This window comes from Cervus canadensis, chromosome 8 (genome assembly GCF_019320065.1).
Source record: "Cervus canadensis isolate Bull #8, Minnesota chromosome 8, ASM1932006v1, whole genome shotgun sequence".
Lineage (NCBI taxonomy): Eukaryota > Metazoa > Chordata > Mammalia > Artiodactyla > Cervidae > Cervus > Cervus canadensis.
In genome coordinates this window covers 53342997-53487175 of record NC_057393.1, presented here as the reverse complement: position 1 = coordinate 53487175, position 144179 = coordinate 53342997, and the positions used below count along the sequence as shown (strand labels likewise).

General features: G+C 38.1%; 1 pseudogene; it reads right to left on the bottom strand.

Annotated features, from left to right (window-relative positions):
* Positions 1-115340: 115340 nt before the first annotated feature.
* LOC122446951 lies at positions 115341-115494 on the bottom strand (annotated as a pseudogene).
* Between the last annotated feature and the right edge of the window lie 28685 nt (positions 115495-144179).

Sequence of the window (144179 nt, the reverse complement as noted above, 5' to 3'; positions counted from 1 at the left end):
TGAGAAACCTGTATGCAGGTCAGGAAGCAACAGTTAGAACTGGACATGGAACAACAGACTGGTTTCAAATAGGAAAAGGAGTACGTCAAGGCTGTGTGTTGTCACCCTGCTTATTTAACTTATATGCAGAGTACATCATGAGAAACCCTGGGCTGGAAGAAGCACAAGCTGGAATCAAGATTGCTGGGAGAAATATCAATAACCTCAGATATGCAGATGACACCACCCTTATGGCAGAAAGTGAAGAGGAACTAAAAGGCCTCTTGATGAAAGTGAAAGAGGAGAGTGAAAAAGTTGGCTTAAAGCTCAACATTCAGAAAACTAAGATCATGGCATCTGGTCCCATCACTTCATGGGAAATAGATGGGGAGACAGTGGAAACAGTGTCAGACTCTATTGTTTTGGGGCTCCAAAATCACTGCAGATGGTTACTGCAGCCATGAAATTAAAAGACGCTTACTCCTTGGAAGGAACGTTATGACCAACCTAGATAGCATATTAAAAAGCAGAGACATTACTTTGCCAACAAAGGTCCATCTGGTCAAGGCTATGGTTTTTCCAGTGGTCATGTATGGATGTGAGAGTTGGACTGTGAGGAAAGCTGAGGGCCAAAGAATTGATGCTTTTGAACTGTGGTGTTGGAGAATCTTCTTGAGAGTCCCTTGGACTGCAAGGAGATCCAACTAGTCCATCCTAAAGGAGATCAGTCCTGGGTGTTCATTGGAAGGACTGATGCTGAAGCTGAAACTCCAATACTTTGGCCACCTGATGTGAAGAACTGACTCACTGGAAAAGACCCTGATGCTGGGAGGGATTGGGGGCAGGAGGAGAAGGGGACGACAGAGGATGAGATGGCTGGATGGTATCACCGACTTGATGGACATGAGTTTGAGTAAATTCCGGGAGTTGGTGATGGACAGGGAGGCCTGGCATGCTGTGATTCATGGGGTCGCAAAGAGTCGGACATGACTGAGTGACTGAACTGAACTGAACTGAAAGAAAGAGAACAATTAAAATCTCCTATAATCTTGAATATTTAAAATTGAAAACTTTTTTTTACTACTTCATCGCTCATATATATGTATGAGTGTTATTTGTGTGTATAGATATATCTGTACATGTGTATATGTATCAGTGTGTATGTCATATGCATCAGTGATAGGGTTAAATTTGCATTATGTTCAACTCAGAATAATCTTTCAATAATGTTCAGATATGTATATGATTCATAACTGGAAATATCAAGCAATATATGGAGAAGAAAATAATAGGTAAATTGATCTGTGGATATTAATTAGACTTACATGCACACAAAAATATATAGACACAACTTATTTCAATTAAGATAATACTGTCTACAATTTTATTTTTCATTAGTGACACACTGTGACTTTCCACATCATTCCACATTAATTTGTGATGCCTGCTATACTCCATGACATAGCTTATATTGTTAGAGCAATATTTCTTGGACAACTTGATCTGAACTCATCAAGGTTTATTACTTATTAATGAAGAGACTGCCAAACACCCATGGCCTTCAATGGTGATGGGATATTTGAATCACTTACATTTTTCTAAAAAATGTGGATGCCTGGAGCTCACCTCCAATGATTCTGATCTAACTGGTCTGGGCTGCGGTCCAGGAATAAGCATTTTTAAGAAGCACCCTGAAGTGTTTCTAATGTGCAGTCAGGATTATGAACCTACAAGGAAGATATGCTGGTTTGATTTGACACGGGAGAAGAAGGACTTAACAAACATAAGACTTCTGACTTAGCACAGATTGCTGTTTTGCTTTTTACTTCCTGTGGCCATAATGGAATATTCATCAGTGACAGGGATAAATTTGCAGCCTGAACGAGTCTGAACTACCTTCTCACAACGATCAGACATGAACCATTAACTAGAAATAACAAGTAATATATAGAGACACAAATGATAAATAAATTGATGTGTGGCTATTAATTAGATGTACCAAGGAACATGGGGGTATTCTCTGATAGTATCTCTGACAGGAGCCAATTAGTAAACAGGTGGCAAAACGTGTCCAGTGAAGGTCACCTAAGAGGGGCACAGCCTTGCTTTCCCTCAAGCATCTGTCAGGGAGTTTCTGTAGCAAGTCCTCTAAGATGCCAAACACTTAGTTTGCTTAATTCTTAGATTTTATGGAAAAGAGTTTCTTCCTCGGTACAGTAGTACATTCAACCAGTGTAATAATACATTTCATCCATTCGCAGATGCACATTTTAATATTTTAACATCTCTGAAATTTGGATGCATCTTAAAATTGAAATCACAAAAAAGTCATCACTGTTTAATTGGCAGCATTACCGTTTTTTTTTTCTTAGTGGTACATGAAACAGTGTGAAGTGTTAGTTGCTCAGTTGTATCCGAGTATTTACAACCCCATGGACTGTAGCCCACCAGGCTCCTCTGTCCATGGAATTCTCCAGGTAAGAATACTGGAGTGGGTAGCTTTTCCCTTCTCCAGGGGATTTTCCTGACCCAGAGATTGAACCCGGATCTCTCACATTGCAACTAGATTCTTTATCATCTGAGCCACCAGGGAAGCCCCTGAAATAGTGGAGCATCTTAAAATCAATGGTGCAATGAAATATGGTATATTTAAAAATATTCAGTCTCTGACTGTATCTTCACACCTTTATTGCTATCTTCCTGGGAAAAGTCTCCATCATCTCTTGCCTACATTACTGTAGTAGCCTCCTAACTTATTCTACTTCCACCCTTTGCTATCTTTCAGTCCATTCTCAGCACCCGTACCAAAATGTTCCTGTTAAAACTGAAGCCTATACTTCGCTTTAGGTTAAGGCCCTCCCCAGGTAGCTCTGATAGGTGGGGAAGTGCAGTTCCTTCTTCTCTTTGCATTTGCTACCATCCTCCCAGCTTCTTCAAAAAAACCCCTAAGCTTTGCTTATCATGTCGTGAGATTAGTCAATGAGTACTCATCCTCACTGCAGTGAGGAGGCTGACCAGTGGTCTTCAACGAAGGTGCTGGCTTTTGGTTCCCTGTCATTCTTGCCAACATTCTGCTATTTTAAGTCTTAGTGATTTACAGGTACAGTTAGATGGTCCTTCCAATCCCCTGGCATGTGGTTCCTCACTCTCTCCCTTGGTGATCTTGCCCTTTACCCTGCCTCAGCACTCGCTTTTGTGGGAAGTCATGCTTTTATCCTGAAACCGTGTCTCTTCCAAAATGTCAGTGTGATGTACTCTACAACTCTTTTGCTGTCTCTCCTGTTCATCCCCTTTAGTACCTGACTTCAGTCTCTTTAGTCTCACCTGGATCTTCATCCCACGATGTTACCAGCTTTACGTTCTCCATCCCTCCCTACCTGCTTCATGTCTTCCTCTCCTTTGAGACCTCAGCCTAAATTCTATGGTCAATCATTTTAATCATGTCCTTGCACACAACTCTCAACCTTTTTTCGGTTGGTCATACTGCTTGGGGAAATCACTGATGAAAAACTCCTTCCAGACCTGGATCCATGACTGCAAATGACTGTAGTAAAACATACAACTATACTGATGGCTCTCCCCCCTTACACTGATGATCAATAACCTCAAGAGGACCTTTAAAGCTGCCATGTAATCACATCATATTTTCCAGGTTTATTTTCTTTCCTACTATCTGGATGGATATTTTTCACTTTCCTACCTTCCTGAAACCTCTCATATTTTCTTCCCATTCTCACTTAGCTGATAATACCAAGGAAGGTGAATAAATCAGGAAGTGTTTCATCAATTCCCACCATCATATCCAACTCCAAATTGCATTGGTGTTTATATATTCTAACATTTTTTTTTCCTTCTGGATGAACTGTCAATGTTACCAGCTAAAGCCAAGCTTTCATCTTGTGTGACAGACCCCATTCTCTCTGACTTACATCCCTTTAAGTTTCCATCTCTCTCCTGCATCATCAGCTTTCCCCTCTTGTATGGGTTATTCCCTTAAGTGTTATTTCCCTCAACTTACAAACAAACAAACCACTATGACCTCATCACCTGCTTTCTTTCTCTTGTTATTGGGAGCAAAACTCCAGAAAGAGTTGTCTATTCCTGTTGTCTCTAATTTCTCTTGAATTTTCTCTTGAATCCACTCCAAACAAATGCTCACTCCTACTCTTCACTCTAAGCACTCTTATCAAGATCACTAATGACCTCTAATGTCATTTGCACAATCCAATGTCACATCTCCATTTTCACCTTGTTAGTCAATATAGATAAATCTCTTAGACACTTTCTCACCTTCAGGATAGCACTCTTCCTGTTTTCCTTCCACCTCACCAGCTGCTCCTTCTCAGTCTCTTTTGCTATTTTTTTTCTTATTTTCCTAACCTATAAATGTTGCAGCCTGGGGCTTAGTCTCAGGATCTGTATTTCTTCCCCTATATCCTGTAAATCCCTAGATATTCTTATTGAGTGCCATGTCTTTAAATATACTAAATACTGATGACTCCAAGCATGTTATCTCTAGCTCAGACCTTTCCCCTGGACTCCAGACTTGTATAACCAACTTGTTACTTAACACCTCCACTGGGATGTCTAGTAGGCATCTCAAAGCTAACAAGTCTCAAATGGAACTCTAGATATTTCTCCCCAAGCTGCTCCCTCTGGGAAAAAACCAGGTATTTAAAAGAGTTCTGCATCTTATCTGGCAGAACAGGGAAGAAAAGCAGTGCCTTATTCAGGTAAAAACACTATGCTACTCACATCAGAGAGAGGAAAAAATGTTAAACTTTAATTAATGCTGTGGGTGGATTTATATATTTGGAATTGTAGCAGTTCCATCAAACAAGGAAGTATATTTTTACCTCCTCTAAACATCTGTGGGTTTAAAAATTCCATTTTAACAGGGAGCTTAGAAAAAATAGGATTTTTCTTTACTTGCTTTATCAGCTTTCTGTGTCTTATATTTTTATTTGCAAGATGATTTGTGCCATTTAATGAATTATTTCTTTTAATTTAGACTATTGAACCATTCTTTGATCATTTATATAATTTCAACTAATACAAACCCTCTCTCTACTTCCTTTTGTAGTTCAAAATGAAAAATAATGTGGGAATGGGTGGGGCTAGGATCTGTGAAAAGTTCAATTACTATTTACACAAAATAAGAAACATGAATAAAACATTTTAAAAAATTTATTTTTTTTTGAAAAATAATTGCTTTACAGAATTTTGCTGTTTTCTGTCAAATCAGACATTTTTAATATATGGAGTTGCCTGGGAAACTCTCAAGAAAATTCATGGAATTTAAATAGTTTAGGTCATATAATAGGTATAAATTGACCCATAATTAAAACCAAACAGAATCATCTCTAAGTGCCAACATGTCAAGGTCTTCTTGCTTACTCAAGGACAGTATTTCAATGATTTTCCCTTTCTTGTATCAATTACTTTTTTCTTTATTGGGTTTTTCTCATCATCATATAGCATGCTGTAATACTTTCCAACTAAAAAAAAAAAAAAGTAAAACTCCTTTTGCCTTTTCAGTTACTATTCCATGTCTCTGCTACTCTGCATAGAAAAATTCTTTGAAGGTATTGTCCATACACCTCCCATTCTTACTTAAACACACTTGTGTCTATTAGTTTTACATTTGGCTACATACAAAAGAGAATGTAACATAAAAATAAAATAAAATAAAGTCAGATTCAGCCTGTTCATGGTTGGAATGGTGAGTCCACAGACAGATACGACATGTCTTTCTACTCTATCATCTTAGCTTGGGGCTTTCAATGTCACATGATCCACAAAGGCTGCTGGGGCTCCAGCCATCACTTTGGGTTTTAATGCATCAAAGAAATGAATAAAAGGATGTGTGGTAGATGTTACTATTAGTGTATAATTTTTCATACTTCCCCACTCCTGCCATGGTTCATAGTTGATGGAGAATAATAACCCTCTTCATTGATTTTGGGCTCAATCATGTAAGTTCTTTGGCTAGTGGGTAGAAGTGATCTTTTGGGTTCTGAACCACAGCAGTAAGAGATGTGGCAAATTTCCACAAGACTGCTTGAAGCTCCATCGCCACACCCCCCATCATGGAAACAGTATATTTTCCTATCAGCCTGGAACTGAAGCTGCCCTGACCCTGACCCAAACCCTAGAATGCAGCCTTGCACAGCTAAGCCAGCAAAACTGCTGATCCAGAATCATGAAAGAGAATGTTGCAAGCCATTGAGATATTTTGGGGTTGTTTGTTTCATAGAACTATCACAATAAAAATCTGACCAATACACAGATGATGAATACAAAGGGTGCCTCCTGGCTGAATTAGCTCCCTTTCAGCTGGCTTCACAGAAATACCACACACGCTTCTACTTATTTGTCATATGTGGTCATATCTTGATTAAAGGGAGATTAGACAGTATAGACGCATTTAAACACCCAATAAAACCATAGTTCTTGTTACTAAAGAAGAGTTGCTGCTGCTGCTGCTAAGTCGCTTCAGTCGTGTCCGACCCTCTATGGGTGGGAACCAGGAGTTGCTTCCACACGAATCCATTCAGGCTTTTTCTCCAGCTCCCCATGAAACAGCTCCTGTCAACTCATCCCTTATTTTACTGACCTACTAGCAGCCATTGACACACTTCTCTCCATGAAATTTCTTGTTTTAATTTAGACCATTTGGTTCTTTTCCTACCTCGTCAGCCACACCTTCTCAGTCTCCTTTCCATGTTCATCCTCCCCCTGAGCTCCTGACAATGCTTCGAGCTCAGTCCACCACTTATTTTACAGGATAGCAACCTTCATGCTCTCACAGATCTTATCCAGTCCCAAGGTCTCAAATAACATCTACCTATGCTGATGACTCCCAAAGTTAGATCTTCAATTCAGATTTTTCTCATAACTTCAGATTAACATATTCAACAGCCTTCTTGATCTCTGCACTAGATGTTTAACAGGTATCTCACAGAGAGCTTGCCCCAAACAGAACTTTTCCCCAGTCCCCACACCTATAATTGCTTTCTACAGTCTTCCTTCTGGCAATTCCAAGTCTTTTGGAAGCACAGGCTAAAAATGATTCCTTTCTCTCAGACCGTATTTCCAAACCATCAGCAAATATTCTCAGCTATATCTGTATAAATAAATCATTCCATATTCAATGAAAAGGAATGAACTCACTGTGTATGTGAACAACATGGATGAATCTTACAGACATAATATAAAGTGAAATATGCCAGGGATAAAAATGACATATTTTATATTATTCTGTTTACATGAAGTGCGTGAAACAGACAAATCTATAGTAACAGAGGTCAGAATAGGGGTTATCTCTGGGGACATATTGACATGGACGGATGGGAGGGATTCTGAGTTACATTAGTAGACAGATATGTGAAAATTAATAATACAGTTCACTAAAGACTTGCATGTACATAGGTTATATTTCAATAAAAAGAAATGTAACTATTGTTTTCTTACTAATAATTCATAAACTACAGATTTCTGATGATGTATAAGATGTGTGCTCAATTGCACAGTCATATCTGACTCTTTGAGACCGTAGTTCATCAGGCTCCTCTGTCCATGGGATTATCCCAGCAAGAATAGTGGAGTGGGTTGCCATTTCCTTCGGTGGGGGAGCCTCCCGACCCACAGATCTAACTCGAGTCTCCTGCCTCTCGGGTATTGCAGGTGGTTTCTTTACCACTTGAGCTGTCGGGGAAGCCCGATGTATAAGATGAAAAATACATTCATCAGAGATATATTTTGAGATATTTGTGATTTATAATGAGAAGTATATATTTGCATCATTTCAGTTCAGTCACTTAGTCGTGTCCAACTCTTTGCCACCCCATGAACGGCAGCATGCCAGGCCTCCCTGTCCATCACCAACTTCCGGAGTTCACCCAAACCCATGTTCATCCAGTTGGTGATGCCATCCAACCATCTCATCCTCTGTCGTCCCCTTCTCCTCCTGCCCTCAATCTTTCCCAGCATCAGAGTCTTTTCAAATGAGTCAACTCTTCACATTAGGTGGCCAAAGTATTGGAAGTATTTCAGCTTCAATATCAGTCCTACCAATGAACACCCAGGACTGATCTCCTTTAGGATGGACTAGTTGGATCTTCTTGCAGTCCAAGGGACTCTCAAGAGTCTTCTCCAACACCACAGTTCAAAAACATCAATTCTTCAGCACTCAGCTTTTTTTATTATCCAACTTTCACATCCATCCTTGACCACTGGAAAAACCATAGCTTTGAATAGAGGGATTTTTGCTGGCAAAGTAATGTCTCTGCTTTTTAATATGCTGTCTAGGTTGGTCATAACTTTCCTTCCAAGGAGTAAGTGTCTTTTAATTTCATGGCTGCAATCATCATCTGCAGTGATTTTGGAGCCCAGAAAAATAAAGTCAGCCACTGTTTCTACTGTTTCCCCATCTATCTGTCATGAAGTGATGGGACCGGATGCCATGATCTTAGTTTTCTGAATGTTGAGCTTTTGATGAGGCAACTAGTAGACCCTACTTAAAGGTGGGGCCTTGTTGCCAGAGGAACCATCTATATGATTAAGGGGTTGGAACTTTTAGTCCCTTTCCCCTGACCTCCAGGGACAGGACAGAGGCTGGAGATTGGTTCAGTCACCAAAGGCAAATGAATGAATCACTCATGCCTATGTAATGAGGCCTATGTAATGAGACTCCAAAAGGATGTAGTTCAGAAAGCTTCCAGGGAGGATGAACCAAACGTTTTTATTAATATATGTCCTGGTGCCAGGCCCCAAGCTCCATGAAGACCTTTTTTTGGGGCTTTGCCTTCTGCATCTCTTCATTGACTGATAATCTTTAATATCTTTTGTAACAAATTGGTCAGCTGTTGAGTAAATGGGTTTCCTGAGTTCTGTGAGCTGTTATAGCAAATTACTCAAACCCAAGGAGAGGGTCATGAAAACCTCTGCTTTATAGTCAGTCAGTCAGAAGTATAGGTAATATTTTGGGCTTGTGATTGTCCTCTGATATGGAGATTGGTCCTAGGGGAATGAGCCCTTGGCTTGTGGAATCTGATGCCATTTCTGGGTAGATAGTTTCATAATAGAGTTGAATTCTCAGACACCCTGCTGGTGTCCAAGAACTGTTTGTTAGTATGTGAACACTTATACACACCCACACCCATAACCACACATGTTAGAAACAGGTGCAGGAATGCAAGAAGATATTTTAGGTATATCTATCTCTACAAAATTGGCCACTTAATACATCCACTGCTGTATCATCTGATCCAACCCACTGTGATTTCTTGACTAGATTATCAAAATAGCCTCTTAGTATACCTATTACTCCATTCAACTTCCCTTCAGTGTATTACCCACATAGCACTAACAGTATCTCTTTAAAATTCAACTCAGACTATATTAACCCTCTGCTGAAAACCCTCTGAAGATTTCCCACTGAGCTCAGAGTAAAAGCCAAAATCCATATGTCTGCCCCCTTACTTCTTTAATGTCCTTGCTCCAAAGTCATCTAAACAGTGAGGACTATCATGACTACTCTGTATAAATAGTATTCTCCCAACTTCCTGATACTCTCTACCCCCTTTACCTGCTTTTTCATTATAACTCAAATAACTTTCTTACAGAGTATCTATTTAGAAGTTTATTTTATTTTTATCTCCTTCCCCACTGGAATAAGAGGTGAGGTTTATGGTATCCCTCCTTGAGTCTGGATGGATTCTGACTGCCAATAGAATATGATGAATGTGATGATGGACTGGTTCCTTGACTTGACCCTTAAGAGACTTTTCCTGCCTCTTGGAACATACTCTCTGGGATACCTGAGTAACTATGTAAGAAGTCCAGCTACTCTGAGAGTTTGATGTTGGGCAGGTTACGCGTAGGTGCTCTAGAGAACTATCTCAGTAGAGTTACAGCTATGCCAAACATGAGTTAAGCCGCCTCCAGACCAGTCACCCTCCATGTGAATACTATGAAGTACCTTCAGCCAGTGTCACATGGAGCAGAAAAATTGCCCAGCTGAGCCCTGCCTGAATTACTGAGCCAACAGTCATGAGCTATAATAAAATGGTTGATATTTTAAGTCACAACATTCTGGGCTAACTTGTTAAGGAACAATAGCTAACCAGACAGAAGTTCTCTCTATGTGCGGTGGGTATCAACCAGCAGGTTTTATTTCAGGGTGTGTGTTCCAGGAGCAGGTAGGCAGGCTTCCTTCACCCCTCAGTGTCAAAAGCAACAGAGTTTTCCCCTTGGTACTCACATCTACACCGGCTCTGGTTCTCTTCAGGCAGATCACGTAATTTCATTAGAGAAGAGATTGAAGACTTCAGCCTGGGAACAGATATTACCCACTGCCAGTCTCTCAGTGTGTGGGGTGCAGGAGATAAGTCTCAGGTGTCCCGTATGCCCTCCTCTATTTATCTTGATCACTGATCAGAGACTCGGAGGTAGTACCTGGAGAATTGTTTCTGAATCCCTGTGATGACTTTCTCTGTGTGTTTTAGGCATCAGCTCTCTGCAGTCTGTTCTCTGACACACTCCTCATCCCTTTCTTGCCCTTAGAAATTCATCAAAATGTCTTGAGTCAACTCATGGATTCCAATTTTCTTACCAGAGCTGTAACAGGTTAATTTCTCTCTGTACATCTTTGCTGTCATTTTGATGGGATGTGGGAGTGGTGGGAGGGAAACACATGTGTTGTGTTTCATCTCCTAAATACAAATGTGTATTACTACATTAACAAATATTATGGCAGGAAATTTTGAAAGAAGTGAAGCTGTCTTGATCTGTCCGGACCAGCCGCCCTCCATCTGACTACCACCTGGTGCCCTCAGCCAATGCCACATGGAGTAGAAGAGGAAACACTGAGGTTTGGTTGTTCCAGCCACTTCTTTGCACTTGTTCAGATGCTGAACTGGCTGGATCCAGCAAATCAGGAATTGCAAACTCATTTCCTCTGGCCACTGAGACCAGCTTAGTTCAAAACTGTCCTGGCTTGTCAAAGCTCATGTGCACACAAGCACGGTGTGTGTGTGTGTGTGTGTGTGTGTGTTATGGCAGTGGTGGGGGGGTGGTTAGGAAGGAGAGAGGAGTTGCCCCCAAACCAGGTTCCCTAACAAGCCTTTCAGTCTGTAGTGAATATGCCCACAGAGTAGAACTTCATAGAATGAAAATTCTAGGTGAAGCATATGTATCTTTTATATATTCTCAGATCTTATTCTTTAATTACCTCAATTACAAACATTATTACTGTGTAGAGTAGTAGAAATATACTTTTATTGCACAATGAAAGAAAATGTTCATCAAGTATTTTTAATGATGTGAGAAAATGCTTATGATAAAATCTTGAGAATGAAGACAAAAGAAGAAAGCATCATTCAAAATATTAGCCTGTGATTTCAAAAGCAGAAAAAAAGCATAGAATTAGGATGGTATATGAGGACACTCATTTTATTTGCTTAGTAGAATTGTAGGTGTTTTTATTCCAAAAAAATTTATGTGTAATCTAAATAAACTTTTTTTTTTTTTTAAAGCAAGCGTATGCCTAAGAAGACATAGGACTTTTCTAAATCTAGCATATGATGGGCAAATAAGGTTCTGCGTCCAGCTATGGGTTGTTAATAATTCAAATTGACCACTCTACTGAAAACAACTATAAATGTTGAACAAAAGATATTAAACATGTAGCAATAATAAGATGGCAAGGGATTACCAAATCAAAATATTACCAATGGTGCCACCCTGGGGGATCAGCAGAGCACCACAGGCACCCTGACTGTTGCCCTGTGCTTCCACTGAACCTGCCAAACGAGCAGCAGCTTTTGGAACTTGTTAGGTGAAAGAGAGAAGTCCAATAGCCAGTTGGACAGTCTAAGAGGAGACCATCACCTAGAAAGTTTGGAACCCAGAAATGTCATACCCTTGGGATAAGGGTTGACTAGGAGTGAATCAACCCTGCTCTCAGGGGCTACAAGGACCTGTGTGTTGGCTTCCGGCAGAGAAGTGGTTTTACAAAAATCCTGAGAAATTATAAGCACATGTCTACCTTCATTGGGACTCAGAGTTCCAACTTTCACCGTACATGGGTTGGTACAGGTAGATCTTGGTTTTGTGAGAACTGATGTTTTCACAATTTGGGGCAGGTAGCTCATTCTGAGAAAAAAATTTACAATGAAAATACATAATCAGGTACAAATGTGAATACTCATTTGGAAGAGCAAAGGAGTCATACAAATTCCAAATTTAAAAAGCTGACAAACATTAATATAAAGATTTCCAAATCCAGAAAAGTAAGTTATTTTATTATTAAATGTCTGACTCAATAGAATCATTTCCCCGTATTATTTTTTGGCCACTTTGATAGCCTCTTTATATGACAATGACTTTGTAATGTAACTTTCTATATAGGGAGCATAAAGATGATTTAGTCCCCACTCTAACATGGGTGATAGAAATTTTATTATTGATAGCCTGGAAAATTTTGTTTAAGTTTTATACCTCATTAATGGTGATATCATGTACCTTTTTAGGATTGCTGTCAAATTTGGCAAATTCTTTTCCAAGTTTCTTTTATGTATAGGCTATAAAATTTCAGAACATTTCACATTTTCTTGGGTAGTGACTAATCATGACTACTCTTTAAATTAATGACCTGCCTTGTTCCTGATGCCCAGGTTGTAATGACATATTTAGTTTTTGTTATTTTAGTTGATGTCAGTATTTCATGTCAAATTGGCAAGCCATTTGAATCTTTTTAATATGATCAGATATTTGACTTTTTATTAATTTCATTTTCAAGTTGTCTGAGAATCCATTTTTTACTTTTAAAATTTATGTCTTTCTCTTAATCGTTTACTGCTCCTGTGTGCTGTTCTCAGTCACTCAGTTGTGTCCGACTCTCTGCGACCCCGTAGACTGTAGCCTGCCAGGCTTCTCTGTTCATGGGATTTTCCAGGCAAGAATACTGGAGTGGGTTGCCATTTCCTTCTCCATACTGCTCCTGGCATAATAAAAAAAAAAAATTTTATAGCTATTTGCTTCTTGATAGCAGAATAATTTTAATTGACCTCTTCATTCATCTTTCTCACCTTTTTTGTATATCCCATTAATGTTTTATCAAAATTTCCTTTTTGCTGTTTTAAAATAAATTTAAAGCTGACAAGAGGTACCCTTTACTTGGATCTAACTCAGGCCCCCCTGGTGGCTCAGTGGTAAAGAACCTGTCTGCAATGCAAGAGCTACAGGAGATGTGGGTTCAGTCCCTGGGTTGGGAATATCCCCTGGAGGAAGGCATGGCAACCCACTCCAGTATTCTTGCTTGGAGAATCCCATGGACCGAGGAGCCTGGTGGGCTACATACAGTCCAGAGGGTCGAAAAGAGTTGGACATGACTGAAACAACTTAGCATGCAAGCATGTGGGATTCTTTAATTTATCACTTGCTTTATTAAAAATTATTGCAGTTAAAATATTTGGTTTTTACCAACTATTTGAAAAAATTCTTTGGCATCTCATCTGAGTTTGGGTTTTTCTGCTGAATCTTTGAAATATATATATATCCAAATAATTAAAATGCGACTCTATTGTTGCAAGGTTGAAAAGTTTTATAATGGACAAGACATTTCATTACATTTCTTAATTATTTGAAGAAAGCCACACCTTGCCAAGAATATTTAAGATACTCCACATAAAGGACCACTGGAAAAGAAAAAGAGTAACAGCTGCAAAATAACAAAGCAGTCAACCATATCAGGAACCGTGGAGGCAGCTTTTGTCAGGCAAGGCTAAAGGAATTACTGATAGACATATTAAGGGGAGTTCTGCAGTCTATGTATCTGTCTATGATTATTATTCCACAGCACATTATACTTGTATGGAACTTGTTTCATATTGTTAATAAAACTATGGTAGAAGTTCTTCAGTTGACGAAGAGGTTAGAAATCATGCTCAGAGTTGGGATTTTGGGGTTTGTTTCTTGCTATGTTATTTGTGTTTAAATAATTACAGTTTACTCAATTCCCAACTGATTAGTGTTTGTCCCATATGGTGACAAATCTACAATAATGTGGTAGTATTTGCTGTTTCTTTTGTTGGATTTATCACTTTACTTTATACATGTTTTTCATTATTTTGAACTAATTATTCACAAACTGTTTTAGGTAAATAGGCTATATTTGTTTTTCCATTTGAAATTTTGCAGATGCTCATGCAAAAATCCATCAGCGTCAACAAGTAGATGATGCTTATGACATTTCTGTTATCTGAAGAATACTATCTTCATTGTCACCTCCAAAAACTTTCCTTCAAATATTCAATACTTCCAACTACTTTATAGATCATGTAAAAATAATATATGTTTTTATTTTCTGTTTGTAATTTTCTCCTTGGACTTAAAAATTTTTGTTAACACTTTTCCCTAGGTGCTTCATATTTTTGATGTTAAAGTACATGGTGCCTTTTAAAATATTTACAACATGTTCTGCATTGTTACATAGAAAAGCAAATGTTTTTCTAGACAGATTTCTTAGCTATGATCACTGCTAACAAATTCTAATTCCAGTAATTTACCTGTAAATTAGATTAATTTGAATTTTCAATATAGAACATCTTATGATTTAGGATAAAGACAGATTTATTTATTCCTTTTCAATCTTTATGGTTTAATTATTTTTAGGATAAAGACAGATTTATTTATTCCTTTTCAATCTTTATGGTTTAATTTTTTATTCTTGCCTTACTGTCCTGGCTATGACTTCAGCATGACGTTGAACAGAATTGGTGATAATGGACAACTTGGTCTTCTTCCTGACCTCAGAAAGAATGTATTCAGTATTTTCCCCCTTAGCTATGATGAGCACTGTAAATTTTTTTTTAACCATATACTTGTTTCCATATTGACATTCTGAGTTGGAAGGATGTACAAAGTTCTAAGACTGGAAGAAGAAGTTGGGGAAATGGCTACTACCTTAGAGTAAATGGTGACGTGGATTTTATGGAGTCCAGAAGGATTGAAAAGACTGAGGTTGGAGCAGAGGGTCAGTGGGCATGTTGGAAGGTGGTAGAAGAGAGGCAATGAAAGGCAGAGGTAAAAACCAGGGGCCACTCTCATTAATTCCAGCACTGTCTTTGTAGGAAACCCAGATGTGTGAGCAGGAGATCCTCCACTTGGGAACAGGACCAAGAACAGGGTGGGTGAGAACAAGGGTATCATTCCTGACATATGCCCAAGTCAGATTCTGAATCTGTCCTATTTAGGTTTTACTAGATCCTATGGGAAGTAAACTAATTATTGGACTTTCTTTAGAGTTGCCAGTCTGACTTTCCCGGTGAAGGGCGGAAGGTTGATGACATCATGCCCCAAGTGGCAGACAGCTTAAGCAAACTTATCCATGGTTCATCAGGGCTGCAGAAATCAAAGGCCCATCCTAACAATTGAGACTAAAGGTGGTTAGTGCATGTTTTTAATTTTCTTTAAACTTAATTATTAATTATTTGAAAATTAAAAAAAAAATTCGTTGCAAAACATTAAGACATTTCAGACCATGTCCCTTCTACTGACCCCACTTCTCAGAGGAAACTACAATTGTCAGTTTGTTATTTCTCCTTTCATATATGTTTCAACAAATCTGTGTTCATAAATACGGCTGTAAAATATACACAATGGTGTTATTGTGTGTGTATGTGTTTAATACAAATTCTATCACATTCACGTTTTATTTTATCCTTCCACCTTTTGGAGCATCAATTTCTTCAAAAGGTATCTTCAGAGGAAATGCTGCAAGAGCTACTGTGAAACAATATTCTCTGAAAATATTTGTCAGGAATGATAATGAACATGGAGATAGAAGATGCTAATACCACAGAAGTTAAGAAAATTGAAAATAGCTTAATTTATGGTGGGAACTGTGTGGCAGATAAAAGAAAAATAGCTATCCTGAATTTCTTCTTTCTTTGCCTAATGCCCAGAGGGCAACCACACACCTTAGCGACAAGGAACTCAAGTGAAGGCTCTGGTTGGTATCAGCATGGCTATTAATTGTTTCCTCTTCTTAAGATCAAACTTGAATGAAGAGGCTAAATGAGTTTCCTTTAAGAGTGAAAAGGCTCTTGTTAAGTTGCGACAGGACTGCTGCAAAGATGAAGGATGAATATGAGGTGTGTGTTTTAAGGACTCTGCTTCCAATTATTTTTGTCCCTTTATTGTTGAGAAGCAGTGCCTGCATTAGAAGGATCAGTGACTGAATACTCTTCAGAAATTCATTATATGTAGCCGCCACTTTTTAACCTTTGCCTGTGAGTGATTTTTGAAATGCGCTCATGGTGGACGATTTTTAAATTCTAAAGGTGAATGAAATGGCATTGTCAAAGCAGTAATGTCTGTAATGATGAGAACACGAGTGCCTGGAAATTGAGTTCTTCAAGGGAGGGATATTATGGGAAGAGGTAAAAAGAATTGTGTCTTGATTTCCAATATATTAATTTATTCAAATAGTTTCATCTAATTATATATAGGAATCACAGGATGCTAGAGTCAAAAAGACCTTAGCGATAATCCAGTTATTGAAATAAATTTTATAGATGTAATGAGAGAGCCCAGCAGACCACATGAACAGTCCAAGGTCACAGAGTTGGTTAGTGGAAGGAAAAAGAAAAACCCAGGCTTCCTGAATTGAGTGGGTACTATGGGCTTTCTCTACAATGTGCTGCCTCCTTAATTTGGCCCTTTAATGACCTATGTATTGATTGAAGACTGACAATAAAATGAAACTTTTGAGATATAGAATGAGGTGGAGGAAGGGATATTAGCTATGGAGTTAGATACCCACATTTGAATTCTGAATCTGCCAATCTGTTGTTGATTTTAGGCAAGTTCCTTTACTGATGTAGCCTTAGTTTGACCATCTAAAAGGCCTATCTGACAAAGTTTTTAGGGAGCTAGATGAAATAATTTCAGGGAAGTGCCAACACAGGACCCAACACCTTGTAGCTTCTTAAAAAGTGATTGGTTGTCTAGTCTCTGTTTTAAAAAAAAGATACTAAAAGGGAGGAAATAAAGAAAAAGAACAACAACAACAAAAAAACTCTTATTAGAAATAACTGCTACTGTTCTCCTTTTCCTTCCTTTCCTAATCTCCTAAATTAGGTAACAGTTATAATTTCAGTTTTGTCTAATATGTCAAATGATCTTGGGAATTAGGAAAGGTTGCTAGGAGTCTAATTTTACATAATGACCTAAGAAATGGTGAAGAAAACTCTGGAACTTGTGACTAAGCCCTAGATAACTTAGATGCAGGCACTCAACAAGAAAGAAGGCAGAGGTCGCCCCTGATTTTTAGGAATGGTCCTCAATGCATAGGAAACCAGCTTTGAGAATGAAGAATAAAGCTTCTATGATTTAGTCAAGGGTGATTGTTGATTGCGGGGAATGGTTTTTGGTGTGACAACTTGGTGGGATCATCAAAAATGCCCTCTTATGAATCTCAGCACATGCAGATTTGAGAAGCATTTTCAAAGCCTGTTCTCCAATAGCTCTTCAAGCTTCAAGAATAAACAAGCCAGGACATCTTACTTCTGGGAAAATGGCCTCAAATTCTTGAAACAAGGGCGGTGAGAAACTAAGGTAGAAAATCAGTATGCAACAAAGGAACAGCAACAAAGGCATTGCACCCTGCTTTTCTGCTCCAGTGATCCTGGCCAAAAGAGCCAAGGAAATGTAAATATGCTTTAAGTTAAAGAAGGGTGCCATCAATTGCCAGATCTAGCTGATGGGACAAAGTGATAAAACACACTCAGAGAATTGGCTTTGAATTCCCTCCTGAAGAAAGTGGTATGATTGCAAGGGAATTAAGTAGAGGGGGAACTCAGACATTCTAGAAAGAAAGAGAGAGCTGGAGGAAAAAGTCAGACCACGAAATATAAGGGAATGTGTCCCCCAGATTGAAGGCTGGAAGTAACTGTCAGGGAAATGACAGGGGCTTCTCTTCTTTACTTGGAACTTCCCCTTGTTGATAGTGGATACGTTCAGCTCTCTAGAATCCAGCCACTGCCCTTACTGAAAACAAGCTGGAAAAAGCCCCCTTCAGCTCCTCCCTGCAGCTGGACACTGGAGCTGGTATAAATCCTGAAGTCCCCCTGGGGTCAGGGTGCCCTCCCACCTCCTGACTCCCCTCCCTCACTCTTGCCCTTTCCCTTGGCCCGGGTTCCCTCAAGCAAATAGATGTAAGGAGATCCTCCTGGCATCCCTCTTCTTATTTCCCAGGAAGGCTTTTCCTTCTCAACTGTGGTGTGGCCAGTCCTGCCCTCAATCTGTTCCTGCCTGCTCTCTATCTAGCAGCATTAAGTGGCACTTCTGGTTTAGGGTTTAAGGTTGTGGATGTATTTACCTTTAAACATCTGGACAAGTCTAGCTGATCTAGATAGAGGAATTGCCAAACATATAGGCACATTGTAGCAAAGGAAGACCATGGCACCCTTAAATTGGTAAGCACCAGTCACAAGAACAAGCAACAGCTTTTTGCAGAGAGAGATAAATGTATTGGGAGAGACAAAAATGATTCTCTGTTAATTCTAGGTTTTCCTTATCATCTCTGTCACTCAGTACTTCACTCTTATTCTGTAGTTATGTTAACCTCGTTAGCTGCCATTTTGATTCTGTTTTTCTATTTCTTCTTCTGCTTGAACTATTATTCTTTTTTATGTATCATTACAGCATAAGCCAGAAGTCCAGATAATATTAAGCTAGAAAGGCCTTGGTAATATGCATTTGAACCACAAAAAGGAAATGAGCACATTTGTGTGATAAATGAAAGTATATTATCTTGCAGGAATAGTGAACATTAAGGTTATGCAATGTGAAGATTCAATGACGTTTTCCCAAGTTCAAGGACTGCATTTGGGAAATTATTTCCCCTGGGTTAGAGGCTGGTGTTAAGTAGGCAGAGAATTGGAAGCTGATAAAGGAATTACTAATACTGCCATTTGTTTTACAGATTTCAATTAAAGGATTTAATATGATGGTTAAACTATAAATTACATTTAGCAAAGCTATGAGACTGGCATTTTCCTTAATTTAATATTCCCGCTTAATGCCAGGAGGCATTAATCCAGGAGGCATTGGGTGGTCTCAGATTCAAACTAAATTTCTGGTACTTATGTCTCCCGGTTAAACAAGAAATACTGTGCATTAGACTGGAGAGTGGAATGAAGTATTACATTGTATTTTAGAATCCAGAATTGACTGCTATCCCATTGCACTTGAAACATTTAACAGATCTAAGTGAAATCAAGTGTTTGGAGAAACCACTTCAGTTTGTCTTTCATTAGTTTGACAGTTGCAAATGAAGTAGAGTTCATTTTATTAGGTTCCCTAGTCAATAAAAATGAACATTTAAAGAAAATGAGTATTGAGACACAAATGTGAATACCTACTGTTACCAAATTATAAGCTTGGGAAAAAAAACAACTGATTTTATAGAATTCATTGGGAAAATTCTATGATGTTTCCAATCAGGTAAAGAGAGCTTATCTTGTTCAACCATGAGTTTAACATAATTTCCCTAGCTGTAAATATTTTTCATTCCAAGTTAAGTTTTGTGTGTGTGTGTAAACTCTTCTCCACGTTTATTTAGTTTGGATTTTCATTTGAGTCTTCCCCAGTGAGGTCCGTCACATAGAAAGGTAGAGGCCTTTTAGCCAAGTGTCCCATACCTTCTCTTATTTTAGGTCTATCTAGCATCCTAGTTATTCCAGTCTGGCTAGTATGAATGAGGCAACCATAAAGAGGATATGGAAGCAGATCAGACAGAATGAACAGACACCAATGGTAATAGATTGATGAGAACAAAATAGAAAAGGACATCTCATAATCTGGGAGAGCTTGTCAAAGAGATGCCTGTGTATCCTGCTTATACATGGGAGTTTTGAAGCTATGACAATTGTTAGTAGTTTAATTTAGCAGAAATAGTAACTGACACCAACTTGATAATGCTTTTCTACCTAAAATTCTTCCATGGATGCCAACAGTTCAGTTCAGTCGCTCAGTTGTGTCCGATGCTTGGCGACCCCATGAACCACAGCATGCCAGGCCTCCCTGTCCATCACCAACTCCCAGAGTCCACCCAAACCCATGTCCATTGAGTCGGTGATACCATCCAGCCATCTCATCCTCTGTTGTCCCCTTCTCCTCCTGCCCTCAATCTTTCCCAGCATCAGGGTCTTTTCCAGTGAGTCAGTTCTTCACATCAGGTGGCCAGAGTATTGGAGTTTCAGCTTCAACATCAGTCCTTTCAATGAACACCCAGGACTGATCTCCTTTAGGATGGACTGGTTGGATCTCCTTGCTGTCCAAGGGACTCTCAAGAGTCTTCTCCAACACCACAGTTCAAAAGCATCAATTCTTAAGCACTCAGCTTTCTTTATAGTCCAACTCTCACATCCATACATGACTACTGGAAAAACCATAGCCTTGACCAGATGGACCTTTGTTGGGCAAAGTAATGTCTCTGCTTTTTCATATGCTGTCTAGGTTGGTCATAACTTTCCTTCCAAGGAGTAAGCATCTTTTAATTTCATGGCTGCAATCACCATCTGCAGTGATTTTGGAGCCCAGAAAAATAAAGTCAGCCACTGTTTTCACTGTTTCCCCATCTATTTGCCATGAAGTGATGGGACTGGATTCCATGATCTTAATTGTCTGAATGTTGAGCTTTAAGCCAACTTTTTCACTCTCCTCTTTCACTTTCATCAAGAGGCCCTTTAGTTCTTCTTCACTTTCTGTCATAAGGGTGGTGTCATCTGCATGTAGCATCAAGTTCTTTACAGCCATTTTCTGGTCTTGGAAGTTTGCCAACTTTATTCACCCTGGTCCCTAGTTCTCTCTGTTTGAGCCACATTTGCCTTCTTTTAATTCATTCCAAGTATCCATCTCTTTTCTGCTTTAAGGAAACCTGCATATCTTGTTACCTTATCTAGATTGCTGCTTAACCCACTTTGCCTAGCTTATCCTTTTTTCCAGTTCTCCTTTTCTGGGAAGCCTTCTTGTTCCCGAGGACTAGGTCAGGTCTGCTTGTTATAGGCTCTCACAACACCCTTTGGCACTCGCTAAATTTGTTGTTAGTTGCTTTTTAAGTTATTTCTTTAATGTCTGTTTCTCTTCTTAGACTGGTATTTCCATGAGCATAGGAACCATTATGTGTCTTATTTACAAGCATGTGGCATGGAATGTGATAAGAAAAAAATTACCTGCATGAATCAGTGAACAAGGCAAAAACCCAGTGTCATGGCTTGAATTGTGCATCCCCTTCAGAAGACTTGTTAATAGCTTAACCTCTAACACCTGTGAACGTGTCCTTATTTGAGAAAAGGCTCTCTGCACATATAATCAAGTTAAAATGAGGTCATTAGAGTGGATCTTAATTGAATATAATTGGTATTTTTATAAGAAGAGAAAATGTCATGTGAAGTCAGAGACAGAAGGAGAAGGCCATGTGACCACAGAAGTAGAGATTGCAGTGATGCACCTGTAAGCCAAGGAACACCATGAGTCAATGGTCAACACCAGAAGAAAGGAAAAGGTAAGAAAGGATTCTGCTGAGTCTTAAAGGAAACATACTGTGTAGACACCTTAATTTCAGAACTCTAGCCTACAGAATTGTGAAGAATAAGTTTCTTCTGTTTTAAGCACCCCCAGTTTAGAGCAGCCCTAGGAAACCAACACATCTAGCTATAGGAGGTGATGCCAAAGGTTACATATGAACCAGCAGCAGGTGACCCCGACTTCTATAGCAATGGATTGCCAAGGCCAACGGAGAAGGCAATGGTACCCCACTCCAGTACTCCTGCCTGGAAAACCCCATGGATGGAGGAGCCTGGTAGGCTGCAGTCCATGGGGTTGCTAGGAGTTGGACACGACTGAGCGACTTCACTTTCAATTTTCACTTTCATGCATTGGAGAAGGAAATGGCAACCCACTCCAGTGTTCTTGCTTGGAGAATCCCAGGGACAGGGGAGCCTGGTAGGCTGCCGTCTATGGGGTCGTACAGTGTCAGACACGACTGAAGTGACTTAGCAGCAGCAGCAGCCAAGGCCAAATTTGCTCTTAGAACTTGGAATCAGATTGATCTGACAGGTGAGGCATGATTTAATTAAACTAAAGAGAGAGAGGAGTTTCAGGGGCTTGGCACCCATGAGAATGAAAGTGTTAGTTGCTCCGTTGTGTCCAACTCTTTGTGACCCCATGGACTGCAGCCCGCCAGGCTCCTCAGTCCATGGAATTCTCCAGGCAAGAATACTGAAGTGAGTAGGCATTCCCTTTTCCAGGGGATCTTCCCTACCCAGGGATCAATCCTGGGTCTCCTGCATTACAGGCAGATTCTTTATCGAATAGCTAATAGTAATAGTTAACATTTAGTGGGCATATATATGAACATCATCAAAGTCCTATACTAACATGATTTTATTCCTATAAATAACTTATGAGGTCTACTTTATTAGTTACTATAAGGCCTGTTATTCTTATTTGTGGATAAAACACTGGGGAACAGTGAGATTGAGAAATGGTAGGGCCTTGATTTGAATCCAGGCAAGTATGAAATATATCTAAAAGGGAAAGACAACTCAGAATATGCCAAAAATATTTATGAAGGATTCATATGGGTCAAACTATTTCACAGGCTGCTGCTGTGCACTGAGAAGGAGCCTATTTCAAAGCTATTATTGATGTGTAGGTATACACTTTCTATTTTTGAGTTTGTTTTTGACAATAATGTCAATCAGTCTACCTGTTTCAGAACACCTTTGGCAACGTGTTGTGATATTGTCATCATATTAAAAATTTTGGTTTTATATCCACCTCATTAAATCCAGAAGTACTTATGACATTCCAGTACTGACTCCTTCCTGTCTTACAGGTTCCTTTTCTTCTGTTTCCAAAGTAGGTCAACGAGCAGCCCAGGCTCAGAGAAGGAGAATGCAGAGGAATCAAAAGCCAGGAGGAATCCTGATGGAGATAGATGATTAGTTCTTACTCTAGACAGAATTGCATTTCTCAAAGGTGGATCTATTCTTGGATTTCCCAAAAGAAAGAGATTCCATTGAGTCTCTGAGTGTTGACAGTGTGAGAGGTGGAAACAGGACAGGGTCAGAAAATCTGAGCTTCACACCTTGGTCTTCATCTTCTCACTCCAGCCTGCTGAGCCTCCATCACCTCACCTGTGAAATGGAGGTAACAGTAGCTTACATGCTGCCAGAGTTTTTTGAGTAACAAAAATGAGGACAAGTAGAGGAAGGTGTTTCTTCATCCAGGTCAATTCCACTAAAAAGTGCTATTGGAAGGGAGCATCTTTTCTTTCCTTTGAGATAGGTGAATATTTTCATTGTGTTCCAGGGATCCTTATGTTTAGCTTTTCCAGCTTTTTTTTTTTTTTTTAATACCAATCATCTGTACCAGTCTTTTGGAACTTTTTCAGTTTTTCATTTGCTGTATACCAAGCAGAAGCTCAAACTGCACAGAGCATCCTTTCTCTCTGCTAAGCACACTAGATAAGTCACTCATGGATACATCGAGAAAAGTGCTGTTTTGAGAAACTGCATATTTTTTACTTTCTAGTGATTCACTAGAGCCATAGGTTAATTTTGATAGTTTTGGCATGATACTAATTTTCACAGCTCATTTTTTTTTTTTTCTGCTCTAGATGTACTTCTCAGAGTTTCTTTTTCCTTTATCCTGATTTTGGTAATTTTTTTTTTTAAAGATTATCTCAAATACTAAAGAAACCATCCCAAAACATAGACAGTGTTCTCAAAATACTATGCTGTATGCCTTCAAAAAAGTGTTCATTATCCAAGCCACAAGTCTAAGTAATGTGAGCATTGATCCCAAGCATATTATAGGAATACATATTAATGACTGATAGTAATGATGACAACAATACAATTAGGGCAATTCATTGAGGTCATATCATGTGCCAGGCACTGTGTTAAGTTCTTTTTGTATTTATTATTGGCGTCTTCACAATAATTCTGCCAAAGGATCACTACTATTCTTATTCTGTGGCTTCCCAGTGGTGCTAGTGGTAAAGAACCCGTCTGCCAGTGCAGGAGACATGAGAGATGCGATTCAGTCCCTGGGTTGGGAAGATCCCTTGGAGAAGGGCAGGACAACCCACTCCAGTATTCTTGCCTGGGAAATCCCATGGACAGAAGAGCCTGGTGGGCTACAGTCCACAGGGTCGCAGAGTCGGATACAACTGAAGCAACTTAGCACACTTGCACACAACCTTATTCTGCAGAGCTGAAAGCCAAAGTTTTTATAGATTAGGTAAGTTGCAGAAAAACAGTTCAAACCACGTAGGTTCGGGGACTGACTCAACAGCCCATGTTTTAGCCTGTGCTCACTCTTGACTGCCTCCTGGAGGTGTTATGGTTCATTAAGGACTGAGCAGCCCTGGTTTGAGAAACTGTATAGGATCACGGCACGAGAATATTGTGGAGTCTTTTTGCCAGTATCTGTAAAAATCTGCTCCCCTGCCCTTTATAGTAGCTGTTACATCCATCTGCTCAATAAATTTCTTAATCGCCTCTGGTGATGTGATTCTGACTCCTTAAGTATTTTGTCCCTGCCACCCAGGGGGAATGCTTATTGTTACAGCATCTGCTCATCCCCTTCCTCCTGGTAAGCTTTGAGGCAGAGAATTCACTGGAGGGTTTTTAGTGACGTCTACCTTTTCTGCCTGTGAGGAGAGGTTGCCATTTGTCAGTGGTCATGGAGTATCCTTCACTGACCTCTTGCATTTAATTTCCTGGGCTGATTGCTCACCCCACCCCATTCTATTTACTGTGGTGATTTTGGGTCTCTCCTTACACAAGTAGTTAAGAAATTGTAATTCCTCCAGGGAGGACTAACTTTATGCTTTTCAGTAAGGCAAAGAATATATTCTCCTGTGATATGACTTTGGTTTTCTTAAGGAAAGTTTTATTATTTATGCTTTTCATAGTATTGAGTTTCTCATTTACTTACCATAATATGGCATGGGCATCTGAATTACAGTCTACAAAAGTGTTGGTAAGAAATCCCTCTCTGGTCACTCCCTCCAAGTTCCTGGAAGCTCAACATTTTGGGATGAATAAATCAAAGAGATGCAATTATATCATGAGTCAAGAGGTTAGCTTTTTTATGATGGTTGACTTTTGCTTTGAAGAATAAAACTTAGCTGTATGGACCTTATTATTCATTCTTCAAATTCAAGTTTTTCCTCTCCTTAGAAAAGTAGCCCTGAATATTCATTGGAAGGACTGATGCTGAAGCTGAGGCTCCAATACTTCGGCCACCTGCTGTGAAGAGTCGACTTGGAAAAGATCCTGATGCTGGGAAAGACTGAGGGCAGGAAGAGAAGGAGGTGACATAGGATGAGATGGTTGGATGGCATTACCAACTCAATGGACATGAATTTGAGCAAATTCTAGGAGATAGTGAAGGACAGGGAAGACTAGCATGTTGCAATCCATGGGGTCACAAAGAGTTGCACACAACTTAGCAACTAAACAATAACAACAGAAAAGCTATCAAGATGATTCTTGTTCATTTTTATGTGCATTCCACTAAAATACATTGATCAGTTTCAAAGGATCTCATCCCTTTATACACATAAAAGTATAATCCAAAGATGGCCAGTAAACAAAATCTTAGATTATTTTGACATGCACTAACAATAGAGTTTCATGAACAATAAAAATCACCACAGTTAACACATGTGCAAAATGACTTTTGGTGACTCTCTTCCTTTATTCCCTCCGTATCTTTCAGTCTAGCGATGTTCTCCTTATTCCATAGGGTAGGACATTCATTTTTACCCACATTTACTCTCTAGTCTAGCATCTGTTGCTCTCCTCTTCATTTTTGTGAATGTCTTCCTCCAAATTATTTTAAGATTTAAGTGTCCAGATGGACATTGAATTCCTTCCTCATACCTGGCTTACTGAGCAAGCTATGTGCATTTTATTTTTTACTGGATGTGAGCCATCTCTCCTGGCCTGTTTCTGTAACCTACAATACTTTCCCCTCTCTGGTTTTAATGGTCTCATTAAGGGTCTTAGAAATGGTGGCTCTCGAATACATCTATTCAAGTACCCGTCAAGGTTCTAGTGGAAGAAAGATTGAGAAAAATGTAAAAACACAGTCCTCTAGTTTTATTCCAGGCTTTCCAGGTGGCTAAGTGGTAAAGAATCAGCCTGCCAAGCAGGAGACATGGGTTTGATCTCTGGGTTGGGAAGATCTCCTGGAAGAGGAAATGGAGATCCACTCCAGTATTCTTGTCTGGGAAATGCCATGGACAGGAGTCTGGTGGGCTACACACCTCATGGGTCACAAAGAGTCAGGTATGATATGACTTAGCAACTAAACAACAACATGGTTCTATTTGTCTTCAGCCAGCCTTACCACGCTGCCTTTCAAGATGGCTTCATAATTAATATGGGCAAGAGAGTCTAGCAGTATTACTGACTGCCCAGGCAAGTTGCCTAAATTCTTTCATACTGCTAATAAGGCATAAATGTTGCTAAGTGTAGCCTTTTCATACTGTGTTGATGAAACAGAATTTCTGAATGTGATATGAATTTTATCTAATAGCTTTAAGAATGCCCTCAGACCTGCTTTCAAAGGGAATCTGATGCACTGAAAAGGGATTCAGGAGTCAGATACTCTGAAAGACTCAATATCCCATACAGCGCATGAGGTCAGTTTTCAGAAGGCTTAAGACGCCCCTATGCAGGGATATTTGATTGAGTATAAAAGTTCTCAAGTGTAAAATAATGCCATGGACTCCTTACATTACTTTTTTTTTTTTTGCATTATAGGCTAGAAAAACAATAAACGTAACTAAAGTACTTCAGCTTGAGGTACTCATAATTCCTGACTCTGTCTCATGCAGATCACAAAATCTGAAAAAGAGCTAGAATAGTTGCCAAATACAGAAGAGATTAGCTAGAGCCTATAGCTACTAATGCCTTCCTGTGATCCCCAAGCTCTTCAGCTGAAGTATTACATATGTTTTAGCCAATGTGCTTTTATTTCCTTATTTCCCTTTCCCCTCTCTGCCTCCTTTTGTCTCTTGGTTAATTGGTTTGTTTTTTCCTTTTTCTATACTGTTTTCTTATTTTTGCCTCAGACATTGATTTGTTGTTGTTGCTCAGTTGCTAAGTCATGTTCAACTGTGACTCCATGGGCTGCAGTATGCTAGGCTTCACTATCTCTTGGAGTTTGCTGAAATTCATGTCCATTGAATCTGATGCACCATGGGATTGCAAAGTGTCGAAATGACTGAGCAACTGAACTGACTGACGTCCATTGAGTCAGTGATGCCATCCAATATCTCATTCTCTGTCACCCTCTTCTCTTCCTACTCTCAATTTTCCCCAGCATCAGGGTCTTTTCCAGTGAGTCAGTTCTTCACATCAGGTGGCCAAAGTATTGGAGCCTCAGCATCAGTCCTTCCAATAAATATTCAGGGCTGATTTCCTTTAGGATTGACTGCTTTGATCTCCTTGCTGTCCAAGGAATTCTCAAGTGTCTTCTCCAGCACCAGAATTCAAAAGCAGCAATTTTTCAGCACTCAGCCTTCTTTATGGTTCAACTCTCACATCGGTACATGACTAATGGAAAAACCATAGCTTTGATGAAATGGACCTTTGTCGGCAAAGTGATATCTCTGCTTTTTGATATGCTGTCTGGGTTTGTCATAGCTTTCCTTTCAAGGAGCAAGCATTTTCTAATCTCATGGCTGGAGCCACTATCTGCAGTGATTTTGGAGCCCAAGAAAATTGTCATTTCTGTTTCCACTCTTCCCCCATCTATTTGCCATGAAGTGACAGGACAAGATGCCATGATCTTAGTTTTTTGAATGCTGAGTTTTAAGGCAGCTTTTCCACTTTCTTCTTTCACCCTCATCAAGAGGCTCTTTAGTTCCTCTTCACTTTCTGCCATTAGAGTGGTATCATCTGCATATCTGAGGTTGTTGATATTTCTCCTGGCAATCTTGATTCCAGTTTGTGAGTCATCCAGCCTGGCATTTTGCATGATGTACTCTGCATATAAGTTAAATAAGCAGGGTGACCTTTAGGTACTCCTTTCCCAATTTGGAACCAGTCCATTGTTCCATGTCCTGTTCTAACTGTTGCTTCTTGTCCTGTATACAGGTTTTTCAGAAGGCAGGTAAGGTGGTCTGGTATCCCCGTCTCTTTAAGAATTTTCCACAGTTTGTTGTGATCCACACAGTCAAAAGCTTTTGCATAGTCAATGAAGCAGAAGTAGATTTTATTTTTGGAATTCCCTTGTTTTTTCGATGATCCAGTGGATGTTGGCAATTTGATCTCTGGTTCCTTTGCCTTTTCTAAATCTAGCTTGCAGATCTGGAAGTTCTCAGTTCATGTACTCTTGAACCCTAGCTTGATGGATTTTGAATATTACCTTGCTAGCATGTGAAATGAGTGCAATTGTAAAATAGTTTGAACATTCTTTGGCATTTCCTTTCTTTGGCATTGCCTTTTCATTGGGATGAAAACTGACCTTTTCCAGCCTTTGGCCACTGTTGAATTTTCCAAATTTGCTGGCATGCAGAGTGCCGCACTTTAACAGCATCATCTTTTAGGGTTTGAAATAGTTCAGCTGGAATTTCATCACCTTCACTAGCTTTGTTCATAGTAATGTTCCTAAGGCTTTACATCATGCTGTTGACCCACACTTCATTTTACAGTATCCTATTAAATGATATATTGATTACTCTACTTAAGTAGTTTTTTTTTTTTTTTTTGATGGGAGAGGGATACTAAGTAAAGAATTCTACTTTCAAATTTTGCCTATATATTCTTTTGAATTCTGAGGAAACCTAGTTTGGTCACAACTGGAACTCAGACATGTCCAGAGGACCAGGGACTACCCCCTCCATGAGGGAATGCACACAAAAGAATGAGAGGAGATACTGACTGCTTTTGTGTCCTGGTGAATAGGGTGTAGTTTATACTTTAGTGCAATACTCCGAACTCCAGAGCTGCCTTCCTAAAATACAAAAAAGAGCCCTGCAGAGAGATCACTGGTGTGAAAATATTAGATTGCTTCTGAAAACCTGCTTTTCCAGGACCTCATGCCTGTGAGGTTAGCTTCATTCTTATGGAAAAGAGCAGTCACACATTAAAGATTTTCCCTACCAGGCTGAGTGTGTATACTGTTGCAGCATTGTGGGAGACACAAATACAAACAGTTTCAATTACTGTAGTAATCAAACATTATTGTATGAAAGCTTGGGAACAACCTTGGGAACCCAAGTGCCCAGGCTTCAGGATACATTCCATAGATGTGCCCTCAGTTCTCATCATTTGTTTCCCCATAGTTTAGGAGAGAACAAACTAATCTTCACTTCAGTCTCTCATCTTCATTACCTAGGAGATAAACCAATTCTTCAAAGATTTCTTCCCCTCCAGCCACCAGTCCTTCCCTGCAGGTTAATTTGCATTTGTATTTAGTCATTATTTATGAAGTGGTAGAGATTACATTTCAAGAGTAAAGTTGCATTTGGTGCTGAAGTTTGTAACTACTTTTCAAAAATGAAATTTCTTAAATAAGCTCAAAAAAGGAGGAATTGTTCTTAGGAAGATGCTGACTTGGTCATAGGGTGAAATACTCTTCCTGCACAATTCCTGATTGTGGTCATTACTCTCCAGTTCTCAGATACTAGTACTCCATGAAGTTGGAAATATCAGTTTTGGATGTGCAACTGCAACATGATTAAAGGTGAGCAAGTATTTCTAGAGCTATCTGTTTTTTATTAAAGTAGAAGACAGAGTCTTAAAATCAGGCTGGCTGCTTTAGAGAAGGCTTTGACTAAGCCAACCAGTAAGCTCTTGTCCTTAGGTTTGTGTTCCCCAACAGTGCCCAAAGTAAGAGATAGATTTGCAAATACCAGGCACTGATGTATTAATTTACTGTGGGGGGTTCTCTTTTATGGATCCTAGAACTATGGATTCTAGAACAGGTAATTAAGCTTATGTACCCTGAGCATTGTTTTCTGAAATGCAGCTCTACTTAGGGAAGGAGTCAGTAGTTGGAGTCAAGTGAAGAGGATTCCAGGTAAAGAGATTCGAATACTCTTGCAGGACATGGACAAGAAACAGAAGGATATTCTTGCGCTGATGGGAATACTCTGTCTTCCTTTAAAGCACTTTGGAATCAGCACTCACAAGTACTTGAGTTTTGGCTCTACTCCACGTAATCCTCACTTCTGCATAGATTTCACAATTATATTGCAAAGAACAGTCTTCAGCACTTCATCAACAACATCATACTCATACCCATCTAGGTTTGTATGCATAAGTGCAGAAAGTCCATAGTTAAGTGTTCAGACAAGGAGACCTGATCAACTTAATTCTAACACATGTTTTCTAGAGGCTTTGTGTTCATTTTCATAACCTTTCTAAGTTGTAGTTTCCACATCTATAAATGGACTAAGCACTCCTATCTCATGGAGTTATACTAGGATCAAAAGAAATAGATTCTGCGAAGCGCTAAGCATGTGTGGTATGCAGCTTTTATGGTGACCCAGTGATCCTCACTTCTGGGTATTCAAGTCCTTACATAGTGCCAAGATAAGATAATCAGAGATACCTGTTAAGCTGTTTTATTCTGGCAATTTCTCCAAGTGGTTAATTTGTCTTTCAGTAGGCAGCAGTGATTTTTGTTAGCTTCACTTAACTCATGATACCTTAATATAGTCATTTGAATATGGGCTACAGAATTAATTATACTAGACAAATTGGAATGGCAAAGAGTCCCAAGATCAAAAACGTTTTAAGATAAATGTAAAAGAAAGCAGAGGAAGAACATTCATCATGAAACCCTTTACCTCCAGTTATAAGTTCTGAGGTCTGGTTCCCAAAACGTGTTATGATTATGAGACTGGGATATAAGAAACTGAAACAAACTAAGATAACAAAGAGCCCTATTATTTTATATTTCAGTTGATGATTAAAATTTTAGACAGTTTCTTCAACAAACAGCATTAGGAAAGCTGGACAGCCACATGGAAATCAATGAAGTTAGAACACATCCTCACACCATACACAAAAATAAACTCAAAATGGCTTGAAGACTAAAATATAAAACATGACACTATAAAACTCCTAGAAGAGAACATAGGCAACACATTCTCTGATGTAAATTGTATCAATGTTTTAAGTCAGTTTCCCAAAGCAATAGAAATGTAAGCAAAAAGATAGACAAATAGAACCTAATGAAACTTACAAGCTTTTGCACAGCAAAGGAAACTATAAGCAAAATGAAAAGAAAGACAACCTATGGACTGGGAGTAAATACTTGCAAATGATATGACCAACAAGAGTTTAATTCCCAAAATATGCAAACAGCTCATTCAACTCAATAAAACAAACAAACAACCCAATCAAAAAATGGTCAGAAAACCTAATAGACATTTCTCTAAAGAAGATATCCAGATGGCCAATAGGCACATGAATAGATGCTCAGCATTGCTAATTATTAGGGAAATGCAAATCTAAACTACAATGAGGTAGCACCTTACATTAGTCAGAATGGCCATTATTGAAAAGTCCGCAAATAACACATGTTAGAGATGGTGTGGAGAAAAGGGAACCTTTTCACATCATAGGTGGGAATATTGTTGGGAATGTAAATTGGTGCAGCTGCTATGGAGTTTCCTCCAAAAAACTAAAAATAGAGTTGCCATATGATAGCAATTTTACTCCTGGGCTTATATCTGGACAAGACTATAATTCAAAATGATACATTAACCCTTATATTCATAGCAGCACTATTCACAGTAGCCAAGACATGAAAACAGCCTAAATGTCCACTGACAGATGAATGAAGAAAACATTGTATGTCTGCTTATCTATCTGTCTGGACATACACGCAATGTAATATTACTCAGCCATAAAAAAGAATGAAATAATGTCATTTGCAGTTACATGAATGACCTAGACATTATTATATTAGCAGAGTAAGTAAAAAAGAGAAAGACAAATACCACATGATATCACTTATATGTGGAATCTATTAATAGAATATGACACAATTGGACTTATCTATGAAATAGAAAACGACTCACAGACATGAAGGTTGCATGTCATGACATGCACAGACTTGTGGTTGTCAGGGCGGGGGGTGCAGGAGACAGATGGATTGGGAGTCTGGGATTAGCAGATGCAAACTATTATATGTAGAATGGATAAACAACAAGGTCCTACTGTATAGCACAGGAAACTCTATTCAATATTCCACAGTAAACCATAATGGAAAAAAATATGAAAAAGCATATATATATGTATATATATATATATATATCAATCTGATTTTGGTATTGATCATGTGGTGACTTCACGTGTAGAGGCTTCTCTTGTGTTGTTGGAAGAGGGTGTTTGCTATAACCAGTGTGTTCTCTTGGCAAAACTCTATTAGACTTTGCCCTGCTTCATTCTGTACTCCAAAGTTAAATTTGCCTGTTACTACAGGTATTTCTTGACTTCCTACTTTTGTATTCCAGTCCACTATAATGAAAAGGACATCTTTTTTGGGTGTTGGTTCTAGAAGGTCTTGCAGGTCTTCATAGAACTGTTCAACTTCAGCTTCTTCAGCATTACTGGCTGGGGCATAGACTTGGATTACTGTGATGTTGAATAGTTTGCCTTGGAAATGAACAGAGATCATTCTGTCGTTTTTGAGACTGCATCCAAGTACTGCATTTCAGACTCTTTTGTTGATTATGATGGCTACTCCATTTCTTCTAAGGGATTCTTGCCCACAGTAGTAGATATAATGGTCAACTGAGTTAAATTCACCCATTCCAGTCCATTTTAGTTCACTGAATGTTGATGTTCACTCTTGCCATCTCCTGTTTGACCACTTACAATTTACCTTGATTCATGGTCCTTAACAATCCAGGTTCCTATGCAATATTGCTCTTTACAGCATCAGACTTTACTTCCATCACCAGTCAATATTCAGAAAACTAAGAAACAGTGGAAACAGTGACAGACTTTATTCTTTTGGGCTCCAAAATCACTGCAGATGGTGACTGCAGCCATGAAATTAAAAGACGTTTGCTCCTTGGTAGAAAAGTTATGACCAACCTAGACAGCATATTAAAAAGTAGGGACATTACTTTGCCAACAAAGGTCTGTCTAGTCAAAGCTATGGTTTTTCCAGTAGTCATGTATGGATGTGAGAGTTGGACTACAAAGAATGCTGAGCACAGAAGAATTGATGCTTTTGAACTGTGGTGTTGGAGAAGACTCTTGAGAATCCCTTGGACTGCAAGGAGACCAACCAGTCCATCCTAAAGGAAATCAGTCCTGAATATTCATTGGAAGGACTGATGCTGAGGCTGAAATTCCAATTCTTTGGCCACCTGATGTGAAGAACTGACTCAATGGAAAAGACCCTGATGCTGGGAAAGATGGAAGGTGGGAGGAGAAGGGGATGGCAGAGGATGAGATGGTTGGATGGCATCACCAACACAATGGACATGAGTTTGAGTAAACTCCGGGCATTGGTGATGTACACGAAGGCCTAGCATGATGCAGTTCATGGGGTTGCAAAGAGTTGGACACAACTGAGTGACTAAACTGAACTGAACTGATACACACACACACACACACACACATATATATAAACTGAATCACTTTGCTGTACTATGAAAAAGAATATATATATATACACACAATTGAATCACTTTGCTGTACACCAGAAACTAACACAACATTGTAAATCAACTACACTTCAGTCAAATAAATTTTAAAAACATAATTAAACTTTTATGATCATTTGGAAAATTGCTTTCTCTCTGAAAAATATAAGTAGGTTGCAATATTGAATGACAGAGACAAATTTTACCTACAAGTAAATAAAAGGAAACACCACCTCCTCTGGGAGATAGATTGTAAAGTCAAGCAGCTCTTGAGGTGTCTCCCAGGTACAACTTTACACTCTCCCAGCCTGATCCATGGGGACATTCATATAAAAGATTGTGCCGTAGTCGTATAGAAGCACAATCATGTATAATCAGTGGTCTCAAGGCAGGAAAATTAGGTTGGATTCTAATCCAATTTCTTCCCAGCTGTGTGGTTTTGAGGAAACTAATCTCTGCGAGCGTGAGCTTTCTTAAATGAGAACAGAGCAGTAAATTATCTCAAAAATCTTTGTAAATGACGTGATATATGTGACTACGTATTTTCAGCACATGGCCTAGCACGGACACATGGTAAAAATGGCATCTGAAGCTGAATGAATAGAGATTACTTGAAAGTGCTGAGGAAATGAGCTCGTGAGCATACTTGCCTATCGAATGAAAGACTTTTTGCTGAATTCCTTATCATGTAACATGTGGTTCATGTGAAGAAAGTTTGGCAGGTTCCCTTCTGTCCTCATTGGTGCCATGGAGTTGGTTTTATCTTCATTACAGCACTGGTTGTCCTGAACTGCAATAATATTTTATGAACCTCTGGTCTCCACCAGGTTCTGAAGCTTTCTTTGCGAAGAGATATATTTATTTATTAACTTATTATTTATTTATTTACTTATTATTTATTTAAATATATATGTCATTTATTTATTATTACTTTTTAAACATCCTCAAGACTTGGCACATAGTAGGTTCTTAATAATTGTTTGATGAGCAAATGAATGTCACAGGTATTTAAACTAAGGTCTTATTCTTAGCACCACAGACACTGCTGTGAAGTTTCTCCAGCCCACAAGGCATGTAGCAATTGTTAATTTAAAAAAAGAAATAAAAAAATTGAATGGATGATAGCTGAAAAAAAGTGAACGTTTCTGTAGAAACATATCACTGTACTTAGTGACCTTGAACTGAGTCTAATTATGTAGGATTTAATCAATGCAGATGAATAAGCCCTTTATAAAAAGCCTCAAAAGCCTGTGCTTGCATGAACTGCCATAAGGATTTTTTAATAGATGTGCAGATTGCCCAGGGAAAGGGACTTCCCCCAATAATTAACCTAAGCTCTGAATTTTGTTAGCACAAACACAAGCAGTTAATGTATATGAACTTTTTTTAGCCCAAGTTGGAATGCACAGGGGGCAGAAGAGAAAGCCCTCATTCACAGTTGTGAACATCAGCAATAGACACGGAGAGTCGGAGGGAAATAGGCCCCTCTGCAACCTGCATAACTTGTAATGAAATGGAGACTATCTTAAGTGCTTAAATAGAATGAATGCAAAATGCAGATAATCGTGTAATTCATTAAAAAAATAAATTACATCAACAACAAAACCCTTTCTCTTGCACAAGTAACTGAAAAGAACCAAGGTTAAAATATTAAGACATACATTAAACCATCGGTAAATAATACAGTGGCATTGCTTTCAGGCTTAATTACTGAGGACGTGGGCTTGATAACACAGCCATCAGCAAAGGGAAGGCAACTGGGAAAGATAATTCTACCATTTTAGTTCTTTCTCTCAGATGCACTGTTTTAAAAGACTCTCTAAAACTATGGGTTCAAAGAAGTTTGTAGAATATTTAATACTAAACCTGTCATTTCAGAGAGATATAATGGATTTTTCTCTAGTGTCAGGTGGATTTTTAAAAATTATTACAAAAGCAATATGGGCTCATTTTGTGAGGTGAGGGTTGGGAAGCATTGTGGGGAAACCCAAACTCAACAAATAGAAAGGAAAGCCTTCTGCATATATCTTTGGAAAACTTCAGTTTCTTCCTAATTGCTAAGTTCCACTCAAGAATAGGAAACAACCGAACCAGTTTCTTTATATTCCACATGTAGACCCACATAATTTGGCTAATAGCACAAGATTTGGAGTCAGTCTGTCTGGAGGAAATCCTGGCTTCTTTACTTGTTATGAAACTTTAGGTAAGTTAAGAGATATTTAACACCTTTGTAACTCAATTTCCTTATTAGAAGAATTGATCAAAACAACAATACCAACTTTACAGTGTTGTTAGGCTTATAAGAAATAACACTGGTAAAGATTTTTAAAAACTTACAGATAATGAAACATTTTTTTTTGTGACAGTACATATCGATTTATCTTATTGTTTTTAACAGTTGTGTAGAATTTAACTTTATGACGTAACATTTCAGTGATTTTTAAAAAATCTAATGTAGAGTGGAATAAGTCTTTTTAAACATGGCATGAAACTTGGGAAGAATAGAAGAAAATTGCTGAATTTGGTTACATATGAATTAACATTCACAAACAAGAACAAACCTCTTGAACTATGTTTGAAGGCAAAGGGAAAAACAGGAAGAAAATTGTAATTTATAGAAAAAGATCAACTACTTTAAAATATGAAGAACCTTTCCAAACAAATTAGAGATTAACTCAAGAGAAAAAATGAGCAAACTAAGTACTTTTGACACATGTATATGGCAAATGTGAGTCAAGAGATACTAGTTATTTTCTATAAAATTAGCAACTATTAGAAGAATGCTAATAATATACAGGGTTACTGAGTATGTATAAGAAAATGGAAATATCAGGGCAATTCTCGTGGATGTAAATTGTTATCATTTTTGTAGGAGTTCAAATGTGAATTTGAATTAAAATTTTAAAAACAAATAGGGCATTTGAGCCAAGAATTCCAATTCTGAGGCTCTACAGATCTCCTGATATGCTTATGTTACACTTTTTTTTTTTTTTTAATGCTCCCAAAGGACTGGACACAGAGTAAGACCCTGGGAAGTTTTATGGTAAACCCACACAAACAAACCCTGGCCACTGAATTCTGATTTAAGAGTAATACCCATTACAATCCAAAGGAAGGAGAATTCTGTAAAACACGCTTTTGAAAATGCTGATGTTTAAAAAATTCTTCAACTATTATCTCAAGCTGAAATTTTGAGAATTATACATAGGAACTTACCTACAGACCATGGGACTTTGAATCTTGAGACCTTTAGGCACTGACTCCTGGAAGAAAGAAGAGGAATTTTTTAACCTGTGCGGAAAGCACATTACTTTAACATTTACTCTAAAAAGGACAGAGGACTTCCACTTTTTAAAAAGGTGTTGAAATGAGAAAGACCACATTCCACCCTCTGTAAGGAAGAAGTGAAGTGAAGTCGCTCAGTCGTGTCCGACTCTTTGCGACCCCGTGGACTGTAGCCCACCAGTCTCCTCCATCCATGGGATTCTCCAGGCAAGAATACTGGAGTGGGTTTCCATTTCCTTCTCCAGAGGATCTTCCCGACCCAGGGATCAAACCCAGGTCTCCCGCATTGCAGGCAGACGCTTTAACCTCTGAGCCACCAGGGAAGCCCCTCTGTAAGGAAGAGGAAACGCCAGATCATTACAAGGTGCTAACTTTTCTTGAGCTCATCAGGGGGCTAGTTCCCTGAGGTCCTGGTTTGCCTGAGACTGAGGGTGAACTAGGGCCCCCACGCCCGGCCCCACCAGAAGCCCAGCATCTCACGTCACGTCCCCTGCACCGGTAGGCTGCTGCTGTGAGGGGTAAACTGAGGAGAGAGGGCCATGTGAAGTGTAGGCAGGGACCCCTGAAGACTCCTCAGGGAAGCAGCGCTGAGAAAAACCCACCAGGTGGCTCAGTGGTAAAGAATTCGCTTGCCAATACAGGAGACGCAAGAGGCTATGGGTTCAGCCCCCTGGTCGGGAAGATCCCCTGGAGTAGGAAATGACACTGTACGCCAGTATTCTTGCCTGGAAAATTCCACAGGACAAAGGAGCCTGGCGGGCTACAAAAGAGTAGAACCTGACTGAGCCACTGAGCATGCACACCCTAAACCCACACCCAGTGCATGTAGTAGCAGCCTCCGACCACTAGGGGGATTCAGATCTGTAGAGCCCTTACCTTAAGCTCGCAACAAAACCCCCAGCTTTGCTCAGTTCCCTACAAGACGGACTTTATCCCTACCCCACGTCCCCCACAGACCAGACATAACTGAGGAAACAAACAGTGAACAATGAAGACGGGCCAATAGAAATCATCCAAACTGAAACCCAATGAGAAATAAGAGTCAAGAAAAAGGACAAGGACGCTCCCTGAATGTTGGCTGGAAATCTAAGAATTTAGAGTGCTTTTATTAAATTATATTCTTGATAAAATAATTCTGCCTTGGCATTGTCCTCTGGTTTTTTGGAGCTGTTGTTACACTGAAAGATGGCATGAAATGGATGTCGGTGGATGTGTTTCTAACACATTACAAGAGGAATTGTAAGTTCCCAATATTAGAAAGACATTAGGAGTTCCTTAAAAGCCAAAACAGTATAAATAAACTGCATAAAGTTTGGTAACCTTTGCTTCTAATCTCTGTTGTGACTGAATTTCACAGTGCAGGAGGAAGGTTGTTGTTGTTGTTTTTTCCACCAAATGACTATATAATTTCCCTTTGGAATTTTATTATTCAAACCAATCTACTCTACACTGAGGATATGTGTATAGTCTTCTGTGTAATCATTTTTCTTTACTATATCATTCATTCCAGAATCGACAGCCACTTTTGCCTTTGTTTCCCCTGAATACTTGGCAGGAAGCAAAAGATTACTCATCTTATAAGTGATGAAACCAAGATTGAAGGAGGTTGTGAGTATTTTATGTTAAAAGAGACAGGGGGGAAAAAAATCCCCCAATTCATTGTCTTTGACTCAACTATATGGCTGTTCAATTTTTTTATTTTAGCAACTTCTCATTTTTCCCTGGGTCAATGACTGCTTGTGGAAAACAGCAAGTCTATATTTGCCCAAGGAAAAAAAATCTGATCTGAATGCCAGAATACCATTGGTACATGTAAAGATATTGGTCTCCTGTTTATAGTTGCTATTTTCACATTAAGATGAAACAGCTGCCAATTCAAAATTGCAGCCCTCAAGCAAAGCCCCTTGGCATTATAAAAAGGTATATACTCCTGGCACTCTCCAGCTGTTGGTATCAGCACTCACCTTTCTTTTTGCATTTTATTATAGATGTTTTCACCAGGATTTATAATTTGGAAGCAGCAGGGGAATTCACCTGTTCTCTGTCACAAAATACCACACTGATTGAGAAGACAGGGGAATCAGAGGAGAGGCTTGGTCTCTGGAGAATGATTTTTGCCTGGAGAGGACCCAAGCCTGCCTTCTCTACAGACGAGGTGGTATAGTGGTTAGGCTTAGAGATCTATGCAGGTCTGGGTCTGACTCCTGGATCCTGTTTCCTAGCAACAAGACTTTGAGCACTTTACTTGGCATCCTTGAGTTTCAGTTTCTCGTATTTGACACTGGGATAAGATACATAGCTTACTGAACTTTGGGGAGGGTTATGTGATATAATGTGTGTGTATCTTTTGGCATAATCCTTGAGTCAAGAACTTATTTGGTATTGAAGTAAGAGACTGAGTGGATGCTGTGGGATAGACCCAACAGTAGTGGGGAGGATGCGAGCTGAGATAGTTGGGAAGCCTGGTGGCAGGTCTTGTGTGACTGTGAGGTTGTTTGTTAGCCATAGAGAAGCCTGGTAGGGGAATACAGAGCCCAGGCAAGGAATAGGACTCAGAAACATCAGAGTGATGCCTGGAAATCATGAGATGAATAAGGGAGTGTACTTGGTCTTGGTGGCAAAGAGTACAAAGGAAGATACCCTAGTAGGGATATGGAGGTCCCTTGCAGGGGGACTTTTGTCATTAAGAACAAGGGACTAATCAATTTCTACCAATGGGGTCTGAGATAAAAACTAGGCTGAACTAGCATTCTTTGTCTCTCACAGGTGATGAGTTTGCAGCCTGGGGCAGGATGAGATCACCAGAAGGATTTAAGTAGGTCTCCTAAGAGGTTTCCCTGGTGGCTCAGACTAAAGGTAAAGAACCCACCTGCAGGTAAAGAACCCACCTGCAATGCAGGAGACCTGGGTTCAATCCCTGGGTTGGGAAGATCCCCTGGAGGAAGGCATGGCAACCCACTCCAGTATTCTTGCCTGGAGAATCCCATGGACAGAGGAGCCTGGTGGGCTCCAGTCCCTGGGGTCGCAAAGTATCAGATGTAGCTGAGCGATGAGGCACAGCGGCACCTAGGGTGGAAGGGCTATGACAGCTGTACAGAGAACCGAGCAGGAATTGCAAACTTTGGCTTTGCACACCCAATCTGAATAATACTGCTTTCCTACCAGAAGTTAGCAACTCCACATTTTCTATTTTCCTTGCATTGCTGAAATTATGTTCTCCACTAGTTATGGATACCTATCAATAATGGCCAGTGGGTGGGTTATAATTGCATAGATTCAGCATAATTTTCCGACAAAATCCTCCATTTTAATGTCGCCTCTTTTCCAGTTCAGTTACTCTGCCCTCGGAAATCTCTCTTTGTAAGCTGGGCTCTCCCCAGTTCAGCTTAGGCGAATGAACTTGTAGATAACACTCTTTATGGCAGAGAAACAAGGATTGACCTGTTTATTCTCAGGTGCTGTTTGCTTAGGACCCTGGCTGTGAGGTGCATCTCTGGAGAACTGCCTCCGACTCATGTGGGAAAAGTGCCTCTGTGCTCACATCTTTGCAGATCCATATGGCTAGAGGACAGTTCAAAAGGCTGCTTGCCAGAATTTCGGCCCTTGCTTGTGCCTCCAAATCTGGTGATCTAGTTTCTGCATCACAGATTTTAAATATGGCTGCCCGCCAGATATAAATGATTAAAATTCAGAACACATACAAATATCATGTTAGTCAGGAGATGAAGATTTTTTCTTTAAAAAAAAGATAAAAAGCAGATAAATCCTGTATGTATCTTACAGTTGCAATAATAGCTATGCTAATGTTTATGTCAAATCTCAAAGGAGAACAAATAGCTTAGCTAATGGCGTGTAACAAAAACTCTCCCAGTGTGAAATACAATAGGACTTGTTAGTTCATAATGTAGGGTACCTGGGGAAAAATGGATTTTGAGTTATCTGGGATGAACTGATCTTCTATTTTGTAAATAGCAGGAGAATAGCAGTTACTTTGAATTTAACATGCTTTAAAAATCATTAACTTATAAAGTTTTATTTTGTGGAAGTAAAGTTCTCAGTAATGAGAGGACATTTTGGTATATTTATAATTTCAATTGCAACATATCAGTTGTGTGTGTTTTAAGTGTTTTATATACATATGTGTGTTTTGTCTGTATGTACACTGTATGCCAGTGGGTTATGTGTATGTGTTTGAGAAACGGATTACTCTTCACTTGATTGGATAATTCAGCTGAGTCAAATCATGAAATCTTATTTCCAAACTCCAGGTATTCAAAAGTCACTATTTTAAATTTGAAAATATAAGCTTTATAGACATTATAAAACTTATTTTATAGGCTCATTTGATCTTGAAAAATGGCATTGAGTGATTTATTTTCTTTGAGTCACATACTTAAAAAGGCAAAAATTGTGAAACATTGAAGAGAATAATACTGCCCTCACTTCCTTGCTAGGCATGATCTTGATAATATAAGGCTGGAGTCACAGAAGAGTATTTCCGACACCATTGTTAGCACACAAGAAAAATGCTGTGTGGCATCAACTTTGTTTTTTCATTAATCAGAGCATAGATGAGATGTTCTAGTCATCTCTTGAAATATTACTTTAATAATATGAATATTATTTAAATTTATTTATGATAAGTGAATTCAGTTTATCAATGGAATCCAAAGGTTTGCTACTAGATAAACTTTGATAAGACAATGTGATGCGTCTTCATCTCCCTAGGATTCCTTTGGTTACATTCAGGTCCTACAGACTGGGTGAATATGTAACATAAAAGGATTTGGGGGTAAGAAAGCCAGCCAAGGAGCACTGATTGCCAATGTCTCTTGGTAAAGAAGGTGGGACTGTGCCCACCTGGCAAAGAGTTCTTGCATTACACTTGTAACTTTTAATTCAGTTTGTGAAAAACTTGGTATTTTGGAAGATAATCTTTGGCATATGGCTATTACACTGTCTGTATTATTATTATTATTTTTTGGCATGCCACATAGCTTGCCTGATCTTAGTTCACTGATCAGGGATCAAACCCAGGTCCCAGGAGTGAAAGTGCCAAGTCTCAACTACTGGACTGCCAGGGAATTCCCACATTCTCTGTATTTTAAAAGTATGAAATAATTTTAGTAATATATGTCCTGGAGTTCATTAGCCTAGATTACTTTTTCCAGTTAACTATACAGGTTTTTCAAAATCAAGATTCAAATCTTCTTTTGAGGAAAAATGTTTTTGAACTATAAATTTAAACATAATTTCTGTTTCTTTTCCTTCTTTTTTCTTTTGTTTTTTGGCCATTGGAAGGGGGATGGTGCAATGGGAGTACCCTGAGGCATTCTGGCTATCTCTCCATCCTTCTCCCTCAGCCACTCTTTAACTCCAATTCTGAATGCTATTGATTCCCTTCATAAACTATGGAAACAGCCTACATTCCAGGGACAGTGTATTGATCTACTTTGGTATAATTATTTTGCCTATGATGATCTACACCAATTCTAATTTTGCTTTATATTTGCTCTGCCTCCATGACATGGGATACATAGGCCCTCTGAGACCTGGCTGTAAAGATATTGATTAAAAATTATTTAATATGGTCTCCAAAATCATTAATCTCTGCCAGAGCCATCCTCCTAAAAGAGCACATGATAAAAGGTCTAGGAGCTTGCAAAACTGGATCATGCTGCTGTTCTTTTCCACAGCTTCCATCACACCCATGGGTACACAGCACCTCACTTCTAGCCAGTGACGTGTTGGTGCATCTTTAACTATTGGCTCTTTAGAAGGAAAACAAAACCGAAACAAATCCCCAATTTATAGCCTTTGCCAATTTCTGTAGTATAGATACTCTGACCATGACTGATTTCAGGTTACCAATGTGACATCACTGAATATGGAGTTAGGAAGAGACACAACTGGCTCTTACGAAGCAGATGCAAGGACAGATGTGAGCTGGCTCTAGCGCAATGCTGCTCCTAGCCTAAAAGTTCCGCTCTTAACCTCTGCTTTACTGTTTTAAAGGCTGAAAATCTAGCAAGGTTGAAATGTTTTAAACTGTTTCCCTAGATTGAACTCTGGGAAACCTGTCAGCTGGAGTGAAGGAAGCTGTCTTTTGTGTTTCTATGTGGTGGCATACATGCATGCATGATGCTGGCATAAATACAAGACATACAGACCAGTGAAGCAGAACAGAAAGTCCAGAAATAAACCCATACATATACTGTCAACTAGTGTTTGACAAATGAGTCAAGAATGTGCAAAGGAGAAAAGATGGTCTCTTCCATAAATTATTCTGGGGAAATTGGATATTCACACACAAAAGAATGGAACTGGACTCATATCTTACATCATACACAAAAATGAAATGGATTACAGACTTAAATGTACCTGAAACCATGAAATTCTTAAAAGAAAAGGAAAAATTTCCTTGACATTGGTCTTCACAATGATTTTTTATGGATATGACACTTAAAGTGCAAGCAACAAAAGCAAAAATCAGCTGGGAATATATCAAACCCAAAACTTCTTTATAACAAAAGAAACAGTCAACAAAATGAGAAAGCAACTCACCAAATGGAGAAAATAGTTGCAAACTACATACCTGATAAAGGGCTGATATTCAAAATATATAAGGTGTTAATACAATTCAGTGGGCTTCCCTGGTAGCTCAGCTGGTAAAGAATCTGCCCACAATGCAGGAGACCCCAGTTCGATTTCTGGGTTGGGAAGATCCCCTGGAGGAGGGCATGACAACCCACTCCAGTATTCTTGCCTGGAGAATCCCCACGGACAAAGGAACCTGGCGGGCTATAGATCATGGGGTCACAAAGAGTCAGACACAACTGAGCGACTAAGTACAGCACACAGCAATACAATTCAATAGTAAAAAACAAAAAAACCAAATAATCCAACTTAAAAAGAAAAAGACCTAAACAGCTATTTTTCCAAAGAAGATATCTAAATGGTCAACAGGTACATGAGAAGTGCTCAGCATCAGTAATCATCAGAGAAAGGCAAATCAAAACCACAATGAAATATCACTGCATGTCTACTAGAGTGGCTATTATAAAAAGGACAAAAGATGCAAGTATGTATGAGGATGTGGAGAATAGGGAACATGTGCACTGTTGGTGGGATTTTAAACTAGTACAACCTTTGTGGAAAACACTATGGATGCTCCTCAAAATATTAAAACTAGATGCATCATATGATGTAGAACTTTCACTTCAGGTTCAAAGGAAATTCAAAGGAAATGAAGTCACTACCTTGAAAACATACTTGCACTTCTGTGTTCATTACAGCATTATTTACCAAGACATGGAAACAATCTAAGGGTTAATCGATAGATGGATGGGTAAAGAAGATGTGAAATTATGCATATAACGAATAATATAAGTATTATTCAGCTATAAGGAGGGAGATCCCGCCCTTTGTGACAACATGGATGAAACTTGAGGGCATTTTGCTCAAACAAAGACAAGTACTGTGTGATCTCATATCATATGGATCTCATATATGTGGAGTCCAAACAACTGAACTCACAGAAACAGAGAGCAGGTTGGTAGTTGCCAGGGGTAGCGGGTGGGGATGGAGGTGGATGCAGGGATGAGGGGTGGAGAAAATTGATGAAGGTGGTCAAAGGGTACAAACTTTAAGTTATAAGATGGATATGTTCTGAAGATGTAATGTATAGCATGGTGACTACAGTTAACTATACTGTATTCTGTATTTGAAGATTTAAAAGTTCTTACCACATGTACACCCATGGCTGATTCATGTCAATGTATGGCAAAAACCACTACAATATTGTAAAGTAGTTAGCCTCCAATTTAAATAAATAAATTAAAAAAAAGTTCTCACCATAAACACACAAAATTACAACTATATGAGGTGGTGGATGTGTTAACAAACCTCATTTTGCAATACACACACAATAAAATCACTATGTTGTACATCTTAAACTTACAATGATTACATGCCAATAATATCTCAAAGCCAGGAAAAAAGGATATTTAAGTTTTAATCTAGTTTTACTTTTAAATAAGTGACTGGGTTCTTCTGGTTTTCAAGAATCTCTTTTATTATTCAGTACTAGTTTGCATTCCCACCAACAGTGTAAGAGGGTTCCCTTTTCTCCACACCCTCTCCAGCATTTATTGCTTGTAGACTTTTGGATAGCAGCCATCCTGACTGGCGAGTAATGGTACCTCATTGTGGTTTTGATTTGCATTTCTCTGATAATGAGTGATGTTGAGCATCTTTTCATGTGTTTGTTAGCCATCTGTATGTCTTCTTTGGAGAAATGTCTGTTTAGTTCTTTGGCCCATTTTTTTATTGGGTCATTTATTTTTCTGGAATTGAGCTTCAGGAGTTGCTTGTATATTTTTGAGATTAATTCTTTGTCCATTGCTTTATTTGCTATTATTTTCTCCCAATCTGAGGGCTGTCTTTTCACCTTGTTTATAGTTTCCTTTGTTGTGCAAAAGCTTTTAAGTTTCATTAGGTCCCATTTGTTTATTTTTGCTTTTATTTCCAATATTCTGGGAGGTGTGTCATAGAGGATCCTGCTGTGATTTATGTCGGAGAGTGTTTTGCCTATGTTCTCCTCTAGGAGTTTTATAGTTTCTGGTCTTACATTTAGATCTTTAATCCATTCTGAGTTTATTTTTGTGTATTGTGTTAGAAAGTGTTCTAGTTTCATTCTTTTACAAGTGGTTGACCAGTTTTCCCAGCACCACTTGTTAAAGAGGTTGTCTTTTTTCCAGTTATATCCTTGCCTCCATTGTCAAAGATAAGGTGTCCATAGGTTTGTGGATTTATCTCTGGGCTTTCTATTCTGTTCCATTGATCTATTTCTGTCTTTGTGCCAGTACCATACTGTCTTGATGACTGTGGCTTTGTAGTAGAGTCTGAAGTCAGGCAGGTTGATTCCTCCAGTTCCATTCTTCTTTCTCAAGATTACTTTGGCTATTTGAGGTTTTTTGTATTTCCATACAAATTGTGAAATTATTTGTTCTAGTTTTGTGAAAAATACTGTTGGTAGCTTAATAGGGATTGCATTGACTCTATAGATTGCTTTGGGTAGTATAGCCATTTTGACAATATTGGTTCTTCCAATCCATGAACACGGTATGTTTCTCCATCTGTTTGTGTCCTCTTTGATTTCTTTCATCAGTGTTTTATAGTTTTCTATGTATAGGTCTTTTGTTTCTTTAGGTAGATATACTCCTAAGTATTTTATTCTTTTTGTTGCAATGGTGAATGGTGTTGTTTCCTTAATTTCTCTTTCTGTTTTCTCATTGTTAGTGTATAGGAATGCAAGGGATTTCTGTGTGTTAATTTTATATCCTGCAACTTTACTATATTCATTGATTAGCTCTAGTAATTTTCTGGTAGAGTCTTTAGGGTTTTCTATGTAGAGGATCATGTCATCTGCAAACAGTGAGAGTTTCACTTCTTCTTTTCCTATCTGGATTCCTTTTACTTCTTTTTCTGCTCTGATTGCTGTGGCCAAAACGTCCAAAACTATGTTGAACAGTAGTGGTGAGAGTGGGCACCCTTGTCTTGTTCCTGATTTTAGGGGAGATGCTTTCAACTTTTCACCATTGAAGGTAATGCTTGCTGTGGGTTTGTCATATATAGCTTTCATTATGTTGAGGTATGTTCCTTCTATTTTAGTTGATCTATCCATAGCTGTGAGTGGGGTATTAAAGTCTCCCACTATTATTGTGTTACTGTTAATTTCCTCTTTCATACTCGTTAGCATTTGCCTTACATATTGCAGTGCTCCTATGTTGGGTGCATATATATTTATAATTGTTAGATCTTCTTCTTGGATTGATCCTTTGATCATTATGTAGTGTCCTTCTTTGTCTCTTTTCACAGCCTGTATTTGAAAGTCTATTTTATCTGATACGAGTATTGAGACTCCTGCTTTCTTTTGGTCTCCATTTGCGTGAAATATTTTTTCCCAGCCCTTCACTTTTAGTCTGTATGTGTCCCTTGTTTTGAGGTGGGTCTCTTGTAGACAGCATATATAGGGGTCTTGTTTTTGTATCCATTCAGCCAGTCTTTGTCTTTTGGTTGGGGCATTCAACCCATTTACATTTAAGGTCATTATTGATAGGTATGGTCCCGTTGCCATTTACTTTGTTGTTTGGGTTCACGTTTATACAACCTTTCTGTGTTTCCTGTCTGGAGAAGATCCTTTAGCATTTGTTGAAGAGCTGGTTTGGTGGTGCTGAATTCTCTCAGCTTTTGCTTGTCTGTAAAGCTTTTGAATTCTCCTTCATAGTTCCTAGATTACAAAAAGAAAGTCTAAGCCATTCAGAGCAAAGTAAGAGGAAGAGTTGAAGGCTTGTACATAGAACCCAATGAGATGGTTTCATGTTTTTCAGTCCTGTTTCTCTTGTTATAAATGCTCTGTATACCTATGACTTCTACATATTATATACTGTCAGACAGTAGCAACTTTGAACAGCTACTATACAGGAGATTTATTTTATGACCAGTGAGCTGGGCAGTCTTTTTGGGTTTTCCACTTCATGTGTGAAAACGGTTTTGACCCCATAGAATCCCTGAAATGATCTTAGGGGTCCTCAGGAGTTCCTGGGGGCTATAATTTGGGAGCCACTGATATAACCTAATTATGTCAAGCATGCTTATCTTTCCAGAGGCTAGTACAATTTGGGCCAATGATGGTTAGGGAAGGTTTGTGGAGGCTTGTGAAGGAAGAAGTTCTTGATACCAAAAGAACCATAGGAATGAACCTCCTCTTCTTTCCAGATGTGAACCAATAAGTATACAGCCTCATTTACTCCTGGCATCCACCTTGTGATCTGGGGTAAAACCAGCTTTAAACTGACTCTGACGCTGCATGTGGGAGAGGAGAAATGAAGACACTTTAGTCCTTGATGATGTTAAACTGCTGGATGAGTCCGTATAGAAGTCTTGAAATGACTCGAGAAAATTTGAGTTGGGTTCTTGTTTTACGTGATGCCAAATGCATGAACAGTGGCATCTATGTTTTTTTTGAAAGACTTGCATTTTTATGGATTTTCAGTAGATGACAACATGAGTTCCTATAACTTTCCCTGTCCCTTGCGTAAACTTCAGGCAATTAAGATGAGAGGTGAGAAATGGGTAACAAAATGGATAAACACATCAGTGAGCTAGAAACAGAAAGGAAACACAGGGTGGGGCATAGGTTCTGAAGCTGAAGCAACCCACTGGATTTGGGGATGGAAACAGAAAGTGACAGCAAATAGTTTAACTCCTGTGAGAAATAGGAATAAAACATGGTACATATATGGCCTGGGAGTAGAGCCAGATACCATGTATATATATATACACACATAAACTATTCCTTGGTATTAAGGAAGAACTTAAAGAGTTAAAAATAGAAATAATATTTTATGGTTTCCTCTGATTAGTGCATGTTTCTGCATACTGAAATTTTTCATATATTTATTTCTTTAAATTTGTATCAGCCCATTTTGTTGCATAACCTTCTGTTCTTTCAATGGATGGCATATATTATACATTTGAATATGTTACACTGTCTTAAGGAAGATTTTTTTTTTTCAGAGTGTTCTTTTATTTTCATTTCCTCAGGAGGTGATTTTCAGGTCTTTTTAATTTTTCAGATGTATCAGTTACCTTTCTTTGTATACTTTGGAATTTTTATATATCTTTATATGAGAGCATCTTTTTTCTGTATCACTCCTACCTGTTTCATATAATCGCAGGTGCCTAAACATAGGCCAGTAGTGCCTCAAGATCTAAGCCAGATCTCTCCCAGGTGCTCAGAGTCTCTTTTTCAACAGGATATCAAAGATCAATGCCCTAAGGCCAGCACCAGGCTTGGTTTGTTTCCTGTTCTTATTCCTATGAATAAGAACAATATGTAATTGTTTTTATTCAATCCACCCACTCTTTCTTGGTGAAACCTCTAGCAGCTTCAGGTTCAAAAAGCATTCACAGATGTTTTTCAGACTTCAATCATTCTTGAGGATCATTTCTCACTCCCTACCACTGCCCCATTTCACATGGTATCTGGCTCTACTCCCAGGCCATATATGTACCATGTTTTATTCCTATTTCTCACAGGAGTTAAACTATTTGCTGTCACTTTCTGTTTCCATCCCCAAATCCAGTGGGTTGCTTCAGCTTCAGAACCTATGCCCCACCCTGTGTTTCCTTTCTGTTTCTAGCTCACTGATGTGTTTATCCATTTTGTTACCCATTTCTCACCTCTCATCTTAATTGCCTGAAGTTTACGCAAGGGACAGGGAAAGTTATAGGAACTCATGTTGTCATCTACTGAAAATCCATAAAAATGCAAGTCTTTCAAAAAAAACATAGATGCCACTGTTCATGCATTTGGCATCACGTAAAACAAGAACCCAACTCAAATTTTCTCGAGTCATTTCAAGACTTCTATACGGACTCATCCAGCAGTTTAACATCATCAAGGACTAAAGTGTCTTCATTTCTCCTCTCCCACATGCAGCGTCAGAGTCAGTTTAAAGCTGGTTTTACCCCAGACCACAAGGTGGATGCCAGGAGTAAATGAGGCTGTATACTTATACACACACACACATATACATATATTTTAGTTCATCATATTAATCTTACAGAAGTACTTTTGTGTTTTAAGTATTATTTCTACTCCCTTTTACCTTGCTAAATTTTTTTAATTGCTTTTTTTTTGTCATTTTGGGGGTAACCTTGGTAATATTAAATTTGTAAATAACGTATTTTTTGATTCAGCTATTTTAGGCAACAGAAGCATCAGTCAGTCTCATAGGGAGCACTTCCCTACAAAGAAGTCCCCTTTCTGATAAGAAACCTAGGCTTTTCCACCTCACATTATTAACCAACCAGTCACCAGGTGCAGGCTAACCTGGGACTGGGCAATACCTTGGGCAAGGTGGCTTCCCAGTATAAGTGTTTGGGTTCAGTTGACTGTCTTGTTCCTTTAAGCTTAAGTGATTTAGGCAACTCACATTATGGAAAGGGACTTTACCCAGCTTGTATATTGGCATTGGTCCTCTAGAAAGCAGAACTAAGGCATGGAAGAAAGCGCTAATCCTTAGTACCTGACAGCTCAGGACAGAGGGATTGTGGGTAAAGCAAGCCAGGAGGCCAGGAAGAGGAAAGCGCTATCATGCTCTCTGTGTTAATGCACCGAACGCTGCCTCAACACATACCACAAAGAGACACAGCTGATGTGGTCCGTTCTGAGGCGGTGCTTGCTCCAGATGGGGGCTGATAATTTCCACAGAATAATCACATCTTGCAGCAGTCTGGGAAGGGGAAATAGAAACAGGTATATATTTACCTAGTTCCTTCCATCCTTTGTTCACCTTTGTTGAGACTCACCCCATAAGAAAACTAACTAGGTCTCAGATAAGTCCTTCTGGAGCGTCTATTGCTTGTGTCTTAGACCAGAATTGCACTATTTGGCATCTCAACAGCACCTCAAGAAACCAGAGTCCACATTTTGTTTTGCGGTATTTCATCTAAAACTGAAATTGTTGGACAATTCATCTCAAGTGAGCTATTAACCAACAGAAATAAGAAAGAGGCAGAGAAGGGAATCTCAGCTGGCACACAAAACTTGTGTTCTATGCAGTTTACTTTGCTCCTGAGTGGAGAAACCTTTTCCTTTATTCCCAAATCTGAAAGTTCAAGGGGTTTTCGAAGTTTTGGTATCCAGTGTGTATTTGCTAAAGGAATAGTGGCTCTTCTTTATTGGTTTATGGACATTTTCTTCTATACTTACTCTGCTACTTTTTTCTTTTTGTTTTTAGTAAAATGACCAGGTGTTGATTTTTTTGAATAGTCTTTATTTATGCCTGAAAATAGTCTTTTCCCTTGCATTTTCACCTTATTTCTAAATTATGTTGATATACTTTCTAATGCTAAAATTGTATTCTTGGGTTAGGGATTGCTTATGAGTAGCCTATTATTTTTTAAAACACATACTAAAATCAAGCTATTAATATTTTTATTTATGGTATTTATTCCTAAGTTAAGTTTGGTCCATGATTATAGTTTATTAGTTCCTTCCGTCAGTTGTTTGTAATGAGGTTATATGTGCCTTATAAGAGGTTTGGAGAACTTTCCAACTTGAGATTCTGGAATAATTTGTATAAAATAAGGATTATCTGTTCCTTGAAATAGTACTGAAACTTTTTGAACTCCATGCTTTTCAGGGATAGGGGAAATTTATTATCAATTCTACTTTTAAAAATAATTACTGGATTAATGACATTTTGAAGTTTTTTCTTGATATATAAAATTTTATTTTTATAAAATTTTTTCCATTTTATCTAAGTTTTCAAACTTATTGTCTTAGAGTTGCTCATAATGCTATTTTTTTTACATCTCAAGTGTATATATCTAGTTAAGTAATTTTTTCATTTCCAATGGAGTTTATTTTTTATGTATCTCCTTTTTTTAATTAATCAGGCTTGCCAGATATCTATTTATTAGCTCTTTCAAGAAATATTTTTGGCATAACTGGGGAAATTTTATTAGGACTATATATTAGATGATTTATAGAATTACTATTAATTAGTTTAGCCATAAAGATAGCACTTTTGATTATGTAAGAAAATATCTTCATGTTTAAGAGGTGTAAGCTGAAGTACTGAGTGATGGCAATTATAAATTATTGGGGAACAGGAGAAGAAGATGTGGGGGGAGAGGGAAAAGGAGAGGGAGAGAGACAGAACACAAGCAAATGGGATAAATGTTTAAAAGGTACAATGAAAATTTTAAATTGTTATGTAAGTATTGTATCTCAAGATAGCTAAGAAACTCCATGTGGAAAATGCCACTGGTATTATTTTATACTTATAAGTCATCCATAAAAGAATAAACTTTTAATATTAACTGATTCTTTACCACTAGGGTAATTTTTAGCTGTTAGTAAAACCCCCCAAATTCAATGATTTAAGTAGGATAGGGGGTCACTTCTCTCTCATGTAATAACATCCAGGGTTCTATAGTTTGGAGCCATTCTTATTGGTTCACTATCATTTCTATATTTTGCTTTATCATTTTTAATATCAACTATGTATATTGGACCATTGTTGCCTGGGCTTCAGAAATCATACTAATATCTTAAGAAAGTAGGAAAGAGGAAGAAGCAAATTTGAATATGCCCATTCCCCCTTAGAATCATTTCTTGAAGACAATTCTGTTTAGAACCCAGTGGCTAGCATTTAGTCATAGGACTGCTAAAACTTACAAGAAAGTTTGGTAAATGTGCTTTTATTCTCAGCTAAAATGATCTACTTCTGTTTTATTGACTATGCCAAAGCCTTTGACTGTGTAGATCACAACAAACTGTGGAAAGTTCTGAAAGAGATGGGAATACCAGGCCACCTGACTTGCTTCCTGAGAAATCTGTATGCAGGTCAAGAAGCAACAGTTAGAACTGGACATGGAACAACAGACTGGTTTCAAATTGGGAAAGGAGCACATCAAGGCTGTATATTGTCACCCTGCTTATTTAACTTATATGCAGAGTACATCATGAGAAATGCTGGGCTGGATGAAGCACATGCTGGAATCAAGATTGCCAGGAGAAATATCAATAACCTCAGATATGCAGATGTCACCCTTATGGCAAAAAGTGAAGAAGAACTAAAGAGCCTCTTGATGAACATGAAAGAGGAGAGTGAAAAAGTTAGCTTAAAATTCAAGATTCAGAAAACTAAGATTATGGCATCTGGTCCCATCACTTCACGGGAAATAGATGAGGAAACAGTGACAGACTTTATTTTTGGGGCTCCAAAATCACTGCAGATGGTGATTGCAGCCATGAAATTAAAAGACACTTACCCCTTGGAAGGAAAGTTATGACCAACCTAGACAGCATATTAAAAAGTAGGGACATTACTTTGCCAACAAAGGTCCATCTAGTCAAAGCTATGGTTTTTCCAGTAGTCATGTATGGATGTGAGAGTTGGACTATAAAGAAAGCTGAGCTCCAAAGAATTGATTTTGAACTGTGGTGTTTGAGAAGACTCTTGAGAGTCCCTTGGACTGCAAGGAGATCTAACCAGTCCATCCTAAGGGAAATCAGTCCTGAATATTCACTGGGAGGACTGATGCTGAAGCTGAAATTCCAATTCTTTGACCACCTGATGCGAAGAACTGACTCATGTGAAAAGACCCTGATGCTGGGAAAGATGGAAGGTGGGAGGAGAAGTGGATGGCAGAGGATGAGATGGTTGGATGGTATCACTGACTCAATGAACATGAGTTTGAGTAAAATCCAGGCATTGGTGATGGACAGGGAGGCCTGGCGTGCTGCAGTCCATAGGGTTGCAAAGAGTCAGACACGACTGAGCGACTGAACTGAACTGAAAACATATCTAGCCAGTAATCAGATTCCATTACTAAGGAAGATGAGAAATAACACTGGAGCAAAAACTAGCAGTTTGTCTCCCAGATTGTTGTGATAGCTATGTGAGATATGGTGAATATCTTTTACTTCTGGCTGTATGTTGTCATATTTCTGGCACTGATAGTAACAAATCAACTTGTTTTGGGAACTGAAGAGGAGGGAAGCTCTCCCCTGTTTTGACTTCCTGATCTTTCTGTGCACTTAGTGTGGTCTCTTTCCAATCCTTTGATTTTATTGGGTTGGTCAAAAAGTTCATTTGGGTTTTTCTATCACATCTAGAGGCCATATAAAATCCTTGCAGTCTTATAAATTACCAAACACTTGGTGATTACATATAGGAAGTTTTTTTATTTTCTACGATGGAATTCAGTTTCCTTCCATCTTTTCCTCTTTGCCTAATTTTATTGTTCATTTTATTTCTTTAATTGTTTTGTTTTCCTTTACAGAGAGTCCTTTTTAATCACCCTTGTATCCATTTTGCTCACTGCACCTGTGTAGGCTTCCTACATTGGGTGTTTATTCCATTATTACAGAACATCATAACACAAACTCCATTTGTGTTTATCCTGACTTTTTAGGTTCTGTCAAAATCAGTATTTGATTTTTTTCACCTTCCTAATAAAGAATTAAATGTTTTATGTCTGCTTTTGGTCAGTTTTATTTTTTTGCCCTTTCTAGGATAAAAGTGAATGATTTATGGAAAGGAAAAACATTGACTGCTATCTGAAAAGCTACTGTACTGTTCTTTTCAGATAAAATAAATTTTAGGTCAGACTCGCAGCTGCAGATTGAAAAATTTCCCCAAAGATTAATAAGGATTTAGCAGTGCAGAATTGCAGTGTGGTTTGCCTGTTTGTCATGGGTGTTTCCGTCAGCTTATGCCACCTGTTGGGATGCAAGTTTCCATTACCATCCTTGGTGCTACTTTTCTCTATTTCCCTTGTCCTCATTGATGAATGGCTGTAGTTAGAAAATAGTACTGCTATTAACTGCAGTTAATAGTTTGCAGTTTGACTAGCTGCAAAAAGATATTAGAGGCCCTGATAACTTTTTAAGGATGTTCCTTGGTGTTTTACAATAACTCTTGGATGCTATACTGTCTATATTTTTTAAAAGATTGTTCAGAGTCAATTCACAGGGCAAACTGAAAATCAATGATTATTTTTTAGCAGCTAAATCACAATCTGTGTAACATATACATTTTTCAAATGATTTTTATGTTTAATCTCATATTTCATATTTTCATAACCTTGTGTGTTATTGTTTCCATTTGACAGAGAAAATGGTGGCCAAAGAGGTTAAGTGATTTATCCATGGGCAGCTGTATTAGCTTCTACCTCTATTCCTGGTGTCAGAGCCCCATGTACTCTCTTTCATGTCCAGATTTGGACAACAAATAAGTCCCCCTACTTCTCTGGGACTGTATCCCAAGCCTCTTAACTTCCAGTTTATCTGTCTTGGGGATGAGATACAAGTACCTTTTGGTAATGGCTTCTCTAGCCTTAAAGTCATGATATTTAATACTCATGGGGATAGGAGAATTCTTATGGGCATAAATTTTTGTTTTCTGTAGGAGATTTTGAACAGCTTTCACCCAGTTTCTTCTGAAATAACACATGTCTTAAGGGGGCAATTTCATAAATGTGCTAAAAGTTAAGACTGATAAGAGGTTTGATATATATGAGTCAACATTGAATACGTTAAGCTCAGAATAGTAAGAACATACACTATAACTTAATTTTATATGTTTTGCAACTTTCACTTTCACTTGTGCTATTACAGATTGGATTTGAGGCACTGAGATGGGGATGCTGTGACTTGTTACAAAGAATGAGAACTAAACTTACTAATTTTGTTCATTGCTTTCACTCCAGCAACTAGCTCAATGCCTGATTTGGCATATAGTAGGCACTCAACAAATATTTGTTAAATGATTGAATGATTAAATGAATGCATCAAAAATGATTTTCTAGAGAGTTAATAATATAAAATTATTTGGGACATGGATGATTCCCAATGAAATGCAAAAGAATTATTATATAAATTAGATGACAACAAATGTGACCACTTTAACTTTAGTGAAATATCAGGTCTTGTAAATTTGTAAGAGTATCTGATATTAGAATCCCTGCTGGTAGAACCTATGTCAATCATCCCACCATATTAATTTCTGATGCTTTAAAAAATTGAAATGTGAAATAGCTATTTTATATTAGTATAGTTTGGACATTTGAATAAACAAGATAATTCAAATTGCCTATAAATGTTTATGATGCTTGTAAAACATGATACTTTAGTTGAAATTTTGTATGGGCAGTATATTTCTTTTTTTAAAGAATGCAAATAGCATGGGAATCTTCTATTAATAGTGTTTCTCATGATACCACAGCCAAAGGCATATGAAAAGAATTATCTTGAATAAGCATAAGATACTCACTAATAAAATTATTTTATTTAGAAGAGCACTGGAGATTATACTTTTAAAAATTGACTCTAAAAGTAAAAGAGAAAGTGAAACATCTGGTTTGACATTGGTGTGTGCATTCATGCTCAGTTGTGTCCAACTCTTTGAAACCCCATGGACTGTAGCTTGCCAGGCTCCTCTATCTGGGCAAGAATACTGGAGCAGGTTGCCATTTCCTACTTCAGGGGATCTTCCTGACTCAGGGATCAAATCTGCATCTCTTGCACTGACAGGTGCATTCTTCACCACTAGTGTCACCTGGGAAAGTGACATTGATGCGTGCTTTATCAACTGGGGTAGAAGTTCACTGTATGTGTAAGCTTGTCTAGTGCTCCTGTCTAAACAATAGAGAATAAAGACATGAATGTCAAAATGGCCTTCTTATATATTTTATTACTTTTTTGTTTCCCAACTGTCTTGTGTCTTGTTAAAGCACAGATATAATTTCATGTGCAGATGCTATTAGAAATGAGCACAAAGATGAGGTGCCAGTGGGTGTTTGTAAAGTCTTATCTCCATGCTGCAAATGTGCTTAGAGACTGTGCAAATGAAATTCTTCAGAAGCTTTCCAGGGTAGTTCTGCTATTGCTGCATGCCCAACTAAATGTTTCCTTTCCTATATCAGAAATTTTTGCGAAAACTTTTGGCTGCTATCTCTTTTCCAAAGCCTATGAATGTGTGGATTCAGTGACTGGAGCCACATATTTTAATTTGGGTAAATTTGATGAAAAAAGTATATGTTTTCCATAGAAATTTGTACCTACAATTTCACTAGTCCCACTCCAACATCCTCTTGGGCTAAGCTGCACTGGATCTAATACTTTTCACCATGTATTAATAAGGGAGGTCCTCTGAATATTACTGAAGGGAAAAACTCACTAAGAGCATGGAAGCCTTGTCCCCACTGAGTAAGCTGAACTGCTGGACTCCTATGCTGGGTTCACACGGACGTCTCAGGCTGGCATCTTGGTCTCAGACCTTTGTTGTTCCCAAAACTCCATGATTTGCTATATGAGGAAGTTTTTCACAGAGAAGAATCTTTCCAGTTGAGTAAGCAGAGCAAGAACAAAGGAACATGGTCTAGGATGACCCTTGTGCTTCTGAGGGATACACAGAAAGGATCTGTTGGAAAGTCATGGGACATGAGGTTGGATAAAACTATCAGAGGGCAGGAAAGCACAGCTCCTCTCACTGGACATATAGCTCTTTGTTTAGCACTGTCTGTATGCTTCAAGGATGTGTTCATTGTTCTATGGCCTACTTCTGGAAGACTAGCATCATCTTATACTTATGGAGTGCTTTAAAATAGAAATGGTTTTAAATATACAAATCTAGTAATAATTGCTATAATTTACAAGGATCTGACTGAATATGGAAAATATACCCTATATACAATAGTTCCCCTTATCTGTGGGGGATATGTTCTAAGACCACCAGTGGATGCCTGAAACTATGGATAGAACTGAACTCTATGTATACTATGCTTTTTCCTATTACATACCTATGATAAAGTTTAATTTATAAATTAGACATAGGAGCTTTCCTGGTGGCTCAGTGGTAAAGAATCTGCCTGCCAATGCAGGGGATACGGGTTCAATCCTTGGTCCAGGAAGATCCCACATACCATAGGAAAACTAAACCTGTGCACCACCACTACTGAAGCCCATGTACCTACAGCCTGTGCTCCACAACCAGAGAAGCCGCCACAGTGAGAAGCCCTAGCACTGCAACTAGAGAAAGCCTGCACACAGCAATGGAAGACCCAGCACAGCCAAAAAGTAAATAAATCTTAAAAAAGATAAATTAGGTGCAGTAAGAGACTACCAACGATAATCAATAGTAAAATAGAAAAATTAAAACAATATGCTGTAATAAAAGTTATGTGAATGTGGTCTTTCTCTCAAAATATCTCATAATATAATTTTAATGCCTTTTTATCTTAACTAAACACAGCCTGCATGGTGGCTGAACTTTCACATCCTGAGATGTGACAGCAAAACTAGTGTGAATTTCTTTCACCTTCACAGTTTCAGAGTTAGAAGATTTGTTCTTAACGTGGGTTTTAGCAACCTCAGCATATGATTTTTTTTTTTTCTTTCCTTATTAAGTTGAGAACTTTTACCTTTTCACTTAAGGAAGAACTTGGCTCCTCTTTGGCATATCTGAGTTGCCAGCATCACTACTCTTGAGCTTTGGGGCCATTATTAAGTAAAAGAAGTGTTAGCTGAACACAAGTGCTGAGACAGTTGCTCTGAGAACCAAAGTGGCTACTAAGTGAGTAACAGGGGGATGTGCAGGACAAAGGGGTGATTCATGTCCCCTTATGGAATGGAGCAGACAGCCTGAGAGTTCATTCTGTCACTCAGAATGATGTGAAATTTAAAACTTATGAATTATTTATGGAATTTTCCATTTAATATTTGTGGACCACAGCTAACCATGGTTAAATGAAACAGAAAAACAAGACTGCAGATCGGAGAGATGACTGCATTATCTAATAAAACCTTCAAAACAACTCTGTGAGTTAGGTAGTGGTACCATCTTCTGTTAGAGGGAGAAATGGAAATCTATTCAATATTCACAAAATCTCCTGTTTTTTTAAAGCATGTAACAGATCATTTGTTTAGCATGATGCAGTACTGCTGCTGCTGCTAAGTTACTTCAGTCGTGTCCGACTCTGTGCGACCCCATAGACAGCAGCCCACCAGGCTCCCCTGTCCCTGGGATTCTCCAGGCAAGAACACTAGAGTGGGTTACCATTTCCTTTTCCAATGCATGCATGCATGCTAAGTCGTTTCAGTCATGTCCGACTCTGTGCGACCCCATGGACACCAGCCCACCAGGCTCCTCTGTCCATGGAATTCTCTAGGCAAGCGTACTGAAGTGGGTTGCCATTTCCTTCTCCGCATGATGCAGTAAAGACTGGGCAAAGGTATGACATGAATATGGACTTCCAGCCTCTAAGTGCACTGCCTCCACTGATACATAGATGCAAATATATTCTTTTTTTTTTTTTTCTTGACTACTTTTTATAGATATTTATTTATTTATTTTCATTTATTTTTATTAGTTGGAGCTAATTATTTTACAATCTTGTAGTGGATATTTGCCATACATTGACAGGAATCAGCCATGGATTTACATGTGTTCCCCATCCCAATCTCCCCTCCCGCCTCCCTCCCCATCCCATCCCTCTGGGTCATCCCAGTGCACCAGCCCTGCGCACTTGTCTCATGCATCCAACCTGGGCTGGTGATCTGTTTCACCCTTGATAGTATACCTGTTTCAATGCTATTCTCTAAGAACATCCCACCCTCGCCTTCTCCCACAGAGTCCAAAAGTCTGTTCTGTACATCTGTGTCTCTTTTTCTGTTTTGCATATAGGGTTATCGTTACCATCTTTTAAAATTCCATATATATGCGTTAGTATACTGTATTGGTCTTTATCTTTCTGGCTTACTTCACTTTGTATAATGGGCTCCAGTTTCATCCATCTCATTAGAACTGATTCAAAGGAATTCTTTTTAATGGCTGAGTAATATTCCATTGTGTATATGTACCACAGCTTCCTTATCCATTCGTCTGCTGATGGGCATCTAGGTTGCTTCCATGTCCTGGCTATTATAAACAGTGCTGCGATGAACATTGGGGTGCATGTGTCTCTTTCAGATCTGGTTTCCTCGGTGTGTATGCCCAGAAGTGGGATTGCTGGGTCATATGGCAGTTCTATTTCCAGTTTTTTAAGAAATCTCCACACTGTTCTCCATAGTGGCTGTACTAGTTAGATGCAAACATATTCTGAGGATAAAAGCAGAAGGGCAAGTACAGGCTCTGGTTTTGGAGGACACAGACTTGAATGTCACGCATGCTGCTCCCTAACTGCAGACCTGTGTGAGCTAATTCATGTTCTCGAGTCCCAATTTGCTAAATTGTTAACATCTGAATAAGTGCAGCACTTCCTCAAAGGATTGCTGGAAAGATTAAGTCCTATAAACCATTTCAAGGGCCTGGCACACAGTAAGTGCTTAATAAATATGAGGTCTTCAACTTCACTATTACCTTTATTGTTACTTTTATCTAAGGATAACTCTAATTCAAGATGAAGTAAATCCATTTAAGAATGACTCATAAAGGGTCTGGAAAAGGTGGTTGCATCTTTTCAAGTCCTTAGGAATAATTTATTAAGTTTTAATTGTCCCTTTCAACAGCAGTAGCTTTGCTAATATGTTCTTTTAAAAATAGAATTAGATCACATTTGGTGTAAGCTAAAACACCTATGCCTTTCTCATCTTATCCAATTCATCTCTGAAATTTAATTTTCAGATGAAAAATTTGGAGATCTTCTTAAATATGCATTATAAACAGTGGTAGCCCATGATTTGGATATTTGTGTTGGTTAAACTCAGATTTACTAAGTAGGCTGTGAAGTAAACACATGGAAAATATGCTTAAGTAAAATGGTCCAACTGCTCTTGAAGTCTATTGAGATACATAGCTGCTGAGGAACTATCAAGAAGACAGCGTCAGTTTTCAAAAAAGAATGTTTCTTCTCTTCTAAGAAAATGCAGTATGTTATCATTATAAAACAACTGGAAAAATAAAAAGGAAGGAAAATGTGTGTATGTACACATGTCTGTGTTGTATTAGTATAACAAATTCAATCTCATTAACTGGAGTGTGCAAAGCAGTTTAGAATTTATTCCTTTATAACTGCCCTTGTTTGCTGCATGAGTTCCCTTCCATCCTACAGTGGGGTGGGTAAAAGAAAGAAAATAACTGTATTTAGTCCAAATTTATAATCTGTGTTCTTTCCAATAATTTAAACTGCCTTTCAAAGAAAATGAGTTTCTGCTTGGATGACTCAGGCAAATGATTATTCTCATGCTTGCCTTTTCAAAGATCATTCCTAGTAGTAGTCTGGGGGAGGGAGGTGATTTAGATGATATGACTTTGTGAAAACGGAAGAGGTGGGTTCCTTGGATCAGTGTTAGCTGGCTCATTTTGTGTGGCTGCCATGGAATGACCAAGCAGAACTGATCTCTCCTTGGTGACTTCTGTGATATGGCTGGTTCCATCTGACTTTTTGAGGAGATACGATGAAACTACACACTGCGGTGAACAGTCACCATTATTTGCCTCTGGTTTTGATTTTCTCATATCTTGAGAGGCCTTTGCCTGAAACTAGGACTCTTCTGGCCTGCCTCTCCTTTTAGTTCCTCCATATCCTCTAACAGATTTGGGTACACAACTGAGTCTCTGGCATGTGTATTCAGGTTGAGGGAATCGGGAGTTGTAGAACTGCCTCTTGTCCATCTGCTGCTATACCATGGGGAGCAGAGGCAGTGAGACATGACTTCTCATAGTCTTTTACTCCTTCTGTCTGCCTCGTCTTTGCAGAATTCAACTGGGATCAAAAGGATATGCTTTTTTTCTTTTTTTCATATGGTGTTCTTTTTTCTCTTAGTTTCTCTGATCTAGTTTCATCTTATCTAAGTCCTAAATCTCCTTTTTCCTAAATCTAGACTCAAAAGTAAATTAATAGATAGGGTACAGGGAGCAAAAAAACTGTTTATTGATAAAGGGACAGGAAGTATTTAAAAATATCTTACCTGATCTCTGTCTTTTATTTCTCTCCTAGGAATGAATCTAAAAAGATGTATATAATGCATATATATATAATTGCATATTACATATAATTATATATATATATATATAATGGTATATATATATAATTGTTTTATAAATAAATCTAGAGAGATTTCATGTTTCTGAATTCTGAAAATGATGAGATTTGGGGACAGAGTTCTATTTCACATCATTCCAAAAGAGAGAAAGAGAATTTTCTATTGACCAAAGAATTCCATGTAAAACCCAGGCTTAATATGTTAATTATGTGATTTCTTAATGGCAGTGGAATTTCTAGGAAATATATCTTATATCACACAGGAATTATAACATATTTGATTGCTAAAAATTCATGTATCCTAAAACATCACTAAAAATTGAGACAAAGTGGCAAACTACTGTTGTAAAATCTTTGCCAAAAGGTTATTTTCAAAAATCTTATACAAAATCTTGATCAATAAAAGCCCCAAACCCTATGGAATACAAGTAACAGTCACAATTAAGGAATTAACAAGACACAAGACACAAAGAACTCAATGAATTTATGAAATCTTGTTCAATCTCACTAAGATCCAAATAAAATTCTATTCATTCCAAGATATTTTAGATTCCATTAGGTCAAACGGGCAGTTTTCTCTAATTCTGTGCTATCATTCTCTGCTGATGGGTGTGAACTTTCCTATATAGCAGCACGGCAATGTGTTAGCTATCTAACCACACATAACCTTGTCACTAATAATTCCACTTCTACAAATTTTACCTAAGGAAATCATTGGAAATGTGTGCAAACATATTTTTCCATTTCTATTTCTTACAGAATTTGAAAATAACTTCAAACTAGAAATATCCAAATTATCAAATATTCAGATTGATTAAATAAAGAAATATGGGGGGAGGAGCCAAGATGGTGGAGGAATAGGACTGGGAGATCATTTTCTCCCCTACAAATTCATCGAAAGAACAATTGAACGCAGAGCAAACTTCACAAAACAACTTCTGATCGCTAGCTGAGGACATCAGGTGCCCAGAAAAACAGCCTATTGTCTTTGAGAGGAGGTAGGACAAAATATAAAGGATAAAAAGAGAGACAAAAGAGATAGGGACGGAGACCCGTGCCAGGAAGGGAGTCTTAATAGAGGAAGTTTCCAAACACCAGGAAACCCTCGCACTGGCGGGCCTGGGGGAAGTTTTTGAATCTCAGAGGGCAAATTAACTGGGAGGAAAAATAAATAAAACCCACAGATTACATGCCTAAAAGCAACTCCCAGCAGAAAAGTACCCCAGACGCCCACATCCGCCACCAGCAAGTGGGGGCAGAACGGAGAGGAGCGGGAGGCATTGCTTAGGGTAAGGACCGGGCCTGAGTGCCCTGAGGGCAATTGGAGGGAGTTTTTGTGAGTTACCAACTTAAACCGTGAGATAGCAAAAGAGAGAGAAAATTAACCGGCCCGAACACACTGCCAGCAGTTCGCAGAACAAAGGGACCGAGCAAGTCCAGAGAAGAGCTCGCAGGCTGCATACTGGCCCAGCCCTGCCAGAGGCAGGAGGCAGAGGGGAGGGGAAAGGGGCAGGCTCGGCCCCCAAGGAGTGCATCCCCTACCACACTGCAAACAGGCCTCCAGTTTCTAACCAAAGACTTCCTGAGATTCTGGATGGTGGACATCCGCCGGGAGGGTCGCAGCTAAACACAGGGTGCACACACCCAACCGACGTGAGCAGGGACTGGGGCTGCGGCCACGGAGGGGAGAAGGCACACGCACCTGACTGGCAGGGCGGAAACTGAGACTGGGACCGCGGAGGGGAGAAGGCGCGCTGCACCCAGGGAGAGTGCGCCTGTCAAGCCCCTGGCTGCCTGAGCTGTGTGGGTCGGGGAAGGCACGGAGCATAGGTGCAGCCAAGTCCACGCTTTTGTGGAACACCCGAGGGCTGGAACTGCGCGCAGTGCAGGGCACGTTCCATATAGAGCAGCCGGGAGCCTGAGCAGCATAGATGGGGAAAGCAGCGCCCCTCCCTCCCCGCAATGCGATGGAACTAGCGAACCTGAACAAGAGACCACCTCCGCCAGCCCTTGTCAGGGTGGAAATTAGGCACTGAAGAGACCAGCAAACAGAAGCCAAATAAACAAAGGGAACCGCTTCAGAAGGGACGGGTGCAACAGATTAAAATCCCTGTAGATAACACCGACTACACCGGAAGGGGCCTATAGATATCGAGAAGTGTAAGCTGGAACGAGGAGCTATCTGAAACTGAACCAAACCCACACTGACCACAACAGCTCCAGAGAAATTCCTAGGTATATTTTTACTTTTTTTTCCTTTTCTTTTCTTTTTTCTCTTTTATTTTCTTTTAAAATTCCCTTTTATTCCCCCATTATTCCTTAACTTTCATTTTCGTAGATTTTTATGATTTTTTTAATTAGGAAAAATTTTTTTTCTTGTTTCTTTTTCTTTTCCTTTTCTCTTATTTTCTTTTAAAGTCCTCTATTACTCCTCTACTACTCCTTAATTTTCATTTTCATTTCACTATAACCTTGCCAAAAAAAAAAAAAAAAAGAGAAGCCCTATTTTTAAATCGAACTTCATATACATTTCTAAAATTTTTTTGTTTTTGTTTTTAATATTGTATTATTAAGAGTCTAACCTCTACTCTAGATTTTTAATCTTTGTTTTTCAGTATGTGATATAAATTTTGGACATTTAAGAATCCAATATTCAGTTCCCATTTTTATTCAGGAGTGTGTTGATTATTCTCTCCCACTTTTGACTCTCCATTTTCTACCTCAGAACACCTCTATTTCCTCCTTTCCCCTTCTCTTCCCAATCCAGTTCTGTGAATCTTTGTGGGTGTCTGGGCTACGGAGAACACTCTGGGAACAGACAACTGTGTAGATCTGTCTCTCTCCTCTTGAGTCCCCCTTTTTCTCCTCCTGCTCATCTCTATCTCCCTCCTCCCTCTCCTCTTTTTTCATGTAACTCTGTGAACCTCTCTGGGGTCCCTCACAGGGAGAATCTTCTCACCATGTAACAGAAGTTTTATAATCAGTGCTGTAAGTTGAGAAGTTCTTGAGTACTACTGGAAGAATAAACTGAAATCCAGAGGCAGAGACTTAAGCCCCAAAAACTGAGAACACCAGAAAAACTCCTGACTACATGGAACACTAAGTATAAGAAGCACCATCCAAAAGCTCCATACCCTACACTTGAAACCAAACCCACCACCCAAAGAGCTCAATAAGTTCAGAGCAAGACATTACCACGCAAATTCTCCAGCAATGCGGAACCATAGCCTGAGCGTAAACATACAGGCTGCCAAAAGCACACCTAACACATGTAGACCATCTCCAAACTCATTAATGGGCACTCCATTGCACTCCAGAGAGAAAAAAATCCAGTTCCACGCACCAGAACACCGACGCAACCTTCCCTAACCAGGAAAGCTTGACAAGCCAATTGTCCAACCCCACCCACTGGGTGAAACCTCCACAATGAAAAGGAACCACAGAACACCAGAATACACAAAGCCCACTCCAGACACAGCAATCTAAACAAGATGAAAAGGCAGAGAAATACCCAACAGGTAAAGGAACATGAAAAATGCCCACCAAGTCAAACAAAAGAGGAGGAGATAGGGAATCTACCTGAAAAAGAATTTAGAATAATGATAATAAAAATGACCCAAAATCTTTAAAACAACATGGAGTTACAGATAAATAGCCTGGAGACAAAGATTGAGAAAATGCAAGAAATGTTTAATAAAGACCTAGAAGAAATAAAAAAGAGTCAATTAAAAATGAATAATGCAATAAATGAGATCAAAAACACTCCAGAGGGAACCAAGAGTAGAATAACGGAGACAGAAGATAGGATAAGTGAGGTAGGAGATAAAATGGTGGAAATAAATGAAGCAGAGAGGAAAAAAGAAAAAAGAATCAAAAGAAATGAGGACAACCTCAGGGACCTCTGGGACAATGTGAAATGACCCAACATTCAAATCATAGGAGTCCCAGAAGAAGACAAAAAGAAAGGCCATGAGAAGATACTCGAGGAGATAATAGCTGAAAACTTCCCTAAAATGGGGAAGGAAATAGCCACTCAAATCCAAGAAACCCAGAGAGTCCCAAACAGGATAAACCCAAGGCGAAACACCCCAAGACACATATTAATCAAATTAACAAAGATCAAACACAAAGAACAAATATTAAAAGCAGCAAGGGAGAAACAACAAATAACACACAAAGGGATTCCCATAAAGATAACAGCTGATCTATCAATAGAAACCCTCCAGGCCAGAAGGGAATGGCAGGACATACTGAAAGTAATGAAAGAGAATAACCTACAACCTAGATTACTGTACCCAGCAAGGCTCTCATTCAGATATGAAGGAGAATTCAAAAGCTTTACAGACAAGCAAAAGCTGAGAGAATTCGGCACCACCAAACCAGCTCTTCAACAAATGCTAAAGGATCTTCTCTAGACAGGAAACACAGAATGGTTGTATAAATCCAAAACAACAAAGTTAAATGGCAACGGGACCATACCTATCAATAATTACCTTAAATGTAAATGGGTTGAAGCCCCAACCAAAAGACAAAGACTGGTTGGATGGATACAAAAACAAGACCCCTATATATGCTGTCTACAAGAGATCCACCTCAAAACAAGAGACACATACAGACTAAAAGTGAAGGGCTGGGAAAAAATATTTCATGCAAACGGAGACCAAAAGAAAGCAGGAGTCGCAATACTCATATCAGATAAAATAGACTTTAAAATAAAGGCTGTGAAAAGAGACAAAGAAGGACACTACAAATGATCAAAGGATCAATCCAAGAAGAGGATATAACTATTATAAATATATATTCACCCAACAAGGGAGGGAAGCATGCAAATATTTTGTAAGGGTAAATGCTAATGATATGAAAAGGAATTAAACAGTTAAACACCATAATATGGGAGACTTATAATACCCACTTCACAACGTATGGATAGATCAAAACTAAACAGAAAAATTCAACAAGGGAAACAACCAAACTTTAAATGACACAATGGAACCAGCTTAGGACCTAAATGATATCTATAGGACATTTCACCCCCCCCCCCCCCCCCCCAAAACAATCAAAACTTCACCATTTCTTCAAGTGGCACACAAGAACCTTCTCCAAAATAATCACATCCTGGGCCATAAATCTAGTCTTTGGTAAATTCAAAAAAAATTGAAATCATTCCCAGTCATCTTTTCTGACACAGTGCAGTAAATTAGATCTCAATTACAGGAAAAAAATTGTTAAAAATTCAAACATATGGAGGCTAAATAACACGCTTCTGAATAACAAACAAATCATAGAAGAAATCAAAAAAGAAATCAAAATATGTATAGAAATGAATGAAAATGAAAACACAGCAACCCCAAACCTATGGGACACTGTAAAAGCAGTGCTAAGGGGAAGGTTCATAGCATTACAGGCTTACCTCAAGAAACAAGAAAAAAGTCAAATAAATAATCTAACTCTACACCTAAGGCAACTAGAGAAGGAAGAAATGAAGAACCCCAGGGTTATTAGAAGGAAAGAAATCTTAAAAATTAGGGCAGAAATAAATTCGAAAGAAACTAAAGAGACCATAGCAAAAATCAACAAAGCCAAAAGCTGGTTTTTTGAAAAAATAAACAAAATTGACAAACCATTAGCAAGACTCATTAAGAAACAAAGGGAGAAGAACCAAATTAACAAAATTAGAAATGAAAATGGAGATATCACAACAGACAACACTGAAATACAAAGGATCATAAGAGACTACTACCACCAGCTCTATGCCAATAAAATGGACAACTTGGATGAAATGGACAAATTCTTAGAAAAGTATAACTTTCCAAAACTGAACCAGAAAGAAATAGAAGATCTTAACAGACCCGTCACAAGCAAGGAAATCAAAACTGTAATCAGAAATCTTCCAGCAAACAAAAGCCCAGGACCAGATGGCTTCACAGATGAATTCTACCAAAAATTTAGAGAAGAGCTAACACCTATCTTACTCAAACTCTTCCAGAAAATTGCAGAAGAAGGTAAACTTCCAACCTCATTCTATGAGGCCAGCATCACTCTAATTCCAAAACCAGATAAAGATGCCACAAAAAAAGAAAACTACAGGCCAATATCACTGATGAACATAGATGCAAAAATCCTTAACAAAATTCTAGCAAACAGAATCCAACAACATATTAAAAAATCATACACCATGACCAAGTGGGCTTTATCCCAGGAATGCAAGGATTCTTTAATATTCGCAAATCAATCAATTAATACACCACATTAACAAATTGAAGATTAAAAACCATATGATTCATCCTCATAAGATGCAGAGAAAGCCTTTGACAAAATTCAACGATCCCATTTAGATTAAAACTTCTCAAGAAAGCCAGGAATAGAAGAGACATACCTCAACATAATAAAGCTATATATGAACAAACCCACAAGGCATAGCATTACCCTCAATGGGAAAAATTGGAAAGCATTTCCCTGAAATCAGGAACCAAGACAAGGTGCCCACTCTCACCAACTTACTATTAACATAGTTTTGAAGGTTTTTGCCCAGCAATCAGAGCAGAAAAAGAAGTAAAAGGGAATCCAGATAGGAAAAGAAGAAAGTGAAAACATCTCGCTGTTTGCAGATGACATGATTCCTCTACATAGAAGAAACCCTAAAGACTCTACCAGAAAATCACTAGAACTAATCAATGAATATAGTAAAGTTGCAGGATATAAAATTAACACACAGAAATCCCTTGCATTCCTATATACTAACAATGAAAAAAAAGAAAGAGAAATTAAGGAAACAATACCATTCACCATTGCAACAAAAAGAATAAAATACTTAGGAGTATATCTACCTAAAGAAACAAAAGACCTATACATAGAAAACTATAAAACACTGATGAAAGAAATCAAAGAGGACACAAACAGATGGAGAAACATACCATGTTCATGGATTGGAAGAATCAATATTGTCAAAATGGCTATTCTACCCAAAGCAATCTATAGATTCAATGCAATCCCTATAAAGCTACCAACGGTATTTTTCACAGAACTAGACAAATAATTTCACAATTTGTATGGAAATACAAGAAACCTCGAATAGCCAAAGTAATCTTGAGAAAGAAGAATGGAACTGGAGGAATCAACCTGCCTGACTTCAGACTCTACTACAAAGCCACAGTCATCAAGACAGTATGGTACTGGCACAAAGACAGAAATATAGATCAATGGAACAGAAAAGAAAGCCCAGAGATAAATCCACGAACCTATGGACACCTTATCTTCGACAAAGGAGGCAAGGATATACAATGGAAAAAAGACAACCTCTTTAACAAGTGGTGCTGGGAAAACTGGTCAACCACTTGTAAAAGAATGAAACTAGAACACTGTCTAACACCATACACAAAAATAAACTCAAAATGGCTACATGTAAGACCAGAAACTATAAAACTCCTAGAGGAGAACATAGGCAAAACACTCTCCGACATAAATCACAGCAGGATCCTCTATGACCCACCTCCCAGAATACTGGAAATAAAAGCAAAAATAAACAAATGGGACCTAATTAAAAGTAAAAGCTTTTGCACAACAAAGGAAACTATAAACAAGGTGAAAAGACAGTCTTCAGAAGGAGAGAAAATAATAGCAAATGAAGCAACAGACAAAGGATTAATCTCAAACATATACCAGCAACTCCTGAAGCTCAATTCCAGAAAAATAAATGACCCAATCAAAAAATGGGCCAAAGAACTAAACAGATATTTCTCCAAAGAAGACATACAGATGACTAACAAGATCATGAAAAGATGCTCAACATCACTCATTATCAGAGAAATGCAAATCAAAACCACAATGAGGTACCATTACTTGCCAGTCAGCATGGCTGCTATCCAGCAGTCTACAAGCAATAAATGCTGGAGAGGGTGTGGAGAAAAGGGAACCCTCTTACACTGTTGGTGGGAATGCAAACTAGTACAGCCACTATGGAAAACAGTGTGGAGATTTCTTAAAAAACTGGAAATAGAACTGCCATATGACCCAGCAATACCACTTCTGGGCATACACACTGAGGAAACCAGATCTGAAAGAGACACGTGCACCCCAATGTTCATCGCAGCACTGTTTATAATAGCCAGGACATGGAAGCAACCTAGATGCCCATCAGCAGATGAATGGATAAGGAAGCTGTGGTACATATACACCATGGAATATTACTCAGCCATTAAAAAGAATTCCTTTGAATCAGTTCTAATGAGATGGATGAAACTGGAGCCCATTATACAGAGTGAAGTAAGCCAGAAAGATAAAGAACATTACAGCATACTAACACATATATATGGAATTTAGAAAGATGGTAACGATAACCCTATATGCAAAACAGAAAAGGAGACACAGATGTACAGAACAGACTTTTGGACTCTGTGGGAGAAGGCGAGGGTGGGATGTTTTGAGAAAACAGCATCAAAACATGTGTATTATCTATGGTGAAAGAGATCACCAGCCCAGGTTGGATGCATGAAACAAGTGCTCGGGCCTGGTGCACTGGGAAGACCCAGAGGGATTGGGTAGAGAGGGAAGTGGGAGGGGCGATCAGGATGGGGAATATATGTAACTCCATGGCTGATTCATGTCAATGTATGACAAAACCGACTACAATATTGTAAAGTAATTAGCCTCCAAATAATAAAAATAAATGAAAAAAAAAAAAAAAAAAAGAAATATATCCATATAGTGGAACACCATGCAGACATTAAAAATGCTGTTGTAGGGCTTCTCTGGTGGGCTGGTGGTTAAGAATCTGCCTTGCAGTTCAGGGGACACTCATTTGGTTCCTGGCCTGAGATGATTCCACAGGCCACAGAGCAGCTAAGCCCATGTGCCACAACTACTGAGCCTGAGCTCTAGAGCCAGCAAGCCACAATGACTGATCTCAAGTGCTGCAACTACTGAAGCCGCGCACGTAGAGCTGATGGTCAGCAACCAGAGAAGCCACCGCAATGAGAATCCCACACACTGCAACTAGAAAAAAGCTCTTGTGCAGCAACAAAGACCCAGCACAGTCAAAACGAATGTTGCTGTAGAGATGCCAACATTATAACAATACATTGTTTGTGTGTGTGTGTGTATTTGTATATATGTGCTATATCCTAGATGATAAAATGGCACCCTGTTACGCCCCTCTTGATTTGTCTGCCAAAGCTGGCTTTTCCTGTGAGTATGCTGAAAGTCACATGCAAGCACAATCACATCAGTCTTTTTTTTATTAATGTTTAGCTTTATTAGAATTTCCCGGGACTGGAATTCGAAGCTGCCTGTAACTGCTACTTCTAACCACCTCACTGGTTCCAGCTCGCAGCTCAGCTCACACCTCTGCCTGCAGTGAAGGCTTTAGGAGCAGTTTCTGTGAAGCTGGTGGCTAGGGCTTCGCTTGGGTCCCTCCACACTTGCCATTCTAATAGAGAGCCTGGCCCGGCCTTCATAATCTCATAACTTGCTACCCTCTCAGTAAACTTACTTCAGCAGTCAGAGCTAGGCAGCCTGCCTTGGACATGTTGGAGGAGAGAGAAGCTGTGTATGAGGCAAACAAATGTCTCTTAGGCAGATAATTATGTTGTCTTTTCGTCCCAGCAAAGATAAGGGCCAGAAAGTGTGTTCTTGAAGCTGAGCAGTTTGAATGTTGACATCGCTACACAAGCTTCATTAAATGAACTATGTTTAACACTACAGAAGCTTCAGGGATCTTTATATTTAGTGAGAATTAAAGGACGTACCTTGACCACAGTATTTCTTTACTTAAAACAAAAGGAATTTAAAAATATAAGTCTATACCATTAAAATATCAATATAGAAATGATTCTGCATGTACTATTAGTGAAAGTGTAGTCACTCAGTCGTGTCCGACTCTTTGTGATCCCATGGACTGTAGCCCGCCAGGCCCCTCTGTCAATGGAATTCTCTAGGCAAGAATACGAGAGTGGGTTGCCATTCCCTTCTCCAGGGGATCTTCCCAACCCAGGGATCGAACCTGGGTCTGCCGCATTGCAGGCAGATTCTTTATCATCTGCACCACCAGGGAAGCACATGTACTACTAGGAATGTACTTAAAAATTCTGACTTATGTCGTGTCATCATCTCTTGTAGCCACTACTTTCCAGACATAATGACATAAAAGTATGCAAATTGAGCAAATCCTGAAAGTTACAAAATCTCTAACAGGAGTTTTTGTCCACCTTCTGCATGATGCTTTTAAATCACAGATTAGTTGGTAATTTTAAGAAGTGGTATAAAATAGTTTAATCAGTAGAGCACTAGTTGTCTTTTAATTGGTGACTCATCATAATTTGATTTTTTACATGTAAGGGACATTTCAGATTAAGAACATACTTATTGCTTTGCACATGACATAACCCATAAGGGATTAATATCCAACATATGTAAACAGCTCATATTATCTCAAAATCAAAACAGCCCAATTAAAAATGGGCAGAAAAACTAACATTTTTCTGAAGAGAGCATGCAGATGGCCAGCAGGCACATGAAAAGATGCTCAATATCACTAATAATCAGGGAAATGCAAATCAAAACTAATACAGTGTGATACCACCTCATACCTGTCAGAATGGCTATCATCAAAAAGAACACAAACAACAAATATTGGCAAGGATGTGGAGAAAAAGGAACCCTTGTACACTGTTGGTGGGAATGTAAACTGGTGCAGCCACTGTGGAAAATAGCATGGATGTTTCTTAAAAAACTAAAAATAGAACTACCAAATGACACAGCAATTCCATTCCTAAGTATATATCTGAAAAAACAAACACAGTAATTAAAAAAGATTCAAGAACCCCAATGTTCATGACAGTATTGTTTACAGTTGTCAAGATACGGAAGCAACCAAAGTGTTCATCAACAGATGAATGGATAAAGTAGAGATAACACACACACACATGCACACATGCATGCACACACACACATGCACACACACGTGTGCACACACACACACATGCACACACAATGGAATACCACTCAGCCATAAAAAGAATGAAGTTTTGCCATTTGAGCAACAAGGATGGGCTTGAAGGGCATTATAGTTGGAGGGCATAAGTTAAATAAGTTAGACAGAGAAAGACAAATACTGTGTGATATCACTTAAGAGTGGAATCGAAACAAACATAACAAACTAGTGACTATAACAAGAGAGCAGTCTCATAGATATAGAGAACAAACTAGTAGTTACCGGTGGGGAGAGGGAAGGAGGGAAGGAGTGGCAATAAAGGGATAGGGGATTAAGAGGTACAAATTATTAGGTATAAAATAAGCTACAGAGATATGTTATACCACACAGGGAATATAGTCAATATGTTATAATAACTATAAATGGGATATAATCTTTAAAATTTTGAATCATGATATTGTACACCTGTAACATGCAGTATTATACAGCAAATATACTTCAATGAAAAATAATGTATTTGTTGCAAGCACATACTTGTGTGTTTAAATTATTTGTCTTTCAAGACAAATGTGTGAGTTCATCCTGCTGTTATCAAGATTTACCAGTACTGAAAATAATGTGATAGGGCAATTTGCAATGATGCTTCTATTTCTTTCTGTCGGTGCTACTCAGAGGCAGAGTAATGAAGCCTTGTTTATTAAACAAAAAGTTGAAGGAAGTTGGGTCATGGTTTGAATGTATAATACAGAAGTTCACAATTTTGGACAATTCAGTAGGACCTCATTTTTCTCATTATTTTCTTGTTTGCTCAGTGACAGGCTGGAAGAAGAATTAATGAGAAATTTTATCAGAAGTGTTCCATAATGTTCGTATTAAATTAGATGCCACTTAAATTTGGAATATGTTTTCCAGTTATTGTTTTTATTATTATTGACTGTGAAAATGATGAAACATAGCATCCTTGAATTATGGATGTACATATTTTACTTCAGCTTTTTAATAAAAATGCTTGAGCATCTGTTAGGCACCCAACATTCTTTATGTGCTCTAGATAGAGCATGCTATATATAGAGTGATGAATTAGGCATAGTTTCTGTTTTAAAGAGACTTGTCATCCAGGAGACAGGACCTTAGAGATTTTACTAGTCCACAGTATAGATGAGGAAATTACTCTGATTCCCTTACTAAACTAGAAGTCAACAAGACTGTTCCCTGTTCATGTCTGTCTCTGAGAGGAGGGATGTTAGAGCGTGGTGGAGAGTGACTGCTTCATCAGGCTGGTCACAGAGCAAATGACCCACTTACAATTCAAGACTATCTTGAGTATTCTTGACCACTCATTCTTATCAAAGATTCCAGCATAATTTCTGGAGAGAAAGGACAGTATTGTAAAATGAGAATAGATTGAGGAATCAAAGACAGCTTCACATCCTTATTCTGTACTGTATGAATATTTTATGGTTGGGACAAATGACTAATGTTTTTAAGCCTCAGTTTTCTCATCTGTACAATGGATATATGCAAAGAGGTTGAGATAAAATCATAAGCAAAAAGCAACATCCTAGTTCCTTATTCCTAGTAGGTGTTCAAGGAGAGTAGCTTTTGTTTCTTAGGATGAGGGCTAGGAACAGGATAATGTTTGGGTAAGGGGAGTTTAAGAAAGCCATACTTTCAATGGAAAGAAGAGAATTCAAGACTATCAGGTTCTCTATATGTAAGGTTATGTGGTCAAAGACCATAGATCGGAGATGAGAACTCCAAAAACATGGATAGTATGGATTGCCAGAACCTTTATCATTTCCCTGCATAGGTTTTCTACATTTTCTCTTCACATTCTTCTCTCTCTTTTCTCAGACAGAATAGCAATGGATGTGTTGAATAATCAAATTCTATCAGTAAAGAACCTGCTTGCCAATGCAGGAGATGTAAGAGATGTAGGTTCGATCCCTGGGTCAAGAAGATCCCCTGGAGAAGGACATGGCAATCCTCTCCAATTTTCTTGCCTGGAGAATCTCATGGACAGAGGAGCCTGGCGGGCTACAGTCTATGGGGTTGCAAGGAGTTAGACATGACTGAAGTGCCTTAGTATATAGAACACATGCATTTATACTCCAGAACAAGGAAGGAGGGAGAGTTGGTGGAGACGGAAGACTAAAAGGCAGGAGGATTTAAGACAGAATAAAGGCAAAGGTAATTACAGAGAGAGAGGAAGACCTGAGGCACAGAGGAGAAAGTGCATGGAGTGAGAAGATGTGACTCGTGATTAGATCAGGAAGCTCTGGTTTTCAAACAATGGCCTGGGAGCAGTGTGAGATGGAGGGGTTAGAGGTAGAAGCTGGAAACTTCTCTTAGAGGCTTGACTCCACTGGAGATGTCTCTACTCCTGCATTCCTGAGGAAGCTGAAGGGAATTTGGTTTCCCTTCTGGAAGTGAAATTTTAATAATCAGGAAAAACCACACTTTGCAGGCAGAGAAGTTGTAGAAGTGAAAGTAGCCACCAGACTGAAGCTGTCAGCAGGGCTGTAGTGTCAGCCTGAGGTTTAAAAGTTTTCATCCCAATAAATGGAATTCTAATCATTCCGCATTAGTATAAGCACAAGAACTCTGCTAAGTTTAATAAATGTCCTTATTTTCATCTTTGACATAATATGTGAATAACATTTATAATTTCTACTAATCGCCTTAATGTCCAGAGATGTCTCCAAGAGAAGTCCTCACTCAGCATGCTAAATGGATTATGATGATCGCCTTATTTGGATTAGTAATTGATTCAGATGAAAGGGAATAGAAGACTAAATTAGAAGTTGTTAATTGGCCCATTGTGACTTAGGAGAGGAAAAACCTTACACTTTAAATTGTTGCCTATTTGACTGTAGGAGGAGATTTAATATCTCTAAAATGGAAAAAAAAATAACACTCAATGTAGTCTATTTTAAGTGGAAACATTAAGAACTGTTTCCCTGGCTTTTTGTCTTCTTTTTAAATGTAGATACCTTTCTTGTCTCAAATTTCTAATCAGATACAGATATATCATTATTATACTGAATCACGTATCCATGGATCCTGACACTCGACATACTACTCCTTATCCTTCTGATGTTCTTAGCTTGACCTAAAGAAGTAAGCCTGTCACAGTTAGTAGAAGGAAGGGAAGGAGTGTTGTGCAGTGGTTAAAGTTCTGGTCAGAGGTTCAAGACTGGGTAGCTATAGCAATTCTGAACCACTTTTTTATTTGCTATGTGATCTTACGTAAGTTATTAAGTCTCTTTCAGCTGCTTATCCATGGATAAACTTAGATAAAGTGAAGTGATATTATTCCATCAGATAACGTTTGTAAAATACTTTTCACATTACCTGGTACTTGGTAAACACAAATGTTTTGTGTCATTATTAGCAATCTTGATGGTGATAATTATAATAATTGTAAAAGGTTATTTGTGTGAACTCTAGCAAAGAAAGCAAACAACCCAATTAAAAAATGGGCAAGATATCTGAACAGACACTTCAACAAAGAAGATATGTGGATGGGAAATAAACATATGGAAAGATGCTCAATATCATATGTCATCAGTGAAATGCAAATTGAAACAACAATGACATACCACTCATTACAGACCTGTTAGAATGACCAAAATCTGGAACCCTGACATCAGATGCTGGTGCAGGGATGGAGTAACAAGAACTCTCATTCATTGCCAATGGAAATGCAAAATGGTACAGCCATTGTGGAAGACAGTTTGGTATTTTCTTACAAAACAGTTTGGTACTTTCTTATAAAACTAGACATAGATATTAAACAGCATCACTTTGCTGACAAAGGTCTTTACAGTCAAAGTATGGCTTTTTTCCCAGTAGCCATGCATGGATGTGAGCGTTGGACCATAAACAGGCTGAGTGCTGAAGAACTGATGCTTTAGAATTGTGGTGCTAGAGAAGACTCTTGAACGTCCTTTGGACTGCAAGGAGATAAAACCAGTCAATCTTAAAGGAAATCAACCCTGAAAATTCACTAGAAGGACTGATACTGAAGCTGAATCTCTAATACTTTGGCCCCCTGATGTGAAGAGCTGACACATTGGAAAAGACTTTGATGCTGCGAAAGATCTAAAGAATCTTTAAACTACCCAACTCAGCTGTAGTGTGAAAGCATCTGTGGACAATATGTAATTGATAGGAATGGCTCTGTTCTATTGATAATAAATCATTATTTACAAAATCAGGAAGAGGGCTGGGCTTGATTGCCTGGTCAGAGTTTGCCAATCCCTCTTCTATACTATGGAGAGTTTTAAAAGGGTTTTAATCAAGCAAATGGACATCAGAATATTTGAGTTTTAGAAAAATTACCTTGATGGTGGTACACAGATGTATCAGGCAACAGTGGAACTAGAGAGAGGAGGGTTAGTTGAAAAACTTTGACAATAATCTGTGCAAGATATAGAGAAACCATAATCTAAGGCATTGGTGATGGAAATAGTAGGCAAGAGATGCAATAAGATATGTACAGATAGTGGACAATAGTATGGTCATGGGTTAGTTAGAGTACTTGAAGATAAGGAGTGTTGCTTTAGCTTCAATGATACAGTATTCCTTTCACTGAGACAGAATAAGAGAACAAGAAACTACATTTTGTGGAAAGATATTGAGGTTCCTGGAGTTCATCCAGAAATCTGGGATACTGTTACATAAAGGAACCAAAGTGGTTTCTGTATATTGGCCCCTAGGTTATTTATTTCTTCACAACAGGCTGAGACCCACAGTGCAAAAGCCTGCAAATGCCAAATTCAAAATTTTACATATCTGACTGTTTTAAATATAAACCAAGCAAGCAGATTTCTAGCGATTTAGAGCCTGCATGTTTTGCATACCCCATGAAACTGCACCCAACACCTGCTAGCTATAGATAGATAAAACCCCTGGCACTATTAATATAAAGCCCCAAGCTGCTTCAGCCCTTTGGAATTCTCTGATTCAGAGATTCCCTTCTGTACTGCCGTGATTATCATCTGTGACTTTAACAACAAGAACCCTGAACTCATGAAACTGAACTGGGGAAAGCAAATTCCTGATTTGGTTGTGTTTCTGAAAAAGCAGAATCCTTTAATTGATTGTCTGTGAATGGAACAAATAATGTGAGAAATACTACATGTATTTTCCCCTCAAGTAATATTAAGATGTGAATTATCTTAATCTACTCTACAATTTTATGACTTACTTTTTGCTTATATTCCTCATAAATACAGTCCCATTTAAAACATCTTTGTGGTAAGTAAGTGATAAGAGTATTATAGTCTTTGGAAAGTGACAAAAAAGTCATCAAATAAAGACCAAATACCTGGAATGATTTTGTATAGAATTGAATGGCAGAGGAAATGGTAGGTTAAATGCAGCTTTTTGAAATTTTGTATTTTAGTGTAATTGGCATTTTATCATATGTTACTATTTATATATTGTTGTTGTTCAGTCGCTCAATGCTGTCCAACTCTTTGTGACCCCATGGACTTCAGCTTCCTAGGCTTCCCTGTCCATCACCAACACAAGGAGTTTGCTCAAACTAATGACCATTGAGTCAATGATGCCATCCAACCAAATTATCCTCTGTCGTTCCCTTCTCCTTCTGTCCTCAATCTTTCCAAGCATCAGGGTCTTTTCTGATGATTCGGCTCTTTGCACCAGGTGGCCAAAGTATTGGAGCTTCAGCTTCAGTATCAGTCCTTCCAATGAATATTCAGAACTGGTTTCCTTTAGGATTGACTGGTTTGATCTCCATGTTGTCCAAAGGACTGTCAAGAGTCTTCTTTAGCACCACAGTTCAAGAGCATCAATTCTTTGGCATTCAGCCTTTTTTATGGTCCAACTCTCACATCCATACATGACCACTGGAAAAACCTTAGCTTTGACTCTATGGACCTCTGTCAGCAAAAGGATGTCTCTGGCTTTTAATATGCTCTCTAGGTTTGTCATAGCTTTTCTTCCAAGAGCCAAGTGCCTTTTAATTTCATGGCTGCAGTCACCGTTCACAGTGATTTTGGAGCCCAAGGAAATAGTGTGTCACTGTTTCCATTTTCCCCCCCAACTATTTGCCATGAAGTGATGACATGATCTTAGCTTTTTGAATGTTGAGTTATAAGCCAGCTTTTTCACTCCCCTCTTTCACCTTCATCAAGAGGCTCTTTATTTCTTCTTTGCTTTCTGTCATAATGGTGGTATCTGAGGTTATTGATATTTCTCCTGGCAATCTTTATTCCAGCTTGAGCTTCATCCAGCCTGACATTTCACATGATGTACTCTGCGTATAAGTTAAATAAGCAGGGTGACAATATATAGCCTGACGTACACCTTTCCCAATTTTGAACCAGTTCATTTTTCCATATCCACTTCTAATTGTTGCTTCTTGACCTGCATGCAGGTTTCTCAGGAGGCAGGTAAAGTAGTCTGGAATGCCCATCTCCTTAATAATTTCCCATAATTTGTTGTGATCCACACAGTCAAAGGTTTTAGCAGAGTCAATGAAGCAGGAGTAGATGTTTTTCCGGAATTCCTTGCTTTTTATATGATCCAAAGAATATTGGCAGTTTGATCTGTTTCCTCTGCCTTTTCTAAATCCAGCTTGTACACCTGAAGTTCTCAGTTCATGTACTGTTGAAGCCTAGCTTGAAGGATTTTGAGCATTACCTTGCCAGCACGTAAAATGAGTGCAGACCGCCAGGCTCCCCTATCCATGGAATTCTCAAGGCAAGAATCCAAGAATGAGGAGCCATGCCCTTCTCCAGGGAAACTTCCTGACCCAAGGGTCAAACCTGTGTCTCTTGTGTCTCCTGGCACAATTGGCAGGCAGATTCTTTACCACTAGTGCCACCTGGGAAACCCAGTTTTTGATGAGAGGGAAATGACATCTCTTCAAGAAATGGTGCTATAAAGTCTGCTTTGTTGGCTATCATTTCTTTCCAACAGATATACCAGAAAAATGTATTGATGAAAGAACTAGTGGACTAAGGTTAATTTTATGTGGAGAAAAAAAGACCACTTGAGAAATATTTATTTATTAACAAATGTTTATTGAGCACCTGTGTGAGAGTGTGCACGTTCAGTCACTTCAGTCGTGTCAGACTCTTTAACTCCATGGACTGTAGGCCTCCAGTTTCCTCTGTCCATTCTCCAGGCAAGAATACTGGAGTATGTTGCCATGCCCTCCCCCAGAGGATCTTCCTGACCCAGGGATTGAATCTACATCTTTTATGTCTCTGGCATTGGCAGGCAGGTTCTTTACCACTATCGCCACCTGGAAGCCCTATTGAGCACCTATTATGTGTCAAAAAGAGGAAGATGGGCCATGGGACAGATTTTTTGAAAAAAATTATCCTAATACTTATCATGAGTATGTTCAGACTGTCATGCTACATGAAGAGGGGACTCCACAGCTGCCTCCTAACTTGGAGGCTGCTACTTAGAGGAAGGGGCCCCTGCTCCCCTTAACATTGTGCCTTCATAGTATGCTCAGGAAAACAAAACTCTGGCAAACTACTGAATATATATTTCTTCCTTCTCCATGCAGTGACTTATAAGTCCAGCAAGGAAAAATAAAAACCTAAACTGACATTATTCCTTCGTAAGTTTTAAAAGTTGTGGAAAGGCTGTGGCTCTGAAAGAAACTCTCTCTGAATTTCTGAAAGACTATCTTATTGCTCATCTCAGACAATCATAGGCTTTTCCCACCCTCTTGCCTGTAAAGATGGGCAAACACAGAGAAAAAATTACCAGAGAGCAAAGCATTTCAGTGTTTGAAAAGGTTGGCTTAATTCAAGGGAGCAAGGCGAATGACACGTTTGAAGGGGGTGCTATAGGAAAAAGGAGGAAGTATGAGAAAGTCTAATTCAAATCAGTTAAAGAGAGTGAGAGAAAAGACTGCAGTGAATAAAAAGTGAAATAATCTGACACCCAGAAAGTTTGCCTAGAAATGAAAAATGTGGTTTCCAAAAATTTGAAGTTAATTAAAGGGGACAGAGAAAAGCAGATTATATTCTGTAGGAATGCAAATCATAAAATGTGATGACAAAATAAGAAATTCTTTTGGGCTCAGAGAAAAAGAATGAGGTAAATAAGTGGGGAAAAGATTTTAAATGACATGGAGAGTATATCGGGAATCTTTATTTCTCATTGGAATCACAGAAAAAGGGAGAGGGAGAATGCCTATATTAAAAAAAGCAGATATTTATTGAGTGGTTGCTACATGCTAGACCCTGTTCTAAGTTCTCAACATGTATTTACTTGCTTACTTCTCATAACAATCTTAACTGATAAAATGCTATTATTGATCCCCCTGTTACAGTTGAAAAAATTAGGGCACAAAGTGAACCTTGGCCAAATTACGGAATTTGCCCAAGGCACACAAGAATGGACAACAATCTAAATTTAGGATTGTAAACATGATGCTGTATTATCTTAGAAAATTAAATGAAATATAAAACAAAAAAGACTCAGTTTTATCTTTGTCATCTGATTGAAAGAGATTTATTTGTAAGTAACTTGGTTGCTTCTCACTTGGTTTGTAAGGACAGGCGTACCATGTGATTATTTAAATATCATGTTTACTATCTCCAGGTACTTTATAGTCTTATATTTGACTTTACTTTTTAATCCATCTGGACTAAGTGCTAGTACATGGAGCAAGGTGAAGATGAAATATAAATATTTCCAAATAATTAAACTATTATCACAGCCCATTTATTGAATTTTATAATTTGCCTAATGATCTGATATGCCATCTATATGCACTAAACTTGATAAATTAACTTTCCTGCTTAATCCTGAATGCAATTTATAATTTTAAAAGTTTCTGTATAATTATCCACTTAATTGAGATTTTAAAATTTATTAACATAGGGTTGTCTATAAAATTCTGTTTTACATATAACAATATCTTCTGCAGCTCTGATTATACACTGTAAAACATTTTTCAGCTTGGGTTATTTATTTTGGACTGACAAAGATTTTGGCAGAAGGATCATACAGGATTTTACTTCACTGAAGTTAAACAAGTTGGATGCTGGAAGGAATTTTTCAAACTTTATATGAGATCGTGAACAGTTACCTGTGCTGGGCTACCTCCATGGTGCCCCCTGCCTGTGTGTGAGCCTGAAGGACAGGGCCTGCAGCCTGAAGCTGGGGTACCAGTGGGCCCACTGGGCCTGGGTGCTTCTGGTTAGCATGCTTTGCCTTGCTCTGAAGCAAGTATTGTAACCATGGCATCCTGACCAAGCTCCAACTTCATTCTGTACGGTCAGACACCAGAGACCAGAGACTGCTGAAAAAGATGTTTTTCTCCGGATTTATGCTACAAGCAAAAAAGGTGGCAGTAGAATTCAGGATGTACACTCCCAGGAGAATCAGAGTTTGCAAGACATTGGTGGAGTGTGCATCCACCATGCTAAACATCACAGTGCTTTGCTTTATTTCATTTTTCTTTTTGGATTGGGAGTCTGGGGTTAGTAGATGCAAACTATTACATATAGAATGGATGGACAGCAAGGTCCTACTGTGTAGCAAAGGGAACTGTATTCAATGTCCTGGGATAAACCATAATGGACAAGAATATTAAAAAGAATGTACATATGTGTATAACTGAGTCCATAGCTGTGCAGTGCTTTACTTTCTAAAGCCTCACACAGCTCTCATAGGCTCCCAGTTATCTGCATGCATGGTAGGGAGCTGCATATCTGTGAATACTTAATGTATATTACGCTTTTTGAGGGTATGATCAGCAACTACTCCTCTGTAAAGTTTATAGGCTTGACCCTGTGCTCAAGCTTTATACAAGGGTGTTCATTGCACAGCTGTTTATTATAAACAAAGAAGCTAAGAGCCTGAATGGATAATAGTGGGAAATCAGCAAAACAAATTCTTCTAGATGCAATTAGATGTAGCAGGCAGACTTGTGGTTCCCATAATCTCTGCACCCTGGGTGGTACCCATGTGGTTACATTATGTTACATGGCAAAAGGAATTTTTCAGATGTTCCTTTTAATTAAGGTTACCAATCAGTTTATCTTAAGATAGAATGATTGTCCTGGATATTTGGGGGTGCCCAGTGTAATTATGCAAGCCCAGAAGTTAAAAGCAGAAGAGGAATACAGAGAAATTTGAAGCATGAGGATCTAATGCTCTGTTTTGGTTTGGAGATGAAAGGGACCCTTGTGTCAAGGAAACAGGAACACCATTTCTATAGTTTCAAGGAACTGAATTCAGTCAACCATTAACGAGCTTGGACAAGGAGCCAGGATCCAACTGAGAACTGCTGCCCCTGACAATACCTACATTCCAGCCTTATAAGAACTACAGGAATTGTGGGATAATAAATGGGTGTATTTAAAATTCTAAATTTGTGGTAATTTGTTATGGCTGATAATAGACAAGTAACAAATCTTGTGAAATATCTTATCTCTCCTACAGTTATGTTAGAAATCATCATGAATCGGATTGAAAACTAAACTGAAACTATGATTCTGAAATGTGGAGAAAATACACTCTTCTTCATTTTTTTATAATGTATACAGCCTTCTCTCTCAAGTCACCTCCCACAAGTTGGTATGAAGAATGACCAGTACTCTGTCTAGATTTAACTCAAGCCAGTCCAGTCTGATAACTTAGTCACTTCAGGTAATAGTCACACTTTCATAAAAATAACCAGTTTCTCAATTTCTTCTCCTCTTGTTCCCTCTCTAAGTTGCTATGCATTTGAAAGGACACCAGATTGGATAATTTTGGAGAACTCAGGCTTTGGAAGGGAATGAGGTTGATCCTCTTATCTTCATGGTGACTTTGAATCTATGCTTGATCTGCTGGTCTTTGGGGCAGTGTTCGTTCTCCTTTGATTCTATGGCCCTGCTGGCTTTCAGGACAGAGCATTTAGGCTGACTGTGCTGACCCTCTTTCCCCAACCTTGTCTCCCTGGCAGAGTAAGACTCTTCACGGTCTGCCAGTGTCTCTGCTTAGCTCAGAGATCAGAGACTGCGTTATGATCACTGCTAGAGCGCCCTCATATTCCATTTCTGGTACACCCTTTAACAGGCGCCACAGCAGGATGTGCAGTTGGGGATCCTGCCTGTGTCACATAGAAACTAAAGGTAGCCAGGAAAAGCCGGATCGCCCTGGTGTCAGGACAGGACCAACCCTGATATAGAACCAGAGCACACATCTATCTGCTTATCTCAGTGTGTTAGTGTGAATCGCTCAGTCGTGTCTGACTCTTTGTGACCCCATGGGCTATAGCCTGCTAGGCTCCTCTGTTCATGGATTTCTCCAGGCAAGAATATTGGAGTGGGTAGTCACTCCCTTCTCCAGGGGTTTTTCCCGACCAGGGATCAAACCCAGGTCATCTGCACTGCAGGTGGATTCTTTACCGTCTGAGTCCCCAGGGAAGCCCCTGTTTATCTCAGTCCCTTCCTTTCTGTGTTACCTTTCTCCTTTCTATTACATCCCCTATGTCATATCCTCATATCATCATGAAGAAAACATTCTGAACTTATTGGTGTGTGTAGAAAGCATATCTCTGCAAACTCTGGGAGGGCTCTAGAAGCACAATCCTTGAGGCATTGTTGTTGCAGTTTTAAATGGGGAATAGATAAAAGAAATTTGAAAATCCTATCTCAACAGAGCTTGCCTCTCAAGTTAATTTTCTCATGGCAAAATACTAGTTTTCTTATCAGAAGCTGATTATTGCTTTGTTCTTTCTCATTTCATTTTTTTCTGAAACGCATGTTCAATTCCCTGCAGGAAGATGGATAAGGTAAGAGAGAAAGCATATGAACAATGTTCAAAATACCAGCATATTAAAACTATTTACTTATGATCATAGTAAAATGATCATATCTTATTAAATAAAAGAATCAAGTTACAAAACAGTAAGCAAACTCTAATGCTATAAAAAACTGAAAACTTGAGTACTAAAAAGTCAAATTCAATTGCACAGTAGACAACTGTGGAGATTCTGAGTTATCTTTTGTGCCTTTCTTTTCCAACTTTTGTGCTGTGAATATAAATAGCTTTTATAATTGATAAAGCAATGGAATGTTATATTTAAAACATAGGATATTTAATGTACATATTTTTCCTTTTTTGTGTTCTAAGTTCCTCTAGGAAATTCCCCCATCTCAGGTTCTCAAGTGCCATCTTGGCAACTCAGAGTTGTCATGCAATTTCAAGTTATGATTCAATGTGAACTGAGAAATCTTCAACATAAATCCATGTCTATCTCAGAATGTTAATAAATCCAACTTCTCTCATCTCTTGAAATGCATCATTATTCTGCATGTTTATTTGGCTTTATATTATTTTACTATTTGAGTAGCTAGATTCTTACAGCTCAGATGTAGTCTTCTTAAATAAGAATCTAATTCAACATAAATCAAATACATAATGAGATATCACTTCACACCTGTAAGAATGGCTACTTTCAAAAAGATAAGAAACAAGGATTATTAGTGATGGTGTAGAGAAAGGGGAATATTTGAGCACTGGTGGTGGGAATGTAAATTGGTGAAACCATTATGGAAAACAGAATAGACATTCCTTAAAAAATTAAAAATAGAACTACCATACAATCTAGAAATTCCAGTTCTGGGTATTTATCCAAAGGAAAAAATTATTAACTTGAAAAGATATATGCATCTCCATTTTCATTGCAGCATTATTTATAAGACACAAGGCATGGAAGCTGCCTAAGTTTTCACAAATGGACGAACAGATAAAGAAAATGTGACATATGTATGCTGTTGTTGTTTAGTCGCTAAGTCGTATCTGACTTTTTTTGCAACCCCGTGGACTGTAGCCCACCAGGCTCCTCTGTCCTTGGGATTTTCTAGGCAAATGGAGTGGAGTGCCATTTCTTTATCCAGGGATCTTCCAACCCCAGGGATCAAACCCACAGCTCCTGCATTGTCAGGTGAATTTCTTTACCACTGAGCCACCAGGGAAACCTGATATATGTATAATTCAGCCATAAAAAGAAGGAATTCTTGCTATTTGAGACAATGTGGATGGACCTTGAAGGCATTGTGCTAAGTGACATAAGCCATAAAGAGAAAGAGAAATACCTATGGTCTCACTTATATGTAGATCTAAAAAAGAACCCCAACACACACACACACACACACACACACACACACACACACACACACACACACACACACACAACAAGTTCACAGATACAGAGAACAGATTGGCAGTTGCCAGAGGAACGGGTATGTGGTAGAAGAAATGGGTGAAGTCGGTCAAAAGGTACAGACTTCCAGTTATAAAATAAATAAATCATAGCATTGTAATATGTAGCATGGTGACCATCAATGATAATACTGTATTTCATAGTTACTTAGAGAATAGATCTTAAATGTTTCATCATGAGAAAAATTGTGTAACTTCATATGGTGATGGATGTTAATCAGACATTGTGGTGGTCATCTTGCAGTATATAAAATTATTGAACCATTATGGGTACATCTTAAGCCAATATGATGTTATATGTCAATTATACCTCAAAAAATAGAATAAAATTCATTGTTAAAAATCCAAAAATTGTATTAGGTCTGGGCAATCAGGAGATGGAGAACATACCAGCTATTTGAACAGAGATAATTTAATAGGAAGAACTGTGAACTAAACTGTGAATAAATATGAGTGTTTACTAGGAAACCAAAAGGGTATAAAGCCAACTGTAAAGTATCAGGGAGGTAGCCACTGTAGGAAACAACTCCCACTCAGGGCTGGGGGATGTAAAAGAAAGCAGCCTGAATTATTAAAACGTAGTAATCGAAAAGAGGAGCTTCTCCGAGCTGGAACTCAGACCTCTGAAAGAGGGAGCATTGGGTGGCTAGTGCTGGTGTCCCTAAGACTGTGGGAAAGATGAGGCTGGTTTTTTGAGTGACAGGAAAATGGCAAACTGAGTTGAGCTGCTGCTACTGATGCTACCAGGATAAAGAAGTAAGCCCATGTGTCACTCTAACAGTTGGCTGCTGCTGCTGCTAAGTCACGTCAGTCATGTCCAACTCTGTGTGACCCCATAGACGGCAGCCCACCAGGTTCCCCCGTCCTGGGATTCTCCAGGCAAGAACACTGGAGTGGGCTGCCATTTCCTTCTCCAATGCATGAAACTGAAAAGTGAAAGTGAAGTCGCTCAGTCGTGTCCGACTCTTTGCAACCCCATGGACTGCAGCCTACCAGGCTCCTCCGTCCATGGGATTCTCCAGGCAAGAGTACTGGAGTGGGGTGTCATTGCCTTCTCCGCTAACAGTTGGCAGTCAAGAGCAAATGTTAATAGAAAAGAGCGCACTTCCACCACTTCCTCCAGCTCCATAGTCGCCCTATACTGCCCGCTGCTGGCAAACTCTAGCAAAGGCCGCTGACAGAGCAAGCCCAGCTTGATGCAGTTCAGTTCAGTCGCTCAGTCATGTCCGACTCTTTGCGACCCCATGGACGGCAGCACGCCAGGCTTCCCTGTCCATCGGCAACTTCCGGAGCTTACTCAAACTCATGTCCATCGCGTCGGTGATGCCATCCAATCACCTAATCCTCTGTCGCCCTCTTCTCCTCCTGTCTTCAATCTTTCCCAACATCAGGGCCTTTTCCAACAAGTTGGTTTTTCACATCAGATGGCTAAAATATTGGAGTTTCAGCTTCAGCATCAGTCCTTCCAATGAATATTCAGGACTGATTTCCTTTAGGATGGACTGGTTGGATCTCCTTGCAGTCCAAGGGACTCTCAAGAGTCTTCTCCAACACCACAGTTCAAAAGCATCAATTCTTTGGTGCTCAACTTTCATTATAGTCCAACTCTCATATCCATGCATGACTACTGGAAAAACCATAGCTTTAACTAGACAGACCTTTGTTGGTAAAGTAATGTCTCTGCTTTTTAATATGCTGTCTAGGTTTCTCATAGCTTCTCTTCCAGGAAGCAGGTGTCTTTTAATTTCATGGCTGCAGTCACCATCTGTAGTTATTTTGGAGCCCCCCAAAATAAAGTCTCTCACTGTTTCCCCATCCATTTGTCATGAAGTGATGGGACCAGATGCCATGATCTTAGTTTTCTGAACGTTGAGTTTGAAGCCAACTTTTTTCACTCTCCTCTTTCACTTTCATCAAGAGGCTCTTTAGTTCTTGTTTGCTTTCTGCCTGTAAGGGTGGTGTCATCTGTGTATCTGAGGTTATTGATAGTTCTCCCAGCAATCTTGATTCCAGCTTGTGCTTCATCCAACCCAGCATTTCTCACGATGTACTCTGCAATAAGGTTTTTTTTTTTTCATTTATTTTTATTAGTTGGAGGCTAATTACTTTACAATATTGTAGTGTTTTTTGCCACACATTGACATGAATCAGCATGGATTTACATGCGTTCCCCATCCTGAACCCTCCTCCCACCTCCCTACCCATCCCATCCCTCTGGGTCCTCCCAGTGCACCAGCCCCGAGCACTTGTCTCATGCATCCAACCTGGACTGGCGATCTGTTTCACACTTGATAATATACATGTTTTGATGTTATTCTCTCAGATCATTTCACCCTCGCCTTCTCCCATAGAGTCCAAAAGTCTGTTCTATACATGTGTCTCTCTTTCTGTCTTTCATATAGGGCTATCGTTACCATCCTTCTAAATTCCATATATATGTGTTAGTATACTGTATTGGTGTTTATCTTTCTGACTTACTTCACTCTGTATAACGGGCTCCAGTTTCATCCATCTCATTAGAACTGATTCAAATGAATTCTTTTTAATGGCTGAGTAATATTCCATTGTATATATGTACCACAGCTTTCTTATCCATTCGTCTGCTTATGGGCATCTAGGTTGCTTCCATGTCCTGGCTATTTTAAACAGTGCTGGGATGAACATTGGGATACACGTGTTTCTTTCAGTTCTGGTTTCCTCAGTGTGTAAGCTCAGGTGTGGGATTGCTGGGTCATATGGCAGTTCTATTTCCAGTTTTTTAAGGACTCTCCACACTGTTCTCCATAGTGGCTGTACTAGTTTGCATTCCCACCAACAGTGTAAGAGGGTTCCCTTTTCTCCACACCCTCTCCAGCATTTATTGCTTGAAACTTTTGGATAGCAGCCATTCTGACTGGCATATAATGGTACCTCATTGTGGTTTTGATTTGCATTTCTCTGATAATGAGTGATGTTGAGCATTTTTTTCATGTTTTTGCTAGCCATCTGTATGTCTTCTTTGGAGAATGTCTTTAGTTCTTTGGCCCATTTTTTGATTGGGTCATTTATTTTTCTGGAATTGAGCTGCAGGAGTTGCTTGTGTATTTTTGAGATTAATCCTTTGTCTGTTTCTTCATTTGCTATTATTTTCTCCCCTTCTGAAGACTGTCTTTTCACCTTGCTTATAGTTTCCTTTGTTGTGCAAAAGCTTTTAAGTTTAATTAGGTCCCATTTGTGTATTTTTGCTTTTATTTCCAATATTCTGGGAGGTGGGTCATAGAGGATCCTGCTGTGATTTATGTCGGAGAGTGTTTTGCCTATGTTCTCCTCTAGGAGTTTTATAGTTTCTGGTCCTACATTTAGATCTTTAATCCATTCTGAGTTTATTTTTGTGTATGGTGTTAGAAAGTGTTCTAGTTTCATTCTTTTAGAAGTGGTTGACCAGTTTTCCCAGTACCGCTTGTTAAAGAGGTTGTCTTTTTTCCATTGTATATCCTTGCCTCCTTTGTCGAAGATAAGGTGTCCATAGGTACATGGTGCATATAAGTTAAATAAGCACAGGGACAGTATACAGCCTTGATGTACTCCTTTCCCAATTTGGAACCAGTCTCTTGTTCCATGTCCAGTTCTAACTGTTGCTTCTTGACCTGCATACAGATTTCTCAGGCGGCAGGTCAGATGGTCTGGTATTCCCATCTCTTTAAGATTTTCCACAGTTTGTTGTGATCCACACAGTCAAATGCTTTGGTCAATAAAGCAGAAGTAGATGTTTTTCTGGAACTCTCTTGCTTTTTCGATGATCCAGATGTTGGCAATTTGATCTCTGGTTCCTTTGCCTTTTCTAAAACCAGCTTGAACATCTGGAAGTTTGCAGTTCATGTACTGTTGAATCCTGGCTTGGAGAATTTTGACCATTACTTTGCTAACATGTGAGATGAGTGCAATTGTGCAGTAGTTTGAGCATTCTTTGGCATTGCTTTTCTTTGGGATTGGAATGAAAACTGACCTTTTCCAGTCTTGTGGCCACTGCTGAGTTTTCCAGATTTTCTGGCATATTGAGTGCAGCAGTTTCACAGCATCATCTTTCAGGATTTGAAATAGCTCCACTGGAATTCCATCACCTCCACTAGCTTTGTTTGTAGTGATGCTTCCTAAGGCCCACTTGACTTCACATTCCAGGATATCTGGCTCTAGGTGAGTGATCACACCATCGTGGTTATCTGGGTCATGTAGATCTTTTTTGTACAGTTCTTCTGGGTATTCTTGTCACCTCTTCTTAATATCTTCTGCTTCTGTTAGGTCCATACCATTTCTGTCCTTTATTGTGCTCATCTTTGCATAAAATGTTCCCTTGGTATCTCTAATTTTCTTGAAGAGATCTCCAGTCTTTCCAATGAGCAGATAGAAAAGCTGTTGTGGAATTGAAGGAGTTGCTTAATGACTGGGACAGATATAATATAATGGAAAAATCTATATTTAAATATGAGAACCATCTTAACTTTCAATTATCTGTTATAGGAAAAGAGTGTCATAGGCAGATAGATAACTAGATAGTTATTTTAAAGAAACCAATTTATTCTTATTGAATAAAGGAACAAATGAATGGATAAATGAGTGGATGAAATGGGGGTGGATGAACAACCAAAGCCCTCCTAGAGGTTTTTCATCAGCCTATCTTAGTAACTTGCTTTCATAGGTTTTACATAGAGAGTTTATCTTGGTAGAATGCTAACCATCAGTCTAGATTCTCAAATGCTTGAATCATCACAAGTCATTTCTATACACAGTGTTTAGTTCTGGTTGTATTCATGGAAAAGAAGAGATATTTCATGTAAACTGTTTTGGACACATCTGTGTCTTTCTCATAGAATCATTGGAAGATACCTTGGGCCCTATTCTAAACCATATGAGATTGATTTTGTTATTAAACAGGAGTAAATGAAAGAATGTAAAAAATGTATGAATAATATTTATTTTTTAGAATAAAGAAATATTTGTTATTGACTCACATGGCTTATTTTGTAGTGGGATTTCAGCTTACTGGCTTGGTTAAAAATAAATTTTATGGCAGTGGAGAAAGCACAAAATAATAAACTAAAATCCAAACTCCATTTATGAGCTCTACCTAAAATAGCTTTCTATTTACTTCCAGAAGATATATCCAAAACTTTTGGACAAACATAAGAACTTCCGTTGGCATTTACCCATCAAAAGATAAGGTTCTATTTTCCTCATGATTTTTGAGCCCATAAAATCAAATAAGAAGCTAAAGTACATTAAATACTACATAGAGGGTTTTTAACACAATGAAAAATCCATGCCTGCATTTGATGTTATTTCTTTTTGTGTGTGTATTTACAGCATTGCAAGTGGAAAACAAAAAGCAAGCCTAAAGAATTTCTACCCCACACCAGTTCCACAGTATACAATCATTTGTCTTACAAAGTAAAGGATTTCTTTGTATATTTTGAGTAACAGTCCTTTATTCAATGTTTTTTACAACTATTTTCTCCCATTCTTGTGGCTTATCTTCTCATTCTCTTGAGATTGTCTTTGACAGAGCATACGTTTTAAATTTTTATGAAGTCCAGCTTACCAATTATTTCTTTAATGGATTGTACCTTTGCTGTTGTATTAAAAGGTCAACACCATACCAAGGTCATATACATTTTCTCCCATGTTATCTTCTAGAAGTTTCATAATTCTGCATTTTACATTTTGTGCTATGAACCATTTTGAGTTAATTTTTTGTGAAGAGTGGAAGGTCTGTGTCTAGATCCATTTTTTGGCATGCAGATGTTCTGTTGTTCCAGCAACATTTGTTGAAAAGGCTATCTTTACTGCATCATGTTGTCTTTGCTCCTTTATAGGAATAAGGTGTTTTTCCAAATGGAATATTGGAAGTAATGCTAGGTTTGAATCAAGATTAAGATCATAGGTCATGATCATACAGATGGTCAAGAGGCACATGAAAAGATGCTCAACACTGCTTATTAGTAGAGAAATTCAAATCAAAACTACAATGAGATATCACCTGATACCAGTCAGAATAGCCATTATCAAATAAATCTGTAAATAATAAATGCTTGAGAAGGTGTGGAGAAGAGGGAACCCTCCTACACTGTTGTGGGAATGTAAGTTGGTACAGCCACCATGGAGAATACTGTGGAGGTTCTTTAAAAAAACTGAAAACAGAACTACCATATGATCCAGCAATCCCACTCTTGGGCATATAGCCCAAGAAAACCACAGTTCAAAAACATACTTCATCCCCATATTCACTGTCCCAGGTGGCTCAGTGGTAAAGAATCTGCCTGCCAATGCAGGAGACACAAGAGATGCGGGTTTGACCCCTAGGTCAGGAACACCCCTTGGAGGAGAAAATGGGAAGCCACTCCAGTATTCTTGTTGGGATAATCCCATGGACAGAGGAGACTGACAGGCTACAGTACATGGGATTACAAAGAGTTGGACATGACTGAGCAACTGAGCTCACACACACACACACACACACACACACACACACACACAACACACTATTTCATTGCAGTACTAATTACAATAGCCAAGGAAAATAATACCTGAGATCTCGCAGACATCAGACTGCAGCCACTCTCTATGGTGAACCCCAAGGAAGCTCAGGATGTGAAAAACAAAGGATACTGGCCCAGGATAGCTGAGATGCACACGAAAGGAATGATTTCAGTGAGCCCAGTCTCTTGTATCTTCCCATATATAGAAAAGCGCTGTATTTCTTAACTTGGGATATCTGGTTTTCTTTAATTAACAACAATCTTCTGATGTCAAGACTACCTGCCCTTTGTTGCAAAACTTCTATATAACCTGGCTCCTCCCCTCACCTCCTCAGAGCAGTTCTCTCAGATACACTTACCATGCTTTCTCCTGGGGTTGAAAATTCCCATTGAATATAACAGAAAAATTCCCATTGAATATAACATGACTCTCAAATTTTAGGTTGCAAATATTTTTAAAATTGACACATATGTACAAGGGGATATTACTCAGCCATAAGAAGAATGAAATAATGTCATCTGCAGCAACATGGATAGATCTAGACATTATCATACTAAGTGAAGTAAGTCAGACAAAGACAGCTATATGATATCACTTATATGTGAAATCTAAAAAAATCACACAAATGAACTTATTTACAAAACAGAAACAGACTCACAAACTTAGAGAACAAATTTTTGATTACTGGGGATGAAGGGAGAGGCGGAGGGACAGATTGGGAGTTTGGGACTGACACGGACACACCTCTATATTTAAAATGCCCTTCCATAAAAAATTAAAAAAAAAACATATGTACATCATGGTGTTAAATGGGCTGGTCTCAGAGTCACGGTTTGTCCTTTTCTATCCATAAGACCTTAGGGAAGTCACTTAGACTTCATTATTAATATTGAAGCTGATGACTATAATGTGCTAGTATGAAATAAAACTAGTTCATGTATTAAATGGGCTTTTCAACTATGGCATAATATGAAATATACACCCTAGGCTGATTGGTGACAGATATCAATCCATCACGAATGCCATGGAAATGGAATAATATAGAACTATACTGTGCAAAAATCTCTGAACTGCAGTGATTTCAGTGCAGTACCTGAATTAAAAGTATTTACATCATCTGGGTACTTGGAAGAAAAGCAAGAGTCTCTGGACATGAGTTAGAGCTATAGAAATTCCAGACATAGGGTCTAGCAGTCAGTGCTTACATTAGTCCTCCAGGTTATTCTGATGCACTCCAAAGTCTGAGACCCACTGCAGTACCGAAAACCTACCTGTGGTTTTGGGCAAACTACACCCACTCTTTGGTAATCAGTTGCTCCCTATAACATGCAGTATTAGATCACATGTTTATTAAGGTCTCTCCCACCTTTGACAGTCTGTAATTCTGATCTTAAGAACTAGTATATTTATGAATAATTCTTATGTGCCAAGCATTTTGTCCACTGCATGACATGTAGTATTACAAATAATCACAGAAAATCTATAAAATATAAAACTAAGGTTTAGTTCACTAAGGTTTTGTTCAGGGATAGTAAAATGGTTCATTATGAAGTTAGTCACCAAAGATGCCAGTCTCTAAAGCTGTGGGCTTAACTACTTTGCTACACAAACCCATGGGAATGGGTGTCAACATTGCTGATCCGTTTTTTATTCTGAGTCATAGGAACAGTGTATTCTGAGTTTTGATCAGTAGTCTTTCATCAAATTTTCAGTAGATTGAACTCAGGCCTACATGGTTCTTATATTGAAACAAGTAATTTTACAGGTGTATACAACACAGTCTTTAGCACAAAGAAGTAGCTAAACACATTTAATTTAAGCATTAAAATGAAACAAATGGACTCTATGTTCACTTCTTTTTTCATGTTGTCAACAAACACTGTCTCTGAAAACATTTTACGTTTAAGCAAGCAGAACCTTAACCTTCTATTAATGTTTATATTTGTTTTCTCACTTAAAATTTTCAGTAACTTTAATTAAAAATATTTATGTAATTCTTGTGCCGTGCTGTGCTTAGCCACTCAGTCGTGTCCAGCTCTGTGCGACCCCATGGAGCCCACCAGACTCCTCTGTCCGTGGGATTCTCTAGAGAAGAATACTGGAGTGTGTTGCCTTGCCTTGCTCCAGGGTATCTTCCCCACCCACGGATCGAACCCAGGTCTCCTGCATTGTCTGAGTCACCAGGGAAGCCCAAGAATACTGGAGTGCGTAGCCTATTCCTTCTCCAGGGGATCTTCCCGACCCAGGAATTGAACTGGGGTCTCCTGAATTGCAGGCAAATGCTTTACCAGCTGGCTACCAGGGAAGCCCATGTAATGCTTAATATACTTCAAACTTTGGGTTCAATGTTGGGAAAATCAAGAGCTTACTGTTAAGGGATGCAATCAGACTCACATATAAAAATTCAATTATAAAAAATATGGTAAGTCCAATAATAAGGAGTGTTAGGAAATGGGTGGGTTTAACTGATACCTAAGTGCCATAATCAATAGGATTTGATGATTATTTTACTGTGGATGGTGAAAGAGAAGTAGAAACCAGGGACTCCCTTGGTTTGGGAAGCTGGGTATATAGTGGTCTCATTCAGTGAGACAGAGATTTTGAAGACTAGTAGGTTTACATGGGAAGGTAATACGTTTTGTATAGAATACAATTGGTTTGACGTGTCTTTAATACACTCAAATTGAAGTGCTAATTGGTAAATTGATTTATGTAAACTGAGCTCCAGAAATAAGTTTTGACTTGGGGATTAGGATTTAGGAGTCATCAGCATATAGATAATAATTTTTCCACCTTCATAGTATGACAATTATATAATCCTCTTGCAGGAGAAAATATATTTGAAATGTATGAACTCATGAGCATTTTTAGTCAATGTTCAGGGATTCTTCTTTAAATGGACTAGGTAAGCATACTATTCCAATACTAATGAGGCCTGAACAGGGTTGACCCATCATCTTTCATCATTCAGATGTAGATTTATATAAGGGCAGGGATATATTGTCAAGTAAACTGAAAATTCATTTAAGGAGATGAATTGAAGTTGCACAGGCCAAGAGAGAAAGCTTCACCAGCTCCACTGAAAAATCTTCCTTTTAGTCACATTCTGCAATCTGAGAGAAAATTGGGCTTAACAAGCAAGTCATTGTTTAGACCCTGAGGGAGCAAAGTTGGGTCGATATTTTAATTTGAGTCCTACAATCATGAATCCAGATAGCATTTCTTGACACTGCTGATTCTTAATAACCAATGATCAGCACACATTTAATTTTAGATCAGTTGCTCTTGGAGACCCATTTAATATAAAGTGTTCTCCTAAAAATCTGAATCTGTAGACTTTACAGGCTCTGATTTCTATCACTCTCTCTCATCCCGCGCCTCCTGTTTGTTAAAACTTGTTTAGTGATATTAAGACATTTGAAATGTATTAGCCCTTAAGAAGGAAACATGTATTTTTGTTGATCATTCATTGGAATAGAATTATAAAAATATAATAATTATATGAAAAGTTGCTTACATTTATTTGTGATAAAGACAGTTGGAACCAAAATAAAGCAGTTTGATTTGTCCACCTATTATGATGGCATGAAGTTTCAGAATTCCATTGAGTGGAAGGATTCTGAAAATTACATTACTGTTGAAGGGAGTATACAATTGATATAGCCCCATTTAGAGGGCAAATGGATCATAACAATGGAAATTTCAGATGAATATTCACTTTGATTCAAACAAGTTGGAAATTATACTACATGTTTATTAATATATGTGGAAATATATACATATTTACCATCTGTGTAATAATATGGGCAATTAACTTCCATGTACTTTTCTCATTTTTAAAAGTATGATAATAATATTAGCTACTTTATAAAGTTGGTGTGTGGATTAAACTAGCTATTGTACGTTACTGTATATAAATTACTTAGAACAGTGACTGACACATAGCGATAATGATAATATCATTAACAATATGCAATACTTGTGTTACAAGTTGCACTTATTACAACATTCCAATACCAAAAAACAACCACTGAAATATTAATCTTTATCAGTAGGATACCAGTCGAATTAATTATGATATACTCATTCAGTGGCATACTCTATGAGTGTACTGAGATAAAATGTTTCAATAATACTTTATGAAGTGGACATAGGGAAATGCAGAACAGTGTATAATCTAAACTTGCATTTATATGAAAAAGAAAGGATACATGTTATATATGAGGGTATATAATTATTGATGGGAGATACTGATGTAGATGGGATGCAAGAAATTGTTTAAATTGCTTGCATTCTTAAGTCTTCTGTTATTTTTATAATGATAAAAGCACTGTCATAGTAAATATAAAAAGAAATATAAAAAGAGAAGAAAAAAATATTTATTGATATGGAAAACCACTCTCAATATAATACTAAATGAAAATAGCAGACTACAACAGTAAATATTTATTCTACTATTCTACATGAATAGTAGAATGATTCTACATATAGTTTTGGAAAGCTATATACCAGCATATAAACACTGATTAATTCTGGGTAGTTGTATTCTTGGAGATTCTATTTCTGTAGAAGGTCTGCTTTACTTCTATAAATGTTAAAAAAATAAAATAAAAATTATTTTGACATGAGGCAAACAATTTTTAAAGATATCTGCATACAGACATATATAGAAAAGCATTAATATTCATTCTCTTGTAAATATAAAATTAGCTACTTAAGTCTTTATGATTTTCTGTATCTTCTATAAACTTTCATTAATATTTAAATTATAAAAGAGGCATATTCTAGGTTTAATTTCAGTTTTGAAAATTCCTAGCCATCTGAAATTATATTGTTTAAATGTTTTTTTTTTTTTCCCTCCAAGTCTTTGTTGGCTTATCTGCAAAACTTGAGAACCAAATTAAAAACAAGTATGTAAACTATCTGACAATCTGGTCAAGCCCTTACAAATGTTAGTTGCTTATGTAATTGATATTATAAACTTATATGAGAGCATCATTTTCAATGATGGTTGAAAATATTTCATTCATTAGAAAACATACAAATATCCTACTGCAATCAATTATTTATTGCATCCAGCCCAACATTTCTCATGATGTACTCTGCATATAAGTTAAATAAGCAGGGTGACAATATACAGCCTTGACGTACTCCTTTTCCTATTTGGAACCAGTCTGTTCCATGTCCAGTTCTAACTGTTGCTTCCTGACCTGCATACAGATTTCTCAAGAGGCAGGTCAGGTGGTCTGGTATTCCCATCTCTTTAAGAATTTTCCACAGTTTGTTGTGATCCACACAGTCAAAGACGTTGGCATAGTCAATAAAGCAGAAGTAGATATTTCTCTGGAGCTCTCTTGCTTTTCTGATGATCCAGAAGATGTTGGCGATTTGATCTCTGGTTCCTCTGCATTTTCTGAAACCAGCTTGAACATCTGGAAGTTCACAGTTCATGTATTGCTGAAGCCTGGCTTGGAGAATTTTGAGCATTACTTTACTAATGTGTGAGATGAGTGCAATTGTGCGGTAGTTCGAGCTTTCTTTGGCATTACCTTTCTTTGGGATTGGAATGAAAACCAAATTTTCCAGTCCTGTGGCCACTGCTGAGTTTTCCAAATTTGCTGGTATATTGAATGCAGCACTTTCACAGTATTATCTCTTAAGATTTGAAATAGCTCAACTGGAATTCCATCATCTCCACTAGCTTTGTACGTAGTGATGCTTCCTCAGGCCCACTTGACCTCGCATTTCAGGATTTCTGGCTCTAGGTGAGTGATCACACCATCGTGATTATCTGGATCATGAAGATCTTTTTGTTCTTCTGTGTATGCTTGCCACTTCTTCTTAATATCTTCTGCTTCTGTTAGGTCCATACCATTTCTGTCCTTTATTGTGCTCATTTTTGCATGAAACGTTCCCTTGGTATCTCTTATTTTCTTGAATACATCTCTAGTCTTTCACATTCTATTGTTTTCCTCTATTTCTTTGCACTGATCACTGAGGAAGGCTCTCTTTTCTTTTTTTAATTAATTAATTAATTTTTTTTTTTTTTTTTTTTTACTTTGCAACATTGTATTGGTTTTGTCTGAGGAAGGCTTTCTTATCTTTCCTTGCTATTCTTTGGAACTCTGCATTCAAATGGGTGTATCTTTCCTTTTCTCCTTTGTTTTTTGCTTCCCTTCTTTTCACAGCTATTTGTAAGACTTCCTCAGACAGCCATTTTGCTTTTTTGCATTTCTTTTTTTTGGGGATGGTTGATCCCTGTCTCCTGTACAATGTCATGAACCTCCATCCATAGTTCATCAGGCACTCTATCAGCTCTAGTCTCTTAAATCTATTTCTCACTTCCACTGTATAATCGTAAGGGATTTGATTTAGGTCATACTTGAATGGTCTAATGGTTTTCCCTACTTTCTCCTTTATTTAAATTATACTTTGGGAATATCTTTCCAGGTTTGTTTACTTCTTAAAGTTTTAAGTATAAAAGAGAGCACTCTGATCTCCAGAAATTTCCCCATTCTTATTGTGGGAAGTTTAAAATTGGTTGATGAAGAAGATTAAATGTTGGTCTTGTGACCCATTTATTTTCCCTACAGGTTATTCCTTAGTTTTATTTCTATGCCATATATACATATGTGTGTGTATATATATGTGTATGTGTGTGTATATATATATATATATAGAGAGAGAGAGAGAGAGAGAGAAAGAGAGAGAGAGAGAGAGCAAGAGAGCAAGAGTGAGAAATATACACATATATGCATGTATGTGCGTATGTATTTCTCTAACTCTTCTTCGATTTGGTCCATTTATTTTCATGGGCTTTCCTGTTTTCCATTCTGCCTTCTCAGAATTCATCTTCATTTCCTCTTAGTGATTAGGCAACTTTAGACCCAGTTTATTGTTGTGAAATTTATATACTTTTTGTAGTGCTCCATTTTTTTTTCCTCAACTCACAAATTATTTTGGCAAAGACACTCACTTTCTACCCATAGTTATAGCTAGTTTTATACTTAAATTTATGTTTCCCTGCTTCCCATGTTTACTCTAGTTCTTTTATACCAAGAACTCTCACCTATTTGTACTTTTATTTTGATTTATTTCTCTCAGTTGGTGTAACTTTTTAAAGGGAGGAATACTAGTAGAATATTTATGCCCCCTTTTGTATATAAAAATGTATTCTTGTTGTCTTAAAAGTAACCAAAGTGTAGCAAAGCCATATAGCTGACTGTTGAGTACTTGGGTCATACATAGCTTTTTCTTCAAACCTCTATAATTACTTTTGTTTCATTTTTCGTCTTCCTGAATGACCTAGGAAGCTGCTATCAAATTAATACTAAATGATAGGGGGCCTATCTTTGCATGTACATGTTGCAGCCACTCAGAAGCATCATCATGCCCACACAGCCTGTACAACTCTGAAGAATGTGCAGTAATATATTCATTTCCTGCCTCCATCTGCCTGTCATCTTTTTGTTCCTTGCCTCTAGTTATACCATTTAAAGTCACTTCAAGTCATCTCTGATTCTTATCCTCTCCTTGCTCCTGTCATCATTAACTCCTCTTGAGCAATGGAATAGAAATTCTTATATTCTCTTCCATACTCTCCTGAAAGATAAACAACTCAGTTATGCATAAGGAAGGACATTTTTAAGTAAAAGAAAAGTCTTCCACCTAGCAGCAAATATTGTGGTCACCCCATTTTTCCTATGGAAAAGTGAGGTTGAGAAAGGCTAATTCTTTGCCCCAGGATAGGATATGGCAGAACTACTACATGATATGGAAAAAGAACAGATAGCTTCTCAGGGAAGGAAGGGTGGGAACCTAGGCAGGAGCCAGGAGAAAACTTGACAGGTTTGGAGACCAGTGCCGAGACAGCCCCATTCAGGCTGGTACTGAGGAGGCTCAAACCTTGGCTGGGCACACAACCCAGCCAGGATCAGAGCAAAGGTAGGGGCAAAAGTCCACTTTTATCCTGTCTGCAGGGCTGAGCCACCAGGGAGACTGTGCTATGGTGTCAGGGCCTGCACCTTCTGGGGTCACTGTCTGCCTTGACCATCAAGCATGAAGATAACGTTGGGATTTTCATAAATTCCCTGCATCAGCATGAGAAAGTTTTTCTCTAGTCCCAGTTTGCTGAGTTGTTTTTTTTTTAATCATGCGAGTGTGTTGGAAATTGTCAAATATTATTCTGTATCTACGAGATGATTATGTGGTTTCTGTCCTAAATTCTACTGATACGGTATAGTATATTAATTGATCTCAGAGGTTTAAACTAATCTTGCATTTCTGGAACAAATCCCATTTGGCCATGGTGTATAATTCCTTTTTTGTATTTTGTTAAATTTAATTTAAAGGGTAATACTGGCTTCATGAAACTCACTCTTTGGAGAGTTTGCAAAATTTTATATAATTCTTTACATGTTTGGCAGAATTGACCAGTGAAGTCATCTGGGCCTAGTTTCTTTTTGTGGGTTGTGTTTTAATGGCTAGTTCAATCTCTTTCCTTGAAATTGGTCTATCCAAAAATAAGTTTTTCCTTCTCTTTTAGTTTCTTAATTTGGAAGGTTAGGTTATTGACTTGAGATCATCATTTTTTTAATATAAGAATTTACAGTTATAAAATTTCCTCTAACTTCTGCTTTAGTTGCATCCAATATATTTAGGTATATTGTGTTCTCATTTTCATTTAGCTCAAAGTAATTTCTAATTTTTCTTTTGAATTCCTTTATGACCAATGGGTTGTTTGGGAAATTTTTTTTTTAATGTTAATATATGTGACATTCTCAAACCTCCTTTTATTATTGTTTTCCACTTTTATTCTATTGTCAAAGTTTATACTTTATATGTTCTTGATCCCTTTAAATTTAGGAATGCTGGATTTTTGATTTAGCATTAACAGACATCTGGGAGAATATTCCAAAGTTTCTTGAGAAGAATGTATACTCTGCTGTTATTGGGTGGAATGTCCTATAGATATCTATTAAGTCAGGTTGATTTACAGTTTGTTCAGGTCCTATTTTCTTCTTAATCTTTTGTCCACTTGTTCTTTTTATTACTGAAAGTGAATGTTCAAGTTTCTAACTATTATTGCTGAATCATCCATTTCTTCTTTCAGTTCTGTCAATTTTTGCTTCATGTATTTTAGTGCTCTCCTATTAGGCATAACTTGCTTTTACACTTTTTCAGGATCATGTTATATTTCTGGATTAATGGCTTTTAAAAAATATTTTAACTGAAAAAAAAAAAAAGGATTTTTCTCTTCATCTTCAACACGTGCATGCATCATAAATCCACTTGTGCCCATGTTAGAACAGTATTTAGTAACATCCATGTAAAATAATTGAATTCTTCAAGAGAGAAAATCCATTTGAAAAGACAGTCATGGCATATAAGGTAATAATTATTCTCTTCAAATAAGAATTTCTTTTCCTATTCATAAGTGATGTTATGCCTAGTAAGAAAAACCTTGAGACTTATATTTTTCATCAATTCTCTCTTTAACCCATTCAACATATTTCTTTGAGCAATGTAGTACTTCAAAACACTGTTTGCTCTTCTTTCAATTTGCATAATCCTTTTGCCAAAGAGATCTTGAAAACTATGAACAAGAAATAAACAGGCTTCACTCAATGAATTATTTAAAAAGTCAACAAGAATGTTTTGGGCCATCACAATTAAAATCAGTGCTTCAAAATAAACTTGAGGATTCTCTCAACCGTGTTTGTTAATGGGAGCCAACAGGTTTTTAATTTGGCAGAACTGAAGAATACTGAATGCAAACAAAACACAAAATATTTAACTGTTCAGTTGGAACAGTGCTGGAGTAAGAACAATTTTATGACTTCAGTGTCAACAGAAAGGACAGAGACGTGGTTTGACTATCATTATGCAGAATATGGCGGGTTTCTTGGTGGCTCAGAGGTAAAAAAATCTGCCTGTAATATAAGAGCCACAGGAGGCTCAGGTTCAGTCCCTGGGTTGGGAAGATCCCCTGGAGGAGGGCATGACAACCCGCTCCAGTATTCTTGCCTGGAGAGTATCACTGGACAGAGGAGCCTGGCAGGCTACAGTCCATAGGGTTGCAAACCATCGGACATGACTGAGGTGAATTAGCACCTGCGCACAAGCACACATGCAGAATATGGACCAGACAACAAACACCTTCCACAGAATCATTCAGGCCTAGCTTCAGCTTTGAATAAAACTGTATCTTTACTCCCAAATTGATATTTTTATTACTTCCAACAAAAACAACACATTTTTTTTTAATCCTAATTAAGATTTTTCTGCAAATATCTGCTTTTGATTCTGAAGTCTCATCTGGAAGGAATCTTACTTGAAGTAGCCTAATAAATCAGCTCTTTTCGTGAAAAAAGTATTGCACAGGCAATGGAAAAAATTGTTTTGCATTGTGATTACTTGCAATCATGGCTTTATCATAAAAAGGTGAGACATTTAGATCATTGATAATCTCTGTAATAGCAAAAGGAGCGATTATGTTTTTCATTATTACAGTAGATTTTGTCCTGGCACTCAAAAACTTATTGGAAATTTTGAAATCCAGATATACTTATGATCAGTATGTTCAAACAGTTGTTTGAGCTGAAAGACTGATAATGATATACAGCATGGGAAGCCATTACAATTTCTACTGTGATTATCCTCATTTGAATTTCTCTTAATCAAAAAATTCATTGTTTTATCACTGCCTTTGGTAGTAGTTGAGGAAATCATAATCTCTTATGTTTAGCTGTTAGTATATGCTGGCTTATAACTGCCTTTCAGTTTTCTATATTGAATAACAATTATGTACTATTCAAAGAGGCTTTCCTGGTGGTTCAGATGGTAAAGAATCTGCCTGCAATGCAAGAGATCTGGGTTTGATCCCTGGGTTGGGAAGATCCCCTGAAGAATGGAATGGCAACCCATTCTAGTGTTCCTGCCTGGAGAACTCCATGGACAGAGGAGTCTGGCAGGAAACAGTCCATGGAGTCACAAAGAGTCAGACATGACTGAGTGACTTTAACTTTCACTATTCAAAGAACTATAAAATGCCATCTCCCTCATTTAATAAATGATCATTCCTAAGAAAATTCATCATAAAATGTACACCTATGTTTTGGCATGTGGGGGTTCAAATACACACAAATAAAGATTGGGTGATAGTGACTCAGAATTGAAAAGATTGCTAATCTCACTTCTTCTACAGAACATATCTCACCCATAAATCCAAATTTACATCTAACAGTCAACAAATGTCGATACTGACAGAATTGAAAATTTGTGAACAAAAATTAGACATCTGATGCAAAACAAGGTGAACTTCCTGATTGTCTGCAAGGGAGAGCTGTGGTAGTCAGGCATAATCTTCCTCAACAAAATGAAGGTTGATTTGATAGAAGGTTTTGGGGAAGCCAAAGTTTCAGGGGTTGGTTGATTTACAGAAAAGCATGAGTGTTAGGTTGACGGATTTCCACCTGTATAGTGTGGTCACTGGATTGAGGCTACTGTTCCCAGTCTGGCTTTCATGAATGTGGTCATTGGAGAGAGGCACTTGGTGTCTAGGAGTTTGGAACTGTTTAGAAGTGTAGAACTATCTCTGACTGGCTAACCTGCAGAAACTCGTTACCAGAAATGATTGATTTCAGAGCAAGTATACTGCTCCTATGTTCTCTCTGACAGAAGTTGCTAATTAAGACTTAACGACTTTGACCAGAGAACAATCTCGTTCTTTGCTTGGATATGAAAAACAAGTACTTTCAATTCTCTACCTTGTTCCTTTCCATCTTCCACAACTCCCTTCTTGGTCATCCCCTAGCTAAACCTGGTAGCTTAGATGGTAAAGAATCTGTCTGCAATGCAGGAAGCCTGAGTTCAATCCCTAGGCTGGGAAGATCCGCTGGAGAAGGGAATGGCTACCCACTCCAGTATTCTTGACTGGAGAATTCCGTGGACAGAGAAGCCTGGTGGGCAAAAAGTCAGATATGGCATAGTGACTAACATTTACAATTTTAGTCAAATTTGCGGGAAAGACATTAAGGGGATTGCTCAGATTTGTAGAGGTTTGATTTTCAGGTAGTCTTGGTATTTAAGTGATTTAAGGGCCAAAAATCTCTGGCTGAAAAGTATCTCTAACTTTTCATATTTCTAATTTATTGAAAAAAAAAACCTGATGACAGGATATGTAGGGCATCCTGACAAAGTCAATATAGGCAGCAGGACCGTCCTAAACAGAGTGTGTTGTGTACGTACAGAATGCTTGTTCATCTTATCTCTGGTGGCTGAGAGCAGAACTGTGCTTTCCTGGGGTCGCCCTCCATTCCAGCCTTGATCTCCAGGGTCAGCACACACTGAGATTACCCTCCTGTTTTCCTCCAGCCAGGGTAGTCTGACCCTCAGGTCTGGGAGCAAAGCCCCACCCTCTCTATCTTGCAGGTGCCTGTGACCTGACAGCTTCTACCAGGCATGCATGACACTTAAATTTTAACCCCTAATGATGGACAACTTCGCAAGTGCATGCTCTAGTCTTGTGAATGCATACACTCTGTGCTGACCTGAAACAAATAGACTGCTAGATATTTCTCCCTCAAAGATGGGTTTATTTGATATCAGCAGATAATTTCACTCTCTCTCTAATATATATATGTGTGTGTGTGTATATATACATATATACCAGTTTCCAATTTTCTTCTTTATTTCAAAGAACAAGTTAAAGTATAGCTTGGCCTCTTTGATACAGGCACCAGGCTCCTTTGGGGGATGCGCACACCGTCAACTAACTCCCTTTTTCAGGGTTCCTTAGTAACACAGAGATATGCCATGGAGTTGGATCCAGTTTTCTGTGGTCTTCCACATCACCAAATATAATTCTTGGATGGTATCTACTTATTCTCTGTAACAGAGCCCCACATTTATTTTTTTCTAAAAGAAAGTTTTTTCTTTAGTTTTTGTTGTAGTAATGATTTCCCTTTTTTTTTTTTTTTTAATCTAGGAAACTATCTCACAACATTTCTCACACAAGTGGGGTCTTTCCCTAAATTTAGGGCTGCTGTCCATTTCTTTCATATTTTTTTCTATTCATCCGAGTATTTTATAGTGATTAGAGATAATTCAGGTTCCATGTTTTCAGAGTTATCAAATCCAAAGTCTCCATTTGTATTTAACATTACTACAAACTTAAATACACGTTATTTGAAAAACATACAGGGTATCTTAAACTTTGCAACTTTCTTTTTTTTTTTTTCATTTATTTTTATTAGTTGGAGGCTAATTACTTTACAATATTGTAGTCAGTTTTGTCATACATTGACATGAATCAGCCATGGATTTACATGTATTCCCATCCCGATCCCCCCTCCCACCTCCCTCTCTACCCGATCCCTCTGGGTCTTCCCAGTGCACCAGGCCCGAGCACTTGTCTCATGCATCCAACCTGGGCTGGTGATCTGTTTCATCATAGATAATATACATGTTTCGATGCTGTTCTCTCGAAACATCCCACCCTCGCCTTCTCCCACAGAGTCCAAAAGTCTGTTCTGTACATCTGTGTCTCTTTCTTTTATGTTACTTTGGCTATTTCCTGTATTTCCTCCCAGTATTGACTTTAAAAACATTTTTAGATTTTTTTTTCCCCAGAAATTAGTGTAATTGTGTCTGACTATATAGTCAGATTTCGGAGAAGGCAATGGCAACCCACTCCAGTACTCTTGCCTGGAGAATCCCAGGGACGGGGGAGCCTGGTGGGCTGCCATCTATGGGGTCGCACAGAGTCGGACACGACTGAAGCAACTTAGCAGCGGCAGCAGTAGCATATGGTCAGGTTTAGAGGGAGACTCCTGCCTCCACCTCCTGCCCAGGTGCCAGAGTAGCAAGTAAGGTAGAAAAGTTGGAGTCTGGTCAGGAGGTGATGGAAGAAGGCTGTCCTGAGTCTGGACATGTGCTGTCAGGTTTAATTGTAGACACATCTGTGATAGTGAGTTAGATAAGCGACAGGCAAATGTTTCCTGTAAAGGTTCAGATAGTAAGCTTATCGGACGTTGTAGGCAGTTTGGTCTCTGTTATAACTATCCAACTCCACCATTGTTTCACAAAAGCAACTCTAAACAGGAAATAAAACTGGGCATGGCTAGGCATCAGTGGACATTTGATTACAAAGAGCTGGTGGCCCAGTTTGATGCATGGACCATAGGTAGCTGACCCTTGATTTAAATAATAATCTTTGAATTGTGACTATTTGGTAATTAGTTTTTTAAAAAAAGATATAGTGTTTGAATATTAAAAAGCTCTAGGAAGCAAATATTAAATTATTTACTTACTTTTGGATAGGTTGGACTAGTATGAGAATAGGGATTATACACATATTATATATATATGTTATATATATTTCCCTACCGCCCCCCTCCTCCATCCCATACATCCTGCTTCAAGCCCTTTGTCTGGCATATACTGGGACTCAATAAGTTTTGCTTTTACAAAAGAGTAAATAAATGTGGATTAATGGATTAGTGGACATTAGTGGATTAGTGCACATTACTAATCCTCTCTTCTCTGTAGCTCACATTATTTGGAATTATTGACATATCTTTCTTGCTCTCTCCTTATTTACATTTTATTTGTTGGTTCCCTTGACACTGAAAAAACTTTCTTCTATGACACATAGATACATGTGGACTTCATTTCTATCCTGTCCTGTAAATTTGCTGTTACCAAAACTTTCCCTCTGGTTTCCTTCATCCTTTCTATTGTCTCCCACCTCAGTTGCTCCAACACCATTCCATTCTTAAACCTCACTGTACATTTAGCTGCAGGAGTTTTCCTAAATTATTGCCAAACAGATGAAGAACAAACTTCTTTCAATTTTCAAGAATCTTGGGCTGACTTTTAGGTGTTTTACACCCTCTAAATACTTATTGGGTGTGGTCTACAATGCATGAAATGTCATTCTTTCTACTCCCATGCATGAAATGCCAATATTGTGCTTTTGAGGCTCAGAAAATAGATAGACCATGAAATCCTCAGATATTTTTCACTTTTATTATCTATCCTTCCCATCTTTTATGATATCAGATCTCTCTCCATGGGCCACTTTATTCCAGAGAGATTGTTTAATCACATAGGCCTTTCTGTCTACTATGACAATAGAATAAGCTCTACATGGTTCCTTCCTGACTTGCCTAGCTTCTTGGAAAGGAATATCTACTGTCTTTACTATTTTATTCCCTTAGTGACATAACCATCGGCACAGTCCTATCCCTTCCACCAGTAAGGAAAACTTCTTAGCTCCAGGATTACAACAAGCTCTTGGTCGATCATTCCACATAGAAAATGTTCTCCCTCCCAGAATTACTTGAAATTCCATGAAAGCTGGCCTCTCCCAGGTAGAACCCAATGCTTCTAGTTAGTTCTGGGACCTCTCAGACTCTAGTGCAAAAGACATCACTATCAGCATCTACCTGGTGTGTACATATATGGGATTGTTGGCTCAGAAGAGTGAAGTCAATATAGAATTCTTTCTCCAGCAAATCTGGGGGAGGGGGGCTTCTGGTTCTCCAAAATTGTGCCAAATGACCTCAATATGATGACTCTTGAGAGTTTCTGATTCAAAACATGGGTCAAGCTTTTGGGAAGCCACTTCACACTCAGCACAGAATATTGGACTGGCTGGACATGTCAACTGATATATATTTGGAAATCGAGGTTGGTGCTTTTAGGTGTGTACATGCTTGTCCAAGGGCACAGGCTAACTCCATAAAAAGATGACTTCCTGTTCACTTGGGGGAGCACCCCAACTGCCCAAGAATCCTCTGTGTGGCAAGTCCAACACTACAAAGAATCTATGCTAAGGTCTGGATCTACCTGTCCACTCTCAGTACATGTCCTCATTAGCAACCCAGGTAAGACCCTAGCTGTCATATTTTAGGAGGCGTCTCAAATTTCTTTAGAAAATATACTGTTTTATGCTAGGTTCTTGAAGGTCCAAAACATGGACAATTGTACCCTAGCTTTCTGACTGAAATTAGCACTTGGTGACAACCCTCTGCTTCAGGATACTCAGCTGTGGTTCCTCCTGAAGTATCTAGGAAGTGGCTGTAAACATCTGAGTTGCCTGGAGATCTCATTGTCAATGCAGAGGTGTGAAGTTCAGATCCAGAGTGTCTGAATCTGTGTGGGGTAATCTAACAATCTCTCAGCTAATTCTGATGGAGGTGTTCCAGAGGGCTTGCATTTAGAAATGGTGGACTGTGGAAAAGACTGATTCAGTGACCCTCAATAGTGCAAGATGGTGCCTTTGAGGCAGGGGCACATAGGGTGTCTATGGATTGCTACTAACTAGGTAAATCCCATCTCTCATTCTCTTGGCATCTTTAGAAGCAGACAGAATCCAGAAGATATCTGGGGTGAGGGACAAATTGGGGGATTGAGATTGACATATACACCCTGCTGCTGCTGCTAAGTCGCTTCAGTCATGTCCGACTCTGTGCGACCCCATAGACGGCAGCCCACCAGGCTCCCCCGTCCCTGGGATTCTCCAGGCAAGAACACTGGAGTGGGTTGTCATTTCCTTCTCCAATGCATGAAAGTGAAAAGTGAAACTGAAGTCGTTCAGTCATGTCCAACTCTTCGAAATCCCATGGACTGCAGCCTACCAGGCTCCTCTGTCCATGGGATTTTCCAGGCATAGACACACTACTGTATATAAATAACTAATAAGGACCTATTCTACAGCACAGGAAACTCTACTCAAATCTCTGTGATGGCCTATATGTGAAAAAAATCTACAGAAGAGTGAATATATTTTTATGTGCAGCTGATTCACCTTGCTGTATACCTGGAACACAATATTGTAAATCAACTATACTCCAATAAAATTTTTAAAATAAAATAAAAGTTATTCTTAGCCAAAAGCAAAAGGAAAATTCTGAGTAGATTTTCTCTCCCCATTCCAGGTCTGAAGAGATATGTACACCCAGCTCCAACAGGCTGAGTGATTCTGGGTGCCATGACCCTGCACAAAGAAAAGATCCAGGGACTTCAGATTGAGTTCAATTTGTTCCTATTTCATGGTATGGTTCTTGGAGATAGTTGGAACTTCAGAGGGCAGAAGCGAGACACTTCAGAATTCAGAGAAGAAGGCACACAGGGCTAGGTGGGGCTCCATGAGAACACAGAGAAGCTTGTATTAGAATACTGTGAGGATGGTTTCCTTTGATTAAGAAAAGCAGAATATTTTTTTCTCACTACAAATCACCCAGCTTGTTTGGCCTGACCATTGTATTTATAGGCTAGTGTTTCTGTATGTGGGTTATACATGTAGCTGTCTGAACAAAATACAGGAAGCCACTAAATGATACAGGGTATCTGAACATTATCTATAGTGCTTGCAGTAATGAATATACAGGCAGTATGATCCAGGTCTGGGCCATAATTAGCATGCTGCTTTATACCCCAGAGTTCTGGGCAAACTAGTTGGGAAGGAGGAAAAGGAGCATAGGAAAAATATAGAAATAGAACCCCCTCACAAAAGTCAGATGAGCAAAAGGAAGATAGACCCAGGGGATATGATTGGAGGAAGTCTGCTCATCAGGCAAAGTCTCCTGTCTGAAAACAGCCCAAGTTGAGCATTAAGAAGTCTCATTTTTTAAAATGACCTTGGGTATATTTTTATTTTTTCCTAATTTTTTTTGACTTTTATTTTTTTATGGGGTATAGTGATTAATAAGCAATGTTGTGATAGTTTCATGTGAACAGAGAAGGAACTCAGCCATGTATGTGCATGTATCCATTCTTCCCCAAACCTCACTTTCATCCAGGCTGCCATATAACATTGAGCAGAGTTCCATGTGCTATACAGTATTTCCTTGTTGATTATCCATTTTAAATATAGCCATGTGTAACTGTCCATCTCAAACTCCCTAACTATCCCTACTGCCATCCTTCCCCCCTGACTAAGCTAGTTCTCAAAGCCTGTGAGTCTGTTTCTCTTTTGTACATAAGTTCATTTGTATCATTTCTTTTTAGATTCCACATATAAGGGATGTCATACAGTATTTCTCCTCTGTCTGGCTTACTTCACCCAGTATGACATCATCTAGGTCCATCCATGTGAGCATTAGGTTCAGTTCAGTCATTCAGTTGTGTGCAACTTTCTGCAACCCCATGAACTGCAGCATGCCAGGCCTCCCTGTCCATCACCAACTCCTGGAGTCCAGCCAAACCCATGTCCATTGAGTCGGTGATGCCATCCAACCATCTCATTCTCTGTTGTCCCCTTCTCCTCCTTCCCCCAATCCCTCCCAGCATCAGGGTCTTTCAAATGAGTCAGCTCTTCACATCAGATGGCCAAAGTATTGGTGTTTCAGCTTCAACTTTAGTCCTTCCAATGAGCACCCAAGACTGATCTCCTTTAGGATGGACTGGTTGGATCTCCTTGCAGTCCAAAGGACTCTCAAGAGTCTTCTCCAACACCACAGTTCAAAAGCATCAATTCTTTGGTGCTCAGCTTTCTTTATAGCCCAACTCTCACAACCATGCATGACCACTGGAAAAACCATAGCCTTGACTAGACAGACCTTTGTTGACAAAGTAATGTCTCTGCTTTTTAAATGCTGTCTAGGTTGGTCATAACTTTTCTTCCAAGGAGTAAGCGTCTTTTAATTTCATGGCTGCAGTGATTTTGGAGCCCCCCAAAATAAAGTCTGACACTGCTTCCACTATTTTCCCATCTATATCCCATGAAGTGATAGATCTTAGTTTTCTGAATGTTGAGCTTTAAGCCAACATTTTCAGTCTCCTCTTTCACTTTCATCAAGAGGGTCTTTAGCTCTTCTTCACTTTCTGCCTTAAGGTTGGTGTCATCTGCCTATCTGAGGTTATTGATATTTCTCCCGGTAATCTAGATTCCAGCTTGTGCTTCCTCCAGCCCAGCGTTTCTCATGATGTACTCTGCATATAAGTTAAATAAGCAGGGTGACAATACACAGCCTTGATGTACTCATTTTCCTATTTGGAACCAGTCTGTTGGTTCATGTCCAGTTCTAACTGTTGCTTCCTGACCTGCATACAGGTTTCTCAAGAGGCAGGTCAGGTGGTCTGGTATTCCCATCTCTTTCAGAATTTTCCACAGTTTATTGTGATCCACACAGTCGAAGGCTTTGGCATAGTCAATAAAGCAGAAATAGATGTTTTTCTGGAACTCACTTGCTTTTTCAATGATCCAGCGGGTGTTGGCAATTTGATCTCTGGTTCCTCTGCCTTTTCTGAAACCAGCTTGAACATCTGGAAGTTCACAGTTCATGTATTGCTGAAGCCTGGCTTGGAGAATTTTGAGCATTACTTTACTAGCATGTGAGATGAGTGCAATTGTGTGGTAGTTTGAGCATTCTTTGGCATTGCCTTCCTTTGGGACTGGAATGTGGTCCACTGGAGAAGGGAATGGCAAACCACTTCAGTATTCTTGCCTTGAGAACCCCATGAACAGCATGAAAAGGCAAAAAGATAGAACACTGAAAGATGAACTCCCCAGGTCAAGTAGGTGCCCAACAAGCTACTGGTGATCATTGGAAAAATAACTCCAGAAAGAATGAAGGGATGCAGCCAAAGCGAAAACAACACCCAGTTGTGGATGGTATTGGTGATAGAAGCAAGGTTTGATGCTGTAAAGAGCAATATTGCATAGGAACCTGGAATGTTAGGTCCATGAATGAAGGCAAATTGGAAGTGGTCAAACAGGAGATGGCAAGAGTGAACTTAGACATTCTAGGAATATGCGAACTAAGATGGACTGGAATGGGTGAATTTAACTCAGATGACCATTATATCTACTACTGTGGGCAAGGATCCCCTAAAAGAAATGGAGTAACCATCATGGTCAACAAAAGAGTTCACAATGCAGTACTTGGATGCAATCTCATAAACTATAGAATGATCTCTTTGTTTCCGAGGCAAACCATTCAGTATCATGGTATTCCAAGTCTATGCCCCGAACAGTAACGCTGAAGAAGCTGAAGTTGAACAGTTCTATGAAGACCTACAAGACCTTCTAGAACTAACCCCCCAAAAAGATGTCCCTTTCATTATAGGGGACTGGAATGCAAAAGTAGGAAATCAAGAAACACCTGGAGTAATAGGCAAATTTGGCCTTGGAGTACAGAATGAAGCACGGCAAAGGCTGATAGAGTTCTGCCAAGAGAATGCTGGTCATAGCAAACACCCTCTTCCAACAACACAAGAGAAGACTCTACACATGGACATCACCAGCTGGTCAACACCAAAATCAGATTGATTATATTCTTTGCAGCCTAAGATAGAGAAGCTCTACACAGTCAGCAAAAGCAGACTGTGGCTCAGATCATGAACTCCTTATTGCCAAATTCAGACTAAAATTGAAAAAAGTGGAGAAAACCACTAGGCCATTCAGGTATGACCTAAATCAAATCCCTTATGATTATACAGTGGAAATGAGAAATAGATTTGAGGGACTAGATCTGACAGACAGAGAGCCTGATGAACTATGGATGGAGGTTCGTGACCTTGTACAGGAGACGGGAATCAAGACCATCCCCAAGAAAAAGAAATGGAAAAAAGCAAAATGACTGTCTGAGGAGGCCTTACAAATAGCTGTGAAAAGAAGGGAAGTGAAAGGCAAAGGAGAAAAGGAAAGATATAGCCATCCGAATGCAGAGTTCCAAAGAATATCAAGGAGAGAGAAGAAAGCCTTCCTTAGTGATCAATGCAAAGAACTAGAGGAAAGCAGTAGAGTGGGAAAGACTAGAGATCTCTTCAAGAAAATAAGAGATACCAAGGAAACATTTCATGCAAAGATGGGTTCAATAAAGGACAGAAGTGGTATGGACCTAACAGAAGCAGAAAATATTAAGAAGTGGTGGCAAGAATACACAGAGGAACTGTGCAAAAAAGATCTTCACGACCCAGATAACCACGATGGTGTGATCATTCACATAGAGCCAGACACCCTGGAATGTGAAGTCAAGTGGGCCTTAGGAAGCATGACTACAAACAAAGCTAGTGGAGGTGATGGAGTTCCAGTTGACCTATTTCAAATCCTGAAAGATGATGCTGTGAAAGTGCTGCACTCAATATGCCAGAAAATCTGGAAAACTCAGCAGTGGCCACAGGACTAGAAAAGGTCAGTTTTCATTCCATGTGAGCATTAAGAAGTCTTATTTCAGGAAAATGGCATGTCCTAACAAAAAGACTGAACCTAAAGATGTGGCTTAAATAACAATCAAAAATTGGCATCCAGGAAGTTACTGGTGTGGACTGCTGCAGTATGGCTGAGGTTCATGTGTGTAAGATAGAGCAAGGTGTAAGCACTGTTAGCCAGGCTGGGCCAGAGGGAATAATGCAGAAGGTTTTGGGTTAGGTTTGATTCTGTAGACTGGGCAGGAGACCTGAAAAGGGTAGGCACAGTCCTGGCCATGAGACAAAAACTCAAGTCATGCCCATTGGCTTTGTAATCGAATCAGTTTCTCCAAAACACATTGACTCTGAACTCTCTTCCCACTCCCACTCCAGTTTGAACTGTTTCCATCTTCTGCTTGCTCATAACTTTGTCTGCCCCAGAGTATTTCAAAGAGCCCCTGGAATCCACACTTCTTGTCTTGTTAATCATCTTAAAGTTCAAAGCTGCTGAAAACAAAATCTTCATTGATGTATGGCCTGGTTTAATTTCACTTTCAGCCTCTGTCATGTTGTAGCTCACTAGCTTACTATAAATCTCATGAAAATTGCTTGTAATCTTTTACCAGCTGCTGCTCTCCACTCATTCAATACTGACTTGTGCGAGTTCGCTTTTCCACTTGGTATTTGTAGGTGGCAGCACATTAAATAGACTCAATTTAGAGTTCACATTTTCCCTCTTTTGTTTCTCTAATGGATAGAAAAGTCGTATTTATAATTTATATGTCTAAGGGGAATACCCGGGATTTGAAATTTCAGTCTTCTGAGCTGAGAGCTAAAGTATTACCCAACCCATGTGTAAATTTTCCCATCATATTGCAGATCTTTTAGGATAGTTTCTTTCCGGAGAGGCCTAAAGGTTATCTTTTGAGGAGTCAACTGAAGGAAATCATGTTTAGATGGTGATAAACCTTTTTATTTCTCCCACTGGAGCTCAGTGGCCCATAATTGAAATCTTTTACTGAGAAGTCAAATGTATTGTTTGACATGGGCTTGTTGATAATCTGTGCAGGTTAGACGAGAGGTTGGGTATGGGAGTAAATGCCTATAGGTTACATGGTTCATAATTTTTTTAAATTTAGTAGTTTTACTGAATATCTGCTCTATGCCAGGATTTAGTTAGGCATAAGAAATGCAAGTATTAATAAGAGAAAATATCTTGGGTGTGGAATATTTACTGTGGGCCTCTATATACCAGCTATTGTGCTATATGCCAGTTACAAGCACATTATTCACTTATTATTATTTATGTATTTGTTTATTTATTTGAAGTATAGTTTTATACTAGTTTCAGATATATAACATAGTGATTCAATATTTTTATAGATTATACTCCTTTTAAAGTTGTAAAATACTGGCTATATTTCTTGTGCTGTACAATATGCCATTGTAACTTACTTATTTTATGATGGTAGTTTGTACCTCGTAATCCCTCACCCCTTTTTTCCCCCTCCCAATCCCCTCTCCCATTGGTAACCACTAGTTTATTCTTTGCATCTGTAAGTCTGTTTCTTGTTTGTTATATTCACTACTTTGTTTTATTTTTTAGATTCCACATACCAGTTATATCATACAGTATTTATTGTTCTCTGTCTGACTCATTTCACTAAAGCATAATGCCCTCCAGGCCCATCCATGTTGTTGCAAATGGCAGAGTTTCATTCTTTTTAAGGCTAATACTCCATTGAATAATTGTATATATGCCACATCTTCTTTACCCATTCATCTGTTAATGGATATAGGTTGCTTCCATATCTTGGCTATCGTAAATAATTTGGTATGAATGCTGGGATGCATATATCTTTGCAAATAGTGTCTTCATTTTTTGGATATGTGCTGTGCTATGTGTGCATGCTAAGTCATTTCAGTCTTGTCTGACTCTTTGGGCCTCTGTGGACTGTAGCCTACCAGGCTCCTCTGTCCACAGGATTCTCAAGGCAAGAATACTGGAGGGGGTTGTTGTGCTCTCCTCCAGGAGATCGTCCCAACCCAGGGAAGGAACCTGCATCTCTTATGTCTTCTGCGTGGGCAGCCAGGTTTTTTACCACTAGCGCCACCTGGGAAACACCAGGTACTACACTTGATCTTAGCCAAAAGGCCGAGAAGCGATGCATTTTTTTTGGATATATATATCCATAATAATAAATAACATTGTTAGGGATATTATTTCTAATATAAACTTTAATAGGAATAATACTTACATAACAAATAAAATTAAAATACAGGCAAAACTGATTTTTTTTAGTGTTTATGTGACTCATAGCTGTCAGATTATAATTTTTGATTGTTGTGGGCAGGGAGAAAACAGTCAGAGCTGTCAGAGAAACTTAGGCATGAAATGATGTTTTTTCCTTTGAGCCTTTGCTACCAGAGTGAACTTTTCCAGGTCTCTTTAATCAATGGGCTTCAGTACCTTTATTATAAATTGATTATCCTTTTCTCATCTTCTCAGAGAAGCCGAGCCCCAGCAGTAATGGTTAGTACCTCTACAGTGTGATGATGATATATTACAGCATCTAAAAGCTTGTCTTGAAATGTATGTATTTCCCCTGGAATATACCCACTAGCTGCTGATTTCTTTAAAAATTCACTCCAGTTGAGTCCATCAACAGTTTTTGAATATCACTTAGAGAGCTTTAGCGGTCTGATCCCTGGATCAGGAAGATCCTTGGAGTATGAAATGTCAACTCACTTCAGTATTCTTTTTTTTTTTTTCCCACTGCAGTATTCTCATCTGGAAAATTCCATGGACAGAGGAGCCTGGTGGGCTATAGTCCACAGAGTTGAAGAGTCAGATATGACTGAGCATGCACACACAGGCAGTGGCAATAACAACTAGGTTGAAGGACAAGCCATCTGTCTACAGCAGTCTCCTTTTCTTCTATGGGATTGTCTATTTTATTAATTATCTATTAACTAATAGATAATTGTCAATTAACGTCTTGTTCACAATATTTCTCTCTACTCCAACTTTTGCCTTTATTTTCAGTGTTTATATCATCCAAGAAGAAGAAAGATATACCAATCTGGTTTAATTCTTTGAACCCTGGTCTCATCAACTCCATCAAAATTTCTTTGCATTTCAGCCACTCTTTTCAATAGCCTTTCCCCAGAAATATATTTCTATTCTTCCATATTATGTGCTCAAATACCCTCTACTTCAGCCTCAGTGAGACCTCCAATCAATGAGGCCACTTTCCTATGATCTTCTAAAATCTTCTGCCTTCCTTTTACTGCTATTTACCTGGGTTCCATGGTCCACTATTATGATATGCTCTGGCAAATATGTTCCACTCATTGCCTCTTTCCATCATCCCATGTGCCTGGCAAAAACCTATGCTGTGCATTCTCAGATGTGGGAGCATTTTAGGCAGAGAGAACAGTATAACAGTTGGAATCTCCTTTTAACTACACAAGCCCCTGACTACATCTGTGAACTTTCAGTCCAGCCCCAAGCCCTAGCCACTGTGAAAACCCACCGGCTTCCTTCCTTTCTCTCCCAAGTCATTTTTGAAACAGACTGAGAGGGCCTGCTCTGTTCTGCCCAGAAAGAATCTTTTCATACCCTCTTGGTATGTGTATGTGTAGTGTTATCCTCTCAGTTTCTGAACCAAATTTTGTTTGGAGGTCCACCCGTATCTGTAAAGGGGACACAAAAAAATTTATCCAGCAAACAGTCTCAGATGTTCAGGGAATACACAGTGTGGTGTTTGTGGATCATGGTGAAGATACTGGAATGTTTTTTATATGTCAGGATTTTAAATTGTTTACTTTGATTGCTTTAAGGAAAGTTGACAATAGGTATGTAGGCATGAAAACAGCAAGAACAGTTACAAGGCAATGCACTAGTTCAGTTGAGAGATAATGGTAGCTTGGCTTAAAATGGGAGTAGTGGAGAGTGAGTTAAAGTGTTAGTCACTCAGTCAAGTCTGACTCTTTGTGACCCCATGGACTGCAGCCCACCAGGCTCCTCTGTCCATGGGATCTTCCAGGCAAGAATACTGGAGTGGGTTGATATTGCCTTCTCCAGGGAGTGGAGAGCAGGGTCATGTATATTTTTAAAGTTTGAACTAAGAAGATTAGCTAAACATTGTAATAGTGGGGGATACTGGTAATGGGGCAATTTCAGGTTCATTATGAGGGTAATCATTCGAAAAGACCCTGATGCTGGGAAAGATTGAGGGCAAGAGGAGAAGAGGGCAACAGAAGATGAGATAGTTGGATGGCTTCATTTACTCAGTGGACATGAGTTAGAGAAAACTCAGAGAGAGAGTGAAGGACAGGCAAGCCTGGTATGCTGCAGTTCATAGGGTCACAAAGAGTTGGACAGGACTTAGCAAATGAACAACAACATGAGGGTAATTAAGAGTTTTATTTGTGGCGATTTGAATTTGAAATAGCTACCAGACATCCAGAGAAAGATGCAGGGTATACAGTTGAATACAGAAGTCTGGAGCTCAGAGTTAGGGGCAAAATTCTGGGCACAGGCTAAAATGGACTGAAAATTATTCTTACAGTTGTTCCTGAGTATCCATGGGAAGATTGGTTCCAAGACCCTATGTGCTAAATATCTTCAGTCGTGTCTGACTCTGTGCGATCCCATGGACTGTAGCTCTCTAGACTCCTCTGTCCATGGGATTCTCCAGGCAAAGGTATTGGAGTGGGTTGCCATTTCCTCCTCTAGGGGATCTTCCTGACCCAGCGATCAAACCCGCGCCTCTTATTTCCTGCATTGGCAGGTGGGTTCTTTACCACCAGTGCCACCTGGGAAACCCAAGACCCTATTCGATACCAAAATCCATAGATGCCCAAGTCTCTTATATGAAATGGTTTAGCAGTACAATAGACAATCTGTTATCCACGGATGAGGAACCTCTAATACTGAAGGGTCAACTGTAAAGTCAGTGATCTCTAAAGGGAATTTACATATGAAAGCACAGTCTAACACACACACTAATAATATACATTATGTTCTTTTGTGACTAAATTCTTGTGGAACTCTGACAATGTAAAAATATGGGCTCACAAAAATTTGAGGTCGATTTCAAAAGTCTTATGACTTTCCTGGAAACTAATTTGGCTACATGCATTGACTTTGTCTATTATCTTTTGTAAGTTAGGCTTTATAAATGTGTTTAAAGGCCTTAAATTTAGCTCAATTTAAAATCTGCTTGTAGGGAAAGATAAAGAGTCACTATAGTGCCCGTGAAAATAAAGAATTACATAAGAATTTTATGGAAAAAAAAAAACAAACTCAAAGATCTATTTGTCTGTTTTATCTTCCATTGCTGTTGTCAATTATTATATAAAATTCAATCTAAATTGTTAGATATTCTATATTATAGTTTCCAGTATTGTTGTGGTCCGGGTGCAGGTTGGAAAATAATTTCCAGACATGAAACAGAATGAGAGGAAAATACAGTTTACTAGAGTGGGAGACACTGTTAGAGCAGTGGGCCAGCTCAAGCGAAAACCGACATTGAACAGGGGTCTTTGGTCCACTTTTATACCCAGGGTACAAGGAGTGGGATAGGGGTCTTGTGGGTCATGTGTTGATTGGATAAGGCACGTACAGACTAAGGCAAATACCTTTTCCCTATGGAGTAGGAGGGGAGACAGGCTATACTGCTCAGGAAGACTTGAAATCCATTAATAGTTACAACGTGGGGGAGGGAAGGATGATATGGGTCTGGTTTTTTCATTCCTGCATTCCAAGACCCTCCTTGGTATTATCTGCTCTTTCATCCTTGGGTCATCACAGGTATGCCTCTCATGAGGAGATTAAATTGTTTTCTTCTTTATAAAGACTGGTAATATTGCATTCATGTATTAATAGGAAGTATCATTTGTTACTATATAATTATGAGTTAGAGGGAATTTGGACTAAAAGGAAAATTAACACCAAATTCTCAGAAAGAATTACACTGGCTGAGTTTGCAAGTCAGGCAGTGTGCTCAGCTGTGTCGGACTTTGTGCGACCCCATGGACTGCAGCACACCAGGCTTCCCTGTCCATCACCAACTCCCAGAGCTTGCTCAGACTCATGTCCATCGAGTCAGTGATGCCATCGAACCATCTTTTCCTCTGTTGTCCCCTTCTCCTCCTGCCTCCTGGCTTCTAAGCAGTAAGTGTACAAAATCAATGAGAACAAACATTGTGGAAACTTTTTAGGTCCAGGCAATCTATGAGGATGAGGTTGCCCCTTTTCCTGTTCTCATTTACATGTTCTCTGTCTCAGGTGAATGCAGGAAAGATGGTTATTTGGAATGGAAAGCATTGGTTTATTTCAAATCTTACGTAAATTTATTTGGAGTAACGATTTATATAACTTGGGTCTTATTTGTGCAGCTCACAAAATAGAGAATTCTGTTAAAGAGAGCTACTACAATGTGACCAATCTTTACTCTTCTAAACTTTCAAAGACTTTTATTCAATATCCCAAAGTATATAGAGATGAATATGGTACAGTGATAGTATGCTTATTTTCTGAATTTCTAGAAGTATTGATTAAATTGTATTGGCAAATAAAATATTAAATGTTCTTAACTGCCTATTGGAAATTATATAATGATAAAAGAATAACTATGTCATAGGTGAGGCAATAAAACAAACTAATAAATTTTAATGTAAACAAATTCTAGCATTATCTTTGTTATCCTCAAAAGTGCAAGAAGTTGAGAAAGGAAATAAGGTTTTCAGGAATAAAAGGGATAAAATCTGTGATGAAACAGATCTATATGGTCCTAAAGGCTTATCTTTCATCATAAAAGAAAATCCACCATTTCACTAATTGAATTTAGCCCAGAATTATAATTTTGTTTAATCAAACCTGAAAATAAAACTATAAAACAAGTAAATAAAACCAAATCATAGACTCCATGAAATAATAACTTTGTGTAGGTTTAGACTCAACTGTTTTCATTAAGGTAGAAAAAACATAGTTTTTTTGTTGTCTGCATTCATGACTACTAGCATAATCTCTCGAAATTTAGCCCACATTTGACATATCTGCTTTTAGTCAATTCCACATGTAAAAAATCAGAGTTTAAGATTTCATGTGGACATGATTATTAAGCCTGATGGCTCACTTAAAATAGAATTAATGTTCTCTATTGACTGCTTATCCTCTTGCCATGAAGACAGAAAATGTAGTTTGGGTCAGAAGACTATCCTCTTAATCTGGTTTTTATTACTGGATTGTCTCCCATTTTGACAGAAGAACATCAACGAGAAATGTTAGGAAAAGGATTGATACTACAATTTTATTTCTTTCTAGGACTTTCTCTTCAGAGTCAGTGACCAGTGTATACTAGATATTGACTGCTTATTGCTGTTGTCCCAATTATTAATAATGTCTCCTTTCACTCACAAACACAATCTGGTTTGGATGATAAATTATATGGTCAGCCTACCTCTAAGTTGTTTCTTATAAATGATTCAGTTTGGGACAAATTTTGTGTAAGTTTATCCTCCTCCCTCCTTTCTTGTGAGAATTTTCCTAAAGTGGCTGTTATCTTCAACATTCATTGATGTTCTACTTTTAGCAACCATTTTCCCTAGAGTTTACATCAACATGCTCAGCATGCTTATGCTGCCAACCTTCCTAATTATGCAAAATTGTACCAAGAATTACCAGATCTCCAACTTGCAATATCTGTGTCCAACCACTAAGCCAATGCTAAATGTTTTGTGTATTATTTTGAAAGCACCATCTCCTGTATTATTAAGGATAGATTTGTGTAACAAGTAGATTTAAGTATATAGTAAATTGAAGTTCTACTGATAAAGCTGAGTAAGCTCTTAAAGATCAACCTTCCTACTGATGTAGACAAAATTATAAAAAAGAGGAAGGCATTAAAAAGTCAACTTCCTGAAGGCATCTGAAGACAAACAAAAGCAGAAGTTTCTGAAGGGAAGTCAACATTTGGAAAGAGGGAATATTACAGGGCGGTTTCCCCATTTTTGTAGCTTTTTGCCTGAAAGTTGTCCAAGTTTGGTGCAGCATGGGGTAGCTCAAACCCCAGCAGTCTTTCTGGAGCACAGGAATTAGAAGAACATAGCAGCAAGAAAGTGAAGACTGGGAGAAGGAGAAAAAGACAGAGAGAGGAAGAAATTCTGTTTTCTCTGCCCAACTTGGGCTAATGCATGACCTCAGTTGCTGGGGCAGGTCACAAGTAACCAAGTTAAGAATAAAGAACTGAAATGAGATTTGAGTTGATGTTGAAGAGATGTTTGCAGTTTGGGACTATAGAAATTAATTACATGTTAATATGAATGAGCAATCAAAAGAAACATTTTTTTTTTTTGGAGAAATTTGCCAGAATCCTGATCTCTACAACATAACATTACCAATGTCTAGGATGTGACCCATAATTACAAAGAAGCAGGAAAATGTAAACCAGTCCAGAGAGACAGAGGGGAAAAACCATTGAAAAGAAACCAACTGTGAGATGACCCAGATGGAATCAACAGAGAAGGATTTTAAAGTTGCAGTTAAGCTATTATCAGTGATGTAAAGGAAAACATATTCAGACTGTATCAAAGAGACACAAACTGTATAAAAAGAACAAAATGTAATTTATCTGAAAAAGGCAGTATCTGAATTAGCAATTCACTAGTTGGGCTTAGCAGAATAAAGGTGATAGGAGAATAAATGCATGAATGTGAAGATAGATCATTAAAAACTACTCAATCTGAAAGAGAACCAAAATGATTGGACAAAAATGGCAAAGATTTGGGTACTTTGGGGTCAATGTTAGATGTTCTAGCATACACGTAGTTTTGGTTCAGAAAGGAGAGAAGAAAGAAAGAATGAGAAGAAAAAAGAAAGAATGAGCAGAAAATAATATTTGAAGAAATAATGATCAACTGAAAGCAGAAGTCAATTCTCCTCACTAATGGGAACTTGAAATATACAGACTTGGACAGTAGAAGACGCGATGCTCCCACTACAGGCAGCATGGGCACAGAATATCTGACTGTAGCTACGTCATTTCAAGAACTTTTTTTTTTTGCCTATCAGCCTGCGTGATACAGAACATACCCTAAGGAAGCAAACTTTTCTGTGAAAATGAGTTCATTATAACCTGGTACGCAAGGACATTATTTTATGAAAGTGCAAAAGCAGCCTTAGCAAGTCCTAACCAAACCTGGAGTTTGTTGACACAATCAGCAAAGAGGTACAAAGTGGGCTTTGAAGAATGCATGTGCCTTCCATTTAGAGGGGTGAAGAAGGATTGGGCTTTCAAAGAGCTTGCAGATCCATGAATTAGAGAGAAAGAGAGTTGCTAAGACATTTTTTCCCTAAAAACATTTCATGTTCCTGTCTTCCTTCCTTAGAAACACCATTTCTATCACATCAATTTTAGAACTTATCAAAGTCACAGGAAGTCATCTCTAGGTAAGGATAAGTAGAACTTATTTAATAGAGGCTATTATTACTAATTAAGAGTAGATGCAATTTATTTTCTTTCTATTTGCTATTCTTTTTACATATGTAAAAAATTATAATGATAAATATCTTCATGTGGTGAATTTCCACCTTCCTTTCTACACCCCACCTTAAGTTCTTAAATTTCCCTATTATTTATTAAAATTTTAAATTTTAGGAACCTCACCCTCAGGACTGGGGAGTGATTGCAATACTTTAATTCTTTGTTTGGAAGTATAATGTCTCTTTACAATAAAAACATGGAGGATACAGGGGAAGAAATAGATATGTTGATTTGTTTGACCAGGTCACCAAAACATCACTTTAGCGTCTTGGCACTCAAAGTAAGTTTGTCGATTACCTAGGACCTTGCTAAAAATGCAAAATCCCTGGTCCCAATCAGGATCTACTGAATCAGAATATGCATTTTAATGCCGTAGGTGATTCTTGTGAAAACTGAATTTTTAGTAGCAGGGCTCTAACACTGCTTTTCCACCTTAAAAAAATATAATCTTTAGACTTCTTTGATTTCCATATCTTCACCTTTCACATGTTAACTGACCATTTCCTTCATATAAGTCATTTCAATATGTCGCTCATTGCACTTTAATGGCCCATGGGATGAACAGTCAGCAAGACAGAGAGTATAAGCAATGCAAGTTAAAAAATCTGAGGGGCATGGTGAATGTCCTCTAATCTTTTGAGTGAGTTGATATCTAAAAGGGTGGCTCTTTCCTCAGTGTTTGATAGATGTTCCCAGACATTAACTAGGCAGGTTCTATGAACTAAAACAAAAAATAAAGATCAGAGTAGAAACAGGGTAGGTGGTAATTATGTAGGGGAGATGGCAGAGAGGACCCTTGCCAAGCATTCTATTCCTAGAAAGACCTTTAATGTAAATTAGAGTCTTGAGTTAAAAAAAAAAAATCAGATGAATTGAATCAAAATAAGGAGTCTGATGGTAAGCAATCTGGTATTTTCCCTTGATCTTAGAATTGTTGGTGCTTTCCACTAATGAAATTGTCTCATGTTTGCTCACATAGTATTCTTTTCAGAGGAGAAATCAAATAAATTCTAACACATACATGGATGCACATGTGCATGTGTACACTGGCATAGCACTGATTAAAATAGATCTAGTGACTGACTTTGGATACAAAAGTACTACTAATGCATAACTAGGTCAATAATCATAACCCAGACTTCCAAAATGTGAGGCTGAATTCATATTTCAGCACCCAGACAATCAATGCCCTGCTTTGATTCTTGCATTCCCTTTCATTAATTCTGGGCTGACACATGGCCTACTCTAATTAGTCCATCTTTAATGGAGGCAGTAACTGAATGTCAACACCAGGGTAGGTCACCAAATGCCACTTCTGCTCTTAGAAACCAAGGAAACAGCGGAGACGGCACACCAAAGGCAACGGAGAAACATGGAACAGTAAGAGCATGGGGGAGGAGGAGGTGTTGCTAATGAATGATAATGAAGTGAAAGAGGCCAAAGTCTGTTACAAGCTCTGAAGTTAATAATAATCTTATTTTCCATTTAATGAGGTAGGGCAAGGCTTCAGAGGAAAGGTAAGACTGTGATGTTAGAAGCAAAGTAATGTAGGCTAGAAAGAGACCAAGTGAGGGCTTCCTTGTAATAGTGTGAATTAAGAGTGAATATATAGTAGGGAAAAATTGTGCTCAAGAATTTTTAGACTGATATTTTAGTCCTTTTAAACCATAGAATACTTTGGAAAATATTTCAGCTATGGTTTAGTGAATGTTTACTGCATGTTCTTTGAGTAGTTTGAGCAGTATTTGGGGGCTACAATTTCTTATCATCAATTTGATTAATTTGTCTTTACAATGTTCGCATCCATGACTGCTGCCATAACAAACAAATGAGCAAAAAAAAAAAAAAACCCTGAAGTACAAATATCAGGGAGAAAATATTTGTGAAGTGAGTTATTCCTTATAAAATATATTCTGCAAGTATACAGAGGCTCCTGATTATTTACTAAGTTTTTTATAGTTATGTGCCTTCTGTTATTCTCAATAGAATACAAATCTTTCAATTCGGAAAAATGTCCAGCCTCCCCTACAGTTAGTTTGTTCTCCCTAAATGTGTTAGAAGTTTATATAATTTTCAATGTTCATTTTAATTATGAAAATATTATTTCATTGTTTATCACAACAAAGGTTTTCTCACTGAGCATTAAATCTTTGAATTCCAAAATCAGTTCTAGGGTTTATAAAGGATTTCTTGTAAAGTATATCATAGATTGATACTATTATTTGACTATGTTAATTTGAAGTTTTTCTATAAAAATAAGTTAACTTGGGATAGGAGATGGCAAACAAAATATCATAAAAATCAAATCTTTTCACTAATATTTTCTCATGGGTTTGTTTCAAGACTCACTTAATGTAGTGAGACAAAGCTTCTTTGAATGTCTTAGAATTTAAAGTAGCTGTGTTCTGAGGATTTTAACAATATCCAAATTTATTTTTTCCTGCTTTTAGACAGATACACAAACTCTAAGCTTAAAAATGTGTTTTTGAGCCTTTTAATAAATTCCACCATGGCTCTGCATATATTTAGAAAAGTCATCTTTAGAAAGATTTGGCTAGTACATAATAGTAGCTCAGTAAAAACTGGTCAAATGAAAATATCTGTAATATTTCCTTCAATTATCCTTGTAAGTTGGAGTAAGTGTTGTAGTCTCTACACACGAAAGTTAGGCAAGGAGTAAGTGCTGAGATCCCACAGCTTGGTTTTTGCTCCTCAAGTGATCTCAATCTAAGCAAATGAGACAGATACATCAAGAACTAGGAAAGTAGCATGGTGTAGGTTGACGTAGATTGTTGATGGTATTAATGTTGTCTTTGTGTGAAATTAAAAGATGTCTACTCCTTGGAAGGAAAGTTATGACCAACCTAGATAGCATATTAAATAGCAGAGACATTACTTTGCCAACAAAGGTCTGCCTAGTCAAGGCTATGGTTTTTCCAGTGGTCAAGTATGGATGTGAGGGTTGGACTATAAAGAAATCTGAGTGCAGAAGAATTGATGCTTTTGAACTGTGGTGTTGGAGAAGACTCTTGAGAGTCCCATGGACTGCAAGGAGATCCAACCAGTCCATCCTAAAGGAGATCAGTCCTGGGTGTTCATTGGAAGGACTGATGCTGAAGCTGAAACTTCAAAACTTTGGCCACCTGACATGAAGAGCTGACTCATTTGAAAAGACCCTGATGCTGGGAAAGATTGAGGGCAGGAGGAGAAGGGGACGACAGAGGATGAGATGGTTGGATGGCATCACCGACTCAATGGACATGGGTTTGGGTGGACTCTGGGAGTTGGTTATGGACAGGGAGGCCTGGCGTGCTGTGGTTCATGGGGTCACAAAGAGTCAGAGACGACTGAGCAACTGAACTGAACTAAACTGTGTTTATGTTTTGTGTTTTGTAACTATCTGATTCCTTCCCATTCTGACTCTGGGCTGGCCTTGGGACTCTGCAGATAATAGAATGTGGTAGAAGTGATAGGGTGTGAGTCAAAGACTGCGTCTCAAGATATTTGCATCCTTTTGCTTAGACCCTCCCTTTCTTGCTCATTCTCATCTTCTGTCCATACTATGTGACCACCTGGAGAATCAGACACATATGGGGAGAAGCCACAATGGCTAACTGAGAGTCAATCAACTGTCAGAAGCACATGTAGCCCTCTCCCAGCAACCTGAAGCTTACCACGGAGTTGGGAAACCACCTGAAACCAGAAGAATTTCCTAGCTCAGTGTAGTTTCCAAGCAACAAAATCACGAACTAAAAGCATGGCTGTTGTTTAAACTTTGAAATGTGGTGGTGGGTTGTTACATAGCAGTAACTAACTGATACATGAGGTAAAGAGCTGTGGACCTTGGAAATATTTGCTGCTTTTTCTAAAGAAACAGATTGCTTAATGTAATGTGAGTTTAATTTGAATTTAAAATGATTGGAATATCCTTATTTTCTTTAGTTGAGATTATAAAATTTGAATTACTTTATTAGGGCTCAAGGAAAGAATTTCAATTTGTGACATCTAGGAAGACCTTTTTGATATGTAATAACCATCTGTTAATGGTTTGGGATGCATCTTGTGACTAAAAGGTAAAAATAAGAGTATATTTGCAGCCCATGTAACATCTTTTTAAATGTTTGTCACATGGAATCACAAAGTCCAATTTCTGATGTCAGAGATTTCATTGTAAATTATATTTAATGTGGTCTAGCTTAAAAATGCCATTTTTACAAGCCATTACTTGGTTGTCTGCCTTTAGGCCAAGGATGACCCTGATGGAATAATAAATTTTGATTGAAATTTGGCTTATTAACAGTCCCAAATTATGAGGCTAGTAGTTCCAGGGTTATAGAGATTGCTATGTCATTATATTCATAAGAGTCTCCTGCATAATCCATGGAGAGTTAGGCCACAAAGCTGTCACTAATACTGCTGCAGGATATGACAAAGCACCATGTTCTCTTGAGCTTTGTAGAAAATACTTAGGACTGTAGACTGAATTTCATATGATGGTATTACTGCATTCCAGGTCTTGTTTCTGAGCTTTACTTTCATGCATCCAGTGATTAAACACTCAAGAGGCCCATATTTGCCACAAATTTGGTGTAAACTAATCACTCACCTAGAGCCAGACATCCTGGAATGTGAAGTCAAGTGAGCCTTAGAAAGCATCACTACGAACAAAGCTAGTGGATGTGATGGAATTCCAATTGAGCTATTTCAAATCCTGAAAGATGCTGTGAAAGTGCTGCACTCAATATGCCAGCAAATTTGGAAAACTCAGCAGTGGCCACAGGACTGGAAAAGGTCAGTTTTCATTCCAATCCCTAAGAAAGGCAATCCCAAAGAATGCTCAAACTACTGCACAATTGCACTCATCTCACACTCTAGTAAAGTAATGCTCAAAATTCTCCAAACCAGGCTTCAGCAATACGGGAACCGTGAACTTCCAGATGTTCAAGCTGGTTTTAGAAAAGGCAGAGGAACCAGAGATCAAATTGCCAACATCTGCTGGATCATCGAAAAAGCAAGAAAGTTCCAGAAAAACATCTATTTCTGCTTTATTGACTATGCCAAAGCCTTCGACTGTGTGGATCACAATAAATGGTGGAAAATTCTTAAAGAGATGGGAATACCAGACCACCTGACCTGTCTCTTGAGAAACCTGTATGCAGGTCAGGAAGCAACAGTTAGAACTGGGCATGGAACAATAGACTGGTTCCAAATAGGAAAAGGAGTACGTCAAGGCTGTATATTGTCACCCTGCTTATTTAACTTATATGCAGAGTATATCATGAGAAACGCTGGGCTGGAGGAAGCACAAGCTGGAATCAAGATTGCCAGGAGAAATATCAATAACCTCAGAATGCAGATGACACCACCCTTATGGCTGAGAGTGAAGAGGAACTAAAAAGCCTCTTGATGAAAGTGAAAGAGGAGACTGAAAAAGTTGGCTTAAAGCTTAACATTCAGAAAATGAAGATCATGGCATCTGGTCCCATCACTTCATGAGAAATAGATGGGGAGACAGTAGAAACAGTGTCAGACTTCAATTTTTTGGGCTCCAAAATCACTGCAGATGGTGACTGCAGCCATGAAATTAAAAGACGCTTACTCCTTGGAAGGAAAGTTATGACCAATCTAGATAGCATATTAAAAAGCAGAGACATTACTTTGCCAACAAAGGTACATCTGGTCAAGGCTATGGTTCTTCCAGTGGTCATGTATGGATGAGAGAGTTGGACTATAAAGAAAGCTGAGCACAGAAGAATTGATGCTTTTGAACTGTGGTGTTGGAGAAGACTCTTGGGAGTCCCTTGGACTGCAAGGAGATCCAACCAGTCCATCCTGAAGGAGATCAGTCCTGGGTGTTCATTGGAAGGACTGATGCTGAAGCTGAAACTCCAATGCTTTGGCCACCTCATGTGAAGAGTTGACTCATTGGAAAAGACCCTGATGCTGGGAGGGATTGGGGGCAGGAGGAGAAGGGGACGACAGAGGATGAGATGGTTGGATGGCATCACCGACTCAATGGGCATGAGTTTGAGTAAACTTCGGGAGCTGGTGATGGACAGGGAGGCCTGGCGTGCTGTGATTCATGGGGTCGCAGAGAGTCAGACACGACTGAGCGACTGAACTGAACTGAACTGATCTTCTTCCTTTTGATAACAGAAGAGCACTCAGCAGAAAGATGAACAAATAATTTGGTGAATCATTTCATAAAATAGGACATTCAAATGGCATTAGTCATATGAAAACACACTCACCCTCACTTGTTAATCAGTGACATACAAATTAAAAGCACCATGACACAGTACTATACACCTACCAACTTGGCCAAAAGTAGAAAGAATAGTACAAGTGTTGATAAAGATATGGAGCTATGGGGACTGTCATTTATTTCTGATAGGGGTATAAAATTTAGTAACCACTTTGGAAAAGTATTCAAAATTTACTGATTTAGATTAAGATACACATTCTATAATTGAACAATTAAATTTCCAAATGAGTGTATATGTGCAATAAGATGTGTCTTATGTCTCATGTGTCTACATGAGAACATTCATAGAAGCATTATTTATAGTTCCAAACAAAAAATTACTCAAATATAGTAATTTTGAGTTTGAAATTATACATTATCAACAGTATATAATGTGTTATATTCATATGGTGGAGTCTCATGCAATGATATAAATTAATGAACTACCGTTATATAGAATTGGGCTTTCCAGGTGGTGCTAGTCATAAGGAACTGAGCTGACAATGCAGGAGATGTAAGAAACACAGAGGAGGGCATGGCAACCCATTCAGTATTCTTGTCTGGAGAATCCCATGGACAGAGGAGCCTGGTAGGCTATAGTCCATAGGGTCACAAAGAGTCAGACACAACTGCAGTGACTTAGTACATTATATAGGATAGCCTATTTGAATCTCACATGGATAACGTTACAGGAAAGAAGCTAGGCACACAAAAAATTGACTAAACTATTTCATTTATATCAATTCCAAAAGGAGAAAAAGTAAACTACAGGGATAGAAATCAGGACTGGGTTACATTTAGAAAGAAGACAGAGTAGTGCTTGGTAGGGAGCTCTGGAAGATAACTGGGATACTAGCAATAGTCTATTTTTGAACGTTGGTGGTGGTTATACAAGTGTTTGCATTGTGATAACTCTTTGAATAGCTGTATACCTAGCATATTTGACTCCCCAAATGGGCAATAATTTTTAACAGCTCTTTCTTGTATATGACAAAATTTTTAGTAATAATCACAAAATAATCCATGCTAGTCCATGTTTTTTAGACTCAGTTTTAGTTTCAAAGCAACTGAAACAGAACCTCTAGTATCTTTAAGAGAATGCAGGAAGAAATAGATTCTGAGAATCAGAAAGAAAAAAGTATCTTCAATGATGTAAAAACATTGGGAAGGATTAAAAAGGTTAAAAATGCGATATAGAAAGTTGCAAGGAAAAGTATTCAAAATAAATTCTATTTTTGGATTATAATTAATTGATTTCTATTTATATTTTATTTACTGTCTTTTTTATGCTTTTCTTTAAGATTTTCAAAATTTCTTGCTAAATTAATTCACATTTTGGTATCTTCTTGTGCTTAATAATAATTTTGAATTACTGATTGTCCTCTGTGTACAGCTTTGCCCAAATTCTATATTGTAGTCTGATCTACATTTTTAACAAGAATGATTTTGAAGAATGTTTTCATACTTCTATGCTTTTGTGTTTCTTTATTTGAGAGGTGATGGTGTTTTTTCTGTGGTTTTTAATATCTACAGTAATTGCAAAAGAATGACCAAAGTTTGGAATTTATTAAAGCCTTCCTTTGTAGCATTGTCAGTGGTTAAATTTAACAATTCTGTGAAACTTTCAGAAGATATATATATATACACATATATTTACACAAGTTTATTTAACTTTTATATTATTTAATTAAATTCATATCCTTAATTATTTTTTCTTTGTTCTATCAAAAGCTGAGCACAGTATTATCAAATTCCCTACAGTGATTTTGCCAATTTCTATTTCTTACAGATATTGCTTTACCTCTTTAAAAGACAGTAGAATCTGCAATAATATTATCAGAGTAGAATTTAAATTAAAACATTAAAAGTGACAAAGAATGCTTTATATTGACATTTCATGATTAACAAGCTATTTTTTGTGGTTTGTGACATTTTATGACTAATTACAAAGCAAATTTGTACTTGTATTTCCCAGTTAAGGCAAGTGAGGTGATGTGAAAGTTGCTCAGTCGTGTCTGAATCTTTGTGACCCCATGGATTATACAGTGCATGGAATTCTCCAGGCCAGAATACTGAAGTGGGTAGCCTTTCCCCTAAAATAGATTGAAAATTATTCTTACAGTTGTTCCTGAGTATCCGTGGGGAGATTGGTTCCAAAGGATTTTCAGTTGTGTGTGTCTCTTTGTGATCCCATGGACTGTAGCTCTGTAGGCTCCTCTGGCCATAGAATTCTTCAAGCAAAGATACTGGAGTGGGTAGCCTTTCCCGTCTCCAGGGGATCTTCCCAACCCAGGGATCGAACCCAGGTCTCTCACATTGCAGGCAGATTCTTTACCAGCTGAACCACAAGGGAAGCCCAGTTTTACCAGTTAAGGTAAAAAAGAAAAAATCAAAAATAATTACTCTTTAGATTATATCACCCTGTCCTATTTATTATCTTCATAACAATTGTTATTTTGCTTGTTATTACTTTAACAAGTAATAAATGCACTTGAAACAAATTAAAATCTAGTAACTCTCAGGAAAGAAATGGAAAATATAAGCAAAAGAAAATAAAACAGAAGGAAGTAACAAATAGACATTTTAGCACTGAAAAGAAATAAATCAAATAGAGGAAATCAACAGTAGAATGGAGTGGACAGAGGAAAGAATCAGTGAACTTGAAAGAAGAGCAATAGAAATTATCCACTGTGAGCAACAGAGAGAAAATAGCCAGTGACCAGAGAAAATTATTAGAAATATCTTTGTATTTATTTTGATCTAACATATTTTCCATATTCATTGCTAATGTATGTTATACAATTTGTATAATGTTAATACAATAATAAATTTATGTGTATATATGATTAATTAATAATTAGGTATGGGAAGTAAGATTTTGAAAGACATATGTCCTTCATAGACATATGAACTTTTGGAAACCAGTCTAAATTATACCTTTCTGGCTCCTTCATTCTAGGTTCTATATTCTATAATTCAGTTGTGTATGTGACCCATCAACACCTCAGTGGTGAGTAATAATTCTGATGGGCAAGTGTCTGTAACTGAGAAAGTTAGAAATTTTGATTAAATGGCTCTACATTTCCATTTAAGAAATGTGTATGTTAACAGTATTGGAGCAATTTTCTGCACCCACATAAGAGGTCCCTCTGTCTTATCTTTTCCTATCTGAGTTGTTTTCTTCCTGATTTGGTGTGATTGACAGTGGGAGTTGGGCCCACACTCAAAACAGCATACTGTTTTGACTTTTCTCCTATGAATTCCTGAAGCAATGAAAGTCAGGAAAACATTGTCAGGATAGGGTCATAATAAAAGGCCCTATTGAATGCTGTTCTCCTGAGCCTGTAAATTCAGTGAAGTTTATTGTTCTGATCTCGAGTCCACAGATTATGCTGTGTGATTTAAGGCACTAAAGAAGCAGTCAGTTTGAGCAGCAGTAAAATTTCTGCAGAATAAACAAACTCATAAACTGGCACTCTACAACCTCCACACACTGCACCATTTCCCCTTGGCTGTTTCACTCCAGGATTACAGTGGTAAAGTGATGCAAAAAACAGACTAACATCTAGCACTTAAAAAGACAGGATTCACATTTAGGCAATGCATAACTAAGTATTTCCTCATTTGAAATTTTCACTAAAAGCATTTTAATAATCTAACACATTCTATGATAATAGACATAATGCTTCTGTGGTATATTCTGTGGCTTGGGCAGGTGTAAAGTCTGAGAAAGTACTTTTCAGGCATGGTTACTACTACTTGCTTGCCATTTGCTTGGCTATTATTGAAACTAACTGAAAATTAGCAGAGAAGTCTCTAGTTCAAGGTAAGAAATTCTGTTGTGGATGTGGCACAGTCAATTGTAATTCTTGTGTCACCCCTAGATCCTCTTACAACCCCCTTCCTTTTAAGCAGCTAGCAGTGTCCTTTTATAATGTAAAGTAAGTCTAAGAGTTTACTAGGTTTTTATAAAAGATAAAACTATTTGGAGGGAGACTTTAGATGTTCCGGGATTCCCTGGTGACTCAGATGGTAGAACAAAAGTTGGGGTAAAATAGAGTGACTTAAGAGGAATAAGAAAGAGATAAAGTTTTCTTCATCAGCCTGAGAAGAACATGAGTAGCAGAGAACTGTGCCCAGAAGCTTGGTTGTGCACTAGGGAGGCGAAAATTGTCTGATGGTTGATTGCAAAGCAGATGAAGCTTACTAAGCTCAGAGCGCATGTATTCACAGCTGAGTCCAAGAGTATGGACCCTAAATATGTCAAAATCTCATCAGAACTACTGGACCTGAAGAGATGCATGGGTACTGGGGTGATGGATATATTGATGGTGTCCTCTGTGGACAGATGGTTGATGAATGCAGGAGCATCCCCAATGCCTTTAAACTGTATAAGACATTGTACCTTGAGTACATTGAGGTTGGGAGCCGGAAAATCACTGAAATTGACTTCCCCAACCTCAGATATGCAGATAACACCACCCTTATGGCAGAAAGTGAAGAAGAATTAAAGAGCCTCTTGATGAAAGTGAAAGAGGAGAGTGGAAAAGTTGGCTTAAAGCTCAACATTCAGAAAACTAAGATCATGCCATCACTTCATGGCAAATAGATGGGGAAACAGTGGAAACAGTGGCTGACTTTATTTTTGGGGGCTCCAAAATCACTGCAGATGGTGATTGCAGCCATGAAGTTAAAAGACGCTTACTCCTTGGAAGGAAAATTATGACCAACCTAGACAGCATATTAAAAAGCAGAGACATTACTTTGCCAACAAAGGTCTGCCTAGTCAAGGCTATGGTTTTTCCAGTGGTCATGTATGGATGTGAGGGTTGGACTATAAAGAAATCTGAGTGCAGAAGAATAGATGCTTTTGAACTGTGGTGTTGGAGAAGACTCTTGAGAGTCCCTTGGACTACAAAGAGATCCAACCAGTCCATCTTAAAGGAGATCAGTCCTGGGTGTTCATTGGAAGGACTGATGCTGAAGCTGAAACTCCAATGCTTTGGCCACCTCATGCAAAGAGCTGACTCATTTGAAAAGACCCTGATGCTGGGAAAGATTGAGGGCAGGAGGAGAAGGGGACGACAGAGGATGAGATGGTTGGATGGCATCACCGATTCAATGGACATGGGTTTGGGTGGACTCCGGGAGTTGGTGATGGACAGGGAGGCCTGGCGTGCTGTGGTTCATGGGGTCTCAAGAAGTCGGACATGACTGAGTGACTGAACTGAACTGAATCATGATGGAAGCCTGTATGCCAGAATTTGCAGTTTATTATTCATATCAGCTGCAAGATATTCAACTTATGTGCCCTTAAGATCTACAACAATAACTAACTACCTGGAGACATTCACTTCTATGATACTAATTTCCAAATCTTTTGTAAAATATGTCTTCTATTACACCTTAGATTACCATTTATGAGATGATTTATTGGCAGTTTCAAAAGATTTTGTGGTATTCTTTAAGTATTATTTACATTATGTAAGTGTACATTGTTCGATTTTATTATTATTTATCTCTGCCCCTCCTGGAGAGTCTTGTAATTTATTCCACTTATTTTACTTCCCAGTACTCAAAAAATGAGACATAGGGAGCAGCATGAGGAAGTTTACGTTAACCAAAACTGAAAAGAGCAGAAGAAAGTCAAGAAATGACACTAAATTCCAGGACCGTTTTTCTTTCACTATCTAGTGCATATGTGGTATACTGGGTGCATGACTATTTTATTGAGTCTAAGATACTGTGGATTGTACAATCATCAAGTTTTGTACAATCATTTATGCTACCAATTAAAAGATAATGATTCTTTCTTATCACTTAGAATTTTTATTTTATACTTAAAGAATTCTTACACTTATTTAAATTTAGAGTTTTATTACATATCACTCTTGGACATGCATGCAAAAAAAAGTAAAATAAATGGGCTGAAATATTCCTGAAGCTTCTTCATCTCCAAAGTTTGATTTTCCTGAATTACCTCCTAATTTAGGGTTATCAAGCCCATGTATTATTTCAACATGTACTGAGACATCATGAACAATGGTAAGGTAGTATTTCTTGAGAGAATACTCCAATCTTGTTTCTAGACTTCTCTCCCAAGATGCTTATATCCATTCTGCAAGTTTTGATGTGGCCACTTTTCATGTTTGAATAGCCAAAGAAATGGCAACTACATTGTAATGGCTACCTGTTTGCAATGATCTTTAGATGCCATAAATTGTAATGGGTACTTCAATTTCAATATATTACATGTTTATAAAGAATGCTTGCTTTGAATCAATGAAACAAGGAATTAACAGTCTCTGTAATTTGTTATAAAATGGATTCATAACACAGGGAAATTATTTTACAGGATTAAAAAGGAAGACCTTTTACCTAGGGTTCTTCTTACATTAATATTTTCAAGGTAAAATATAGAAATTCTTCTTTAAAGTTTTCAGAAAAGTTCTAGCCCACCAAATATGGGGAAATTATTCCTCATCACATTGCAGTGAAGTATTAAACATCAAAGTAAAAGATGGTATTGTGAGGATAACCAGAGATAAAATTCCAAAAATGAAAAAACATTAAATTTAAAAAATAGATGAACAAGAAGGTCCTACTGTACAGCACAGAGATCTATATCAACATCTTGCAATAATATATTATGTCATTATATAATATATATTATTTGTTCCCTGAAGCTCAAATACTTTGGCCACCCAATGCAAAAAGCTGACTCATTGGAAAAGACTCTGATGGTGGGAAAGATTGAGGGCAGGAAGAGAAGGGGGCGACAGGGGATGAGATGTTTGGATGGTATGACTGATTCAATGGACATGAGTTTGAGCAAACTCTGGGAGATGGTGAAGGACAAGAGAAGCCTGGTGTGCTGCAGTCCATGGGGCTGCAAAGAGTCAGACATGACTGAACGACTGAATAACAACAACAAAAGATGTCTTGGAGCGGTATTCAACCATTTAGGTAATGATCTCACTTCAGTAAAATGTTTTTGAGCATGCACCCTCAATGTACATATGTTTGTTCATTTATTATATACACGTGGTATTGTACTAATATATTCTATACAAAACACAGATATAAGGGACGTGATAAAAATAAATGCAAACTAAAGACATACTATATTCTTTTTAGACTTCCCATGGGTAATCTGGTAATCCAAAGGGTAATCTGATTTTGAGCAAGACCTTCTTAAAGTGTCAAAATTGTATTTCAACCTGATAAGGACTTTGCTTTTCTTTTTTTTTTCAAAGAAATTACAATTCATCATTTTCTCAGGTTTTTTTTAAGCTAGTTTCTTAATGCTGGAGGGTTAATTTGTTTCTGCAAGTGAGCCTTTGATTACCAGAGTGTAACTTCCTCATATGGCAATAGTTAGTCTTAGGAAAAGTCCCCTGTGAAGTTAATTTTTATAAATTGAGTCTGGCTCCCTGCTGACTTCATAAAATGGAAAGTTTGTTTCTCTTGGGGCAGAGGGGAAACATAGCCCTTAGATATAATAAAATCACACTAACCGTGTAGAGAAAATCTTTGAAAAGCCTACGTTTAAAAGAAAATCATTACTTTTATGCTCAAATAATGTTACTCAAAATGAGATCAAGTCTTGATTGCAAAATAACAGAGCCCTCATCCTTTTCAAGTTCCTGGAACACTGCTGAAAGACCAAAAGGAGAAAAAAATTTGAAAGAAATCAACTTCACCGGCTAAGTATAAATTTCCCTTTTTATTTTCTTTTTCCATTTTTCTCCCAGTTACTTGATATTCTCCTATTAAGATTATGGCAAAAAATCAACATTAAAAATAATACAATTAGCTTATAAGCATATTGTTGAGTATATTTATCAAGTTAAGCACTATATAAATAAAACTTTTCCCCTTATTTATGAAGTCAGATTCTTTGGAGTGAGTATAGAATGTGTTCCTCAGGATCCCTTGCTGAAGAGCAGAGAAGGTAGCGGCATATATTTCCTATTTTTGAATAGTCATATTATTTCAAAATGCTGGTTATATAGTGAATATAAATGTATCAATATCTGATTAAATCTTTAGGGGAGAATATTATAATATGAATTACTGAATCAAAGAAATACTTCTACTGTGGAACGTAAGCTAGCAATGTATGAGTGCTTATCTCAGAAAATGTCCACTAATATTGATAATTACTATTGCATTAACTTTTGTCAGTGTGAGTTGAAAAACAAAAGTCTGTTTAATTTTCATTTTGTAGTACTACTTAACATATATTTTGAACAATTATTAGCCATATTAATTTTTGTGCATATATCCTCATACATGTAGACTATTTCTTTTCTTCTATATTTTCCACAAGATCTAAAACATCTGTACTTATTATTGTTGCTAGAATTTTATAGTATTTTTGTAAACAAAATAATATTCTTTAACAAACTTCATAAATTTTTACAGTGGTTCTCTTGTTCTGACACGTTGGAAAAGCAAATGAATAACTCTTTTAGTTATAAATGGAACAAATGGCAAATTTAAATATAATGCATAGCTCACTTCATAAGATAATAGAGAAATTCCATTTGCCAGAAATAAAGAAGGAACTTTATTTACTTGTAAATGAAGTTATAAAATTTATAAGGAAAACCAGAGCATTAAGTCAGTAAATTGAGGCCAGATGATTATCTAGATGATTATAGATAATCTAGATGATTATACATTATCTAGATTATCAAACCCCAAATTAGGCCCTAAATTCTACAGAATCAGACTTGAATTTCCATACAGAGAACAGAGATTAGGACTTGGACGTTCAATTTACGGGAAGTTGGGACTAACACTCCAAAGGTCAAGACACCTGGAGGATGTACTTCCAGGGAAAGGAAAAAAAGGAAACCTTTGAAAACTAGGCCTTTGAGAGACAAGAAAGTTCTTTTGGTACTGAAACATTAAAACAAAATTCCATGAGAAATCAAAGCTTTGAGCCTGTGCTGAGTTTATTCCTTACCTGGGGCTGTAGGAATTCTCAAACCAGGAATTTAAATGGGACTCAGACTGACAATTATCCTAAAGACTGAGAGAAGCTAATGTTCTGGAAGACAAAGCCCAAGCTGGAAACATTGACTATCCAAGTCAAGAAAAGAAGAAAAAATAAAAAAAGAGAGCAGCAAAGAAAATGTATGGTGGGAATGCAAACTAGTACAGCCGCTATGGAAAACAGTGTGGAGATTTCTTAAAAAATTGGAAATAGAACTGCCATATGACCCAGCAATACCACTTCTGGGCATACACACTGAGGAAACCAGATCTGAAAGAGACACGTGCACCCCAATGTTCATCGCAGCACTGTTTATAATAGCCAGGACATGGAAGCAACCTAGATGCCCATCAGCAGATGAATGGATAAAGGAAGCTGTGGTACATATACACCATGGAATATTACTCAGCCATTAAAAAGAATTCATTTGAATCAGTTCTAATGAGATGGATGAAACTGGAGCCCATTATACAGAGTGAAGTAAGCCAGAAAGATAAAGAACATTACAGCATACTAACACATATATATGGAATTTAGAAAGATGGTAACGATAACCCTATATGCAAAACAGAAAAAGAGACACAGAAATACAAAACAGACTTTTGAACTCTGTGGGAGAAGGTGAGGGTGGGATGTTTCGAAAGAACAGCATGTATATTATCTATGGTGAAACAGATCACCAGCCCAGGTGGGATGCATGAGACAAGTGCTCGGGCCTGGTGCACTGGGAAGACCCAGAGGAATCGGGTGGAGAGGGAGGTGGGTGGGGGGATCGGGATGGGGAATACATGTAACTCTATGGCTGATTCATATCAATGTATGACAAAACCCACTGAAATGTTGTGAAGTAATTAGCCTCCAACTAATAAAAAAAAAATTAAAAATTAAAAATTAAAAAAAGAGAACAAAATTAAATAAAAATAAATCCAATGTGTAAGTAATCAATGTAAAATCAATATATCACAGTAGTCAAAAGATCTAAAAGTAGGAAAAAGTTCTAAAACTGGATTAAAATAATAACAAAATCTAGTGACAAAGTACAACTAAAATACTCTAATGCAAATTTGGGTCACAAAAGATGGAAGAAAGAAATGAATCAAGAGTCAGCAAGATGGTAGAATACTTTCACTCTGAACACCTTAGATCTCAGATAATGCTACAGTTTTTGGTATCTCTCATAGGAAAGAAAGGCATACACATAAATGTCAGAAACTAAGAAGAAAGTTAAAATCATATGAACAAAAGTAAGCACTCCAAATTTGGCTGTTTTTGTGGTGCCATGGGAGGAATTAATGGTGTGGTCATGACAATGTGGGGGATTCAAGTGAAATGCTCAGTAGGATGAGACTGTGAAGGATCATGAAAGAATCAGGAAACCAGCTATGAAATTATTGAAGTTAAAGTCTAGCTGGGGGCAGAGGTGTCTTTGATAGTGTTGGAAGTGGCAGGATTAATACAATTCTGGATATATTTGAAATTATGCCTGACCACATTTCTTGATGACTTGCTCGAGAAAAACAGAGATGTGAGAGTTGGATTTTTGACTTTTGCATCTGAGAGGATGGATTTTTTTCTTACTCAGATAGAAAACATTGGAGAAAGAGAAGGGTGTTAGGAGAAGTCAGATGTTTTGTATTGTACATTTTAAAGTTGAGATGCTTATTAAACATTTCAATGGACAATTTAAGTTCACATTTGGAAATGCCGTGTGAGGGAGAGCTCTGGGCTGGATATATAATAATCTCAAGAGTCATCAGTGGTTAGGAAACTTAAAAGACAGAAAATACAGTAACATGAGTTCCAGAAGGAGAAAAACATAAACTAGTATTTAAAGAAAAAAAAAATAGCTGGAAATTTTCCAAAACACTTAAAAACTACAAAATCTGAGGATTAATAAGTAAGAACATTCTTAATAAATCTATTTCTCATCACACTGGAATCAAACATCCAAGTCAAAAATGGTATTGTAAGGACAACCAGAGATAAAATTCCCCCCAAAAAAGAGAAAAAGACTTTGAATTAATTGAAAGACAGACAAGGTCCTTCTGTGTAGCACAGGGAATTATATTTAATATCTTGCAATAAACTATAATGGAAGAGAAATTGAAAAAAGTATATATATATACTTTTTACATATACTTTTACGTATACTTTTTACATATTTTTGCATAGTTTTTACATATACATATATATATATATATATGTAACTCAATCACTTGGTTGTATAGCAGAAACTAAAACAATATTGTAAACCAACTATAATTCAATTTAAAAAATTCCTTAATAATTAAATAATCTATGCCCTTCCCCCAAAGAATAGGGGTCAAAGAGTGATTTGGGTGCCACAGGTGTGTGCATTTTTCAAGGCTCACTGCTTCGCAGTACTATTTACAATAGCCAGGACATGGAAGCAACCTAGATGTCCCTCCAAAGATGAATGGATAAAGAAGTTGTGGCACATGTACACAATGGACTATTGCTCAGTCATAAAAGGAACACATTTGACTCAGTTCTAATGAAGTGGATGAACCTAGAGCCTGTTAATGAAGTGAAGAGCCTATACAGTGAAGTAAGTCAGAAAGAGAAAGACAAATATTGCATATTAACACACACACACACATATATGTACATGGAATCTAGAAAGACGGTAGCAACAGAGATGCAAACATGAAGAACAGACTCGTGGACACAATGGGGGAAGGAGAGGGTGAGACAGATTGAGAGAGTAGCATGGAAACATATGTATCACCATATATAAATATAGAATGCCCGTGGAAACTTGTTGTTTGACTCAGGGAGCTCAAATCTGGTGCTCTGCAACAACCCAGAGGTGTGGGATGGAGCGGGAGGTAGGAGGGAGGTTCAGGAGGGAGGGAACATATGTATACCTATGGCTGATTCATGTTGGCAGAAACCAACAAAATATTGTAAAGCAATTACCCTCCAATTTAAAAATAAATTTAAAAAAGACTCATTGCTTGTACACTTGAGATTTGTATATGTCCTTGAATTAGAATTTGCATAAAAAAAAAACTGGAAAACAGATACTGAATTCTAGATAGTAGAACCCACGTTTAAAGAGGAAGATGTGTACTGATATATGCAATGTGAAATGAATCAGAAATAAGATGAACTAATGGATGAACAAAGGGATAGACAGACGTGTTATGTGGAAACTTGGTGGTGGCTATGAGAGTGTCCGTTGTACAATTCTTTCAAATTTGCTATGTGGGTAAATTTTCATAATAAAATGCTAAAAAAATAAAGAGGCTGGAGATTTCATTTCTCCAACTAGTAAGAGAAACTAACTTCCAGCTTAAAATATTTATCTAAAAATTATAATCAAATGACCTTTCAAATTTGACGGTGAAACAAATATATTTTTAAACAAAGGCTGAATTTACCACTAAAAGAACTCTGTCGTTGAAAAGACATCTGAGAATTCCTTCAGGGAGAAGGACTTAAGAAAGGAATAAAATGCAAGAAGTAATGAAAAGCAAAAGAATATTTTAAACACAATTGTTCTTCTAACACCTATTAACATACCCATAAACAGTTTCTGAGAGTGCCTGTTTCTCCAGACCCTTTCCAGCATTCGATCTTGTCAAATCTGACATCTGAGTTCTTGTTTTAACGTTGTATTTAAACAATAAGAGAGATTGAACATTTAAAGCTATTGCTTTCAGGCAATTTTTATAAGCTGTCTTTCCTTTTTTTCCTGCCAATTAATGGGGCTCAAGTTTGTAACTAATTTATGAGCTACTTAGCAAATTGTTTTGCTCATTGACCTTCATGGGTATTGTACATATGTTTTCCTTGTTTGCCACTTATTTTTAAAATTCTATTTATGGTATTTTTTCAATGCTAATTATTTTCATATATTTAAATTACTCCAAATTCCATTATGGTTTTCATGTGGTTCTTAGAAACCTCTAACCGCTCTAAGAGAATAAGTAAATTCTACTGTGTTTAGTTCTAAATGCTTCACATTTCACCTCTTAGGTCTGAAATTTTTATCAGCTTAGATATTATTTTGTATCAGTAGAAGTCTAAGTTAATGTTCTTCCTCAGTGTGATTGCATTCATTTAAATTGCATAATGAAAAATCCATGGATTAATTAGAATTCATTTTACAAAATTTTCTCTGGTCTCAAAGTGGCTGTAAAGTACAGGACTTTCGTAATGTATGCCAGCATTTCTATTTTTAAGCTGCCTATATTAAAATAAAAAGTCTTTAATGTCAGGACGTTAAAGATTCAGGATTGCACATGCAGTTGGAAGATTAATGAGTTCGTATATGAAAACATCTTTGACATTCTGATAATGACAATGTGTATAAAGCAATGCTAGAACAAATTTAATGTTCTAAAATTGATTTTGCATTGCTGAAGACCTTTTTTTAAAAAAAAATACATAAAGGTATTACTTTTACAGAAGCCAAAAAATGAGAAGAGTAAGCACACACTATTGAAATCACTCCGTATTTACTTACTTAATATATCATTGACTGTTAATTTCAGTGCATGGGGTTATGCATTCATAAAAATTCCTTGAGGAACTGGATTCATCAAAGGTTAATGAGGAGTTAATTTTCATGGTAGAAAGTGTGACAACAAATGTTTTCCTTGTCACTGCTTCATTTGTATTTTCAGTTGTCTAGATGATTTGGGGAATTATTTCTAAACATATATATATCTCTTTCCTTTTTCTTCCATCTTCTAAGTTTCATAAAGTCATAAGAATAAGGTTGTACTTTTATTCTTATATATTTTTTGATTCTTAATTAAAATTATTATTAAGTATTGCCACTAGTTGTCACTTTTGTGCTTCAGTAAAAGTAACAAAAGGGGCTTATAAGTTTAGATGTCAATCTGAGATACCTTTGACCTCTGTTTTCAAAAGCTGATGAGTTAATACTCATCTGAGTAATAAAGGAGGACATTCTATAGAACTCTGGAGTTTTCTCTCTGTGATGCTGTTCCTCTGTCCTTCAAAGACTTGTTGCCTGGGTCTCCCCAGATTCCTGACTCCATCTCCTCAACTCAGGGAGCATGTTGAATTCTTCCTGGGTATGTCTTTCTATGGTGTGACCTGGAAATTTCTCCAGCCAATAGTTTGCTGCAATCAAAGGGCTTCTTCATTTGTTTCCCATATCTTGGGAATTACTGTCCTACATTTTCTGATGTCCAAAATACTGTATGTGTTATACATATTTGTTCTGAGTATGCAGGAGAGTAAATCTGGAACTGGATGTCTATCTAATGGTTAAAATACAAGAAAGCACTTTTTGTAGCATTTGACAAGCCTATCATCAAATTTATTTGGAAATTCAAGGAAAGGAAAGTAACCAAAACAATTCCAAAACTGGAGGACTTAAGAGTATCTGATTTGAGAACATATTCTAAAGCCAAAATAATCAAAACAATGTGGTATTAGTATAAGAATGGACACAGAAAACAATGAAACAAAAAGTAAGAGTTCAGAAATAAATCCTTATATTTATGGTTTTCTGATTTTTAACAAAGGTGGCAAGATAGTCAAATAGGAAGAGAATACTTATTTTAACAAAAAATTCTGGGACATGTGAACATCCACAAGCAAAATAAACTCACACCACAAACAAAAGTTAGCTTAAAATGAATTGTAGATTGAAAAGAAATATAAAAGACAACACCAAAACATAGGGAGAAAAAGAAAAGAATGTCTAAAAGACCTTGGCTTGAGTAAGGAGTAATTGTATAACACAAAAGCACAACATTTAAAATAACAAACCAGTAAATTGACTTTATCAAAGTTAAAATTATTTGTGCTTCAAAAGACACACTTAAGAAACTGAAAAGCCAAGCCACAGACTAGGAGAAAATATCTGTAAACCTTATATCAGATAAATGACTTATATCCACAATGCCATCTGTAGCCATCAGTGTTGATGAAGCCATGCATGTGTGCATGCTCAGTCATGTCTGACTTTTTGTGACCCCATGGACAGTAGCCCACCAGGTGCTTCTATTTTCCAGGCAAGAATACTGGAGTGGGTTGCCATTTCCTCCTCT